The sequence below is a fragment of the Furipterus horrens genome, unplaced genomic scaffold (genome assembly GCF_987537825.1).
Source record: "Furipterus horrens unplaced genomic scaffold, mFurHor1.1.pri manual_scaffold_3, whole genome shotgun sequence".
Lineage (NCBI taxonomy): Eukaryota > Metazoa > Chordata > Mammalia > Chiroptera > Furipteridae > Furipterus > Furipterus horrens.
The window spans coordinates 35,360,039-35,477,308 of record NW_028327173.1 but is presented as its reverse complement, the minus strand read 5'-3'; the positions used below and the strand labels follow the sequence as shown (position 1 = coordinate 35,477,308).

General features: G+C 36.3%; 1 protein-coding gene across 2 annotated transcripts; it reads left to right on the top strand.

Annotated features, from left to right (window-relative positions):
• Positions 1-1,607: 1,607 nt before the first annotated feature.
• Positions 1,608-114,627, top strand: EPS15 (epidermal growth factor receptor pathway substrate 15). Of its 2 annotated transcripts, XM_090269439.1 has the most exons (25): positions 1,611-1,728; positions 21,350-21,391; positions 25,026-25,115; positions 26,266-26,313; positions 29,894-29,989; positions 32,533-32,598; positions 33,727-33,852; positions 35,534-35,593; positions 45,602-45,691; positions 46,646-46,791; positions 48,527-48,683; positions 52,119-52,204; positions 64,357-64,429; positions 82,863-83,024; positions 83,408-83,605; positions 87,860-88,063; positions 90,168-90,284; positions 90,495-90,585; positions 92,487-92,522; positions 93,585-93,721; positions 97,988-98,054; positions 105,967-106,043; positions 107,346-107,508; positions 109,689-109,882; positions 112,132-114,627. In XM_090269439.1, exons 1-25 carry the CDS (start codon positions 1,696-1,698, stop codon positions 112,276-112,278), a joined length of 2,706 nt encoding a protein of 901 aa, XP_090125565.1. In that variant the 5' UTR covers positions 1,611-1,695; the 3' UTR covers positions 112,279-114,627. The 2 variants fall into 2 exon arrangements, with proteins under 2 accessions (XP_090125566.1, XP_090125565.1); XM_090269440.1 differs by lacking the exon at positions 109,689-109,882 and having other exon boundaries at positions 1,608-1,728; positions 112,132-112,200.
• The last annotated feature ends 2,643 nt before the right edge of the window (positions 114,628-117,270 follow it).

Here is a 117,270-nt window from a genome sequence, read left to right as displayed (position 1 = left end):
CCTGGTGGGTCAAATGGGGACTGCTATGATAATGGTAACAGGGGTGTGGGCCTGATAGAGTTGTGGTTTATTGTTGTGGGAAGCCACCATGACTGAGAATGGAAGACCAATTCTGGGTAAAAACATTTATTGAGGCTTACTCTGTGCTAGACTAAACTGTGAGTGGGATGTAGTCATGAATTAGCACCCTATCCTCAAGGAATTTACAGTCTAATGGGGGTACAAAAAAGCCCTCAACTAACTAAAAGAACAAGGCAGAGTATAATTAAGGAACATATCAGAGAAACTAAGAGGTGGCGTGGGAGATCCTAGAAGGTTGCTTCAAATAAGTAGCATATAAACCAAGCCTTTAAAGATGAGGGCTTCAAGTAACTGGTTGGTTATTCTAATTGAAGATGACATCATGAAAAATTGTTGGTTGTATTATATTTAATACAACAGGAACTAAGATTTTTATTGAGTACATACTATGTGCTAGGGTCTGAGGGTATAGAAGTATATCAGAAATAGTTCTTGTCATTCAGGAGCTCTGTCTAGAAGGGTAGACAGATGTAAACAGTCACTGGGGTGATGATGACTTCATAAGATAGAGAAAAATAAAATTGAAAAGAAGAGTGTGTAACTGACTTGGGGAAGCCAGCTTTGCAAAGAAGGTGATACTTGTGTCTTAAGAAAGTAGGAGGAGTGGGCTATGGGAGTTAGGAGGCAACTGAGTCTGTCTAAGTGCTCTGTTTACATTTTTATTTATTTTTAATTTTCAAAAATTGAAAGAGAGAGAGAGAGAGAGAGAGAGAGAAGGGAGAGTGAGAAACATCAACTTGTTATTCCACTTATTTCTACATTCATTGGTGGGATGGAACTGTAACCTTGGTGTATCCAGATGACACTCTAACCAACTGAGTTACATGGTCAGGGCCCAGTGCTCTTTTATTGAACAATCTAAGTGCTGCCGGCAGCAAGCAGTCAAGCAAAGTATTCCTTCTTTCTCCTTTCTAGATGTTGGCTCCTGGAGGGTATGACTTAAGTTGTCTTTTTCAATTTCACACCCTAATAGGAGATGGTTAGATGAAAGGTTTTGGAGTCAGGCCTGGATCCTACTTCAGCTATCTAATCAGCTGTAAGACCTTAGTTATGGCACTTTTAAAAAATGTTTTAGTTTTCTCATTTGTACAGCTTATGACTCAGTTCCTTCATTTCTACAATTCAAAAATAAATCATCTAGCTCAGATTTTGGTGTATATAAAATACTGTTATTATTTTATATCATTATACGAGTATCATTTAGTTCTCATAAGAAACCTGGAGTTTAGGTATAATTTCGTCTATCTTTAATGTATTTATTTTATTTCATAGAAGCCTAAAGTTCCCAGGGCAAAATATGGAGTTGTCAGTACCTCCAGATTCCCTTCTTTTTAATTTCATATACTCGCTGAGTTTTCCCAACCGGTAAACCCCACTCGGTGGCAGGCTCCGGTCCGGCGGCGCAAAATCCGGCGCCAGGATTTGGGTGCTGCCCGGCCTGCGCGGTGCGGGGCGGGGCCAGGCTCTGCGAGCCAGAGGAGGGAAGTTGTTGAAGTTAGGGGAGACGCCCGCCTGCCCGCCCGGCCTTGCCTCCGGCCGCTCCCTCCGCCTTCTCCCCGCCCCAGCCCCCGTCCGCCAGTCCTTCCTTCCCCTCCCGTGCATGATGGAAACACCATGGCTGCGGCGGCCCAGCTCTCCCTGACACAGGTAACGCTGCCAGCCCATCCGCTGGGCCGGCTGGCCGGTGTTCCCGACTGGCCCCCTCCCCCACCGCTCTCTACGGTTCACCGACCCGTGCAGTTTCTCTCGGCCCAGGGCGGGGCGGCGGGGAGCCAGAGCGTGTGCGTGTGTGCCAGAGGGAGGGCGCCATCCCAAGCCGGCTGCTCCGCCGAGAACGCCCCGACCCCACCTGGGGTCGGTGGGCGCCACCATCCCCGTCCCACGCGGCGCCCTTTCCTCCCTACCTCTCCGCAGCCCCCTGAGTTAATCGTGCCCCCCGCCCCGCTCAGCTGGTGCCGAGCCCCTCTTCCTTCCACTCCGCTTTCACCCTCGCAAGAAGTTTCCTCCTTCCAGACCAGTCCGTCCCAGATGAGCGCCTGTTGAGCTCCTGCTGATCAGTCTCATCCCGGGTCAGCCCTCAGCCCGGCAAAGCGTTAGCCAAGTTCGAGTCACCTTCCCGAGAGAGAGTTCAAGGCATCTTTCCTCCCTAAACCGGCCTTTTCCCACTGGAGTCCAACGAAAGCCCACCCTACCCCAGGAGTTTCCTCCAGGGTTCTTCTCTATTCCAATAGGTCTCATCCTATCTAAGTACTTACCTTGCTAGCCCTAACCCCAAATTCAGCCTCTTCCCCCGCTTGATCAGGTTTCCTACTGGAGCCGACCCTCGATCAGTCTTTTCCTGCTCAAGTCTGCTTCCATTCCTACCCGGTGGACTTGTATTTAATCGCTGCCCCAGCGGATAACAGGAAAACATCCTTTTACAGGTGTGGAGGTTCCATCTGCCTTGGGGCTGGGAACAGACCCTGGAGATGACTCATCGTGGGGGAATCTTCACCAAAAGCGGTTCTAGGGATCTTTCCCCTTCCCTTTCTCTTTCCTTCAGAACCCTCTCCTTGTGCTTCCCAGAAAACCTTTCAAAACTACTCTGGGACCCTCGTGCCTCCCTCTTTGTAAGAGGAAAGCCAATTACTATCTTCCTGTGCCGTCCAGGAGGTTGAGGCGATGTGCACCTGTCAGTCCTTTCCCACTCCTCTGACCAACACTTAGCCGAGTTTCAACTTCTCAGCCTGTTCTCCCCAGAGCCGGTGGCCAGATACTTCCCGCTCAGGGCCCACCCCAGCCGTCCTGTTTGCCTCCTAGTACCTTGTAGTCTCCTTGGCCTGGATTTGTCAGTACTTACAAGGTTTTAACACTGAGATAGGGTATACATTTTGGGCCAGAGAGTTGGGGTGTTCCACCTAGCACTCTAGGATAGACTGAGTGAAGAATTTTCTCCCCAGGAACCAGGAATCTCGTGTAAACATGTGTCTCTGGTCAAATAACTAGCTTCAGCTTGCAGGAATTACCAGTCTCTTAAGAAAGTCTGTTTATTTCCCAATTTGTTTGGTGTTGCTTATCCTAGTTTGACAAGCAGGTAAAGGGGAAGAATCTTTGGAATGTGGTGATTTAGTCTTGCTGGGGAATCTCTGGAAGGGTTCTCCTGAAACTCAAATTCGAGGAATGGCAACATTGACTTTTGGGTGCTCACTTTTTACGAGTCTAGTTAGTGACTTGCATTAATAAACAAGATCCTGTTGGCAGGCTGTTGCTCTCTGGCTCTGTCGGCCAATTCTGAGCAGGAGTTTTTTCCCTCTTGAAGATTTTGTTCTCTTGAAGATGTCTATAGATTTACTTCTTAGCTGTGCGCCTACTTTTTTCTCTCCCTGAGTGGTACTATGTTTTTAATTTCTATTTACTAGCATTCATTTCTGAAGGTTTTCTTCAGGCACTGTCAGTTTTATAGAGTTAAATAATTAAAAATTGACCGTGTGTATTTTATATATTTAAATATTAACATGTACACAGAGTAAATACAGAATTCTCCTTCAGAGTCTCACATATGAGAGGATGTAGATGGTTCATGTATGTTGACAATTCAAATAAGTCAACTTAGAATATTTTGATTTTAAGATGTAAAAGAGGCAATAAAATATTTCGTAAAGGCACAGGAAAAAGGATCTTCCCAAGTGTTAATATACCCTAAGTGTGTCTCCTTGGTAATCTAAAACTTTGCTGATTCGTGTATTTTGTTTTTTGTTTTAATTTAAATTTTTAACTGTTTGAGGCAATAAACTGAGACAACAATGCAACCTAGTTTCACATTCATTATTAATATGTTTATGTCTACTCTTCCCCCAACACACAGACCCATACACTCACACACACAGACACAGACAGAGGCATACTCAAGAGAAAGAGATCCTCAAGGACAGGGATGTCTTTCATTTCATCTCTTCACCCTCAGTGCCCTTCTAGAAGAATGTGATTAATAACTTTGTTTTGTGTGTGACTGAGAATTCTAAAGGGCTCTATGACAGTTACAAAAATTAAACAGATACTAGAGTTAGTGTCCACCTCTGGTCAGGAGATAATAATGGTTTTGGAGCAGGTTCATTCATTCAAGAAATATTTGTTACCTATTGTGTGCTAGGCACTGTGTTGGGATTGTCTTGTTTACATATATATTTTTTGCCTTTATCAGTTAAGTAAAACTGACAGGAAAATGTGAAAAAAATGTGTTAATTTACTCCTTCCTACCTCTTCCCCTGCCTGCCAATCAACCCTTCAACTCCCCAACCACCAAAATAAATTATACTCCAGCTTCTAGAGAAGATAGACTATTAGAGTAATGAAATGTTAGTTCCAGTCCCAGCTCTGCCAAGCTTAACCCAATGCCATACATTGAGTTAAGTCTCTAGGCCTCAATTTTCTTAACTTTAATATTTATTTGGTGAGTATTTGTTGAGCATTCATTGTGCTAGTAATTAATCTAGGTACTGAGGATATACTAATGAACAAAATAGATAACAATCTTGGAGCTTGGAGATGAAACTCACAACTTATATTTTAGTAGGGGAATTTGGATTAGCTGATCTTAGGACCTTTCCAATTAATATTCTTTTTTATAGATCATATTCTATGATTTGTAGATTTATTGGTGACTTCCCCATGGTACTTAGTGCTGTGTACATTAGTGTTTTCTAATTTTAGTTGTTTTCACTAGACATTTAGTGTTTTTTTTTTTTTTTTTTTCTTGTCAATAAGAAGTGAAATTTGAGAAAGATCTTGTGATTTTTGCTTATGGTGATAGATGACAAAAAAGATATTAATACTGCTCTTCAAAAGTTTTTCCAGTTGCCCATTTCTTCCTCAAGACTTTATCCCTAATAATAACAGTAATTATTAGCTTCCCTTTGCGTGTTAGTATATGTCAGGAATTTTACTTCACTTAATCTAACACTTTACAAATTAAGAAAGTAATTTACATAAATAGTAAGTGGTAGAGCTAAGATTTGAAACAAGATCTGTAGGACTCCAACAAAAGATGTTTATTTCATTATACCCCACTGTGTACTAGATGCTTGGCATATCCAGTGCTCCCTTGTGTTTTTGTTTCTCTTTTTCAGTATAGGCCTTGTTGTCTTAATTAGGTAGTAAACTTGTCTTATGCCTCTGAATCTCCAGTGTCTTTCATGCTCTCTGGACAGTACAATTATGGGTGCATAGTAGTGCTCTTGATGACGATACAGGTTTTATTTTATTGAAATAGACATGATATAAGTATTTTAAATAATGTTCCAGCAGTTGTTTTATGCTGAAGTTTTCTTGTTTTAATTTAGCAAAGATTTTTTTTCTTCAAGAATTAATCCTGAATCCAAGTCTTTAAAAAAAATTATTTATTTATTTATTTACTTATTTTAGAGAAAGGGGAAGGGGTGGGGAGAAAGAGAGGGAGAGAAACATTGGTTGGTTGGTTGCCTGTCACATGTGTCCTGACCTGGGAGTGGGCTGCAACCACAACCCAGGCATGTGTTCTGACCAGAAATTGAACCTGCGACCCTTCACTTTGCTGGCTCATGCTCAACCAACTGAGCCACGCCAGCCAGGTCAAGGATTATTTTTTTCAATAATGAAAAAGTCCTTAGCATGAGGCTTAAAATAATCTTAGTATATGGTCTGAAACAATAAATGCTATAAGAATAATTTTCCTTTTAATGCTTTTTTTTTTTAATTGCAAGAATGATAACAACTGTATTATAGAAAATTTGAAAATTGGAAGGAAAAACCTCCCATAATTTCAGTGTCTGGTATTTATTTTCAACTTTAAAAAATTAAGCAGTTGTGTTAGTAAGTGTATCACCTTAATGGGCTGGTTTAACAATTAATTATGACAGTAAATACAGGGCAAAGTATGTAAATGATAATCCAGTATTCTCAGGAAATATCCTTTCTTGAATGATACTAACTGTTCTCAAAAATGGGTTGGAATGTTCAGCATTTGGGAGGAGTTGTCATAGTTAAAATTAATTAGGAACAGTTGGGTTTGTCCAATAGTGGTCTCCCAGGAATAACCTAAGAGTATTTCTTTGTTTTTACTCTTTGCAGACACATGGTAGAAAAAGATTGAGCATCTTTATTTAGTAACAACTCATAGTTCTAATCTCCTCTCTCAGTAATAGTCTGATTTAGGGCTCAATCTAAGGTGCTGTACCTGCTTTTCAAGGAATTACAAACACATTTTATATATGAGTTTTGGACATAGTAAAATTGGAACTCTGGGAAACCAGAAGCAGGAAAATTGCTTTGAGGGTGTTGAACAGAAAGAGAAAGATAGATAATCTGGTTACTTGGAGAAATAAATGAAAAGTTAATCCAGACAGAGTTCATTAGGCAAGACCATATCCTGGAATTTCATTTTAAAGTGCTTAAACTCTAATCAAGAAGATAAAATATTGTGCCTTCATTAAAAATTAATTTTTAAGAAGCTTATAATAATCTGAGGAATGTAATTTGAATGCTGTATTACAGTAAAGTGGAAACATAATATTTAGACAAATGATCTAACCTAATTAAACATGCATAGAAAAAAGACCCAAGATTTTGTAATAGCATGGGTATAGTCTTTATTTACCTTCTTTTTAGTGGTGAATGTGTACTCCTTCTGTAATCAGCTGATTTACCGTCTCTGTGACAACTTTTTGAAAATTTACTCTTTTAAATTGAAGCCAGTAACTATAGGTAAAGGAAAACACCTGTATTCTAACAGTAAATCTACACTTGCATTTCATTTTAATCATTTTTGGTTTAGAGAAATTAGTCAGAAGAATGATAAAAATAATCGGTTTAGAGAATTCATTCAGAGGACTAATTTATAATTTTGTGTTCTGCTTTATAATTTATAAAGCATTTTATGCTCTTTCATTTGATTTCATAATAACCAAGGAGCTAGGCTATTATTATCATCATTTCAAATTGAAGAATACTTAAATTTTACAGTTAGTAAATAAAAGAGCTAGAATAAACCCATGTTAAAAAAATTCAAACAATACCAGAGAAAGTTGCCTTCCTGTTCTGGGCCCTTAGTCCCCTTACAGGCAGTCTGTCTTGCCAATTTCTTGTATCTATTTCCAGCAACAGTCTATGATATATATGCAAATACATATATATTTATATAGACATATATATACTCTGCATATATTTTTTATTTTTCCTTTGAGTAAGCTGCATATTGTTTTGTGGCTATTATTAAGCTTAATTGATCTATATTCTATACCAACACATACACCTCTCCCTCATTATTTTCAGAACTTCACTTTCCCTTATATGAATATACTATAATTTAACTAACCATCTTAATGATAGATGTTTATGATGTTTCCATTCTTTTGTTACTGCCAACAGTGAACGTTCTTTTCACCTCTGTGCACTTGTGAGTAGGTGCATTAGTTTTAAGTGGGTATAATTTGGGGGCCAAAGAATATTTTTAATTTGAATAGCTATTGCTAATTTGCATTCAGCAACAGTGTTTGTGCCTTTTTCTCCAGTTTCATCAACATAGTATATTATCAAACTTTTGATCATTGTCAGCCTGATATATAAAAATGATATTTGTTAAAAGCTGGCCTCATGTTGTGTGTTTTCCTATCACATAAATGTGAACTTTTTAATATTTTGTATAAAAGTAAGATAGAAGTGAAGAAACTTACCTTTGTGACATAAGTAATGTTTTCATGAATTGGAGGTGCAATTAAAATCTAAAGGTTGTAGCTCTTTTAAAAACTCATTTTTAGCCTTGGCTGGTGTGGCTCAGTGGATTCAGTGCCAGCCTGCAAACCAAAGGATTTCCGGTTCAATTCCCAGTCAGGGCACATGCCTGGGTTGCCAAACAGCTCCCCAGTTGGGGGCATGCGAGAGGCAATCACACATTGCTGTTTCTCTTCCTCTCTTTCTCCCTCCTTTCCCCTCTCTAAAAATAAATAAGTAAAATCTTTAAAAAACAAACAGACTTGTTTTTATGTGGTACAAATATACAGAGGAAAGTCAGCTTCACTTCCTCCCCCTTTAGATTGGGGATTTTGTAATGGAAATTTAATAGTACCGGGAGTTTGCCATCTGAAATAACCAAGCTGCTTATTTCTTGTTACATTTTCAATAAAAATAAGAATTTGGCCAAGAACACTGGGACTAGAACATACTTCTTTGGGTAAACTTCTATATCATAATACTTTGGATATTTTTAGATGATGGTTTTTCAGTCTTGACACTATTGACATTTTGAGCTAGGTAATTATTTGGTGTGGGGAGCTGTATTGTGCATCGTGCGATGCTTTGAACCATCCTTATCCATGAGATGCTAGTAGCATGCTCTCCAGTTGGGACTACCAGAAATATCTCCATACACCGCCAAATGTTTCCTGAGAGACAAAATTCCCCCTAGTTGAAAATCACTGATTTAAATATATACTTTTTAACCTTAGTGATCCATCAAGGAATATATGAAGTAACAGAGGTATGTGCTTTCTTGGGATAGGGATGGGGGAATACTTTGTTTTCATATTTTTACAGTACTCCTTAACCTGCAACGAGCCATGAATGACTAATTGTGCATAGATATTGAGGTTAAAACACTTAAATGGTAAGACAACTGGAAACTGTGAATTTAATTTTATGTGTGATTTATCTGCGCCTTTCTTAGTGGTCTTATTCTAGTTGTGGAACAAATCTGTCTAGTGGGCTAAATATGAATGCAAAAGATCTTGGAAGGATAACATTCTTATGCCACTATTGAGAAGGAAAAAGACTGACATTAAATTCCTGATAAGCAGTAGGTATGTTTAGGTGATTTACATATATTATTTTACTTAATCTCCAGTCTTTCTACAAGTAGGAGTTTATAATCTTCTGTATTACTTACTCCGGGTTGGTTTAAGTGGTAGATTTGAGATTTGAACCCAGGAACATCTATTCTCAAGCTCATTTGCTGTGCCGTGTCCTGTAAACATTCATTGACAATATTTCAAACAAATTTAGGATGAAAATGAACATTCACATATTACATTTCTCTATTGTTAGGTAAAAGTAACAGATTATTAAGAGAGTGGGTTTTGTGTGTGTATGTGGTTTGTGTGCATGTGTGTGCACCTGTGTGAGTGTATGAAAGGACTAGAGGGAGAGAGAGAGAGGTCAATATTGGGATAATAATAACAATAATTATTAATACTTATTGAGCATTTATGATGTGTCAGGCACTTTCAGTAATTCTTACAACCTGATGAACTATTCAGTAATCCTTACAATTTGATAACTGGATCATCCTTATACGTAATTCTTGTTTTGCAAAAAGAGAAGCCTTAGGCACAGAGGTGAAGTAATTTGTTCAAGGTCAGGCTGTGGCTAAGTAGTAGAGCCAGGCTTATAACCCAGGTAGTATAAATGACTCATAAATTGAATGTCTCTATTTTTAAGGACAAAATAGTTCTGATAGAACAAATTTTGGTGCCATTCCTTGGTTATAACTGAACATATGTTCTAGGCTGCAACTTCTTATGTGAAAATTAGTTTATTGCATAGACCACATCCCTAGAAAGTGATTGTTGTACCAAGTTATAGTGCATTGTTTTTTAAAAATGATAGAACATAGATTTACATTTTGCAACCTCTAGGAATCTCTTAACTCATGAAAACCTAAGCCTGTCTAGGTTCATGTACATCATGCCAATATTTACTTTCAAACTGATACTCTCTTGCATATGGTAATTTGGGATTTGGAGATCCTTCCAAATTCTATTGATAAAGACGATACCATATATCAGAGAAAAATTCCCTAAGGAACAAGCTGTTTTGTTAAATAAAACCTAGAACCACTAGGTCTAAGGATTGGATATGAACATTGTTGAGAGGATGAAATGATGGGATATCCTGGGCTTTGCAGTCAGAATGTCTTAGGGTTATTCCTTTATTTGATTTTACTATAACAAATTTCTTAGCCTCTATTTTATTAAATCTGTAAAATGGGGAATAAACCTGTATTTGTTGTGAAGATTATGCATAATATGGGTATAAATGTTTTGGATCAGTTTAAATGGTAGCAGCTATTAATAATAATAACAACTACCACCAGTAGAGAAATACTTTTAATTGGTGGGTTTTAGCTATTTATAGAGCTTTTTTTTTTTTGGTATATTTTATTTATTAAAAAAATAATTTGTTTGTTTATTTTTAGAGAGAGGGGAAAGGAGAAAGAGAGGGAGAGAAACATTGCTGTGTGGTTGCCTCTCACTCGTGCCCCCAACTGGGGACCTGACGTGCAACCTAGTCATGTGCCCTGCCTGGGAATCGAACCAGCAACACTTGGTGCACAGGCCGACGCTCAATCCACTGAGCCACAGCAGCCAGGGGATATTTTATTGATTATGCTATTACTGTTGTACCACTTTTTCCCCTTTTCCTATTTCCACCCAGTACCCTATTTCCCTCCAGCAATCTCCCCCCCTTAGTTCATGTCCATGCATCGTGTGTGTAAGTTCTTTGGCTTCACCCTTTCCTATACTATTCTTAACTTCCCCCTGTCTATTTTGTACCAACCAATTAAGTATTTGCTATGACAGGGCAACCTGCTTCACTGCTTTGTGGCTCTGTATGTGGGGGAGCAGTTGGAGAGAGACAGTGCTGCTGCTTGGCTGCTGGGGGCTTGATGGGCTCTCTCCATGTTTCCAGTCACTTCACCCCCTTCCTGTATGCAACTGGCGCCCTTCTGGCTGTTGCATTGGTGGTGGTTCCCAGTGGAGGTGGGTTTGCGCATGTTCTAGGGCTCTGTGGACCCTTTAAACGGACTCTCCTGAGTGACAGGCAGTCTCTTCCACTGCCCCAACCCCCATTAGTTTTTACAGTCAGAAGTTCTGAGGCTTTATTTTCTCTGTATTGGAACCCTGGGCTGCCTGGCTTGGCCTGGGGCTGGGATCATTTGCTCCCAAGGTATCACTCCTGATTTTTATCAACCACATGTGAATTTTAGACCACCTCTTCTGCTGGCTGCCTCCATCACACTGTGTCCTCTCTACCCCAGTTCCCCAGCTCCATCCTTCCTACCCATCTGGATGAATATGACTTCTTTAAATCCTTCATTGTTGGACTTCCATACAGTTCGATTTTCTGGCAGTTCTGGTATTTTTTTTGTTTTGAGGTTAGTTGTGATCCTTTTTATGGTTGCACAAGGATGCCAAGTGTGTCTACCTATGCCTCCATTGTGACCAGAAGTCCTTAGGGGGCTATTTTCTGTGGTATGTTGCACTTCATTAGAATTTTCATACATAACTGACACTAAGGATTATTGACAACCTCATTCCATATTTTATTGTATAGCTACAACCCAGGTATATTATGTATATACTTAAAAATATGAAACATATATATTAAAGTTTCTTCCATTATTGTTTGTTGATTCTCTTTTATTTCAGGAAATACTTACAGAATGCCTCCTGTGTGTTACCAGTGTGCTAGGCCTTGGAGATACAGAGAGAATAAGACCTAGACTCATGGGCTGAGGTGTCTTTTAGTCTATTAGGGAGATCAACACTGACTCTAGAGTGATAAGTGCTATGATAAAGGATGATAGAAGTAAGGCACTGGAGTGCTGTTGAATATCCTGTGATTATGATGGAACTTTGTAATAAAGCAAGAATTTTTAATCTAGAGTATAGGACATTACAAAAGGATTTAAAGAAGCTGTGATTCTAAAATCTTATGTAAAATATACATGGTATCAAGATTTCTATCCCAGGGATACTGAGAGATGTTTTATTTAGTGGGACGAGCACTAGACTTAGTACAAAACAAAGCTAGATGTGAATTCTTCCTTGGCGACTTGTATTCTCTGGTTAACTATGGCAAGTTACTTAAACTTAACTTTTCCTTATGCGTGATGTATACACATTGTTTGAATATAGGAGATATTTAGTAAATAGAAGTGCTGTTATTAATACTTATATGCTGAACTATTATTTAATTTTTTTTTCATTTAGGAAATTCTTCACTCATTTGATGAGAAAATTTGATGTGCATAAAAATAGCAAGAAAAAGCATGGATTACTACCATCCATCCCATTTTTCAAATTTTAGGTTTTTTATTTTTTAAATGTTTACTTTAAAAAATTTGATTTATTAATTGATTTTAGAGGTAGAGGAAGGGAGAGAGAGGGAGACTGTGTAACAGTGATTTGTTGTTTCACTTATGCATTAATTGGTTGATTCTTAGATATTTTATAGTTTATTAATCAAGCCCTTATTCATACGGATAATTATATATCAATTATATTAATGCTGTTGCAAATAACCTTTGATATAGTGTTCACTGAATTCATTTTTGTAGTTATATATGGTAGTACATGACTGAGTTGCTTTTTAATGATATTTTTGAGTTTTGAAAACTTGAAAGATTTTTGTATAGTTTATGTTTAAAAGATCTTGAATGGCAAAGCAGACAGCAGTAATTTTCTCAGGAGCAATAATGTCTAAAATACTGTTGTGAAGGAACTAAGTTGAGCATGTTTAATTTGGCTGCGAAGGCCATTTATAATTTGTAAAGTTCACTTAATGTAGGAAATTGGCATTAAAAGTTGAGAGCTTAAAGAAGATTGGATCATTTCAGTTTGCCTCCAGTTTTCATCCTTTGCTGGCTGGACTGCATTCATTCTTAGTCTGTTCTTACATTCTGTTCTGTGTTTTGTTTTGTTTTGTTTTCTGGCACAGGGCTTTGTAAGATTTGGGGGGTCAATTCTGGACCATCTGGCTCTTTAGAACAGTTCAAAAATTGAACTGTATTGACTGTACTTTGAACCACACTTGCTTGAAATGTAATGATTTGTTTCTGTGCTTGGCAGATTTTTTCTTTTATACCCTCACCGCTCTTTACTACTAATTTCTTCCAGAAATTTTACCAGTACCAGGGTTTTTAGATTAAGGCGGGCAAGACTTTTTCCTATAACCTCACCAGAAAAACCCTTACAATGAAAACTTCACTAAGTATTTTATTCTTAAAAATAGTGTATAAGTGACACGACTTGTATACTTATACATGTTTAATAAATGTTTTAAATATTTAAAACTGGAATATTTTAGGTACTAATTATAGTTTTTATCTCGAGGCTAGGAAAGGAAAAGCATATTCTGCAAATTGTAAACTTACTGAGTTAATTCTAGTACTAGTTTAAAAATACTCCATGTGTCAAAATTAATGATTATTTTTGAACTATGCTTGCATTTAGAAATTTGAGCCATCAAGTAATTTTAAGAAGTACTAGAGGTACTGAAGTTATAAAATGTTTAAAAATTGTTTTGGTGTTAAGAGACTTACTTTGAACTTCCTGCCCTGTTGTTCCTCTAAACATTTTTTGAAAATTAATTAAATTTTTCAGAGTATGTTTATTAAAGCTAGGGACAGTGAAACAAGGGCGGCTTAGAGAGAAGAAGCAACAGGAGAGAGCCTCGGTGGGGCTGCTTTGGCTCCGTAGAAATATTATAGGGAAGGAGTGAGCCTTGGCGGGGCTGCTTTGGCTCACTGGGAAATCAGAGAAGATGGAGGCTTTGGAGACAAGTTCAGGGAATTAGCCCAGGAGGACCTGCTGCTGCGCATTGCTCCCTGGTTGCAGGCCTCCTGGGGTCCCTTAGGGTTAAGGAGATGCACACCTTGGGGGGAAGAAGAGAGGGGAAGGAAAGTCCTAGGAGGGAGAGTGTGCACAATTAAACTTTTTGAACAGCTTTATTGACATGTAATCCACATATAATATAATTTTTCCATTTAAAATTTACAGTTCAGTGATCTATTCATAGATGTGTACAATCATCAGCATAGTCAGTTTCAGAGCATTTTTATCACCTCAAAACGAACCTTTTTTTCCCGCTTATATATGTATCTTTAATTTTGTTCAACAATGTCTTGTGATGTTTAGAGTATAAGTTTTATACTTTTGTTAAACTTATTCTTAAGGTTTAAAAAAATTTATTCTTAAGCTGTTTGAATGGAATTGATTTAATTTCATTTTCATATTCACTGCAAGTATATAACAATACAATTAATGTTTGTATATTGACTTTGTATCCTGCAACTTCGCTGAACTCATTTATTAGTTCTAAATGTAGGAAAAAAGTGTCCAAAGTAGACACTTGTTCCTGATCTTTGGGGAAAAACATGCATATATTTTCAGTACTTTGAAGGTGTCTAGTTCAGTCGTTGATGTTCAGGAAACCTAGTGTTTGAAAGAGATTTAATTCACATTATGGTTATGTAGCTCAGGGGTTCTTGGCATGGTTTTAGAAATGTAAATTATTAGACCTCTCTGCAGTCCTACTCTGAATCAGAATTGGAAACTTGGGAGTGGGGTGGATTTACCTGGCCATTTGCTTGTAAATGTAGTTCCTATCTTTAAGAAACTAATGCTACTAATGAGTAACACATACAGGGTTTTAAATATATGAAGCATGTCATATTCACAAAGACTGGTTATAGTCGGTATTTCCTTCCTTCCTTCCTTCCTTCCTTCCTTCCTTCTTTCCTTCCTTCCAACATATATGTCAAAACAACTCAGAGATGTTGTCAATTTTCAGTGCTTTTGGGTAGTGGTTAAAAGAGTGAGCCCTGGCATTGTACTGTGTGGCTTGGAATCTAGTTCTACCATTTGTTTACTAGCTGTGTGAATTGGGGCATTTATTTAACATGTGTTTCAGATTTTTCATATGTAGAATGTGAATAAGAGTATACTTTATAGAGTTGTGATAATTAGATGAGGTAATATAAGTCAAGTGCTGAGAATAGTGTCTGGCCCATAAGTATGTCCTTAGTAAATATAAATATTTGCTATTATAATTATTGACCAAGAACACCCAGCATTGCCCATTTCTCATACCTTTTTTTGTATCTATTTCTTGCTGTGCCGAATTTCTCTTCCTCTCCTTTGATTCATTCACTTTACAAATATAGAGCATGTAGTATCTCCAAAGTATTTGTATCCATACTGTTAATACATAGTGAGCAAGACAAGTCACTGTCCCCCTGGGTTAATATTGTGAGTGAGGGAGACCAACAGAAACAAACAGAACAAGCAGATATAAATGTCAGATAGTGCTAAGAGCTAGGAAGAACAATGAAGCAGGATAAGGGAAGAGGATGCCATAATTCAGACCTGGCTTTTCCTCTTCTGTCCCCCTCAGCTATCTCTGACACCGTAGCACCTGTATTTGCTCCCTCTCGTTGCACTTATCACAGTGGTTTGTTATTGGCTGTTTTCCCTCTATACTCAGATCTCAATGTCAGAGACTGTAGTTTCTTACTTATTTTAGTATTCTCAGTATCTCAGCATACAGCTGTCCAGTGGTAGTCCCCCTTATCCACAGGGGATATGTTCCAGTACACCCAGTGGGTGCCTGAAATCACAGATTGTACTGAACCTTATATAGAGCAGTTATAACATTATAATATAATGAGTTATGTGTATGTGGTCTCTCTCCCTAAATATTTTATTGCACATATAATGTGGGTATGCTGCACAAAGGGATGACTCACGTTCCAGGCAGGCTGAAGCAGGATAGGGCAAGAGTTCATTACTCTACTTGGAATAGCACACAATTTAAAACTTGTGAGTTTTTTATTTCTGGAATTTTCTATTTAATATTTTTGAATAGGTATTTGACTTTTGGTAACTAAAACTGTGAAATGAAACTGTGAAAAATGAAACCATGGATAATGGGGGACTGCTGTACAATAAATGTCTAAATGAGTGAGTAATAAATGAACAAGCAAGTTTTTTAACTTTATATTTCCTCAGTGTATTTCTCGCTGTACTTTGTTTCTGCCTGGTAATAATGATAATAAGTACAATTTATTTGAATACTTTCTTGCTTGCCTATCAGTCAGCTTAATGAACCAAGTACATTTTTGTATTTAATTGTTGTATTATAATTTTTTCTTTCTTTTTTCTGCCTTAAGACTAAGTTCCAGGAGGTCAAAGAAGTTATCCTATTTGTTCATCTCCATGTAAGGAGTGACTAGCACAGTAACACATAGTGGATCAGCAGTTGTTTGAATAAATGAGTGATATGTTTGTATGTTAATATATTGAGTCTTATATGGAATCACATAGATTATATACGTAGTATAAAGTGTATTTGCATAATATTTCAATAGACCCTGAACTAGGAAGCAAAATTGCTCATTTTAAGTATTCTTAGTCATACTAGCTACTTTCCCTCATCAACACATTATCAAGTTTAATGTTCATGTACATACTCCAGCCAGAGTTATTGTATTTTCTCAACTCTAAATCGAAACATGGTGGTCCAATAATTATACAGAATACTGAAATTCAGACTGGTTGAGTATTATCCCTGTACCCATGCACCAAAATTATACCCTCCTCCAATTTCATAGTAGAAAGTCTTGTTTCTAGTTCCTTCTGGGTAGATGTTAAGCAATTACAATTTCTGGTCTAAATAATTATCTGCAGGGTCTGCATGAGTTATCAGTAGACAACCCCCAGAACAACTTCCGCGTTCTAAAACAGGAGTAGGCCAAATGACTAATTGGTGGAGTATGTATGGCCCACAGTAACACACTGATAGTATTTTACTAAACTGAAGATTAAAAAGCAGCAGGACTTTTTTTCACATTACAGTATAGGTAAACTGACAGTATTTTTCCAGTAAGAGTTTCTGTCATTTGGCTGAAAAAGGATGCTTTCTATTTCCTGGCTTTTGCATTATTTCCAGGAAAAGATAAACTTGAAAGAATGGTTCATATGAAAATCGATCAATTTAATATGCTGCATGAATAGGATTTCAAATTTTTGGAGTTCTATATTTTTCCCCAAATTGAAAATAGCTTTATTGTTTAATTTTACTTATAGAAAAAAGTAGGGTATGCTTATTATAAAAACATTTTTGGAGAATACAGAGTAGTGTAAAGAATTTAAAAATCATCATAATCCCATTATCCAGATGTAATCACTGTTACCGTTTTAGCTAAACCATTCAAATTTTTTTCTGTGCATCATTATGTGTATTGTGTATTTTTTTAACTCTAAAATTGTTATATTTCAGTTAAAAAGCCAATTTTACTGAGACACACCAAAAACACTTTGGTCATCTTGCTTGATGAGTGAATTGGCAATTTGAGTGGCTTTTTCCATTCTCACTTAGCTGTATCGTATAAGTAGGGTAATCAGCACAAGGTGTACTTTAGAACACTTAAGTAAGCTCATGCCTTCTCAAATGTGTTTATGTAGTAACCCAATGAGTTTGTAATGTGATGATTAATAAGGTACAGTTTGGGGTCAGGAGTCCTTACTATGTATGAGTTTTTCTTTTTTTCTGGGCACTGAAAATTCAACAGAATTGTCTTTAAAAATTAAGTCTTCATTGCTGAGGGAACATATATCATTTACTTTTTCCAGCAAATTATTTATACCCCTGCCTGTAAACAGGATGAATATATAATTTTCATTCAAGTTGGGTCATTTTTGAGAATGAAAGGGACACACTATATTTTCAGTTCTGTAAGTTTTTAATATATTTATTTTTTGGCCACCAAAATGGTTTTATTACACTGGTAGATCAGTAAAACAGTTCTATTCAAAGTCTGTTTTCAAAAATAAAAATTTCTAAAACATTTGTTTAATATTATGACAAAATAAAGTCTTCACATTGATTATCAGAATATTAAAAAACATAAACAATAATTATTCTTGGTAATCAGATTTGATTTTTAAATCTTAGCCAAAGCTATCTTTCATACTTTTTGAACAATGTAATTATTTTCTAATATAGTTTAACTAGTTTTCATTTTTTCATAGAACTGCCTGCAGTATTTTTCAGAGTTACATTTTACATTTTGTGATTGTTGACCCTTATAGTTGACCCTTCTCTGTAACCAGTAATATTTTAAATTGCCAGTATATTTTCTGTATACGTTCTGATGTACCTGGTTAGTTCAAGAAAATTTTTGCTAAATGGAGAATATTCTTAATTCTATTTTTTCTTATTGAAAACTATACATTTATCAGCTCCAATATTTTCACAATCAGTGTCTTTTTGCCTCTACTAAAGGTACTCTTTTTGACAAATATTTTTATAAGACAAATCTTGTCATTAAATATAGATGCTACAGAATTGTAGGTTTTCTGTAATTTAATTTAATTCCAGTACAGAATATAAATTTTTTCAGTTAAAAATAGGAATACTTTTTTGTGGGACTCCTACAATTCATTACAAAGTATAATTATAGAATTTCAAGATTAAGTCTTGTATAGTATTTGAGTTCTCATCAGTTCTTCCCTTGCTTTTGAGGGATATAAATACTGTGTATAATAATTTGTATTTGCTAAAAGCTTCAAAGCTAAAGTTTTTGGGGAGCTTTAATCATTGAACTTTACTCTTTGATTAAAGATTTCCAACTAATTTTGAACAAAATGCAAATTGTTTTCAAGAAGATTCAATAGTGAGACACTTAGGTTGAATTTATAAAGTCAGTTTTCAAAGATTCCAGTCTTTAAAATCTGATGATAGGTTGCAAGCAGAGTACACATATTGCCGTGTTGAAATGTTTTGTTTTTATTCAGTAGTATTTTTATCCTTAAAAAATTTTAACTGTGAATATATGAAAACATTTGTAAATTTTGACAGTTGCAGCTAACTCATAACAGTTATGTCCTAGAACTCCAGTTTAAATAGAAATAGCTTCAAAAGTTTTATGCAAATGGTCTCTTTATTCATTTTCTACAGAGATGGAAGTTTAGTTCTTAATTTTGTATTAAATATACAGTTTCTTCATTTTAGCTCATTGCAACTGAAAGGGCTTATTGGATACTAAAAATGATTGCGAAACAATGAAATAAACAGTTACAGATTTATACTCTGCAATAAATGACAAAACCACCTCAAGAGTTTTTAGACTTGACTCCTCCCACTTAACCTAGAATTCTCCACTGACTTAGCCAGCTGGTTGCCTGGTGCATCTTGCAGGTCATTGCACATGTCACTGTACTGACTGGCACACCAAATAGCCAGCAGGAGCACCAGTGCCAAATACTTTTTCCACTGTCTCGAAAGGCTATAAGGAGTTAGCTGTCCATGGTTGCGTGCATCTGAGGATACTTCTCACTGAGTCTTCTGCATGGTGTAACTAACACCTAAAAGAAAGTGTTAGTTATGCTGTATCAGTAAAGAATCAGGAAAAGAAAGATGGAATTATCACTAGTTCTCTTCCAGATTTCATCACTTATTCAAGTGATAAAAGCACTACTTAACGCAGTATTAGCTGATGCCTTGGCCAGAAGCTAGGTGTATACTGTTAGAGGTATACTGAATCCATCTTAGTTTGTTTTAATGGAGCAATTAATAATAAGAGTTCATTCAAGAAAATGAGAAGAAATCTGAGGCATGGGAACCTGGATGGGATGCTGAGACAGCAGGTTGTAAATCAGGGCATATGGGAAGCAGCATGGTATTGTGAAAGAGTTGGGAGTGGGACTGCATTTAAGTCCAGTCTCTGCCATTTAAAAGCTTGGACAAGTAACCTCTCTGAGACTAGGTATATTAGGGTTCCCCAGAGAAACAGAACCAATAGGGGACACACATACATACTGATTAATTTTAAGGAATTGGCTTGTGTGTGGAAGCTGGCAAGTCCTAAATCTGAAGGGCAGGCCAGCAAGCTGGGGACCCAAGGAAGAGTTCATGTTGCAGCTAAGTCTGAAGGCATTCTGGAGACAGAATTCCTTCTTTCTCAGGGAACCCCATTCTTTCCTCTTAAAGCCTTCAACTGATTGGATGATGCCCACCCACATTACGGAGAGTAATTTGCGTTACTCAGAGTCTTCTAATTTAAATACTAATCACATCTAAAAAAATACCTTTACAGTAACATCTAGACTGGTGTTTGACCAAACAACTGAGTACCGTAGCCTGGCACATGTAATTGGACTTCATGCTAGGTTTTCTCATTTGTGAAGTGGGATAGTAATATGTGGCACACAAGAATTAAGAGTCGAACTATTTATAAAGCACTTAGCAGAATGTGTTCTCCAAGTAGGCACTCAGTGAATGTTGGTTTCTTAATCCAGTCTTGTATCCATTAAGACTATAGGCCCAACCTTGATGCTTGAAGATATTTTCCCTGTTTTATGTATGTATTTCTAACTAAGCTCCTGCGCCCTCATCTATTTAATAAGTCCTATCAAATCTATCTTAAAAACTTTTTCTCAAAGCATGTCCTTCTTTTCTACTCTTACCAGTGTTCAGATTCTTTACTGGGCCATTAAATTTATTTCCTAAGTAGCACTCCACTTTCTAGTCTACTTTTCTTCTTCACAAATAATCACCTAGAACTAATACTAAGTTCATAGCTCTGGAATTTGTCCCCTTTTTCCATCCTCATTTTCTTTACTTTTACCAGGTAGATGAAGACCTTCATAAGTTGCCTTATACAAAACTTCAAAATCTTATCTTCACATCGTATCACCATTCAGAACTCCTAGTGATTCTTTTCAACATAATTGAGCTTTCTGTTGCATGCTTGCCTTGTGCATGCTGTTACTTGTGTAGAGATCATCCTCTCTTTCCACTCATACTTCAAATTGCTGCATGATTGATATCACCCCCATGAAGCTGTCCTAAACTCCCTTCCTGGTTCCAGAACAGTCTTACACATTCATGTACGGGTGAACCTGAGCCTTCAAACATTCATTCTCCTAAACTGTTTTTCAGATGAGGTGATAAGTCTGTTCATCAGCTGACCAGGAAACCCTTTGAACTGTGTTATAAACTGAATGGCACTTCCTGCCTATAAGCATTTCAGATCTGATGATAGTACCATCCATTTGTGTATTCATTTTATTATTTTATTGAGGTGGTTTTGAATTGTATTCATGGGTACTTTGGGCACTTGGGTAGCGGTTAACTGCTTAAGGCTTTCGGTCTTTCAACTGTCTTTAACTAGCATTTCATCCCTAATTTGTTATATGTTGGGTTTTGAATAAAATTTTGCATGAGGAAAAGAGTTCTGATGTCAAGAGTAATTTTAAAGTTCGTGTTTAATTTATTATACTTGATTCTTGGTAATCTGTTGTGGCTGCCTTTATTCATTCTCATTTCCCCGCCCAAAAGAAACAAAACCCAGTTTTTTGAAATAAAGGATATTTTAATCCTATTTGTCTTTATTTTTCAAATATCTACTGAATGAATGCAAATATATTAATAGAAGTTACTGAATAACATTTAATTTCTAATTATTTATTTATTTTAGTTATCAAGTGGGAACCCTGTGTATGAAAAATACTATAGACAGGTAAGATTTTTGTTTGTCTTCCTAGATTGAACATAAAATATATTTTCAACCTTGATTGTATATATGCAGATTACCAGTCAGCTGAATAAATTTAACATGTCTTAGTTTTCAATTTTTTGTACTTTAGCCTCCTGCTTTGAGTACTTAATACTTTTGATAAGCTCTTAGAAAATGAAGGAAAGATAATTAAACCCAAACACTTAATTTTCTCAAATATTTATGTATCTTAAAAATCATATAACATTAGATGTATTCATCCAGAAACAAATATCCAAGTTAATTTGTAAGCCAAATGGAAATGACTTTTAGTTGTTTCTAAGACTTATTAAATTTTAATATTTATAAAGTTAAAACTATGACTCATATACATGTAAAATGGACATGTGTCAAGGATTTTATTAAACTCATTTATTATTGGGAGAACTAGTAAGACGTAAAAATGAGAATGAGTTATAGAGATTTATATTCTATAGACAAAATTCTCATTTCATTGGTATAGACAGGAGTCATTTGCATTTTTGTCATTTTTCTATAACTTATTCACTGTCTTTACAGAGTATAAAATAGCCTACTTGATCGAAAGTCAGTCACGAGTGCGTACCATAGGTTAGATAATCTCCTGAGAGTGTAGACAATTTCATTTGCCCATTTCTAAATATTGGATAGTTTTTCCTAATATCTCACCTTGTGATTCTGATCACAAAAAAGGCTGGTCTCATTATATTTGACCTGGCTATATACATAGTGTGTCTTGCAAATCTAGAGCCATACATTCACTATTTAACAAATTCTATGACCAGAAAATTAATTTCTGCCTAAAATGTTTAAAGTATCTCAGATTGTATTTTATAAAGGCTCTTTATTTGTTCCTGTATTTTGAGGCTAGAATCTAAACCTTAGAAATTCTCCCTGCATATTTCACCTGCAGCACATATAAGTTTGAGTGAATAGATCTCATTTTGAGTTTTCCCAGGTCTGCTAAGGATCTTAGTCTGCCAAATGACCTTGCTTTAACTGTCTGAGAGACTGGGACCTTATAAACCAAGTTGCAACCAGTTTTCTCCTGTGGGCTAGTTCTTTTTCCTTAATAGTGGCTTGTTCTATCTAAATAAAATATAATAATTCTCAAGTATGATCTTGTTTTCCACAATTTTCTCAATTATATCCTGATAAAAAAGGAAACAAAATTTTTATTTATATAATAATTACAATATCGCCATAAAACTAGGACATTAAGTTAAAGGATTTGATTTTGAATTCTAAAGAGTCAGGGAGAATCAGATACTATTGAAAACTATTTCATTCACTTTACAAACACAGAGCCTACTAAATTGAGGATTAGATATAGTATAAGAAGAAAAACAAAGTCTTTTTCACTTATCTATTACAAAATAGAATATTAAAAATACCAACAATATTTCAAGTAATAACCATAATTACATTTTCCCATAGTTCATTCAGTCCTGTATAATTCTTGTTTTGCATCTTGGGTCAGGAGTCTCCTTTCATAAAATATGAGGTCTTTCCAGAAAGTATCCAGCCATGTAATATGAAAAATAGAGACATTTATTGAAGATACAAGATACAGGAAACATTATACACAGGACAATGATGCCTCAGTCCCCTTCAAAGTAGGCATCTTGGAACTTCACACAGTCCTCCCAATTGCCATCACCTATTCTGTCATATTTTCCTAAATCTCATCAACAGTTGTGAAATCTCTTCCCTTTCAAAGGTGATTTTACTTTTGAGAAAAACCAGAAGTCACAGGGCACCAAATCTGTGCTGTAGATGGGCTGAGTCACCTGGGTGATTTGATATTTTGCCAAAACCCTCTGCACTAATGATGCATGAGTAGGTGTGTTGTCGTAATGAAGCTGCCAATCACCATTTGCCCATAGCAGCGGCCTTCTGAATCATCCAAATAGTTTCTGTGGAGGAATGTTGAAGCTTAATGCAAAATTTGTTGCAGATTCGTTGCTCTACTCATTTGGTCATTTTGAATGCAATGGCCACACACTACACATGCTCACTTAATGGCATCTACCACCCCCACTGACTAGTACAGTGAAGTCCTCATTGTTGAAGCATGCGCATTCCAGCCCACTCCCCTTGGCTGCCAGATTACATTGATATCGCACAAACCTCATTATGTTAACATTGGCTGGACTTTTTCTGGACAGATCTCTATGTCTGGACTGCAAAGAGTCTTGGAAATTCTGACAGTTCCCCATACGGTCTGAAAGTTGTTTAAGTGCTGTCAGCTCAAAAGTCTGTACCCAAAAGTCTGTATTTTGAAGTGTTAACAATTCAGAGTTCAGGATATAGTCATTTAGATGAGGCTCTTGAGATTGTTGAAGACATAATTGTCACAGGTAGCTTATAGCAGAGCTTTTAGACAAGCATCAGAGTACAATAGAAACTGCCTGTAGATGACAATGACTAAATGGCTGTGCTTAATTTATTTTAGTAACCAAAAGAATGGAAGACAGTAAAATTCTCAATTGAAATATAGTGTATAATATAAGTATTTCATAAGAGTTTCAATAATGTTTCCCCTGAGTGCCTCTATATTTAGACATTGCTGGGGTAGGTGTTCTTTTTTTCCCCTACCCTGGTCAGGAAGTGGGGAAAGAAAAGGAGTTATGGAAAAGTCTAGAGGCAGATTTCCCAACCCTTTTTCTACTTCCCTGTTACCCCAATTTTGGATTGGGCAATTCTTCCTTTTTTGCTGAGTGCCAGATTTACTAGCACTTGAAAGAAAGGATTTGTCTTCTGCTTCTTGGATGGGATTGGTTTGTCTGGAATGTTTTGTATGTGTTTACAACAAACTTAAGCCTTTTAACTAACTTGGAAAAAGAGCTAGCTCACAAATATCCCAGTGTCATGTTATCTTTCCCATAACTGAAATTTTTTCACTTTTACAAATAGAACTTTAGGAAATCTTTACAGAAGTGATTGGTTTTTCTTTTTCTTTTCTGTTTTTTTTTTTTTTTGAACTGTTTTTTTCTGTTCTTGGTGACCTCATTCTATCTTAAAGGGAAGTCCCTCTCAGTTAAAATGATGTGTTACCCTTAATGTGCTTTAGGAGCTTAACAATTTTTAAAATGTTTTAATTTTATTATGAAATCACTGCTGGTTTTAAAGCTGCTTTGATTTTTTTTTTTTTTAAATAAAGTGTTGCAGTTTCTGACAGTAAGTGTAAAAGCAGAAGTTAATGATTTAAAGGTGCTGAAAAAACAGATCACATATGCAGCTTTTCTCATTTGTCAGAGACCTCTCCAGGCAATGCTGCCCTTTCCCTCCTATTGCCATTTAAGTTTATTGGAATTTAAAAGGCAACTACAAAAGACCTGGAGTCCGGGGATAATGTGTTAATGTTATGACTCCACTAATTTGCTCTGTTTCCTCTGAGCTTCAGGTCTGTCATTTGTATAATGGACCCGATGAAAAACACTTTGTAAAATGCCAGTGCTGTCTAGAGGGTACTCTACTTAGATGGCTATCTATATTCCTAGGCCTTGGTTTAGTTAAAGGATTCCCACTCCCTTTTTGAAAAAGCCAGTTCCCCGTCATAGCAAGGAAGGCAAATAATTTTGTGTTTGTTGTCAGCTTACTGTTCGTATTTTTACAGGTTGATACTGGCAATACTGGAAGGGTATTGGCTTCTGATGCTGCTGTTTTCCTGAAAAAATCAGGGCTTCCAGACTTGATACTTGGAAAGGTACTATTTGTTCATTATAACTAGATTATAATGAATATTTAGTAATGTAGATAAATAGGATGCAAATTCAGAAACATACCATTGAGAAACTTAGAAGTTAGAACTGAGTAATAGCGGCAGTTACAGTAATGCAGTGAAGGGGATTTGAAAAGTAAGGTGTTTTTCAGATGGTTAGAAAACAAATTATATTTTAGTAGGATGAAATGAGGAAGTAATAGTACATTCGGGTATTGTGGGGAGAAACGGTGCAGACTGGGAGCCTTGCCACCCACGCAGAGTTGGCTCTATCTCTACTTCCCCTATTATAACCGTCTCTAACTGCACTTTATATGTGGTGAATAGAGTGGGGGATGAGAGGCTTAAGAAAAAGCACAAAAAAATGGAAAGTCCCTCTGCTGGCTTGATCTCCTGGTGAATCCTTATACATGATATGGATTCAAAAATCTTAAAATTTTTCATTAATAATTTAATTATTCACAAATAAACATTAACTATTTCAACTTGCCCATAAGAAAGACTATTATCTTAGTAAAGATCTAAAATAAAGGTAGTATGTTTTAGTAGAAAGAGCATTAGACTTGGAGTTAGAACCTGGGTTAATGAAAAAGGCATTGCATTGGAAGTTAGGACCCAGGTTTCAGTTCTTTCCTTGATGCTTTAAATATTCTTGGGTGTCACTTAACTTTACTGGGCCTTAGTGGCCTTAGTATCTTTGTGTAGTGTTGCACTAAATGATCTTCAAGGTTTCTTTCCACTTTTAATTCTATGATTCTTTAAAAAAATTAAGAAAAAAAAATCTCATCAGAGGACATTTTCATTGCTTTTAGAGATAGAGAGAGACAGACAGACAGACAGACAGACAGACATTGATGTGAGAGAGAAGTATTGATTGGTTTGCCTTCTGTACACACTCAACCAGGGATCGACCCTGCAACCTAAGTATGTGCCTTACCCAAGAATCGAACCCGCAACTTCTTGGTGTGTGGGATGACACTCCAACCAACTGAACCACACTGGCCAGGGCTTAATTCTGTGATTCTTACATCTGAATACCAAAGATCATGAAGCTGTAAATTGCAGGGATTTAATTTATCTTTAAGATGATTGTTGTTTAAAATATAGATTGATACTTTTTTTTTTTTTTTTTCAGATTTGGGATTTAGCTGACACAGATGGCAAAGGTATCCTAAACAAACAGGTAAGATTCAGAGAGTCATATGAAAGTTTTTGAATGATTCAGAATAAAAAATAGCCAGCAGTTTTTTGTATGTTTTTAATTAAAAAAAATTTTTTTTATCCTCACCAGAGGACATTTTTTCATTGCTTTGAGAGAGACAGACAGACAGACAGAGAGAGGAAGGGAGGGGGAGAGAGAGAGAGAGAGAGAGAGAGAGAGAGAGAGAGAGAGAGAGAGAGAGAGAGAGAGAGAGAGAGAGAGAGAGAGAGAAAGAGAAAGAGAGAGAGAGAGAGAGAGAGACATCAATGTAACAGAGAAGCATTAATTGGTTACCTGTCAGGCAGCCTGATTGGGGATTGAACCCACAACCTAGGCATGTGCCCTGACTGGAAATTGAACCAGCAGCCTTTTGGTGTACAGGACGATGCTTCAACCCACTGAGCCACACTGGCCAAGGTTTTGTATTTTTAAACTAAGAATTTCTTTTTACAAACATTAGAGTTTTGCAAGGGCAAGTGCTATAACAGAAAATATTTCTAATCAGTAGACATTAATGTAACTAATTCCCAAACGTTAGTGTTAGTTTGGTGACATTGTTCTGCTGGAGTGTCTTAGGTTCACGCTGGGCGGCTTGTAAACAGAAATTTATTATAGTTTTAGAGGCTGGAATGCTGAGATCAGGGTACCAACATGGTCATGGTAGGGCTCTCTGCCTGACTGCAGACTTCTTGTTGTATCTGCACAACCCAGAAGGTGCTAGGGATCTCTCTGGATCCTCTTTTATAAGGTGCTAATCCCATTAATGAGGCTTCCCTCAATGGCTTAAGCACCTCCCAAAGTCCTGACCTCCTAGCATCATCTTTGGAGGTTAGGATTTGAAATTGGGGGGACACATCAAATGATAGCATGGATTTTTTTTCAGTCATTCAGAGAGTTTTTGCTCTTTGTAGCTTACTAATTAAATTCCTTACATGTGCAGGGTTTATAAATAAACATGGATTTTATTAGTTAAGTGTTAAGATGGTATTGCTTCATACATTTTAAAGGAAATTCTTGGCTAATCAAACTTGAGTATTCTGCTTCAGGTTTACCTCTGACATATAAACCAAAATATGAGCTAGGTGTAAACCCTAGACCAGAAATACGTGGAAGTAGTTGTGGGTGTGTTGGACACCATCAGTGTTCTTGAAGTTCTGCTTGTTGGGGGTGTTAGAGTTCTCCAGGATTGGATCTAGGCTTGCTGCATGCTGATACATTGGCTGACTGCTGCTACTCAAAGCTAATACCCCTGACATGGGGACTGCTGAAGCAGTATCAAACTCAGAAAGGGCATGGGAAAATTTTGAAGAGAAGGTCAGAATACCCAGTCTCTTAATTAACATTCCAGGGCTAGATTGTAGTCCCCATTGGTGCTCCTGGGAGAAGGGCCAGTTTGGTACATTGGAGACATAAGAACACTCAATTCATATGTGCACCCAGAGTCTGCAAATATTTGCTGAGTACCTGTTTTGAGCCAGGCTTTGGAAATGCAGAGGTGAATGTGACAAGTGTGGTTCCTATCTTCATGAGTTGATCATTTAATAAATTCTTCGCTGATATTTCTGGACTTTGTATGTTAAGTTGCCTATGTTACATCTAGGTGGCTGGATTTATGGGTCTGCAGTTAAATTTTGATGTTTGCATTGGGGAAATCAATTGTTGAATTAACATGTGAAAGAAAGAAAAGAAATCTATATTTATTGAGTTTCTATGTGCCAAATATGACAGTAGGTGCTTTCTTGCTATAGTATGGTTTTTATTTTGTTCCTCATAATACATTGCAAGGTAGCTGTTAGCCCCTCTCCCCTTTAATGGAAGAATTTTATTTCACTTGCCCATAGCCCCACAACTTTAAGTAGCAGAACTAGAATTCTTTAGCAGTATTATTTTGTTTCAGAACCCACCTGTACTTTGGGGGTGGACCAGATTACCTTTGAGTAATTGAATTTCATATAGAATGAGAACAGAAAGAGGGTTAATGTTGGAATACTTAGAATACCAGCATTTAAAGGTTGGAGGATTTAAAGGTTGACTTTGACTGAAGAGACTTGAAAGGTCCAAGGAGCACATGGAGAGTTTTATGAAGCTGTTGGTGGAGGGGAGGAAAGCGTCAGGGAAGATCGCGTTTTCCAGGCTAGGCTGCCCAAAGAACAAGTAGGAGGAGGCTTTTTTTTAAGAGCTTTTGGTAGCTAGGATGTTATTTGTGACATAGACAGTAGTTTCTGTTGCTAATGATGGGAGTTAAAGTCTGATTGCATAGAAGCTTATGGAATGAATAAAAAGAGAAGGGGAGATCTTGAAATAGCATTTTTTAAAAGAAATTTATGAGTGAAGGCAAGGTATTGTATACAGCAGACAACCTGCAAGGTTCTGAGAACAGGTTAGGTAATTGGGTAAGAAGGGTGTAGGTGAGAATAGGAGACCTGACAAAAGTAGTGAAGAATTGATTGTATCAATACAGTATTCCCTCACTTATCGTAGGTATTACGTTCTGAAACCCCCCCATGATAGGTGAAAATTCACGAAGTAGGAACCTTACATTTATTTTAGTATTTATATACATTTTAAGGCTTTATAAACGCTTCCCACACACTTATAAATCGTTCCCAGTCCTTTATTAACCTTTCCCACTCCCTTATTAACCTTTTCCACACTTTTATAAACACTACTTATGTTCTTAAACACATTCTACACTCTTAAACCTACGTAACTTTAACAACATACGCATACAGTACTGCAAAATCCCACAATATAGCAAAAAATCTGCGATAAATAAATATAATATTTTTAAAAATCCTGCGATACAATGAGGCCACAATAAGTGAGCCTAGGGAGAGACTACTGTAACTGTACTAGAGAGTATTAACAAGTTGTAAGTTATACAACTGAAGTAAAGTCTTTTGTTATGTCTATTCCCAGACCTGACTTTAACTGAAAACAGAAACAGCTGAAAACTAGTTGCTTCAGCATCTTTGGATTTATTTATTACATTCTGGACTTAGACTTCAAATGCCAAAAATCCAAGGACCTTTGGGAGAGATTTACAAGTGTTTTGAAGTTAAGCAGTTATACAATTTTAGATGCTGCACAGTTATTTTCTGTAGCTTCTCTGGAATAGCAATGATTGAGTCACTTGAATGACCGATCCAGTTTCAAAATTTATAATCTTAAATCCAGAGATAACTTTTGATAACATTTAGGTATTTCCTTCAGGGCTTTTTTTTCAAATTCTTTGTCCTCACTTAAGTGATAAAAAGCAGTTCTTAACACCATTAAATGTTCTTTGAAGCATGATTATTTTGTTTAAATTTTACTATATGTATGTATCACTGTTTAAGTATTTTCCCATTAATATTAACACTTTTGCTGTTTATAATGTTGGGATTATCTTATACTTAGATCTTTGCTCAGTTTTAAAGCAAGTGTTATTCAAGCAAATGTGCTGTTGGAGTAATTGTGAATTGTTGTACTTTCAGATTATAAGTATGTCTGTAGATGGATGGATGGGTGGGGTGGATGGATAGGCAGATAATACTCTTACAGCCATACTTTTCTTCCTCAGGAATTCTTTGTTGCTTTGCGGCTTGTGGCGTGTGCCCAGAATGGATTGGAGGTTTCACTTAGTAGCTTGAACCTGGCTGTTCCTCCACCAAGATTTGTAAGAAATGCTTTTAAATTTAAATTGTATTTTTAAGATTGTTGTATTAAAAAGAAATTTCCCCCAACTCCTATCACCCAACTACTTTTCTTTCATAATGGCTACTACTATTATTAGTTTCTTGTGTGTCCTTCCAGCATTCATATATGTGTATATAAAGAAATAATAGTACCCATGTCCTTATTTTGTATTAATTGTAGCATACTATACACATGATTATATACCTTATTTTTATAACAATATATTTTGGAGATCTTCCTGTATCATTACATAAAAGCTTTGTCGGTGTGCAGCACACAGCTCTAGTGCCAGTGAAAATAAAGTCTCATTGCTTCTGACTGTAAAAAAAAAAAAAAAAAAAAAGCTTTGTCTTTCTTTTTTATAGCTGCATTCTATTAATATTTCCTTGCTTCTATTGACCATAATTTATTTAACTTCCTATTGATAGGTTTTCAGCTTGTTTCTAAGCTTTGAAAAAAAATTTTTTTAAATCATCACCTGAGGATATATATATTGATTTCAGAGAGAGAGGAAGGGGGCAGCAAGAGAGAAAAAGGGGAAGAGAAAGAGAAAGAAAGAAACACTGATGTGAGAGAAGCATTGATCGATTGATTGGTTGCCCCCTGAATGTGCCCTGACAAGGGACTGAACCCACTTCCTAGGCATGTCCCCTGACCTGAAATCGAACTCATGACCTTTCAGTTTATGGGACAGTGCTCCAACCCACTGAACCACGCCAGCCAGGACACTTGTTGCTAATCTTTTATTTTAAAAAATGCTGCCATACATAATAACCTTGAGCATACCGTGGATCCTCAGTTCTTGAACTTAATTTGTCCTGGAAAACTGTTCAAGAACCAATTTGTTTGAAAACCAAATCTCCTTTGTCACCTGAGAGATGCATGTCTCATCATATAGGTATCAACATGAAAGGGTTGTTGGGTAGACAATCAAGACCTGAAGTTCTGTTAGACAACTAAGACATTTTTTCTGTGAACAACCTGGTTGAGAACTGAATTGTTGGAGAACCAAGATATTTGAGAACCGAGGTTTGACTGTATATCATTTTGCATGTGCAGGAATGTATTTATATATGTTAGTTCTTGGAAATAGAATTGCTGTTTCACAAATTTGCGCATTTGTAATTTTCACATATAATATCAACATGTCTTCATAGTGGTTGCACTAGTTCACGCCCCCATCAGCAATTGGTTGAGTGCATTTTTGCTAACATACTGTTGTCAAACTTTTGGATCCTTGTCACTTTAATAGGTGACAAATGGAGTGTAAATGTAGTTTAAATTTGTTCATTTGGTTTTATAGAATGAGGTTGAATAATTTTTCTCATGTTTAGCATCCATTTACATTATCTTTATGTGAAATGTCTGTATATAGCCTTTGCTTATGTTTCATGGGTTTTAGTTTTTTTTCTTATTGAATTTTAGAGGCTCTTTATATATTAGGAAAACATCTCTTTGTCTAAATGAGTTGCAAATATTTTTTCCCAGTTTGTCATTTATCTTGGTTTATGGTGATTTTTTTCTTTTTTTCTGTAGAGAGGTCATTGTTTTCTACGTATATAAATTATTAGGATTTAAATTTTTGTGGTTTCTTTTTTTGCATTTATGTTAGTCCTGATATAAGGTATGCGTTATGGATTCAAATCTGTTTTTTAAAGATGGCTGTTGTACAGATTTATTGCAGTTTGTTGCTAATCATCTTTTCCTTACTGGTTCAAAATGCTGTTTTAATCATGTGCTGTATTATATGTATTTTGTTTTGCTTTCTGGATTTTCCTGTTCATTGATTTATCTGTTTATCCATGTACTGAGCTCACATTGTTTTAATGATCATATTTGGTAATTCGTTTTTATATCTGAAAGGGCTAGCTAGGCCTCTCTGCCCCTACTTCCTTCTTTCAGAAGTTTTATGTTTCTTGCTTATTTTTAAATTTGATATTTTGAAAGGATGTGATCTGATTATTATACATTTTAACTTCAGTTTTGAGAATTTCTGCACTTCTGAGTTTAGGCTTGGAGTCATGGAGTCAGAGGGATAATTTAGGGATTTGTTGCCTAACTATATTATAAAATTTGTTCAAATTTATTCATCTGTCTCTACAAGCAGATAAGCATAATTACTTGAACATGCTGTTGATAGATTCATGTACTTGTTACTTATAAATCTTAAGTTCAGTTATGTCCCAGTTGGCTTTCCTTAAAGAGTTTTGGGAAGTCATCAGTTAACAGGGCAGTAAATATTTTTGTTACATTAAAATATCTTTATCTTGATCTCAGTTGTAATAGATTTCTTCTGTAATATTTAAGTTTTATTTAGTGCTCCACTATTATTTATGCAGCTAACTCAGTTTTTATTTCATCATATGATTTTGTAGAATTAATATAAAATAGTCAATGTAAAATAGAGTGTTCATTGAGATCCAGGATTTTGTATGAATTTGTTTAAATCCAAAGACCTCTTTTTCATCATTGTTTATTGATATGAAGATTTTAGCCCTTCATGTGCTATATTTTCCTTTTTAGAATGATACCAATAGTCCCTTGCTAATCAGTGGAACCTCTGCAACTGAGCTCCCATGGGCTGTAAAAGTGAGTAAACTTGGTAACTATTCTCTACTTACCCCCGCTTTTCTTCCACATCATCCTTTCTCATTACTTCCAAAATATACTGCAATCTGCATTAGACTTTAATTTTTTTACTTTTTGGGAAATACTGGTACTAGAAATCTTTGGAGGGATCTTATAGTACTGTCAGTCATGCTATGACAGTTAGTATTGGATTAATCTCATTTCTGTTACAGTGGCAACTGAAAATGATGGTGTCGTACTCCTGTGAATATTTTACCCCACTTATGTTATGTCTTGCTTAAAATTCTGTTTAAATAGATGCTCTTTTTAGAGCTATAAAACAAACAATTCTTTATGAAATCTTTTTCTGAAATTGGTCTTTTGCTCTATAGGTGTTTGGAGACATCACACTAGTTATAGCTATCATCAGATTTTTGAAAGTGTAATTTTAAAATATTTTTAGAATGTCGCAGGTCAAATGCCTTCAATAATGGGTACTTTTGTCAGAAACCTATTTGGTTTGTGTGTCTATGAATGGTTGTGTCCTCTTAACTAATTTTAAAAAGAGTAGGGATTTGGACTTGACAAATCATGAACAGTAGTTTTTTTATGTTATGTAAGTAACTGTCCAGGATTTTAGATATGCTTGTTATTGGTAAGAAATCTTGCTTTGGGAAAAATGGAGGAAATTTGATGTTTATTCTTATGGTAGTGATTTTCTTCTTCAAAGTTGTTTGTGTTTGAAATGTGATTCTCACCATGTTTATAAAGTCATGGAATGTCACCAGCTAGCTGTGTGTTTTTATAAAGTGACTTCCTTGCTGTGGATCTGTTTCAGTGTAAAGGTTGGACTCTCCTTTTGAGAAGGGATTTTCTCAAAGCCCTTCTACCACTGAATTTTTTTGATTCTAAACTAATAGAAGAAAAGCAAAGGTAGTGTTCCAGCTACAAAAGGAATAGAGGGGATACTGAATTCTTGGGTGGAGGAACTTAAATTATCATTTACTATCATATATTTTGATAAAAGTGAAAATGTTTTTAAAATAATAAGTTAAAAATATATTATCTATTCTTTGAGGGATGGATTTTTATAACTATAGTTAAGTCTTTTTCACCATTGTTTTAACTTGTGATCTTTTTTATTTATAGTCTGAAGATAAGGCCAAATATGATTCAATTTTTGATAGTTTAAGCCCAGTAAATGGATTTCTGTCTGGTGATAAAGTGAAACCAGTGTTGCTCAACTCTAAGTTACCTGTGGATATCCTTGGAAGAGTAAGATATTTTTAAATCCTAATTGTAATTTTTATGTATTTTAATTCTGTGTCTACCAGGAGGACTTACAGCTCATTATTTAAAAATGCACAGATCTTATTTTGAAGTTGTGTTATAGAATTTTTCGTGTTCTGACTTAATATATAAAATAGTTGCCAATTTATTTCTTTGTTTGGTTATTACCTCTAAAATATGAGTGTTTGAAATTAGCTATGTCTATAAGCCCCTTAAGTAGGTCCTTTTTTCTTTGTGTTGTACGTGCCAACCTCTTGAATCCAATTCCTTGACTTAATTTCCAGAGACTATCAGTAATTTGCATCTGCCCCCTATTCCATGGTTGTATCGTGTGGCCTTGTCATAAGGAATGGTTTCATCCTGAAATCATAAATTCTGCTCTCTTAATAGAACTTCCTGTATTTCTAAATCTTTTCTAGATACTTGGAAGACTACCTCTTTGGCTCCATCAAGATCTTTAAATCTCAGACTCCTTTACTTTCCCCATCTTTTTAAATTTTATTATTATTATTATTTAATTGTTGTTCTATTACGGTTGTCCTATTTTACTTTCCCCATCTTTTGAATTTACTTTTTTCGTGGCTGCACCACTTCTTAGCTGTGTGACCTTGGACAAATCATTAGAAAAGCATGTCTCAGTTTTCTAATTTTTAAAATGAGTGTAATTCCCAGTTTATAGGGTTGTAAGGATTAAATGTGGTAACATGTAAAGCATGTAGCACAGCGCTTGGTACATACTTTTTGAACACTAACTGTCATGCTGACTGTGATGATAACAGCACCACCTCACCACCAGCAGTATTACTACTGGGATCAGTGAGTGCTGTGTAGGTTAGGTGCTCAATAAATATTAATTTTAAAGCTGTTTTCTAGTATTGTTTCTCAGTAATCATTTTCCTATTGTGTGGGCCACTGTGAGATTTCTAAACTATAAATATAATGCTGATATCTTTTTTTTTTAAATGTAAAACTAACTCTCTTAGTTATTTAGGATAAAGTTTCAACTCCTTTCAAGGCATTTAATGACCAAGCACTTGCTTATCTCCACTCCTGTCTCTCATCAGCTCACTTTCTCTTCCTGCCTCAAGTGAGATTTTGTTGCATTTTAAATATCTTCTTCCCAAGGATTTAACATAGTTTTATAGCTGGTCTAAAGCTATGAAGTTCATTCTTGTTTTAGACCAAATCTACCAGCACCTTTTTATTTTTTCTTGGTAAGCCCTGGACATTAGCTGGTTAATCATTAATAAGACAGTATTTGTTGCATATTTATTTTAGTGGATTAGAGATTCTGTAGTGTAGAGAAGACAGGGTTGATGGTACCACATGGAGCTGTTGTATGAATTAACTGAGGTGATGTTTGTGAAAAAGCATTGTACAATAGTTGTCTAAAGTACAGTATACATAATTGTTTTAAGATTTGAGAGGAAGAAAATAGTTTTAAAAAATTTTGTAAAGGAATTTCTATTTAAAAATCAGTGAATTATTACTTTATTTTACAGTAATATTAATACATTTAATATTGTGATAAAATAATCAGCATAATTGAAATTTCTCAGAAAAAATATAATGTTTAGGTGAAACTTTTACCCCTATTTTTGTATTTGCTGTTTACATGTAACACATAAAATGAAAGAATATTATCTTTCTCAATTTTTTTTTTAAGGTTTGGGAGTTGAGTGATATTGACCATGATGGAATGCTTGACAGAGATGAGTTTGCAGTTGTAAGTAACCTAGTGCTCTTAAAATCTTAAGCATCTTAATGGTTTTCTCAACTGAAAATTTCTCCTTTTAGTTCACTCTTATAGGAAGACTTATTTCCCTAAGGTTGTTGGTATGATTATTTTTACCTAGAATTTGTAGGTAATCAATAAATATTTTTAAATAAATGGATAGTAGAAAATGTACGTATTTCTTTGCTATCTTCATTTTATTTGACTTTAAGGTACATACAAATATATACTTTGGCTAATACACTGTGAAGATGCTGAGCAGTACTATCATTTGTATTTTAACTTGACCAAGCATCTCTGTACCTGCTTCTGCTATGGAATAATTTGACTTCACATATACCCCCAAATTTTCAAATTTTTTTCATTAAAGGAAAACATGAATAACATTTTAGTTTCATTTCATTTATGTATGCTGAGAAAGTTCTGACATCTGAAGACATGTTATCCTTAGTAATTGGATAGTTAATTTTAAATAGAGTTGTATTCATCTTTCTTAAGGGTTAGTTAAAATTCTTCTGTGAACTCCTGAGTGGGAAATATCTAACCCCCTTTTAGTCTCTTAATTGAAAATTAGTCTGTTCAAATTATCTTTCTTTATTTTGCTAAGGAATTATCCATCTCTTATACTTTCAAACTTGTTGCCACAGATTTATTTGCATTATTTTTTTCATTTCTTCATAGTTTGTGTTTTTCTCCCTCTCATTTTTTGTTTAATTGAAGTTTATCTAGTTTATTGATCTTTTAATAGAGATATCTTTTAGATTTATTTATTCTATTATCTTTTGACTTTTATTCTTTTCAACTTTTATCTTAATTTAGTCTTCCTAGTTTCTTTTGATGTACTTTAAAAATAAATTCTGAAAAATGAGTACTAACTCCCTTTATTTTTTATCTTTAATATTCAAAGCATTTAAAGGACATTTTTTCCCTGAATAGGTTTAGCTGGATTCCACTGATATTGGTACAAAGTTCTCTCCTTTTCACTATTTTTTAGATAATTTTTATTTTTCTTTGCTCATCTCTTTAGGAATGTTCCCGACTTTTAAAGTACTTAAGTTTGTCTGGTTTTGTTCCCTTTGTATATACTTTTAGCTGATTAGATTATGACTTGAGAACATGGTTGTTAAAACCTCTATGTAGTCCTGGCTGGGTGACTCAGTTGGTTGGAGCATCATCCTGTACAACAAAAGGTTGCGAGTTCAATTTCCGGTCAGGGGACACAACTAAGTTGTGGATCCAATCCCTGGTCAGGGTGCATGCGTATGGGAGGCAGCCAATTGATGTTTCTCTCTCACATTGATGTTTCTCCCTCACATTGATGTTTCTCCCTCTGTCCCCTTTCCTCTCTCTCTAAAATCTGAACATATCCATCAGATAGCCTTGCTCTGAGAAACCACCCGGAGACCACTGTGGGATCAGGCAATGGCTTTGAGGGAAAAGAGGGCAGAGGGTGGAGAGAAGAGGCAAATCCCAGACCAACTTAAGTCCAGAGGAACAAGGGAAGCAGGGGAAAGGTGACTCCTGGTTCTCCTCGTAGGCCTATAGGAGGAAGGGAATGGAGACTCCCGGTCCACCTTGTGGGCCCCTGGGAATCACCTGCCTGGGCTTCTGCAGGTGCTTTTTTGTACTTGTCCAACACACATCCAACATATTCAGTAGGTCATTTACATCTCATTGCTTTCCCCCCACCAGTTTAATTGACATATCGGGCTAGGTCCACTAACATTTCCTCTGGGAACCAGCTAGGACCAGGTTGGTTTGCATACGTCAAAAGTCCATGTGGGCATTCTAGCTGCCTCTGTGTTCTGATGACAATATCCTTGGTTGAGGATTAAAAAAATATATCTCCTTAAAAATATTTGCTAAGCTCTGGCCGATGTGGCTCAGTGGATTGAGTGCCAACCTGAGAACGAAAGGGTCACTGGTTCTATTCCCAGTTGGTGCACATGCCTGGGTTGTGGGCCAGGTGTTTCTCTCTCTCTCTTTTCCCTCCCTTCCCTTTTCTCTAAAAATCAATAAGTAAAATCTTTAAAAAAAAAATTACGATTTCCCTTTTTTTTTTTACTTTATTTTTTATTGTATTTTTTCTGTTGCCATTTAGTCCTCTTATAACCCTTCCCCCCAGCAATCACCACATTGTTGTCCATGAGTCTTTTTTCTTTTTTTTTCAGTCCCTCCACTCTCTAACCTCCCTGCCTTAGCTGTCACCCTGCTCTCCATCCATGAGTCTCGTTTTGCATGTTCAATTTATTCCACATGTGAGTGAAATCATATGACATTTGTCTTTCTCTGGCTTATTTCACTTAGCATAATGTTCTCCAGGTCCATCCGTACTGTTGCAAAGGGTAAATTTTTCTTCTTTTTTACAACCAAGTAGAATTCCATTGTGTGGATGTCCCATAGTTGTTTTATCCACTCATCTACTGATGGACACTCGGGCTGCTTCCATATCTTGGCAATGCTTGTAAATAATGCTGCAATGAACACAGGGGTGCTTGTGTTTTTTGAATTAGTGTTTTGGGTTTCTTCAGATATATTCCCAAAAGTGGGCTCGTTGTGTCAAAAGGCAGACCATTTTTAATTTCTTGAGGTATCTCCATACTGTTTTCCACAGTGGCTGCACCAATCTGCATTCCCTCCAACAGTGCAAAAGGGTTCCCCTTTCTCCACATCCTTCCCATTCTGACAGGTGTGAGATGATATCTCATTGTGGTTTTAATTTGCCTTTCTATGATTAGTGACATAGAGCATCTTTTCATATGTCTATTGGTCATCTGTATGTCCTCTTTGGAGAAATGTCTGTTCAGGTCCTTTGCCCTTCTTTTAACTGGGTTGTTTGTTTTTCTGGTGTTGCGTTTTGTAACTACTTTGTAAATTTTGGATATTAACCCCTTATCAGATGTATTGGCGTCTATGTTCATCAGGGATATTGGCTTATAATTTTCTTTCTTTGTAGCGTTTTTATATGGTTTTGGGATTAGTATAATGCTGGCCTTGTAAAATGAGTTTGGGAGCCTTCCATCTCTTGAATTTTTTGAAATTATGTGAGAATGAGAGGTATTAGTTCTTGGAATGTTTGGTAAAATTCACCTGTGAAGACATGCTGTCCAGGGCTTTTGTTTGTTGGGAGTTTTTTGAGTCCTGCTTCAGTTTCACTAGCTGTAATCTGTCTGGTCCAATTCTCTGATTCTTCCTGATTTAGTTTTGGAAGATTGTATGTTTCTAGGAATTTATCCATTTCATCCAGGTTGTCCAGTTTGTTGTATTTCTTTGGTGTCAGTTTTTATTTCTCCTTTTTCATTTCTGATTTTATTTATTTGGGTCCTCTATTTTTTTCTTGATGAGTCTGGTTAAAGGTTTGTCAATCTTATCTTTTCAAAGAACCAGCTCTTGGATTGATGTGTTTTTTAGACTCTTATTTCATTTATTTCTGCTCTGATCTTAATTATTTCCTTCCTTCTCACTTTGGGCTTTGTTTGTTGTTCTTTTTCAAGTTCCTTTAAGTGTAAAGTAGATTGTTTATTTGAGCTTTTTCTTGTTTTCTTTTTTTCTTGTTATGAATTTCCCTCTTAGGATTGCTCTCCCAGTGTCCCACAGATTTTCGATTGTTGTGTCTTCATTTTCTTTTGTTTCAAGGTATCTTTTGATTTCTTTCTTGATCTCATTGTTGGCCCATTTATTGTTTAGTATCATGTTATTTAGCTTCCACATCTTTGTGTGTTTTTCAGCATCTTCTTTTGATTGACTGATAATTTCATAACATTGTGGTCAGAGAAAATGCTTGATATGATTTCAATCTTAAATTTATTGAGACTTGTGTTGTGTCCTAATATGTGGCCTATCCTGGAAAATACTCCACGTGCACTTGAAAAGTATGTATATTCTGCTGCTTTAGGGTGAAATGCTCTGAAGGTATTAATTAAACCCATTTGATCTAGTATGTGGTTTAATGCTGTTGTCTCCTTGTTGATTTTCTGTCTGGAAGCTCTATCCATTGAAGTCAATGGGGTGTTAAAAATCCCTGACTATGACTGTATTTCTGTGGATCTTTCCCTTTATGTCCATCAAGGTTTGCTTTATACACTTAGGTGCTCCTATGTTGGGTGTGTAAATGTTTACGAGGGTTATATCCTTTCACTGGATTGTTCCCTTTATCATGTAGTGACCCTCTTTGTCTCTTATTATAGCCTTGGTTTTAAAGTCTATTTTGTTGGATTTAAGTATTGCTGTCCCAGCTTTTTTCCCTTTCCGTTTGCATGAAATATCTTTTCCATCCCTTTACTTTTAGTATGTGTGTATCTTTTGATCTGAGATGGGTCTCTTGAAGGCAGCATATATATGGGTCTTGTTTTCTTATCCATTCAGTTACCCTGTCTTTTGATTGGAGCATTTAAGTCATTTACATTTAAGGTGATTATTGCTAGATATGTATTTAGTGCCATTTTATTGTTAGACTATTTTCCTCTTTTTTTTCTTTTTCTTCTTCTTAAAGCAGGCCCTTTAACATTTGTTGTCTTACTGGTTTGGTGTTAACAAACTCCAATTAGCTTTTTCTTGTCTGGGGAGCTCCTTATTTCTCCTTTGATTTTAAATGGTAGCCTTGCTGGGTAACATAGTTTGGTTACTGTAAGTCCTTGCTTTTCATCACTTCAAATATTTCACACTACTCCTTTCTGGACTGAAATGTTTCTGTTGAGTAATTACATGACAGTCCAATTGGTGCTTCCTTGTGTGTAACTGCCTGCTTTTCTCTTGCAGTTTAGGATTCTCTCCTTGTCTTTAAGCCATGCCATTTTAATTATGATGTGTCTCAGTGTAGGCCTCTTTGGGTTCAACTCATTTGGGACTCTGTGCTTCCTGGACTTGTATGTCTTTTTCCTTCACCAGATTAGGGAAGCTTTCAGTCATTATTTCTTCAAATAGGTTTTTGATCCCTTGCTCTGTCTCTTCTTCTGGTATTCCCGTGATGCATACATTGTTTCACTTCATGTTGTCCAAAATGCTTAAGCTCTCCTCATTAAAAAAACATTTTTCTTTTTATTGATCTGCTTGGGTGTTTTTTTCTACCTTGTCTTCCAAATCACTGATACGATCCTCTGCTTCATCTGTTATTTCAGATTGTGCATTCTTTACTTCTGACTGGTCCTTGTTTATGGTTTCTGTCTTTTTTCATGCTGTTGAGTGTGCTTATAATCATTACTCCAAACTGTCTGATAAATTCCTCTCTTCCATTTCATCTAATTCTTATTCTGGAAAATTCTCTTGTTCTTTCATTTGGAGTCTGTTTCTTTGTCTTCCTGTTTTGGCTGCTTCTTTGTATTTGTTTCTTTGTATTAGGTAGATCTGCAAAGACTCTGGTGTAGGCCTTTGTCACGTGCTGGTTGTGACTGGCCCTGGTCAATCTCTTTGGAGCTATCAGTGATCCACAGCTTGTGGCTTCCTCTGCTGGGTCTAGATGTATGTCAGAAGAGTCAGGCTGCACACTAAGGCCACCTTCAACCAGCACCAGGCCAGAGAAGGGTCAGCCGAAGCTTCAGAGCTCCTCAGTATTCACCTTAGTTGTTAAATAATCAGTGATATAGCTTCAAGCTGTACTCAGCTGCTTGGCTTAAGATCCACAGGGTCAGACAGAGTATTTCCTGTGTGTGGGGCTATTGCTTCCCCTCAGGCTGATGCCACTTGGAGGGGAGTGCTCTGCCTGAGAAAGACAGCCTCTGCGGTATGGGGAATGACTCAGTACAGGGATCCTGGCTGTTATTCCTTCAGGTCTCTCCCCAGAGCCACCTACCCCAGACTTCCCTCAAACTTCTCTAATTCACTCTGCTATCCCTCTTCCGGGCCCCCCGGGTAAGTGGCTGCAAATGAAATTTTGTGCATTGGCCCTTTAAGAGGCTCTCTGTGTCTCTAGCCATCTCTTCCTGTAGGATAGAAACCCTGTTGCTTTTCACAGTAGTATGTTGTTTTGGTTCCTTTCCCCACTCTGATGCTGTATGTAGGCTGGGGAGCCCAGCTTGGCGTTTAGACCCCATGCTTCTCAGGGGGAACCCCCCGGCCATTGAAATACCTCTCTGGCACCTTGGCTGCCACCTCTGGGAGCCCAGCCAGCCCTCTCATGCCTTTTCCGCATTCCCTACCAGTCACTTCGTGGTGATGTGGCTTCTTCTCTCTGTCCGTGGGTATAAGGCTTCTCTCCAGCTAGTGTTTTGTTGGTTATTCAGAATAATTTCTCTACAATTTAGTTGTTAATTCCAGATTGGTCCTGAGAGGATAGTGTAGTTTCCACTTACTCCTCCACCATCTTGGGTCTCAAGATTTTTTTGTTGCCGAGTTCATGACCTATTTTTGCCTGTGTTCTCTGGACATGCTAACATTTCTGTATGGGATATTTTCGTCGTCGGCAGCCGTCCGTCTCGAGAGACGATGGTGTAGCTTCTTAAGAGTCTATCTGCACCGCCGAGAATGGTTGTGCAGTCCGACTCGGGAGTGACACGGTATCTGTCTCCTCCCGTGTTGAATCGACATCTTGTGATGACGCTGGAGTGTCCTCTCCAGTGAAACTGAAGCTACAGAGCCTGGGCAGGGTGATATGGAGGGTCTGCTGTTGCCCATGCAGCAGACCCCCCCCTCTCTTCGCAGCTGAAGGGTCCAAGGGAAAGACGGAGTCAATACAGCTTGGCTTCAGGTGCGCCGCAGGAGTTGCCGGTGTTGACTACAACGTCAAACCGCCTTAGGGACTCCGGCTCCGGATTTTCTGTCGGGGTTTACTCCCTTAGCCTTTCCCCTGAAGAGGTATGCCGCAAGGCAGCGGAGGTTTTTTGGAATCAGAGTTTTCCTTCTCTGATGTGCCCTGACTGGAAGATCGAACCAACGACACTTAGCTCGCAGGCCGACGCTCAATCCACTGAGCCAAACCAGCCAGGGGACGGGATATTTTAGATGTCTATAAATCCACAGTATCGATTTTATTATGTTTCAGTTTCTCTTTTTCCTTTCCTCTGATATCCTGGAGTAAGCCTAGGTTTATTTTTGATATTTTTGCATTGAAATCATCAAAAAGATACTCTAAATGCTTCTTGGTCAAGTGTATATTTCTAGCTGTGTAAATGCATTTGCTAATACATTTCAGTTTAGAAATTAGATGCCAGCAGATCTTTTTTGTTGTGTTAAGTATGGTGCATCATTTGATTTAGTTGCTGCATTTGTTTCAATGGCATACTTTGGTTAGAATAAAGCACAGTATTATAAGAAAACAAAGTCCTTTTCTTTTTTAGTAGAAAAATTGACTACAGTTTTGTCAAGGTAGCTATTTTCAAGGCAACATGAAATTACTAATGTAGTATGTTTTTAAATTTCAAAAAATGTGTTGTCTTTTGGCAGCAGATGGCTGACATTGCTTTTTTTGCGTCTAGTGTCCACTTTTCCAGGAAATGGCTCCCATCTGCAGCAAGAGGAATGCTGACCTTTAATGTGCATGTTAATCACTTCTTTTAGCTCAGTGTCAGTCTGATAATATTGCATACATTGTGTATTTGGTTGGAAGTGTGTGCTAGCCAGATTGGTTTTTGTCTGGAGCCTTAAGCTTTGGAGATAAAAAGTTTGTGCGTTTCTAAAATTGAAATTGGGAAAAAAAGAAAGAAAACTGAAATTGAATTCTTGAAGTTGACTAGTGAATGGGGAGCGGAGAATTGTTGGTGTGGATAAATGGCTAAACTCGGTCTCAGGATAAACAGCATCAGCATCACCTGGGAACTTCCTAGAAATTCTCTAGCCCAACTGCAGACTTACTGATTTTAGAATTCTGGGAGGAGAGCCCAGAAATCTGCTTTATCAAGCTGTCCAGGTAGTTCTGATGCCTGCTACAATTTGTATACCAATGGGTTAAAGGTTAGGTTTTTGTTTGTTAAATCCTCACCTGAGGATATGTTTATTCATTTAAGAGAGAGAGGAAGATGAGGGAGGGAGGGATGGAGGGAGGGATAGTGAGAGAGAGACAGAGAGAGAAGCATCCATGTGAGAGAGAATCTTCGATCAGTTGGCTCCCGTGTGTACTCTGACCAGGGATTGAACCTGCAAACTAGGTATGTGCCCTGATGTGGAATTGAACCTGCAAACTTTTGGTGTGGGGGATGACACTCCAACCAACTGAGCCACCTGACTAGGGCAAAGGTTAGTTTTATTTCTTGTAGAAAAGAGTGTGGTATTGTAAAATTACATGTGTGCTCCTAATATAGGTGATCAAATCTGTAAAAAAGAGTTTTGTAGCCAGAAGATCTTCGTTTGAACCTGACTCTGTCACCTCTTAAAAATATATTGGACAAGTTACTTAACATCTCTTAGCCTCAGTTTCTTCATTTGTAAAATGATATTAGAAATCACAAAAATCATGGATTGTATTAGATGCTCAGTAAGTATTTATTTGAAAGCCCCACAAAACTTAGAATTAAAAGCAACTTATTTGGGGGAGAATTATTTTTAATGGAAGAAAAAAATTAAGAAATATTAAAGCTTCCTTCCAGTTGCTATTGTAACCTTTCTGGGGGTTCCAAGTTGCTTTGAGTAATTTCATATGCTTGAAGATAGTTATGGAAAATTTTCATCTTTTGAAAGTGTGGAAGGTGACTCAGATTCAAAGTGGAGGGGATATCCTGATACTGTCTATATGTAGGTTGTCTCATTTGTGCAAGTGCTTTATGTATTTAATAATTAAAAATAATTTTAATAGGTAATACATTCTCATGGTTCAGATATCAGTACAATATAAGAGAATATTCAGTGGAAAAATATCTCAGTTCCATCGTTGCCCTCAGCTGCTCCATTTGCACCTACTACATAATGAACCACTTTTCTTAGTTTATTATTTATACTCGTAGAATTTCTTAATGAAAATATAAACAAATATGAATAATTATTACCCCTTACCATAGAAGATAACACAGTATACACACTGTTATATACATTGTTCAACACAAAACTTCTCATGTTTAATAGTGTGTCTTGAATATCTATTCATATAGAGCGCTCCATGATGTTTTTTCTGGTCAACTTTATTAAGGACTACTTTATATACAAAGAACTGCATTTAGTTTAAGTATATAATTTGATGAGTTTTTGTATTGTATATAGATGTGAGGGTACCACCACAGTTAAGATATAGAATGGTCCCATGCTTTTTTTTTGTTTCATAGTATTTCATTGTATGGATGTACCATGATTTTTTAACCAGTCTTCTATTGATGAGCACTTGGGTGCTAATACAAGAAATTTTGTAATCAATCTTTTTCATATAGTGTTTCCTATGTAGGCAGGTAAGTCTGAGGATGCATTTCCAGATGTGTGATTGCTGAACCAAAGGGGAAATAAATTTGGTAAATGTTGCCAATTTGCCCTTCATAGACTTTGTACCTGTTTGTGCTCCCACTAGGAGTCTATCTGTTTACTTCATCAAACTAACAAAGTATGTTATGAAACTGGATTTTTGCCAGTTAGGTGGAAAATTGGATTTTAATATTATTTTAACTTGCATTTTTTTATGTGAATGGAAGTGAGCATTTTTGTGTGTATTAAAGGATAAGGCAATTTGTATTATTTACTTTTCTGTAAAATATCTCTTCAGACTCTGCCCATTTTCCTATTGCATTTTTCCCCTCTTAATTCCTAGGAATTCTTTACATATTAGGGAGGTTAGCTCTTTCTTTGCAAATATTTTTCCCCAGGTTGTTTGCCTTTGGCATTGCAAGAACCTTAGTTGAAGGGTGTGTGTCTAAGATTTTGCTGCTCAGGATATCTTCCTAAGAGTTGCTTAGCTTTGATTTATTTTTCTTTCTTCCTTCTTTCTTTCATTTCTCCCTCTTTTCCATTTTCTTTCCTTCCCAGCCTAATTTCTTTAAAAGGGGATTTGAGACAGATTGAAGATGCTTTGTTATAGAACAATATTCAGTTCAATGGTGGATGTTGTAAAATGATTTTAACATATATGACCCTGGTTCATCTATTTTGAAGGCCATGTTTTTGGTATACTGCGCACTGGAGAAAGAACCTGTGCCAATGTCCTTGCCTCCAGCCTTGGTGCCACCTTCAAAGAGGAAAACGGTCAGTATATCAGGCCCTATGCAGCTGATCCCCACTTCAGCTTCAGCCAAGGAATCTTGCCACTCCTTACCACCTGTAGGCATTTTACCTACTAAAGCACCATTAAGACAGGTATAGATTTATTAGTGTTAACTTTTTTAAAAAACGAAATGCATGGCATTTAACAGTTGATTGCTTGATGAAAATAGAAGGAGCAATCAAAGAGATCGTAGTTTAGAGCTCCCTCTGGTTGAATCTGCATAATGTGATGTCTCAGAGAAAAGAAATTACCCTTCTCCTGCATTTGGCCTTACTTAGGTCATATGGATGGTTCATTGGCTTTGCCTTGAAATACCGAGGATTAAAGTTGGAGGTAGCAGATACTCTTTGCTAATCTGGCATGCTTGCCCTGACTAGTTAATAGGTATTTTTGTTTGTTTCATCTCTAGTTAACTCTTGATTCTTTGAGTTCAGATTATCCAATTTTGGGTTACCCCAAGGCCTTTTTTTTTCTATCCAGCCTGCTTTTTATCAGGTTGCATGAAGGAAAATAATAACAAACTGTACAAATCAGCCAATTTGGCTATAGTTAACAATGCTGAATGAAACTATAAAAATTGGAGTTTGAGAATTATCTGAATATTTTGTTTATACGGACTCTCCCAGTTACCCATATTTATGTGGTCATTCATAAGTCAAGAGTTAACTGTGTTCGAATTTACTCATTACTTAAGAAGGAAAAAAGTAAAATGGGCATCTATAAATATAGTCCCACTGACCTACATTTTTCTTTACCACAGCATTTTATTTGGGGGTGTGATGAAAATGATATACTGGTTCTGTAGATAGTAGTTAGTGGGGTAGCATTGTTCAGAATTTGTGACAGATACTGTCATGGGTTGAAAGATAGCACTTCAAAGTTTGTTTCATTTTGGTAGAAATACTATTTATTTATTTATACATTTTCCCCTGCAGTGGGTTGTATCACCTGCAGAAAAAGCTAAATATGACGATATCTTCCTGAAAACTGATAAAGATAATGATGGATTTGTGTCTGGACTGGAAGTCCGTGAGATCTTCCTGAAGACAGGTTTACCTTCAACTTTACTAGCCCATATTTGGTAAGACTGTTTAAATCGATTTAAAAAACAATTATGGTTTTGTATCAAACCTAGGTTGTGCATTCTTATTATTAGGCATTTTTAAATAGGAATCATGTTGTTTTAGAATTCTTTATAGAAAAGTTTAAAACTGAAGATTTCTTCTGAATAATGAAGAGAAGCTTGAGAATGGGTTACCTAAAGTTTTATAAGATTGACAGTGTCAGTTAATTTTTATTAGAATGTTAAAATGCAGCATCTATTTATAGCAATTCATTAAATTTAAATTTTTAAAGGAGAATCCAAAATCTGAAATTTGAACTCTCTTCAAGGCATATTTGTATAATTATGTAGGGTATGTGTATACTTTTATGTCTTCACATAGGAATTACATACTTGGTCCTTAAAAAAACAAGCCTTAATGTCTCTAATGAGTTTCACATTCAGTGAAATAATGTACATGAAAATACTTTATGGTGTGCCAGCTGCCAATCCAGGTGACTGTGGCAGAGGTTACCCTGAGGTTTTCAAGGGGAAGCAAAGATTAGAAGTGGACCACATAATTGCAAAGAGAAACTTAGGAAAGAATGAAGGGACAAGAGCCCAAGACTGGGAAGATTATTTGCATAACTAATAATAACTGCCACTTTTTAGTGCCTGGGCTAAGCACTATGCTCAATAAAATGGCAGCTGTTATGGGTGTGGCATTATGCCCACAATTTTTATGTACTTTGTCTTTAATTATCATAGTAATCTTACAAGGTGGATGTTATCTCCACTTTCTAGATGAAGATGCTAAGGCTCGGAGAGGTTAGAAAATTTGGCTAAGATCACAAGAAGAAGTAGAAAAGCTGGAATTCAAGGTTTCTTTGACATTGTAACCTGTCGTTTTTGTCGGGCCATACTGGTTTTCAATGACTCAGACAGATCAGGACTTCAGAAAGCTAACCTTAAAAAAAAAAAAAAAAGAAGAAAATAGAATAAAACATTTGCTGTTTTTCTTCAAGTGACTTTGTAAAGCTTTCCAGATTGTTGCTCTTTCTTCACATGTGATCTCCATTTGCAGCTGTTGTTTCTGCTTTGACTTCTTGATCCTTATATCCTCCTATTCCAAGAGCCGCAGGAAGCAAACTGACATGGAAATTCTTGCTTGTTTCAGAATTTTTCTAATGCCACTAATGAACCAAATTTGTTGAAACTTAGGCTTCAATTTTTAACATCTTTTAATGTCGAAAAGTTGGGAGTAGACATTGTTGGGATTCTTTAGTGCACTATAACTCTTATTCAGTAGGGGCTGTGAAAGTTGATAAAAAGTACAACACAAACCCAGATTAGAGGTCCCCTGCTCAGCACCAGGGCAAACATTCTGTCTGTATATTTTTTTTTAATTTTTATTTATTTATTTTTAGAGAGAAGGGAAGGGAGGGAGAAAGCAAAGGAAAGAAACATCAATGTGTGGTTGCCTCTCATGTGCCCCCAACTGGGGACCTGGCCTGCAACCCAGGCATGCGCCCTGACTGGGGATCGAGCCAGTGACCCTTTGGTTCGCAGGCTGGCGCTCAGTCCACTGAGCCACACCAGCCAGGGCTGTCTGGATCTTTTTTGATCTCTGGCTTTTAACACTTGAGTGAGTTTTGGGAAAGCCATAAATTAGTATCACTTTCTTTTTTAATGCCAGTGATCATTTTTTATAAGCCACATAGTCACATTGGTAGTTGTGGCATTTATATACTCTTCATTTTTCTTATTTTTACAGGGCATTATGTGACACCAAGGACTGTGGGAAGCTTTCAAAGGATCAGTTTGCCTTGGCTTTTCATTTAATCAATCAGAAATTAATAAAGGGCATTGATCCTCCTCACATTCTTACTCCTGAGATGATTCCACCATCTGATAGAGCCAGTTTACAAAAGGTAAGACAACTTAACAGAAGACCTGAATGCATTAACAGAAAGGAGCAAGAGGTATGTCAGATGACAGACTCAATTTGGAGGGAAGAGTGGAAACAATGTATCTGGCTAGGAGCAGAGCAGTATACTGTTTGTGGTTTGGTTTGTGACTATAAATATGCTGAATGCATGTATAACATCTTTAGGCTGCCCCTCTTTTGCCCCATTATTCATTACACATATGGCAACCACATTTTCAGTCTCAAAATTGGAAAAATATGGTCTTCTTTTTCCCCTCCTAGATTTGTGGATTAATTTTTATGAATAGGGTATAAAATTTAAATGAATCCTGGCTGGTGTGGCTCGGTGGATTGAGTGCTGACCTGTGAACAAAAGGGTCGCTGGTTTTATTCCCAGTCAGGGCATATGCCTGGGTTGCGGGCCAGGTCCCCAGTTGGGGGTGTGACAGAGGCAACGACACATTGATGTTTCTCTCCCTGCCTTCCCCCCCTCTAAAAAAAAAAAAAAAAAAAAAAAAATCTTAAAAAAATATTTTTGATGAAATCCATAAGAATTAATTATTATGTTTCATTTGATGATTCATTCTTACAAAAAGAATACAAATTTGAAAACAAAATCAAGGAGATTATAATTACCTGATATCATTTTTAAATTAAAAAAAAAAGAAAAACTTTTATGTTGAAGTCTGTGTGGTTTTTGCCATATAAGGTGACCCACTGTTCCTAAGCATACAGCCAAATTTCATACCTGCACAGCTAGAAACAAGTTTCACTGCTTTCAGTTTCTGGGCAGCAGTATGTATTTTCAAAGTACATTGTTCAGCCATGTTGTGCCTTGATTTTTCTCTCATCTTGAAACCCTTCCGTGTATAGTGCATTTATAATGTCTTGGTCTAAATAAAGCTTTACAGAGATTTGCATACTCTAGGGGCTGTTTGCTGTTAAAAATACATATTATGAGTCTTAAATCTTAAATTTCTTATGACCTATAAAGTAACCATAGCTGTGGTGATTCTTCAGTGTTATAGGAGTTGTCAAATGTGTGGTATGAGAAAAGCACTCTTTAAAATGTCATTAGGATATTTTGGTTTTGCATTAATTTTGTCACATAGTTTTAAAAAATTCTATTTAAACCTAATAACAGTCAAATTTGGATTCATTTCTAAGGCATTTAAATAGAAATTTATAGCCACCAGATACAGAAGTTACTTCTAAGAGCTCTTATTCTTATTTTTAAATAAAATAAGTATTTGATTATTGGCTTTGTGGGTTTTGGGGGGGGCACATTTTATGAATTTTTTGAGATTTCTTGTGATGTAAGATGTGGGTTCTCTAAATTGTGGAGAAAGCTAAAAGTGATGCCACCAGAAAGGTAAAGGCTACCAATGTGTGTCTGTTCTCTGCTATAACTGCTGCAGCTATGGAAAGCTGTGTTGTTTCACCCTTTCTTTTACTTATGTGACTGTCTTTTCCCCCTTAGACTGCCTTCATTTTATACTCACTTAATACCCTACCAACACCAATTACAGATATGACAAATTGCTGACGCGGATTGTTTGTTCATTGACGGCCCTGTGACATTAGTAGACACTTAAAGTTGTATCTGCTCTACAGAGTTTTTAATGTAATAATTTGTTTGCAGTTCATTCACTAGAGAGAGCATAGACATCCCTGACAGTTTACGTCAGATATCAGTACTATTCATTAAAATGTGATTTTTATCACTGTTTCTTATCTAGTAACCAAAATTTTTAACCTTAAAAATTAAAATTAGCATTTGGTTTGTCATTACAATAATCTCTTTTCTCTTTATAGGCTGATTTAAAAAATTTCTTTTATTTTAGAACTGCATTTTTTTGAAGCTCTGACTAATCCTTTTTTGAATGTTGCTTTCCTTTCTGTGTTTTTTCTAGTTTGGACTGTTTTTTTCCTTCTGCAGCACTCTGCTTTTCGCCTTTCTTGTACTGTCAGTTTCTTTACTCTCCCAGGGTTAGAGCTTTACTTTATGCCTTTTTAGCATTACAGTTTTGGGTTTACAAGATACGTTTTGAAGTTAGAGGTTTTTTATGCAGCTAAGTTGATGCAGAGAAAATACCTAAACTGCATGCTTCTGTCACGTGTCTGTTACTTGGTCCTTGTGTGCATTTTAACTTGCCTTCCCTATGTTCTCTGATCCACTTAAGATAGCCAAAGTGGAATTTTTGTGTAATGTACAAAACAGGGTGAGAGAAAATATTTTGAAAGGAGGGGACATGTTACATTTTTCTTTATATACTGTTTACTTCATGTACTGTTGTTTCCTGGTTGCATGTCTTCCATTGCTTTAGTATGGGAGTTTAATTTCTGTGTCAGCAGTTGAGTGACACAAGCTGTGTACCAACTACAATACACTCATCTTCCTTTGGAGTCATCTCTGGTATCACCTTATAACTCGTTCAAGATTAAACTTGTTTGCCTCTTCTTATTTAATGATATTTTTAATAGTGAATGACCGTCAAATGCGAGTCACTCTTTTTGAGTCAGACTGGTAGAAAGGTGTGGAAGTCATTTCACAAAGGGGATTGAGCCTAGGTAGAAGCAGCTCATTGGGAGGCCGTCCATCTTTTAAGAGCATCTTCTGTTGAGGAAGTTAATTACAAGAATAACTTACATTTATAAAATATGATGTTTGTAGAGTGACTTCACATGTATTATTTATTTCATTTAATTTTTAAAGTGGGCAGAGCAGAAATTATTTCTCTATTTTACAGTGATGATCATGCCATTAGTAAAATAGTAGAGCCCAAAATAAATCCAGCTAGATTTTCTAACTGCAAGTACCATTCAGAGACCAATTTTGACACCTTCATTATTGAAAGAGAACTATATGTAAAGGATGTCATACATGAAGATAGTTTCATATATTGGGATGATAATATTTACTATGGAACATGCTTGAGCAGTTGATTTTACTTTTAAATAGAGTAGACACTAAAAGTATTTAACAAAAGTAAATATTTGTTGAATTGAATAAAATCAATGACCATTATAATTCTAAGACTCAACAAAAATTTATGTACTTACACAAATAAATCACCACTCATCTCCACAAGAAATATGTACTTCAGTGGAGGGATTACTTTGTAAATCTGATACCTGCTGTACCACAAGTTCTGGACAGGCTGGAATCAAGTGGCAAAGACATTGGCATCTGAAGTGGTAGTACATAATATAGAACAATAGCTTTTAGAGAATTTAAGGGAAAATGTCTTAGTATATAATTGTGTGTGTATGTCTTTAAAATTGTACTAGTTATGGTGTTCTTAAATACATTAAAATGTTCGTAATACCATAAGAAATGTAATACCCGATATCCATGTAGTGCTTTTAAATATTTTAAATGCTTTGCCATATATAATTTTATAGTAATAATGTATAACTCTGAACTTTTTGTTTTTAGAGCATCATAGGATCAAGTCCTGTTGCAGATTTCTCTGCTATTAAGGAGCTAGATACCCTTAACAATGAGCTAGTTGACCTACAGAGGTATGTAAAGTAAAATTATTACAGCTGACTACATAAATATTCTTCCCCTCTCTCTCCTGTTTCTTAATAAATACTACTTTAGTTGGTTAACTACCAAAGTTCTTCATTTGGGAATTGGTATACCTTATTTCATCAAATTTCAGGCAACCTTTAATTGCAGAATGCACTGTTTTCTTCTGTGCCACTAAAAAAAGAAAATTCACTAAAAATGTCAAACAATGGCTTGCCATCAACTATTAATATACTATTTGATTTCAGGCAGTGAAAAATATGGAGCTTAGAATGAATGAAATGTAGTGTTTCTGTAACTTTAGATATTTGAATAATGTATTAGAAAAACATTATTGTTTAAGAGCATATTGTTAAGGAAGTTAATTATAAGAATAGCCCACACTCCATTTTGTGGAAAGAATATTAAATGCAGAAGCCATGCCAAGAGCTTTCGTAGCTGTTATCTCATTTGATCTTCTCAGAAATCTTATGGCTTGAGATAGATGTTATTGTTCCTGTTTCACAAGTTAGGAGTTTAGATGCTTAGAGAGGTTATTTTGCAGAAAGTCATACAAATCTGTCAGCAGTAGAACCAATGCTTAATCTCAGGACTACTTGATTTGGAGTAAAATCTCCCTTCTTTACGTAGGTACTGTGTAGTACTCTGGTTTCTCTTCAAAACGAGTAAATCTTTCACCTTTTACATAGGTACTGTGTAGAACAGACTTGAATACAATTAGATTTGATTCTGAATACAGCAGGTACTATTGGTATTTCCTTAATTTCCTTCTTCCTTGGAAACTTTATGGTAATACTCATTGTAAAAATAACCTCCTAAAATTACTTTTTAAAAAGTCCTCACCTGAGGACATGCTTATTGATTTTTTTAGAGAGAGAGGAAGGGAGGGGAAGAGAGAAGGAGAGAAACATCGATTGGTTACTTCCCTTACACACCCCAGCTGAGGAACGAACCCAAAAGTTATGCATGTGCCCTGACCGGGAATTAAACCTACAGCCTTTTGGTTTATGGAACAATGTTCCAAATAACTGATCCATACTGGCCAGGGCTAAAATTCCTTTTTAAAAGTGAGACCATTTCTCCATCTATAAGGCATAGTATTTAAATATCACTGCATTTACACAACTCCCCTTTTTCTTTATCTTGACAACACTTTGATACACATAGTGACTGATACTTTATTTTATTGACAGTATTGAGACATATGGGGATTAAGTCATTTATCTGGACTATATGGCAAGAACTTGCTGCAGAGAAACTTAGTTGTGATTTTTTTTTCTTTTCAGTTGCAAGAAGGAACTCAACTGAGGCTAACTTAAGTGAGAGTGAATTTGTTGACTTGTGAAACTAAGACCTCTTAGAGGCAGTGATGGCTTAGGGCATAGCTTTATACCTGGGCTCAAATCATATAAACAGTTCTCTTGCTCTCTCCATTTCTTGCTTCCACTTTCACTGGGTTCGTCCATTCTTAGGTGGATTTTCTGATTATGTTGTCAAGGGGGCTACAGCAGTCTAGTGGAGTGCCTCTCTTCTGGCAGTTCCAGAAAATGTCCTAAGATTCAACCTAATTAAAATGGCTTACTGTCATGTCTACCCTGAAACAATCAGTGGCCATGGATGTATATAGTTTGATTTCTCGTGAACTCCATCCTGAGAGTGGTGAGTGGTAGTGAGCCATCAATATCACATAAAGGGGAGAGGGAATCCCCACATGAAAATACTCAAGATCGAGAAATTAATTCTGGGGAGGTAAATGTCTGCTGAAGACAGTATGGCTTTAAATCACCAGTAATTTCAGTGATCAGCGTGTTTGAACAATATGAGTTGACATTATGTAAACTTAGTCTGGGTATCATTTTAAATGTCATTACTTAGTTTTCATCATATCTACCAAATTCTTATTTTCTGTTCAAAAATTGGCTTTTGCCTGTTACACAAAGCCTCTAATATTAGAATCTTAGAAAGTAAAACAAAACAAAACATAAACCCCTTGGATATCATATAGTCCCATTTTCTTTCTTACTCATGAAAAGAAAAATAATCAAATCCAAAGTCACACATCTAGTCAGCCACTGTGTTGGCTGGCAGTCAAACCAGGTTGTGCAAGTTCTACTTCTGTGTTCTTTCTATTATGTAGTAGATAAGTCCGCCTCTCATTAAGATTTAAAAACATTTTACTTTGGTTCAGAGTAGGAGAAGTGAACATCTGATTACTGAGCCTGTAATGGTGTGTAGACTTTTAATTTTCATATGGTCCATAAATGGTCCATTAACATTTTTTTGCCTTTTATGTAATGTACATTAAATAATTGTTAGATTTGAATATACTTGTCTTCTATGCCTCTCAGGCCTATGAAAATTGACACATACCCCAATATTCTAGGACTTGCTTAACTTCAACAATCATTATTTAACATGAAATGTTCTATTGTGAGTTTGAATAGGAAGTAGTGCATCATACATAAAATGTTCTTGCCAGGGCAAACATTTTCAATTATTAGTTATTTTGGTCAACTGAGGCTCCACTAACGTCTAGTAACCCCTAATGTTAAGTTGTACTAGTGGCAGTCTTGTTTAGTGAATCACAGCTAACTTAAAAAGAACATATCTAACATTTTGTGACTGCCTTAGTAAGAAAATGATAGACCTCCAAAACCTTGTTAGGTTTTAGGTTGTAGTCATAGTTTATAAATGTGTAATATATTTATATATGATTTGACATTTGTGAAAATACTTTCCCTGGGCTTTTATTTATGTGAGATCTACATTGTAGGCAAACTTCCATCATCTTTCAACTCCAGTAACATCATGAGACTCATCTACCCATGCTAAAATTAATGATTTTTGAATCTCAGTTTTATAAATGTTTGTATTAGGTCACGAATTCCTTTAACTTTTGCTACATAGGGATTTAAATATGTCAATCAGACTTAATTAGTATGGTATTTTTAACTTAAAGAAGGAAAAGTAATGAATATAATATAATAATCTTAGCAAATATCTGGAACTCTCCCCTGAGCTCAAGACTTATATTTTTTATTGCCGACCAGTGTTTTCATATGAATGTCCAGTAGGACGTGACTTTCTAATCTTTCCCTGACCACTGTCTTTGTCTCTTTTATTTCCTTTTTCAGTGATACCACTATTCATCTAATCAAGCTACAAATGTGAGATTTTTCCTTCCTTTCGTTCTTCTCTGAAATGGTTCTTGGAATCATGCCTACCTTCCCATCTTCTTTGCCTTCTTAACTCCTCATTCTTCAAATCTCGCCTTAAAACATCATTTCCTCCAGAAGGGGAAGCCTTCTCTGACTACTTTGTGTCCCAACCCTGTACCTGGTAAATCTTATGTAACAGCCTATCATACATGGTTTTTATATTTACACTTGTCATAACATTTACTGTACTCTATTGTAATTGTCTATGTTTTTGGCCCTCTCACTAGACTATGTGCTTTTTAAGCATAGAGACTATTAATTTTTCACTATTGTAACCCTAATGCTTAGCTTATATAGTAGATGAGAAAATAATTGGCTCAATTTTGTTGAAATCTGTCCCTTTTTTCTTCTGTTTCTCTCTAAGTTTGAGCATTTCTCTCTTACCTGGATCACTGTTATAACTTCCTAATTAACTCTGCTTTGAGTTTCTTGACCATCCTACCTCCAGTTGATGTATGAAGTACTACTCATATCCCTTAGTGATACCCCATTCCCAACTGAATCCAGTCCACTTTTCTGAGGATGGCATAAAGACTCTTCCTTTGCGGTGTTCCCAAGGCATCCTGACCATTCTGCAGCCTTAGCCACCTCCCACAGAAAGGAGAGTCATCTCCTGATAACACTGTAAAGTTTCTTGAGAACAGACACGTATGTTCGCTCTTGTACTCTCAGAGTTCAGATAGTGCAATAATCTGTTTGTTTCCTCCCTCTTCAGCCACATGATGGGTGGCCTTATTACCTCTCACCTCAACATGCCACTACTTTTTTATTCTTCTTTGCTTCTGATCCTACTGTTCCCCTTTGCCTGAGACTCCCTTTGCCTTGTAAACTTTCACTCATGCTTCAAGGTCCGGTTTGAATACCATCTCCTTTGTCAGACCTTCTCTGAAAGGTTGATTGCTAGTTGCTCTTTCCTTTCTACTTCTGGAGACTTCAGTCTTTCATAATACTACTCACCACATTTTAATGTAGTCGTTTAAAAAATATGCATTTAAAAATTTGAACTCCTTCAGGTGAAGAGATGTGTCTCATTCACTTGGATAAGTTAACATATGGACGCATACGTTGCCTGAAACCATAGAATCTTGGTACAGGTTAGTTGGTTGAATGAAGAAGTCAGAGTATGTTATAAATATTAGACTGTTTCTCAGATTTAATTTCTACAAAGTTTATGGCACACTAGAGGCCATATGTTAAATGATTAAATAAAGCAAAAGAGCGTCTCAATAATAGCTTATTTTGAAGAATATAGTAGAGGATTTTATAGACAAAAGGATTTTTAATCCTCACAGGAAATGAAGTTAGTAGTGGGTTGATTTTTCATATTTTCACTACCTATTTTTGTGTCAAGCAGCTCCTTTGAAAATCTGATGAAGACTGTTAGACTGCACCCAGGAAAAAATGTGTATCTGTGTACCCCATTTTGCATTTATTTCAGGAGTTCTCAGGCCCTTAAAAACTATCCATGAAACCATTTTCAAGAACCCTTCCTCTGAAAGTTACGTGGCTCACTTGGCAGTGATAAGGCAAAAATGTAGTGAGAAATTGCTTCATTCACTTAGTGTGGTGGTGGTGAATTATGCTGAGCAGGAGTTAATATTTGTTTGTCTTCTACCAGCTTCTTCCTTCCTGTCTCTGTTCTTTTAGCAAGAACATCAGGAAGTGAAAGCTACATCCTGTCAGGCCAGTTGTTATGCTGGTCTTGAGCTAGTAAATGGGAAAGATAATCACAATAATGATTATTAGCCATTGTGTTCTGCCTGCTTTAAATAAATTCTCTTACTCGGTTCTTGCAATAATGCTGAAGGGTTAGTATGATAGTTCTGTCTCAGATTTTCAGATGAGGAACGGGCAAGTCTTCTTTTCTAAGAAGTTTTCCCTGATATCCACCTCAGCTCAGAGAGCACTCAATTTCCTTCTCTCAGAACACTTAACAATACTGGGTTATATTTCTTTCCACAATAGACTCTGAGCTGTATGTGATAACACAGAATGCCCCTTATTTAGAATAAGCAAATACAGTGTAGTAAGTATTTCAGAGCATGAGCTTTCTAACCAGATTGCCCGGTTTGATTCCTGACATGACTTAGACAAGTTAGTTAATTATTTGTGCTTCAGTTTCTTCATTGTGAAATGGAAATATGAATAATGCCATATAAAATGCCAGCTATAGTTCTTGGAACATGGTAAATTTCAATACATGTTAGTAATCATGATCGTCTTTGTCATCCTCATCCCTAATACCAGCTCAGCAGTTAGAGCACCACATTTACTGAGTAGGTGTTCAGCAAACATTGGCTGGAGTAGCTAAATGAACACTCCTTCCCTAGTTGAAGAGAAACAGGAACTATGTATCCAAGATCTATATTCCTAAATATATAGATCTCTACCTCAACCATTTTTGAGAGATGATTTTAAAAAAAATATGTATATATTTAAGGGAGTGTTAGCATGTAGTTTGGAATTTTTAAAATAATTTTTTTGGTTTGGTTCAGTTAAAATACCTTTAGAAAGTATTAGCTCTTGAGAAAGTATTGCTTATATTATTAAATCTAGAGTTCTTTTATTTATGTAATCTAACCTAATCTGTTTCTGGCCCTGTAAAGGTCTATGGTACTGCTATTAGAAGGTCTCAATCATGACTACCTCAAGAATGGTGTTACCGATTGAGTCATTGAAGCACAAGGTTGTAGTGTGCGCTTGGTAATAAGGAGGCAATTTAATTCAGTTTCACATAAAGTGGATAGCTCAGCATTTAAAACCTCTGAGATCTTTATATCTTCATATGGCTTTGAGTTACTATCGAGTAGCATCCTTTTATTTCAACCTGAAAGACTTCCTTTAGCTTTTCTTGTAGCACAGCTTTAATGTTAATGAAGTCCCTCGCTTTTGTTTATCTGGGAATATCTTAGTTTCTTCATTTACAGATTTAAAAAATTTTTCCATTACAGTTTACATTCACTATTATTTTGTGTTAGTTTCAGGTGTACAGCATAGTGCTTAGAGAATCATATACTTTACAATGGGTTCCCAGATAAGTCTAGTTCCCACCTGGCACCATACTTAATTATTACAATATTATTGACTGTATTTCCTATTCTGTATTTTACATCCCCATGGCTATTTTGTAACTGCCACTTTGTACTTTTTAATCTAACCTTCAACTTTTTCATTTACTTCCTCAACTCCTCTCCCCTCTGGGAACCCTCAGTCTGTTCTCTGTGTCTCTGAGTCTGTTTCAATTTTGTTTGTTTATTCTTTAGATTACACTTAAAAGTGAAGTCACATGATATTTGTTTGTCTTTCTTTGACTGACTTATTTCACTTTGCATAATACCCTCTAGGTCCATTCATGCTGTCACAAATGGAAAGATTTCATTCTTTCTTATGGTCAAGTAATATTCTATTATACGCATATATATGTACTACAGCTTTTTTATTTACCTGTCTACAGATGGGTATTGGATTGCTTCCATATCTTGGCTATTGTAAATAATGCTGCAATGAATTTAGGGGTGTATATATTCTTTCAAGTTAATGTTTTGTGTTTGTTTGGATATATACCCAGAAGTGGAATTGCTGGGTCATAGACAGTTCCATTTTTAATGTTTTGAGTACCATCCATACTGTTTTCCATAGTGGCTGCACCAATCTGCATTCTCACCAACACTGCAGGAGGGTTTCCTTTTCTCCACATCCTAGTCAACACTCATTTGTGGATTTATTGATGACAGCCATTCTGACAGGTGTGAGGTGATAATCTCTTTGTGGTTTTAATTTGCATTTCTCTGATGGTAATGATGTTGAGCATCTTTTCATATGTGTATGGCCTTTTGTGTGTTTTCTTTAGAGAAGCATCTATTTAGGTTCTCTGCCCACTTTTTAATTGGATTATTTGGTGTTTTGTTTGCTCCTCTATAGGGCATGAGCTAGGCAGGGCTGGTGATGGGAAGTTGGAAGGGTGAGGTTATTGCATTTCTTCAGACTGATGCAGTTTGGAGGGAAGTTCTCAATTCAGGGAAGATGGCATCTGTTGGTGGTGTGGGAGAGGAAATCAGCACAGGGACCCTGGTGGCTGTCCCTTCAGCTCTCTACCTGGAGCTGCACAATGCAGTCTGTCCTTGCACAACTTTGTCGGCTCTGATATGCCCTCCCCTCACTGGAGTCCAGGGTGCTTTGGCTCTTTAAGAGGGCAGCCGGGTGTCTAGCAGACTCTCCTCTCTCCCTGGTGGACAGAATCCCTGATAGTTTTCACAGCCAGATGTTATATCCTGTGATGGAGCCAGCATTTGAATCCTGGACTATTTTATTCCAAGTCTTATGCTTTGAAAACCATATAATAAAAAAAAGAAAAGAAAAGAGAAAGAAAACCATATAATGAGTTTCTAATAGTAGAGAGTTGGATTATTTTTAATATTTAGACAAGATTGTGGGGGTAGAGATTTCAGTGATTAGTCGGCAGCCGTCTGTCTCGAGAGACGATGGTGTAGCTTCTTAAGAGTCTATCTGCACCGCCGAGAATGGCTGTGCAGTCCAACTCGGGAGTGACACAGTATCTGTCTCCTCCCGTGTTGAATCGACATCTTACGATGATGCTGGAGTGTCCTCTCCAGTGAAGCTGAAGCTACAGAGCCTGGGCAGGGTGATATGGAGGGTCTGCTGTTGCCCATGCAGCAGACACCCCCTCTCTTCGCAGCTGAAGGGTCCAAGGGAAAGACGGAGTCAATACAGCTTGGCTTCAGGTGCGCCGCAGGAGTTGCCGGTGTTGACTACAACGTCAAACCGCCTTAGGGACTCCGGCTCCAGATTTTCTGTCGGGGTTTACTCCCTTAGCCTTTCCCCTGAAGAGGTATGCCGCAAGGCAGCGGAGGTTTTTTGGAGTCAGAGTTTTCCTTCTCTGATGTGCCCTGACTGGAAGATCGAACCAGCGACACTTAGCTCGCAGGCCGATGCTCAATCCAATGAGCCAAACCAGCCAGGGTGATTTCAGTGATTACATAGTCTATAACTGTGTATTAGATAATTTTCTAAAGTTTTTTTTATAACTCATGATTCCTTTTAATAAATTTAAAAATTATTCCAATGTTATTTAAAATTATAAGTAATATTAGTATTAGCATTGGCTGGAAACCTAGCTTTTTCCTAATTACATGCCATCTTGTACGTTTTGCCTTGCAGATCTTAAGATGGTAGAGATATTGTCATCTGCATAATGAAAAATAGGAAAATGAAAGTTTATGTGATCTGATTAGAGTCAACAGAACAATTTCACAGGAGAGCCAGATTAAGTTCCCAGTTCTCCAGTTTTAGTCCCCATTTGTCTTGCTTTCCATAAGACTCACCTGCCTTACTGAAGGCTACACAATGAGAGCGTGCTTTTTTTGTGTTTGCTTTTTAGAGAGATTCATTGGCGGTTAAGCTACTTAATAATAAGAGCATCTTTTAGTGTTATATAATAAGTCTTAGGATGGAAGAATATGCCTTCATGTTTTTCACACCTTTCTAGTTTTTATTGTTTTCCTGTTGGAAAATCATAGATGCTTCTGTTTAGGAAAAAAGACAAAATTGTGAATCTAAAAGGACTTTGAAGGTGATTTAATCCTGTTTTTCTGGAAATGTTGGTATTATATAAAAATTAAGGCAGATGGCTCCCTCCCTCCTACCCATAAACAGAGAGCCTGGGTAAATGGCAGTGAATTGTGTGAACTCAAGGTCCTTGTGAATAACTTGACTACTTCACAGTAGGCGTATGGAGTTATCAACTTGAGTCTTTGAAAGCCTAGCTTGGGCTTTGCTTTCCTTGCTGGTTCGGACAGTAGTTTCCACAGAATCAGAACAGTCAGCCTTTGGAACACCAGGGAGCTCCAACCCTGGCCTTTCTTTCTAGCTTTGATATTCTTGGATCACTTGGGTTGTACCAGCATCTTGCAGTGAATAGTCTAAGACAGCGGGTGTGTAGGATCGTTTCATTTCCGTTTTCTGGGATTTACTAAAGTGAAAGCAATAGCTTTTCCTGTTATGACATCCAGGATGAGTATTACTCTGGGAAAAATGCTCACATATCTATATTTGAAATATATCTTATGTCTATCTTACCCACATATATTGGTGGACTTCTCAGGAAACTGCATGTAAATATTATTTTTTTATTGTGGTACAGAATCTTGAAAATAATATAATTTTTAAATTACTAATATTAAACAAAATGCTTTGCATTAGTTATGCACCCATTACCTTTAGAAAAACATGTGCTAATTTGAGCTCTGGCTGGTATGACTCAGTGGATTGAGCACTGGCTTGCAAACCGAAAGGTCTCTGGTTTGGTTCCTGGTTAGGGTACATACCTGGGTTGCAAGCTGTGTCCCCTGTTGGGGGCATTTGAGAGGCAGCCAGTCAATGTATCTCTCACACATTGATGTTTCTGTCCTTCTCTTCCACCCCCTTCTCCTCTCTCTAAAAATGAATAAATAAAATGTTTTAAAAGGAAATAAAAATATATGTTAATTTGAAAGATTAGTGCACCTAAATGCATTTAAATATTTATATTTTTACTTGCCCAAAATGAAAAGGATAGCTGTGGAGGTTAAGAGTCTGTGGAATACTACAGAATAACAATTTGGCATCTCTTTAATTATAATCTAAGTTAATGAGGGAGTTTTTTGATTGTCAGTCTGATTTATAGACCAAATTTCAGTTATTTTTTTAATATAGAAAGCAATGTAGCTTGCAATTTTATTTTTTTAAGTTTACTGTTTAGTAGTATATGTTATACTATTTGGTTTTGATAATAAAAGGAATTATGAAACCAGAATTTTACTAGCTAAAAGTAGATCGAAAGTTAAATTTGATTTCAGTACTAAGAGAAATTAATGCTTCAAGATTCCCATATTTTATTTATTTGGGAATGGTTTTCAAGATATGTTTGTAGACATTATCACTGTTCCCCACCCCTCCCACACCCAAAATGATAAAGAGAAATTTGGAACTTCTAAGCATCCTTCATTTTACCCAAACAAGGCTGTGTTTGCTTGTTAGAGCTGAGTCTTTCGTAATGTTTTCCTTTTTCACCAAGTGAGCTTCTTTCTTTTGCTCTCATATGTCAGCGTACTGCCTTCTTACAGCTGTTTGTGCACATACACTTGATCTTGTGAGCAGGCACAGCCAGTAAAGCAGGTACCAGTGACACAGAAGGAGAGAATACAAACACACACATGAGGGTGTGCAATGCTGATCTATGATACCATGTAATGTTTTCTATGTTTGTTATTATCTACTGTCAGAAAGCAGGAGCCGAATTGATATTGACCTTGTGTGGATTGCCTCTTGAGGATCTGGGCTAGGGGGAGGAGGCTAGTTTTTCATGTGACTTATCTTTGATATGCTGCAGCCATACTGAAAACATTCTTCTGCTCATATGTCGGGTAAAGAAAAAATGTCCAGGATTGAGCTGGCAGAATTTGTAGGGTATATTTAGATTTTTCTTCCTGTGTTTTTTCTATTTTTCAACTTTACATATTTTTATAAGGATTGGTAGTAGGATGTAACCTTTGCATAATAAGTAGATTGAGGTCTGGGAGGAAGGGGCTGCCACAATGCTTCATATGGTAAGGGACTGTTGGAAATCTCCGCAAAATCATGACCCACATTGCAACCCATCTGAGAAATGGTTAGTGAGCTCCTTGGCCATCTCAAGTGTTTAAAAGTATTTTTCTCCCTTACAAATCTTAAAAGCGTTGTACCTACATATCCCAAACAGTTGAGTTTTGTCTACATTTAAAATCTCACATCAAAAAGGTGAGAAATGTAAAAGTAGAATACATTTGCCCCCTAAGTATCTCCTTTGGTGTAATTTTCTCACTTTCCTTTATGCTGCAGTTTAATGGAGCCTGAGCTTGTGTTTGGGTTATGTCTGAGATGAAACTGAAATATTGTCATGAAGCTCTAAGGGGCAACTCTGCAGTACTAGTCTGGAGGACTTCTTGAATGCCTTCCTCTCTTCATGTTGCCTCCCCTCCCCCCGTCCCCCATCAGAAATGTATTACTGCAAAATTCTGTGGCTTTTTCTCTCATTTTGTAGAAAAGAAAGTGAAGGGAGCACTGTGTGTGTGTGTGTGTGTGTGTGTGTGTGTGAGATTTCAATACAAAGAGCAGTTGAATTTATTACATTAAAAAAATGGCTTTATTTTGTAATTCTAAATTTAAGGTTGCTTAGGATTCATTCATTAGGAATACAGCTCTGATGGATAATGTATGAATTTAAATAATGATGCTTCAAAGTAAAAGAGGATCCTAGCCTGTTTTATCTGAAGAGTAGAAAAATAAATGCTAACGCTACATTGTTTTGTATATTTGATCAGCTGGGTTGATCGGTGATCTAAAATAGCTTTTTTTAGCAGATGTATTTGCTAGAGCAAATGGCTTGTATATTGGTAACCCTTTCCATTTTCTCTGTATCTCATTCTAAAATTGTTAAGGAGACATTAACACTTAAGAAAATATCCTTTTCCTTAGTATTGTTGACTGTTTCTATTAGCCATTTTCATTTGATTTGACAGTGGTACTTAAGGGTTAAGGTTATAGAGCTGATGCAACCCCTCCTTTTTTTCACCAGCAATTTTCATTGGACAGCATTTCCATAGCAACAGTGAGATCAGTGAAACCTGAGTGTTTCATTGATTATTTTTCGTCTCTTCCTTTTTTAATCTGTTCGCTTTTCACCACATTTTAGTGAGAAAAAGAAATCAGAGCTTATATTGATTTCTGTTCCATAAATAATTAAAAGAGGGTAGAAAATCTGCCCTTCATATAAAAATTGAATGTTTCACTATGTATTTAAAAAGCGATTCAGGATTAGGAGGATGGATAACCATACCGGCTGTAGCTGATGTTCTCAAATATTCTTGCATTGTTTGCTGGTCTTCTAGGGAAAAGAATAACGTGGAACAGGACCTTAAGGAGAAAGAAGATATTCTTAAACAGAGAACAAGCGAGGTTCAGGTATGTGAACTGTGAAATTCAGTATTCTATTTCTGACTTAGGAGAATTTATTTTAATCATATAGGGTCATTTAATATGTGATGGTTGTGGCATTGGTGAATAGATCAAGGAATATCTATTATATATGTGATATAAATAGTTTTTTTTTGTAAAATGACTGTTTTTCTCTGAATTCTGGCCTGCAGAGATCACACTGCAATGAGAAAGCAGTATTTTTCATCATAAATTTCTAGTTTTAAAAGTATTTAAAGATAATTTTTACCTGCATATTATATCACTAAAGGTAAGTTTAAATGACTTACCATGTAAATATTATTACACCAATAAAATTAAATGAGTGAACTTATCATCATCATCATCATCATGAAAATGCAAATTGCTTTTTCATAGATGTGAGATTTTGTTAGCTAGGAGACCTAATATTTTACAGGACTATTTCTCATGGTACTGGTTGGGTGGGAAATGATATGGGATAATTTTAAATAGTATTTTATAAGTTGTTTAGTAGCCAGGATATCTTAAACTTTGTCATAAAGAGATTTAATTCATTTTCACTAAGTGCTGTGTTAAGTAGCTTCATTTTACAAGCAAAATACAAAAGACAAAACCTCAGTTTCTGATTGGAAAATGACACAAAAAGGGGTATTTCAAACATTGAAAATACAGAAGATTGGGCAGTGTTGCAGTTAGAACTGTAAGCATTACATGTGACTGGGTTCCAGGGCACGTTTCCTGAGTGCTGCACCAGTGCCCACAGGAGGTTGGGTGTGAAAGCACCGGGAGCCGCTGCCAACAAGAGCTCACGAATAGACATTTCTTAACATGTCACTTGTATGTTTGATTTTCCTGCTTTTCTCAGTTTTAAATGGGTGAAAGCTCTAAATTGTTAGGTCCGTTGTTTTGTTTTGATGTGGAACGTTCACCAGAGATTGTCTAGCAGGTGGACTGTGCTAGTGGGGAAATGATTTACTGAGGGATTGACGCAGAAGCCAGAGAGACTTCTTGTTGGAAGCTGGTGCTCATATTGGGAGACTGCTTTTATTACATATATGGGAATTTTTTAAAGGTGACTCAGAAGTCGAGAGATCATCACTAATGTTTTTCTCATTGTGGTAGTGAGTTGGAGGTTACCTCAATTACATTATTTTGGGCAATTTTTGAGCTCCTTAAGGAATGCTGGAAATAGTTTAAGAGTGGAAGATAAAATAATCTACAAGAGTTTTATCATTCTGAATAAATATAGTTACTGATATAATCGTGGACAGCTTCTAAATTTAACCAGATAATGTTTCAAAGGACAAAGTTTTTTTTATGATAGACAATATTTTATTTATGTTTATCTTTCTATTGGTTTTCCCTACTGCATCTTTTGAGGATGTGAATTTAAGTAACCAGTTTTACATTGTTCCTTTTAGGCTTTTAAGTGGGCTATCCTTGAATATTTGATTTCTTATAGTTTTGCTGTCAGTCAAAATTTCTTTGTGATTTGCTTATCTTTCTCTACTTAGTTGTGACGGTAAGGTATACGTTAAACCTAAGCTTTGCCTAATCCAAATGCGTGATCGGCATAGGAAGTCTAAATTGTTGCATTTTTGCATTGCGTTCTGTAAATAAAAGGCATCTTGGAGCATGGTTGGCACAGACTAAGTTGTAATGGTCAAACATAAGTTTATTGAAAAGAATGTTGGATTAACACTTTGTATTAGTACATTTATTTCTCCATTCCAGTACAGGTGTGTCTGTATTATCCATGGTAATGAGACACTAGACTAAGATAACATGGATAATTGACATCTACAGGTAATTAAAGCTTTTCATTTTGGTCATCATTTTCAATTTCCTGAAGCACAAGACAGTTTACCAGAAGTGGTAATGTGTAGACTTCACTACTTATTGAATTAATCTGATTTACCCATTGGTAATGAGGCACAGACTAGTCATAACATGGGTAATTAAAATCTGTCAATTAAAATCTGTAAGTAATTGCAACTCCTGGTGCTTATTTTCTAATTTCTCTGGCAAAGGGCAGTATACCGGAGCTATTAATAAGTAGCAGAAAGAAAGAATGTGTACTTCCCTGCTTCTTTCTGACCCCATTTTCCTAATGTAGATGCTAATGAGAAATGTCAACGTGAAGGCATCAGGGGAGAAGTAGGGGAATTTTGACTTAGCAGTGAATGTCTGTCTAATTTGAACTTGGCTTTTCTCGGTGTTCTTGCTATTTTCCATATTTATGAAGTCACAGAAAGTTATTATGTGAGCTCATATCTCAAGTCAGCAACCAAACTTTCAAAGCCTCGTTATGTGTGACCAAAGCGCCAGAAGACTAGTTATATTTTTGTTTGTTTTTTTATTTATATAGTCTTCCTAATTCAGTAAAATTAGAAAAACTGCTCCATAATTAAATTCTAAATGTATGAACTGCATATTGAAAACTTTCAGTTCAAGATTTCTTTTTTCCTGAAAACCAAGCCAATGATTAAGTTCAAATTTAATTTTATGAGATGACTGCTCTTAACTCATATGAGGTACACTAGCAGTGTGGAGATATGAGGCCCAAAGGGATCCAAGGGGAAAAGGCTCTCCAAGGTTATTCTGTCTCAAATGTTTGTGATTTGGGCTTTGCTATTGTTGTTGCTGTTATTTTTCCTACCTTAAACTGCCTATGTACAACTTCATTAAATTTTGTCTTCCGAGTAGTCAACAAATATTTAGAAATTTCCTTTCATATGGTCTGCTTTATTCAGTTTTGCATAGAAATTTATAGGAACAACTTGGTATCAGACAAACTTGAATTTAGTTCCCGATTCTGGCTCTTCTAGGTTCTTGTTCCTAAGTAAGTAACTTAATACCTCTACACATTAGTTTTCTCTTCTGTAACATGGGGTGATAAAAATACCAAGCACTCAGAGTTGCTGTAAGGATAAAATGAGAAAATGCAGGCGAGGTGTCTCGCAGAGTGACTGGCCCCAGTGAAAGTTCAGTGGATGTACTGAGCAGTAGCAGTATTCTGTTCTGTACCCTGCTGTCCTCTCCTCTTTGCCCTCCCTTCATCGTCACGTTCCACGCCGGGCTCTCTGTGCATGGGACTCACCAATTTGAAAATACCTGTATTTATTTACTTATTTTTGCAATTGCTGTGACTTTAGCTACCAACCTATTTTTCTCTATTTTTGTTGCTTTGTGTGGCCATTTTTTCCTTCCTGTGCTTTCAGTAACCTTATTTAGTCACCTGTACTTTAATTACCACCATGCTTTAATTATTCTGCTCAGGACCAGCAATACTCTTAAGGCCATTGCTTACTGCTTTCTTGGATTGCACGCGCCTAGATATTCTTCTACCTCTCTAGCGCTTTGTTTCTGTTTCCATAGCCAGGACTGCCTGACACGCTTTCTCCTCCCTTTTACAGACCCCTGTCATCCATATGCTGGTGACTCCCAAGTATTCATCCAGCCTTCTGTTCTCCTGAGTACCAGTCTCATCTCTCCACTGAGGCATTTTGGTGTCTATCATTTCAAAGTCAGTGTGTCTAAAATGAGTCCCATCATGTTGGAAAAAAAGACTCCAATTTTGAACTTTCCTATTTTTGCCAGTGTTCTTTCTCACTACTGCCACCTTACCACCTAACATTTAAAAATTTAAAGTCAGAGCATAAATGCTTACCCCATCCCCTTCTTGCCTTTCTTCCTAATTTTGGTATCATGACTTTCATATGTGAAAATATTTACTGCTGCCCACTGACACTGTTAATGATGGGAGGATGTTGTATCTCATGGGTATATTGGCGGTAGAAAAAAGGTGAGATACAAACCCTCCTCTTTTACTACTTATTACTTTATTTTCTGCCTCACAACTGTGTGCCTGCACATCCTCTTCCTCATTCCCACTCTTAACCTTTTGTTGTTTCTCTCTAAAATGCTCCCTACATTGGCGGTAGAAAAAAGGTGAGATACAAACCCTCCTCTTTTACTACTTATTACTTTATTTTCTGCCTCACAACTGTGTGCCTGCACATCCTCTTCCTCATTCCCACTCTTAACCTTTTGTTGTTTCTCTCTAAAATGCTCCCTACCTCCCTGCTTATGTGAATTCCACTCGTGCCTTAAAGCCCAACTCAAATTCCACCACTTCTCTTAAACTTCCTCTTCTCTGCCCCTTCAGTCTACACCAGTTTTTCCTGGGTTAGGAATTCCACTGGAGTGTGGATCCACTTAGATGGCATGTCCAGTATGTTACCATATTGTGCTGGTTGAGTGCATGTGTATGTGTATAGTCTTCATTGTTTTCCAGTCTAGATTATGAGCTCCTTAAGCTTAGAAATTGTACCTTGGATGATATTTTTTACTATATTTGATTAAGATATTGTTAAATGGAGGTAAATTTAAGGAAGCAGTTGACAACAGAAATGAATAAGCTTCAGTTTTGTGCATGAAATTAAAAATAGGACAGGACACACCCGGAAATCACAGACAGAAAGGATTGGGAGCACAGTATGTCATAAAGGGTCAGACTTTTTCCTATTGCTCGTGCTATCCTCATGTAGAAGAAGCTCCCATGTATTTATACTTTATCAGTAAAGGTTCAGTAATTCATAGTAATTGTCCATGTGTTTTTGAAATTTTAATTCAATTAGGGTTTTTTTTTCCTTAGATGAAGAGAGATGGCTTATTTTGGGGAAATAAAATTAGGTACATGAGCTCAACATTCTTTTCCTGGCTATGATGCTCTTAGAATATGCTGGGTAGCATATGACTGGGAAATAAGGCAGGCTGTTAGTGAGGTTTTCTAACACCTACCCTACTTTAATAATTCCCTTTCTATTCCTTGACTTAAACATCTTGCTGTACAATTGATGTATTTTTATATTTAGAATATTTCTGTATCTTCTGTGTTGAGAATTAGTCCAACATAACAAATGTATCTAATTATTTCTAGTTTTTGTTATGTAGAGTTTTAAAAATTAAATATAAGTGTTTTATTCATAACTTAAGTGTCCTTTATGTTCACATTTTACTCTGTATTTTATATGAAACAAATATAAACATATTTGTGTTTCTAATATTTCATAGGCTTAGTATTTAAGTTACTTTTTCAGTTATACAACTGACTTGGGTTGCTAAAGTGAATTATTTTACTCTTTAATAGCTAAAAGTTTTTATGTATTTGTTTAAATTTTATTTTCATTATCCCTGTAGTACTTCATGGGGTGTAGAGGGTTGGGGATGAGTTTATCATTTTCAGTAACTTTTGCAATTTGTATCAAACAGGACATTTTCCTTGAAATTTCTTTTTATTTTCTTTTTTCATTATATTTTTTCCATTACCATTTAACCCCCTTATACATCTCTCCCCACTGTAATCACCACACTGTTGTCCTGTCCATGAGTCCTTTTTGCTCAATCCCTTCATCTCCTCACCGCGCCCACTCCCCATAGCTGTCACCCTGCTCTCCATTAATGAGTCTGTCTCTGTTTTGCTTGTTCAGTTTGTTCATTAGATTCCACATATGAGTGAAATCATACGGTATTTGTCCTTCTCTAACTGGCTTATTTCACTTAGCATAATGTTACCAAGGTCCAGCCATACTCTTGCAAAGGGTAAAATTTTCTTCTTTTTTATAGCTGAGTAGTGTGCCATTGTGTAAATGTCCCATAGTTGTTTTATCCACTCATCTACTGATGGGCACTTGGGCTGCTTCCATATCTTGGCGATTGTAAATAACACTGCAATGAACACAGGGGTGCTTATGTTCTTTCGAATTAGTGTTTTGAGTTTCTTTAGATATATTCCTCGAAGTGGGATTGCTGGGTCAAAAGGCAGATCTATTTTTAATTTTTTGAGGCATCTCCATACTGCTTTCCACAGTAACTACACCAATTTGTATTCCTACCAACAGTGCAAAAAGACTCCTCTTTCTCCACATCCTCACCAGCACTTATTGTTTGTTGACTTATTGATGATAGCCATTCTGATAGGTGTGAGATGATATCTCACTGTGGTTTTAATTTGCATTTCTCTGATGATTAGTGATGTTGAGCATCTTTTCATATGTCTATTGGCCATCTGTATGTCCTTTTTGGAGAAGTGTCTATTCAGGTTCTTTGCTGACTTTTTAATTGGATTGTTTGTTTTTTTGGTGTTGAGTTTTATAAGTTCTTTATAAATTTGGGGTAGTAACCCCTTATCAGATGTATCATTGGCAAATATGTTATCCCATTCAGTGGGCTGTCTTTTCGTTTCGTTGATGGTTTCCTTTGCTGTACAAAATCTTTTTAGTTTGATGTATCCTATTTGTTTATCTTTTCTTTTGTTTGCCTTGCCTGGGAACATATATCAGATAAAATATTGCTACAAGCAGTGTCCAAGATTTTACTACCTATGTTTTCTTTTACATTTTTTTATGGTTTAAGTCTTTAATCCATTTTGAATTTATCTTGTGTGTGGTGTAAGGAGGTGGTCTAGTTTCATTTTCCTGCACTTATTTGTCCAATTTTCCCCCACAGCATTTATTGAATGAACTACCTTTCGCCCATTGTATGTGTTTGCTTCTTCTGTCAAATATTAATTGACTATAAAGGTGCGGTGAAATTTCTTCTTAAATTAAGCCAACATCCCAGCTCAAGGATCCCATCATTCCTGGATGAGGAGCTTTGGGTGTGACTAGCTTTGGTATTTTTCGAAAACAGACCTGGCCCTGCATTTCAGTAGCCTTGCTCACTCCCTCTGTGCCGTTCTCTTAATTCCTGCTGTCCTCCTTTCCTTTGCTGCTGCCGGCACAGGTAGGCAAGTGGAGCACGATCGTGGAAAATAGAGCATAACTGCCGGCCAGCCTGTTACTTTTAGGAAAGGGCGTAGGATAGGAGGAGTGATCAAGGGATTCAATTAACTGTACTGTTGAATTGTTTTGTACAGCAAGAGTAGTCACCTAAAATATGTGTAGTAGAAAACAGAAAAGTTATCTGTGTGAATGATCATTTTAGATTATATAGGATTCTTCTCTTATAGACAAAATTTGCAGGAACCATTACTTTAACTTGTAAAATAATTTTTGCTGAGGCAAGTTTTGCCCAGGTAAATTTTTACTGATGAAGCTAACTTCTTTTCATTTAGAACCTGGGGCTGGGAGGAAGTAAGGCAGTAGACTTATTTCATTAATGTGTTTAGTTACATCATTTCACTTTTCAAAATTATCAGAATAGCAAAACAACTAAGGTAGAAGGGGCAGGAAACTGAATTGAAGCCTAGTTTTACAAACCCTATTTAATGTTTAAGGATTGTGATAATATTGTCTGAAAGTAAATCTTCAAAGCTTTTAAGTTTGTCAATGTCGACATATTCTAAACCTCTGAAACCTGAGTTCACCGTAAACACGAAGGTCTCTCTCTCTCTCTCTTTTTAAAATTTTTTATTCTCACCCAAGGACATGCTCATTTGTTTTAGAGAGAAGGAAAGGGAGGGAGAAAGAGAGGGAGAGAAACATTGGTGTGAAGAGAAACATTGGCTGATTGGGGATCAGACCCGCAACCCGGGTATGTGCCTTTTGGTTTCCTGAACGATGCTCCAACCAACTGCCACACTGGCCAGGACAACACAGATGTCTCTTTTAAGAGAAAAATTCATCGATATCATTAATGGTGCAAGATGAACCAAAATACAAACTGCACAAGGTAAAAGTTACCTGAGGAAAGTGCAAAGTAAAAAATATGTAACTTCTGTCTCTCAGATACACTATTAATAAAGAAATGTTTTGAAAAGAAAAAAAAAAAAAAATAGAGCAGAGCCTAACTACGAAGGCATCTGCAATTGTCTTCAGTCACTCACTTGATGGGATGACATTTGATAGTGCTGAGATCATGCACTGACTCAGGAGAGGACTTTACCAAGGGGCTGTTGTAAGGTAAAGAGAAAATTATCCTAGTTTAGTGGAAGATACTGTTTGCTAGGAGCACCTGCCACTGCCCTAGTCCAGGGGGGAGGGAGTAGGTGGGAGGGAGATATGCATTTGTTGCCTTCACTTAGTCTCAAGGTAAGTAAATATATACCAAAATAAAATAGCCAAGTATATCTGGATACTGATATTGATGTGGAAATTGTCATTTTTTACATTTCTTGATTATAAAAATAATATGGTCCATACTAATCTTGTAAAATATAGTAATCTTGTATAATATAGGAAAATAGAAGAAAAGAATTCCACAATTTCACAGCCTAGAGAGAGAGCCATTTCACATTATTGCTGTATTTTTTATGAATATACATAGATGGCTTTATATTTGTGATTCAGTCTTTGTCTTCATCTTTTAAAAATCAGCGTTATGTCCTAGACATTTTTTTTATTATGTGGCCCTTTTAAGGTATATTTTATTTTTCATTAGATTTATAATAAAAAGAGACATCAAATTACATCTGATTATGAAGACTACATATTATTGGAGATATAAAGTCCAATGTTTTTCTTTGGGCTTTGGGAGAGGATGGGAAATTATACTGGAATATTTGAGGATGGGGATAGGTAAGAGATATTTTTCCTATTCCCACCTCTGAGTATTTTTAATTAAAGGAAAAGAAAAAATATTTTCCCCCTAATATTCTTAAAAACTGCATTTTGGGCCAGCATATCATTACATATAAACTATATAATTTATATACTTTACTATATTTCTATAATATATGTAATACAGCAAGATATTCACAATGAATTTTATTCCCAAATAATAAAATTACTTTAGATCTGCAGGTGGCATTTTTAAAGCATATTTTATGAAAATTTTTCAAACCACTGTAGTTACTCAAGCTACTGTGTTAAAGTGAAGCGGTTATACTGCCTTCCTGAAGAGTGAGAATAGCTCATAATATAACATATAGAACAAATATGTAAGCTTAAAAACACGCAAAAGGTATATGCCATAGCAACATGCTAAAGCAGTAAAGATTATTTTCAGATGATGGATATTTTAAATGTCAGATCAGTTTTGGTCTACACACTATAAAACCATGAATAGAAATTTGGTTATTTTAATTTAACAAATAGCCTTTATCATAGATCAGTTTGAGGCTAATATTAATATTTAGCTATAGTTTGCATAGAGAGTGAAACTTAACAGTATGTTAAAATAACATCAAGTCCTTTCTTTCTGTCAACCTCAGGCACATTTCCCAATAGTTTCTCCCAGATACTAGAATCCTTGTGATAGTTATCAGTCATTGCTTAATTATTGTTTGGAATGTGTTAGGCATTGAACTAGGTTGTGGAACCTCAAAGACAGATGAGGGATTGGCTCTGTCCTTCAGCAATTTATAATGTAATATACTAAGTGTGATAATAGAGGTTAGGTACAAAGTGGTGAGAGCACAGGTAAAAGAACCTCGGAGAGTCAGAGGGGATTAAATCTGGCTGGGCCTTTAAGAATGATTAATGCATTTCCAGATAGCAATGGTGGGGGAGGGCCTTCAAGACACAGGAAATGGCTTAGAATAGGAGGAGAGTCTTTTGGGGGTGGGGCACAGGTGAATGTGAGGAAACAAAGGTAGTAGAAGGGTAACTTGGGGCCCAGGTGTGAAGGTTCTAATGTGTCTTGTAGCCAGTTTTACTTCATTCTGCAGATGAGGGGGAACCATCATATATTTTTGAAATAGCAGAGTGATTAAAGAATGCTCCTATTCGATGAGTTATTTTAAAAGAAAGTTGGACATATGGAATAGGAAGAAACAAAAGCAGGATTATGAATCACAAGAGGGACAATGAAAGCTGCCATGTATTTACTGAGAGCCAATGCCAGGTGCATATCTAAAGCAATATCTCTGTAGTTGAGTATGGATAAATTAACAGTGTAGGTAAGTTTAAAAATTTAGGCTTGAAAAAAAAATTTAGGTGGTGCCGGTAAATGATAACAAAATACTAGTGGAGCTCACCTTTATGAATCTGTAATCACGTAGACTCATGAAATGTTAGCAATGGACAAGTCTTTCATGATGATCATCTATTGTGCTGGCCCTTAAATTTTTAAAGAAAGCAGCATGGTAGTTTATATTTTTAGATGTAATCAGTTAGTGGGAAAAAATACAAGATGAAAAGCAACTGTAAAAAGCATTGTTCAATGTTTTATTTAATTGCAGAACCATCTGTGTATACAGGCATACCTCCCTTTTTTGTGCTTCACAAATAATGCAATTTTTTTTTTTTAAACGCTTTGAAGGTTTGTAGCAAGCCTGCATTGAACAAGTCTGTTGGCACCATTTTTCCAACAGGCTCAGATGATGGTTAGTAATTTTTAGCAAAAAAAGTATTTTTAAATTAAGGTATGCACATTGTTAAGATATAATGCTATTATATAGTGCTATTAATAGATTATAATATGGTAGTAACAAATTTTATATGCACTGGAAAACCAAAAAGATTTGTGTGACTCGCTTTATTTCAACATTTGATTTATTGCAGTATTGCAGTATTCTGCACCAAATCTGCAATATCTCCAAGATACTCCTAGATTCAAAAAATAGTGGCACACATGTGTGAGACATTTAGTCTACTAGGCAGTATATAGCCTAGTGGTTACTAATACTCTGCAGTGTGATTTGAGAGTTCAGAACCTAGTTTGACGCCATCACTTCCTAACTGTAACTTTGGACAAGTTACTTGACCATCTGTGCCTCAGTTTTTTCATCTGTAAAATGCGACTAATAATTGTACCTACCCTATAGATACATATTGGGTTGGCCAAAAAGTCTGTATGGTTTTTTCCATAAAATAACACATTTTTCATTTTCAGCAATAACTTCTTTGATTTGGATATTTTGAGTATGTCAGCTGTCTTCCGCTTGGTATAATGTTGATTGCTCTCAATTAATGTCTCAATTTGATCACTATCAACCTCAATTGGTCTCCCCAGCTAAGGAGCATCATCCAGCGAGGAATCTCCATCACGAAACTTCGCAAACCACTTTTGACATGTTCCATCAATCACAGCACCTTCTCCATACACTATATCAATCTTTTTCTGTGTTTCAGTTGCATTTTTACCTTTCTTAATATAATAAAGCATAATATGCCAAAAATGTTGCAAATTTCCTTCCGTCTTCAATATTGAAGTGGATACACAAAAATTCACCAATTTTGATAATTTTTAAAATGAACACTAATATGACAACTGTCCCAATATAGTCTAACAAAATTGTTTCAAATGAAGTTAAAGACAACTAAGTGCTACTAGAGCCATTTTATAGAAAAACCAGATGAACTTTCTGACCAACCCAATAGATAATAAATTAGTTGATATATATAAAAATCCTAGAAGAGTACCTATCACATTGTAAACACTACTGAACGTGTTCACTATTATGATGATATTGTGTTATCTTGTTATAAATAACATGCAGTAATTTAGAAACCTTCTGATACATTTTTCTTGTTTTTAGATCCTTATTCTGATGAATAATTATTGGGACCTTTGAATAGTATGTTATTAAAAAGATATTGTTATTTAAAAATTTGTGTTTATAATTTTTCTTCACCCACTTTGAGATCTCCCCACCTCTTGCTAACACATGCCTTAGAGTTATCCATCCCCTCTTCTTTCTTACCTATAGTTCCTGGAGAGAACTGAGTCCTAATTCCCTATAGAACCATTTATAAGTAATGAATTAACCTGACTCCTGTGCATGTACAGTGGTACTAGTAATGTGCCATTCTGTGGCTCAGATGAGGAACTCCAATTATCAGAGGATATATATATGTATCACTCTGTCTTGGTTACTATGTTTCTTGATGGTAATGATGATGGCAATGGCTGCTTTCATTCATCTCCCTCCTGTTTTTTTTTTTAAATTATATTTTGATTACGCTATTATAGTAGTCCCAATTTTTCTCTCATGGCCCCCATTCACCTAGCCCCCAATTCCCTCAGGCAACCCCCAGCACCATTGCTCCTGTCTATGGGTCATGCTTGTAAACCCTTGGCTACTCCATTTCCTACACTGTACTTCACATCCCCATGGCTAATCTGTAACTACCTATTTATACTTCTTAATCCCCTCACCTCTTCACCCATTCTCTCACACCTCCCTCCCATCTGGCAACCATCAAAATGTTCTCCATATCCATAGTTCTGTCTCTGTTCTCCTTGTTTCCTTAGTTTGTCTTTTAGATTCAGTTGTTGATTGGTAGGTACTTATTACCAGTTTATTGTTCATAGTTTTGATCTTCTTTTTCTTAAATAAGTCCCTTTAACATTTCATATAATAATGGTTTGGTGATGATGAACTCCTTTAGTTTTTTCTTGTCTGGGAAGCTCTTTATCTACCCTTTTATTATAAATGATTACCTTGCTGGGTAGAGCAATTTTGGTTGTAGATCCCTGCTTTTCATGACTTTGAATATTTTTTGCCAATCCCTTCAGCCTGCAAAGTTTCTTTTAAGAAATCAGCAATCTTATGAGACCTCTCATGTAGGAAACTCTCTGCTTTTCTCTTGCTGCTTTTAAGATTCTCTCTTTATCTTGAAACTTTGGCATTTTAAGTATGATGTGTCTTCATGTGGGCCTCTTTGCATCCATCTTGTTTGGGACTCTGTGCTTCCTGAACTTGCATGTCTATTTCCTTCACCAAATTAGGGCAGTTTTCTTTCATTGTTTTTTCAAATAGATTTCCAATTTCTTGTTCTTTCCCTTCTCCTCCTGGCATCCCTATAATGTGACTATTGGTACTCTTGAAGTAGTCCCAGAGGTTGCTTACACTACCCTTGTTCTTTTTTCTTCTTTTTTCTTCTTGTTGTTCTTATTGGTTGTTTTTTGGTTCCTTATGTTCCCAATCATTGATTTGATTCTCAGCTTCATCCACTCTACTGTTATTTCCCTGTATATTGTTCTTTATTTCAATTAGTGTATCCTTCGTTTATGACTGGATCTTTTTATGCTGTTGAGGTCCTCACTAAGTTCCTTGAGTATCCTTATAACCACTGTTTTGAACTCTGCAGCTGATAGATTGCTTATCTCCATTTCATTTAGTTCTTTTTTTGGAGTTTTGATCAGTTCTTTCATTTGGGCCATATTTCTTTGCCTCCTCAATTTGGCAGCCTCCCTGTGTTTGTTTCTGTGTATTAGGTAAATTGTGTGAGATGGGGACTTAGGTAATGCCAGGGCAGAACAACCTGCTTCGCCGCTTTGTAGCTATTTGTGATGGGGGTTCAGAGAGGGGGCAATGTTGCTGCCTGACTTTCGGCGATTTGCCTGCCACTCACCCTGTTTCCAGTCACTTCACCCACTTCCTTCATGCGATTGGCTCCCCCCTAGTTGCTGCCCTGGGGTTTGTGTATGTTCTAAGACCATGAATGCCCTTTAAGTGGTGACAGTCGGTAGTTTCTTCTGCTTCCCCAACCCCCACTGGTTTTTACAGCTAGAGGTAACCGGGGTTTATCATCCCAGTGCTGGAGCCCTGGGCTGTGCAGTCTGGCGGGGGGCTGGGATCCTTTGCTCCCAGGGTATCCCTCCCAGTTTTGATGCACCACATGTGAATGTGGGACCATTTGTTCTGTTGCCTCTGCTGCTGCTTGTCCAAGCCACACTTCCTCTCTACCCCATCTCTGTGACTCCTCCCCTTCCACCTGTCTTGATGAAAGTGGCTTCTTTAAATCCTTGGTTGTCAGACTTTCATATAGCTTGATTTTCTGACAGTTCTGATTATTTGTTTTTGAGATCTGGTTGTAATTCTTCCTATGGTTGCGCGAGGAGGCAAAACATGTCTGCCTACACCTGCATCTTGACAGTCTCCTCATGAATTTTTATCCACGTCATGTGAATGTGGGACTAGTGTATTCCGTGTCTCTATACCTCCTACCGGTCTGGATGGATGTGGTTTCTTTAATTTCATAGTTGTCCATTCAACTTGATTTCTGATGATTTTTAGTGATGGTTGTTTATAGTTCATTTGTAATTTTGATGTGGTTGTGCGAGGAGGTGAGCCGTGTTTATCTAAGCAGCTATTTGACCAGAAGTCCTCTGATAAATTTTTTAATAGACTTTATTTTTTAGGAAAATTTTAGGTTTACAGCAAATTAAGCACAAGGTACAAAGATGTCTCAATATATATATTTTTAATATGCTTTATTGATTATGCTGTTACAGTTGTCCCAATTTCTTTTCCCTTTGTTCCCCTCCACCCAGTGACCCCCCCTCCCTCCAGTCCCCCCCACCAGTCCATGCCTATTGGTTGTGCATATAGTTCTTCTCAATATCTTCCTGTCTACTTCACTCCTTCTTACTATGCTTCTTAATTCCTGTACCACCTCCCTCCCTTTCCCCCTTCCCCCTCCCCACTGACCTCCCTCGATAATGTTCCCCATACCTATAATTCTTTTCCCACTCTCGTTGCCTACTTAGTTTGCCTTTGTTTCAGTTCCCTAGCTTCTGTTGTTGGTTGTTATGATACAGTTTTCATTTTAATGTTCATAGTTTTGATCCTCCTTCTCCTAAATAAGTCCCTTTATCATTTCATATAACAGTGGTTTGGATCTGATGAACTCCTTCAGTTTTACTTTGTCCTGGAAGCACTTTCTCTGCCCTTCTATTCTGAATGACGGTTTTGCTGGATAGAGTACTTGTGGTTGTAGGTTTTTGTTTTTCATTACTTTGAATATTTCTTGCCTGCAGAGTTTCTTTTGAGAAATCAGCTGAAAGTCTTTATTGGGACCCCTTTGTACATAATTCTCTCCCTCTCTCTTGCTGCTTTTAAGATTCTCTCTTTATCCTTAATTTTTGACATTTTGATTATAGTGTGTCTTGGTGTGGTTCTCCCTAGGTCCAGTTTTTTTGGAACTCTCTGTGCTTCCTGGACCTGTAAGTCTATTTCCTTCCCCACGTTAGGAAAGTTTTGCTTCATTATTTTTTCACATAATTTTTCAATTTTTAATTCTTCTTCACTTTATGGCAACCCTGTGATTCAGATGTTGGCCTGCTTATAGCTGTCCCATAGGTTTCTGAGCCTCTCTTCATTTTCCTCACTTTTCATTTCCTCTTTCTGCACTGGTTGACTGTTTGTTCCTTCCCTATGTTCTGATTTGTTGATTTGATCCTTCCCTCACCACTAGTTTCGTATGTGTTTTTGTTCATTTCAGCAAGACTAGCCTTCATTCCTTCCCCGGTCTGTAAGCACTCTTATAACCAAAGCCCTGAACTGAGCCTCAGAAAGATTTCCTATCTGCTGCTTCGTTAGATTAGATATTTGCTGTCTGATCAGCTGCATCACCAGGATCTCTATCATGATCTGTGCCATCCTGGCAGTTTTGTGTTTACCTTTGCTTCCTGGGCGGGGCTGTCACACCTCATATGCTATAGGGGGTGGAGCCCCATGCTCTTGTCACAACTGGGTGACCCTTCTCACCATGCTGGAGTGTTTTCTGTGGGGGTGAGGGTCCAAGATGGATTCCTGCCTTTCACTGTCCGCTGAGAGACCAGAAGCCTCCTCCTCTTTCCCCACCCACTCCAGGCCTCACAGTCCAAGGCAATGGGGTTTGCCTTCCCTGGCATTGGAATTGCAAGCTGAGGGGTCTGGTCTGCAGCCGGGGGTGCTCACCAGGCACTTCTTGTCTCCCCTTAAATACGGGTGTCTGTACTTCCCGCTGTCCTGCCGCCGTCACTGCTGCTGCCACTACCAGCACAGCTTGACCTCTCCGCCCTGGTTTCGCTCCTCCTACCGGTTTGGACAAGCACCACTTCTTTATAACTTCATACGTTGGACTTCCATTTATTTTCTGGAACTTCTGGTTATTTCTGGTTTTGCGGTAGTTGTAATCCTTCTTAGTTGTGGAGGGAGACGGAGCGTGTCAGTCTAGGCCTCCATCTTAGCCGGAAGTCTCCTGTGTATGTTGTATTTTTATTTTTTAGTCTCTGTAGTCTTTTATCATGAAGTATAAGACCTGACACATAGATAAATGAATAAATCTAGCATTTTCAAAATGGTTTATTTATTTTGGTTTGTTTTAAGAAATTCTTTCCTTCACTGAGATCTGTATTAATTTCTATACATTTTAAAGTTTGTCTTTTACATTTTGGTCTGTCATATACCTGGAATTTTATTTTTCTGATTGGTATGATTTAGAGACTTAGTTAATTTTATTTTTTATTTTTTCCTATATGGATGTCAGCATTATTTATGAATAGTTCTCTTTTCTTCCAATCAATTTTAATACATGTCTTCTCATTTTTTTCCTTATACGCCTATATTCATATCTAAATTCTTTTTGTTCCTTTAGTCTATTTGACTATTTCTGCATCAATACCAAACTGTCTTTATTATTTTAACTTCCCAATAATTCATCATATCTGGTAGGGTAAGTCCTTTTACATTTTATAATGCTATTTTTTTCATTGTTCTTACAGTTTGTTTTAGAATCACCTTGTCGGGTTCCTTGAAAAACCTTGTTAGAATTTTCAATGGAATGTATAGATTAATTAGGAGATAATTGACATCTTTATGATGTCAGTTATTATTCACTAAATATTTATGGAGTACCTCTTGTGTACAGAGACTGGGAATACAGCAGTGAACAAAACTTATAAATATCCCTGGACTCATGAAGCTTACAGTCCAGTGGAAGGATTAAAACCATAAACAAGATCAATTATATGCTTTATTATTCATAGGAGCCAAAAACTGGAACAATCTTTATGTCCCTCAAATGTATATTCATACAGTGGAATACTACTCATTCATAAAAAGGGACAAACTATTTATACATGCAACAACACAGATGAATCTCAAAAATATTATACTAGGTATAAGTAGCCAGATATAGTAGAGCATATATTATGTAATTCTATTTATGTGAAGTTTCTACAGAAGGCAAAATTTTAGTGGTAGAAAGCAAGTCATTAGTTGCTTAGGGCTAGATATGGGAGCAAGGATTGAAAAAGTATGAGGGAGGTTTTTAGGTGATGCAAGTGTTCTAAAAGTGGATTATGCTGGTGCTTGTACAACTGTATAGATTTACCAACACAAATTGTATACTTAAAGTAAGCAAATTTTATGGTATATAAATTATACCTTAATGAAGTTGTTAAAAATAATTATTTTATGCCCACATAGAGGGGCCTTGAAAACATGCTAAACAACAAAGAAGTCAGTCACAAGAAGAAAAAAAAAGTTGCATGTTGTATGGTTCCATTGGAGTGATCGGGAGGGATAGGGAGTGGCTTGCTAATGTGTGGGGTTTCTTTTGGGAGTGATGAAAACGTTCTAAAATTGTGATGGTGATGGTTGCAGAACTCTGAAAATGTACTAAAAACCATTGAATTGTACCCTTTCAATGGGCCAATTGTATGACATGTGAGTTATCTCAATAAAGCTGTTACAGAAAGTAAATAAAATCATATGCTATAGCCCTGGCTGGTGTGGCTCAGTTGGTTGGAGCATTGTTCCGTAGCCCAAAAGTTCTGGGCTTGATTCCCATCAGGGCACATACCTAGGTTGTGAGTTTGATCTCTGATCCGGGTGTGTATGATCCCAGCTCCGGGCACGTACGAGAGGCAAACAATCAATGTTTCTCTTCCACGCTGATGTTTTTCTCTCCCTTCCTCTCTAAAAAGCAATGAAAAAAAAAATCATATGCTGTATATGAAGGAGAATTAGAGGTGGGGAGGGAGGTGGTAGTAGTGGTGCTGAGGAAGGTCACATTGAGAAAGGAACAGTTGAGCAAAAACTTTAAAGAGACGAGAGATTGAGCCATGTGGATACCTGGGGGAAGAACTTCCTAGGAAGAGGGGATGGGGATGATCAGTGAAAGATCCTGAGAAAAGAGCGAATCTGGCATGTTTGAGGAGTAGCAGTGAGGCTAATATGGCTGAAATAGAGCAAGCAAGGAAGAGAGCAGTAGGAAATGAAGTCGGGAGATGGGAGCATTTAAGGCCATTGTAAGGACTTTGGTTTTTACAGTGAGGGCGATGGGGAGTCAGTGTACAGTCCTGGGTTAGAGGAACGACATCATCTGACATAGGTTTTTAACAGTGGCTGCTGTACTGAAAATAAACTGACAAATTGGAGCTGAGATGTTAGAGAAAGAGAAGAGTCAGAGAATATGATGTTTTGTTTTATTTGTTTGTTTGTTTGTTTTGGCCGGAGAAGCTGAAAGCAGGGGGTAGATTGAGGATAAGGCAGGCTTGGAGGGGAAATGCCAGGAGTGCCATTTTTGATTTGTTAGTGAATAGTGAAGGGCATGGGACATCCAAGGACAGCTTTGAGTAAGAAAACTGAATATCTAAATCTGGAGTCTAGGGAAGAGGTCCTCAAGTAAACATTGTATTTAAAGGTATGAGTACTTCAGCCTACCAACACAATATATTTAATAAGACAAGACTTTATTTCCCTTAAGATAGGCTCTTAAAAATTGTTGACTTAATCTTCCTCTGCCTTCTAAGAGCATATGTTCATTTTCTTGTATTTCAGGATCTTCAGGATGAAGTTCAAAGAGAGAATACTAACCTGCAAAAACTACAGGCCCAGAAACAGCACGTGCAGGAGCTCCTTGATGGCCTGGATGAGCAGAAAGCCCAGCTGGAGGAGCAGCTCCAGGAAGTCAGAAAGAAATGCGCTGAGGAGGCCCAGCTGGTAAAGACTGGCTGGTTACTGCTGCAATCTACGCCTTAGTGGCTTTTCCTGGGTTAAAATGGAAACATTCTCTGTTTCTTGTTGTTGTCGTTAGGTGGCAATCTAATCAACACTTTGGGCACATGAAGGAAATGGAATATGGTTCATCCAGAAATTACAGGCTCTCTTTAGGGAAAAAATAGGATACTATTTTTCTGAATTTTATTTGGAAGTGTGGTACCTGTGCCTTTAACTCTCCTCTATTTGTTCTCTAATTGCTCTATCAAAAAATTGCACCAAAAATGCCAAAATAGTAAACTAAACAAATAAATGTATTACATTATGGAACATTTCAATGACATCTTTTTATATCCCCCTTCTTCTCATTCACCTCCATATCATAGATCTCATCTCTGAAAGCAGAATTAACTAGTCAGGAATCTCAGATCTCTACTTACGAAGAAGAGCTGGCCAAAGCTAGAGAAGAACTGATTCTCCTACAGCAAGAAACAGCAGAACTGGAAGAGAGTGTGGAGTCGGGGAAGGAGCAGCTCGGGCCTCTTCAGCAGCACCTGGAAGATTCACAGCAGGAAGTCAATTCAGTAAGTCTTTGTAGCAGCAAGAAATATGCTCACATGGGCCCTCACGTATCGTTTCAGTAAATACTTTCTCAACTTCTGCTCCCTCTCTCTCTGCCTAGTTTATTACCCATTTTTCAGTCATTTCATGCAAACAGGTTTTTTGTTACCTGTCATAAATTGCACTATCACTCATTCTGTACGTGTGGTAATAATCAGTGGAGTCACAGTTAAGTTAGGGTAAGTGCTGGCTCTGCCACTTCCTACCTGAATCACTTTAGCATCAGATTCTCATCTATAAAACTGGAGAATTAATAATACCCCTACCTCCTAGGGCTGCTGTGAGGATTAAATGAGGCAAAACTTGTGAGACATTTTCACATAGCGTTTGACCCATAAATGCCAACTGTTACTTATTTTTATAAATAATAACCCAGTATCTTTCTTTCTGTGAATCTAATTTTGAAATCTGTTTTGCTTATTGACAACCTTTAATTTTTTAATTAGAAAATTATTTATGTAAATAAATGTGTGGTATTATGGTGTGTCCATCATATAGATCCTTTGCTTTGTTATTTCCAGGCCTTCTTAAATGGAGACTATTGTATAGAATGGTAGGTAGCAAGATGGTTACATAGAAGCATCGAGATCATATAGCTGTTAACTTAAAAATAAAAGGTCTTTTCAAAGTGAAAGGCAAAAAAAGCATTTATTTGAGATCAGTAGAATAGCTTGGGACACACTGATTTCGTGTTCTTATTTATGAAAAGGGAAAGGGGAACAGTTACATCAATAGAAGGAAGGCATTTCTACTGGTGCAGATATCATAACAGTGATGTTAATTCTGAACATTGTTTTAAATGATCAGTCCAGTAATCATAATATCTGCTTTCCTGTTATCTTTGCAAACAGTTCTTTGCCACACAGTATTGTCCTAGGCCCAGTCCAAAGGTTATTTTACCCAGAGGTTTGGGGCTTAAGATGTACAAAGCAGTACCTCTGGCATGGCAGCTCGGGCTCCATTTAAAGTAGCTCCATTTATTTATTTATTTTGGACATAGCCCATTCCTTTTATTTTGGATTTGGATAAACTGAAGCTATAATGTTTTTGAGATTCATCCATGTTGTAGCATGTATCAACATATTCCATTGAAAGTGTTTATTCATTCTCAGTTAATGGACATTTGGAGTCTTTCTACTTTGGGGCCATTATGAATAATGCAGCTATGAACATTTATATATAATTCTTTGTGTGGACGTATGTTTTAATTTCTCTTGGGTATGGAATAGTTATATTCTAAAGTTATGCTCACCGCCCCCCTTTTCTTTAACTTTAAATTGCTAAACTGGTTTCCAAAGTGGCTGTATCATTTTACATTCCCATATTCTCAAAAACACTTCTATTGTCTGTTTTTCTAATTATAGTTATTCTAGAAGATGTAATGTGGTATCTCACGGTGTTTTCTTAATTGGTATTTATTAATGACTAGTGATGTTGAGTATCTTTTCATGTACTAATTAGACATCTCCTTGGATGAAATGTCTATTTACATATTTTGCCCATTTGTAAAATTGGGTTTTCTTCTTGTTATTAAATTAAAGATTTAAAAAAATATATTCTAGATTTGTCCTTTGTCAGATATTTGATTTGCAAATAATTTCTGTCATTCTCTGGCTTCCTTTTTGTTTTCTTTGACTTTTTGAAAGGGAACTTCTTTCAAAGGAAGGAGCAAAATAAGAAAAATAGAAAGGACTCAGTATTATAAATTATCATTCAGAAAATAAAACAGTGTTTGTGAGCAAGGAAAATAGCTTTAGTAAACTGTACTACCACGTGTGCCAAAATATGTTTGGTATCTGTGGAAGGAATTATATCCTTGTATCTGGTCTCCAAATCTTAAGAATAAACATGCCTATCTTCTTACATTTTACTCAATGGCTTCTGTGTCTTTCCCACAGAGGGCAGTATATTCCTATGGGTCTATAAAAATGAAAATCTGGTTGTAAGCTAGTCTGAGACTGTCATTGCTCTCTAAAGCTTAAACTATAGCTTTTCTGGAAAAAGGAACAACTGAAGAAAAGTTTTCTAACTTGCTGAATTTTCATCTGTACTTCTTACATAGTCTTTGTAGCAAGAAAAAACCAAAGAACTTCTGACCTTAAATCTATGTATTGTACTTATACAATATAAAATATTTTTATCCAAGTATTTTAAAGGTGTTCTAATAGTTTATTGCACTTTGCTTGCACAATTTATGAAGAGTTTGTGTCGCCTGACTCATTTTTTTATATTACTCAAGTTTACTTAGACACTAAGGAAGAACATAGGCTTAGTGACAGGGGCATGAGAGCCAGGCACAAGAGTGCCTAATTCTGTTCAAGATTCTACTGACTGTCTCAGAAATAACCACAAGGAACAAACTCTCCTAAGTAGAATTGTTTAATAGGCTAATATATCTACTTACTATTTTATCTATATGATGAGTATCATTTTAGTGTTAATGTTATAAATTTTCAATGGCAAGGTTGTAGTGGGTATTAAAATTTTTATCAATGGTAATGATTAAAATTTTTTTTAATGAAATAGGATAGAATAGGAAACATCAGAGTGCATTATGTGTAGTAAGGATAAGTATTACTTGATGAAACTTGTTTTACCACTGTATGTACATATACATATATATTTAAAATCATATATAAACTGATTATGTATGTTTGTATTTTATATGTGTTTATATTTATGTATACATATACACACAGAGACATCCAAATATATGCATATATACTGAGTTAGGATGTAAAATCATTTCTTTACGTGGATTACAGTAAAAAACAAAAGTTTATAAGCCACTATTGTATAGCACTAGGACTACGCACGGCACATGGATGCTGTGTGTTACAAGTGTGTAGTACCCAATGTGCTACATACAAATGCTTCCTGATGCCCACTGTTTATAGTACAATACTTGTGTTCATTAAGTGAACATATATTAAACACTTACAGTATGCATCATTGTGCTAGATGATGGAGATACAAAGTTGATACCAAAAGTTGTGATCTCTTCCCTCAAAGGGCTTAAAGTCTTTAACTTTTTTAAAATCGGTGAATTAGTAGAACATGAGTAAAGGGAAAAAATTGCTATTGGAGTGGGAAATATGGTGTGCTACATTGTCCGTCATTTACATAGTCCTTTGCATTTTACAGCGTTCTCTCAGATGTCTTTTGCTCCATATAACAGATGGGTATTTCTCCCTTTCAGATTAAAGGATAGACTTGGAGAGGTTACACTAAGATCATTTAACTAGAAGGTGACAGAGCTAGATTTACATTTGTCTTCCAGTCCACAATAGTGTTCCTTCCCCAGGTTATGTGAATGAACTGTGGTAAATTACAGATTTCAGATTGAGTGACTTAAAAATCTTATGGGGGAAAATAAGGCTAAGTGAACAGAGCCTTGATTTATGAAATGTCAATTGTTCATTTTTATGTTTGCTAAAAACAAAAAGCGTAGCATGGTAATAAAGGGAATTCCAATATCATTTATATATAGGTTATGAAAAATTACATTATTTCTTTTGACTAAGAAACATTTTTTGATTCTACCTTCTCAATTTTTAAAAGATATTTGTAAATTTATTTTTCTTTGCAGATGGTAATAAAAATCAGCCTTTTTTTCTTGCCACTGGGCCGCCACATTTGTGTGTGTGTATGTGTGTTGAAATTGATTGACTTCTACTCTCTGTCCCAGGAGTATAAAGTCACTTGGATATTGGGATCAAGAAAACTTTGAGTGCCTTTTATTTAGCAAGTTTGGCATAGCTTTGATTTAGAGACTCTGGCCCATTAATAAGAAATCCCAGAGCTCATCTTATCTTTGTCTTCACCCCTCTCCTTCACAATAGGAGTCTGGATGGCTCTAAAGTCTTGAGTGCTCTCCCCCAACTTTTATCTCTTCTAAAGCTTCACCACAAAGTGTTCTCTTGCTCTGTCACTTGGCTCTCTTTTTCCCATTACCCTGACCCTTGTTTTTTTAATTATACCCTATAAAGGACTGCTAATATGCAGCTATTTGAATAAAAATTTATAGGGCTTTCAAAAGGTATACAAAAGCAAATCCATATGTACTAGAATTTCAAGAGGAGAATTTACTGGGATGGATTACTGAATCTCTGAGTCATGCTTCATCCCCAGTGTTTTCTCTTCATAGAAGCACATTTATCCTTGACCAAGTCTAAGGGTATGGCCAGTTTTACATTGCATGTCTTTTGTGTTGACAGATGCATATGAAACTGTTGGAAATGAAAGAGCTGGAAAACCATAATAATCAATTAAACTGGCGCAGTAGCCCACACAGCATTCTTGTAAATGGTGCTACAGATTATTGCAGCCTCAGCACCAGCAGCAGTGAAACGGCCAACCTGAACGAGCGCGCTGACAGCCAGAGCAACCTGGAGTCTGAACCTATACACCAGGAGTCTCCAGTGAGTCGAATAGCTCCATAACCTACATAATCAACTTCAGGAAAAAAATAATGCAGATCAAAATTTTGCTGACATCATGCCTGATACAAATACGTGACTTTGCCTCGTCTGAGGAAAACTGAGATTTTTCTTTTTTGAGAGTGGGTACTGATCTAACAGTTCTAAGAGTTTTAACAATTTAAAAATGTTATTCTAGCTGATCTACTTGTTATATATAGCAAGTTTTCAAAACAGTAGTTCTATAGATAATAACATTTTAAAACAGTTTTTAAATACTCTCCCCCAAAGCCGAAAGTCATTCTTTATTTTCTATAGTTGAGGACATTTTTTTTACCAGTTATTTGGAGAGCATCAACTAAGTGCAAGCATGCTGCTGTGTTATGGGTGGGACCTACAGAGACAAAAGGCAAAAGAACTCTGCCTTCCAGCAGCATGCCCTCAGGTAGCCGGTAGCATAACAGGGCATGAAAGGGCTTTGACAGAGGAAGCATGGGATATTCAACTTGGAGGGGGCTCAGAGAAGATGTTATAGGGAAAACTTCACAAGTCACCTTCAAAGTGAGAAAGGGGTTATTGAACAAAGGAGAAGGTGGTACATTCCTGGCAGAGAAAAATCATTAGCATCTGTATGAGATGGGAGAAAACGTGGGGCACAGTGTCCTGGGGGGTTGTTTTCGGAGGATACCTTGTGATGATGGAGAGAGTATTGGCAGGAGACGCGGCTCTTTCCTGAGGCACCTGCCTTACCTCTGGTACTTTATCAAAACATAGATGCCTGAGCCCCACTCCAGGCTTGTTGAGCTAGAGTTTCAGGGATGGAGTCAGGTACATATATATTTTAAAACTAATTCTCTGGGTGATTGTGATGTGTATCTGGATGAAAATGACCACTTTTAGGTCAGAAAGGGCCAGAGAGTAAGAAATTTGGATTTATTTTGAAACATTGGGGCACTTACACTACAGTGAGCAGCCTTTTAAGTATTTTAAGCAAGAAGAGACAGGATTAAATTTACTTTTAAGAAAATGTGGGATTACCTTTAAGAAACAGTGTGGTGGTTGCTAGGGGGAGGAGGGTATAAGGAGACTAAATGGTAATGGAAAATAACAAAGTAAAAATTAAATTAAAAAAGAAAGAAAATGTGGGAAATGGATTGGAGGGTGGGACTGGACACACTAAGAAGATGTTGGAATGGTCTGTGTGAGGGTTGTTTTAGCCTAAACTTAAGCAGTAACAGGTGGGATGGTGATAAGAATACAAATTTGAGAGAACACATTTGATCTTATTTAAACAGCACAGTGTTGGACACATTATAGAATATTATTTTAAGCACAAGAGGTAAAATTACTAGGTTATCCTTTGAAGACAAAGGGTTGTGTTAGATGGAGATTGCCCCTGCCACTTCTTTTTCTTTTTCTAAAATTTATTGATTATAGAGAGAGAGAGACAGGAAGTGGGGTAGAGAGAAAGAAACATCGATCTGTTGTTCCACTTATTTATGCACTCATTGGTTGCTTCTTGTATGTTCTTTGACCAGGAATCAAACCTGCAACCTTGGCGTATCAGGACAATGCTCTAACCAACTGAGCTACCCAGCCAAAGTGCCCCTGGCACTTCTTAAGCCTTATTATGTACTGGTGTAAATCCAGAAAGCAATAGAAAGCCATTGAAGGACTTTTAACCAGAAAGGTTAAGATTAAATTCACATTTTCAGTCTATTACTTTGACTGTTTTGAGGAGGATAGAGTGGAATGGCACATATTGGAGGCACAAAAGCAGTTGGAAGGTTACTACAGTAATTTGGACCAGAAATGATATAAATGCATGATAGGGAGGATGGAAAAGAAGGGAAGAATTTGAGAAAGAGGTAGGAAGTAGATTCAGTAAGACATGATATCTAGCTGAGGAATCACTAAAGGGTAAAGGAAGACCTGAATGACCTTGATGATTGATGATAGCATTTTCCCAAGAAATATAGGAAAAGTCATTCAGCATATATATTCTGCTTGTCTTTTTATTTTCTAATAATTTTTGGTTATTCTGTGCCAGGTTCCTCTGCCAAGTAGAAAATACATTGTTAGTTCATGTGGCATTACTACTTTGCAGGTAAGAAGTAGTCCTGAAATACTGCCTTCTGGTGTGACTCATGAAAATGAAGTGGTGCCTACAGCTGCTAATGAAAAAGTTTGTCCTGAATTCAACAGTGACAGTTGTTCAAAAGAGGTAAAAATAATTTTATGTGTAAATGTTCTTATTGCTGGTTTCCCAAGAAGGGTTATATACTATTTTAAGTTAAGGAAAAAGAAAAATGTCTTAAATGAACTTTATGCCATAGAAATATTTGATTTTTTAAAGCATGTTATCTTATGTTAAAATATTACCTTTTAAAATTTTGGTTCCTAAAATATTTTTCTTATTTAAAATTATTTTCAGGAAGATCCATTTACCACAGAATCAAGTTCACTGACAGATCCAGTTGCAGATACAAACTTGGATTTTTTCCAGTCTGATCCTTTTGTTGGCAGTAAGTACTCTTATTGTTATAATATAGATTTACTAAAAAAGGCTTTATCTAAAATATATAAACTGTGTAAGTATTAGGGCTTTAATTTTGAGGGCCTGTTTGTTATAAGAAAAGTAGAGTGGAGAGTAAGGTTTTATATGCTCAGATTTTAGTATTTGTCCTTTTTAGGCAAGTAAATCCTAGGACTAAGCCTTTGATTATGTCTTAGGGGTTTCTAAGACATAATGACATAAGACATGAATAAGACTGCATTTCTTCTTCAGAATAGGGATCAAAAGGAGAGGATATTTGAGTACTTTTAAAAGTCAGCAAGCAATTATTAACTAAAAGTGCCAACCTCATGCTTTTAAAGCAGTGGAAGCTATCGTAGTTATAGCCTGATCCCTGCCCTTAAGATGCCTTATTGAAGAAACATACGTTTAATAAATTAAAATATCTGATGTCACTGTAAATTATGCTAAATACTACTTGTGTTAAAGCTCTGTTTGCATTTTATTTATTTCTAAAATCACCTTGTGAAACTGATAGGGCAGTTATATCAACTTTCCAGGTGGGAAACTGAGACACCTAGAATAACTCGCTTAGAGTCATGGCCAGTAATGAGCCTAGGTATTAGAATGCTTAAAAAAAATCTTATTGAGATATATGAAGTGTTAAAAGATACATATACTGAACCTTTAAAGTATACAAATAAATGGTTTTAGTATAGTCACAGAGTTATATAATCATCAAAATCTAATTTTGGAACATTTTTTTTAATTACCCCATAAAGCAGTTCTATACCCATTAGAAGTCACTTTCTATTCCCCTAGCCCCCAGCTCTAGGTAACCACTAATCTACTTTCTGTCTCTGTAGATTTGCATATTTATGTAATTATATTTACAGTATGTGTTCTATGTCTGACTTCTTTCACTTAGCATAACATTTTTAAGGTTCACTCATCTTGTAGTATGAAGTAGTATCTCATTGTGGTTTTGATTTGTATTTCCCTAATGACTAGTGTTTTTGAGCATCTTTATATGAGCTTATTGGCTATTTGTATATGTTGTTATTGTTAACTTGTAAGAGTTCTTTATATATTCTGAGTACAAGTCCGGAATCATATATTGTATATGATTTGCAAATGTTTTCTTGTATTCTTTGTTGTCTTAATTTTGATGAAGCCTAATTTATTCATTTTTTTCTTTTGTCACTTATGCTTTTGATGTCATATCTAAGATCCAAAGTCTTAAGGTTGGCTCTTATGTTTTCTTCTAAGAATTCTATAGCTTTAGTTGTTACATTTAGGTCTTTGATTAATTTTCTGTTCATTTTGGTATATGGTACGAGATAGGGGTCCAACCCTTCTTTAGCATGTGAATATCCAGTTGTCCCAGCATCATTTGTTAGAGACTATCCCCATTTAATGTCTTGGCATGCTTGTCAAAAATCAAACGATCATAAATGTAAGGGTTTCTTTCTGGGCTTAATTATATTAAGATTTTTATTTTTATTTTTTTACTTCAGTGAAGCTCGGTGTCTGTTTTTGAAGTAGTGATGGTAATACCCCTTCCATACTATTGTGAAGAGTAGAGATTTTGTTAGTAAAATTCTTGCTGTCATGTCTATATTTTCCCATCCTTCTGTAACTTGAACTTGAGATCAAGAAGTATAGTTGGCTATAATTCAGATTTGCCTCTTTCATGAGGTATGTTCATGCTCTGCCTTTACTCTGTTATTATTTTAAAATTTAAGGTGGATGGCATTCATTGTTACCTACGTTGAGGTGAAGTTAATGAACTAAATTTTGCTTTAAGAACCTTTGCTTTTGTTTTAAAGTTACCTTTTAAAGTTACCTTTAAGTAATGGTGCCACAATTGTAAATATTATTATTTTGATTTCTGTATTTATTTTATCACAGGTGATCCTTTCAAGGATGATCCTTTTGGGAAAATTGGTCAGTATATTATTGAGGTCCATCTTAGCCTTAATTTGATTCTAATTAATTTTAAGCTTATGTTGTATTTAGGAATGAGAGATCATTGGGTAGTTACAGTAAGTGGACTTTTTATAGGAAATAGACTTCTTTTTAATTTAGGTTTGAAACAGATCGAAGGTCCCTCGAAGGTGGGTATGTGCCTGGCATTTCAGAGAAAAGTGGTACAGTCTTGTGAATTTACTTAACTGTTTACTTAAAAAAAAAATGACATTAGTGTTTATATTTTGATGCTGTTAGTAATATTTACACTGATTTCTTATTAGTCATGGATTAGGTGAGTGTAATAAGTTGTACTACTACAGGGTTTAGAACTTTTGTTTTCCTAAGATTACTGTCTGTTTCAGTGAGTGGAGGAAAAGGAAACATCTTAAAGAATTACTAAATGTCAGGCTTTCTAAGATATTCTTTTTCTAAGATTTTTGCATTAGAATAAAGCAAATCTTTTATACCACTTAGTTGTGCTTTGCAAACCTGTTCCAAACTATTACCTGTTACCTTTGGGCTCAGAGGAAGAAATACATTTAGAAGTTTTTGTTGTTGTTTCTTTAGTTAACAATAGCATAGAATAAGGGTCTTAGAATGGGATCCCTTGAAATTATATGCTAATTAAAAGAAATAAGTTTATTAGATGAAAGATTCTTATCTTTTATTAAAACAATAATGGAATTTGTGGTTCCCCCTCCCCGATTAGAACCAGTCTAGATGTATTATTTAAACCTAGCTTGCAGGAAAGACCTGTGTAGTAGGTGTTGGAAATTGGTGTCCTTCGGGTGAATGGTGAACAAGTAGGAGAGACCATTATTTAACGCTGTTTAACTAGATGGAATTGTTGATACATTTTTTGTTGTTGGTTTTTTGTTTTGTTTTATTTTAATGATCAGTAGAAATAATAGAAAATACATAACTTAGATTCTTCAGGAGTTCAAAATGCCTTTTTATTGTAGTTGTCATGTCTTCAGGTGACAGGAAATTCAGTGTAATAGATTTTTAGTCTCTCATGTTTGTGCTGTATTTTCTTAGATCCATTTGGAGGTGATCCGTTCAAAGGTTCAGATCCATTTGCATCCGATTGTTTCTTCAAGCAGTCTTCAGCGGATCCTTTTGCCACTTCCAGTACTGACCCTTTCAGTGCAGCCAGCAATAGCAGTAACGCATCGGTAAGTGAGAGGGTTAAAAACTGTTAAATGGGTAACAAGTGTTCTAAGTGAGTTCCTTGAAATGTTCAGTGATGAAAGAACCCTATTTTAGGTTACTTCTGATGGGCCATATAAAATTTTTAGTCTGATTCAGCCCATTTAGTTTTTGGTTCAGAACAGTATTTCACAGCTTGATCACCCACTGGAATTAACTAGAATAATTTTATGTCACCCCAAAATCAAGTCTACCCTTTAAAGGACCAAATATTTTTCCATTGGGGATATTAAAATAGATGGTTAGAAATCCATATACCAATTTTAAGTAAAGGTTTTCAGAAATGTTTGGTATACATTACTGAAATAATGAAAATCAATTTAAAGCAACAACATTGATGTTCTAGAAAAATAAAATCATTCATGTTATTATATAAACACCTCTGGAATGTTAGTCTTATAAAGAAGTGCAAATTCCTACTAAATGTCTGACTCTTGAGAACGTACATAGTACAATAATCCCTATTTAATAACCATATATGATGATCAGATACTTCTTGTGTGCTTTACATTCCTTGTGCCTTGCAAAGTAGGCATTAGTGTTTCTATTTCATCAAAAAGAACACTGGGACCCAGAAAATGAACATAACCAAGGTCATAACGACTAAGTGCTTTATCATCTGGAGGCTTTAAAAACAAAATCTTCATATCATGGATATTTAAACATATTCAAAAGACTAATACAATGAAATGTTCTAACACACTTTCATGTATCGGTCATCCAGTTTTAATAATTATAAGTAATTTTAGAGTTCTTTTAAAATTTTTATTCGGAGGCTTATTTTTTGAGACAGGATTTTCATGTTTATGAGTAAATGAGACCCAGAAAGGATCAGTTGAGTGACAGACATTTCAAGCAAAAATTTTGCCTTCAATACACTTAGATTAAGAATACTTCCTTAAGGAAAAAACAATCAGCCTCATAGACGCAGACTACAGTATGGCGATTACCAATATGAAGGAGAATGGAGCCGGTAGGAGAGAGTAAAGGGGGATAGATGGTGACGGAAGGAGACCTTACTTTGGGTGGTGAACACACACTACAGTATACAGATGCTATATTATAGAACTGTACACTTGAAACTAATTTTATCAACCAATGTCACCCCAATAAATTCAATAAAAAATTTTTTTAAGAATACTTTTTTTTAAAGGTAATAGTTTTTGGTAATCTTGAATTGCTTCCTTACTGCTTTTGGTAAGGAGCTACTTGGCCAAGAACTGGTATTTTCCATTGATGTAAAACTGAGCAAATGCTTCCGTAACTGAATATTTGTGGTTTCCACCGGCTACTGGATACTGTGTTTTCCTACATCGAATAGTTTGCAGTGTAGACCCATTTGCCAAATTCTTCTTAAATTGGCTGCAGCCTGAATTCTTCTCCCCTCACCTTATTCTACCCTCTCATTCTTCACTTGTATCATTTAAAGAGCAAGAAAGCCAAAGCAGCTCTTTCTAATTTAAAAATAAACACGTTTCTTCTGTTCCTCTATACTGGTGAAATTTTTCTGCCATTTGTTCTACTTTTTCTCTTTTTCTTGCAGTTTTTGAAAGCAGCTTGCCCTTGCTGATAGCTCTTAACTTCTCCATTAAAAGCAAAACAAAACAAAAAACCAAATTGGTAAAATAAGAAGAGCTGTTTATCTAATCTTTTCTATGTGCCAGGCATGGTGCTAAGCCTTTTTCATATGTTACCCGCATTTAATCTTCACAATAATGCTATGTAGCCTCTGAGATAAAGTGAATGAGGCTTAGAGAGGTTAAGTGATAATAACTTAGTATGTGATAGAACTGAATTTCAAACCTTGATGAAAAATCTTTAAGGCCTTCACCACTGTAGTCTAAAATGGAACTTTATTTCTTTGTAGCTCCAGAACTCTTGATTATGTCATCTTACCTTTTTTAAAAAGCAGGCCTCTGATTGTGCCTCCAGTCGTGGGTCTCTCCCCAAAGGTCTTTCCTGTTCCCTCACAGCTGGTCTCTGTTCTCAAAGGGACTTAATCTTAAAAACTAAACCAAAATAAACCACTGCCATTTCTTACTGTGGAGGCGCTACCTCATGCTGTCGAAGCGGGGCGTGGATAGCTGGTACAGAAGAGAGATTTCCAGTGATAAGATAGGTGACCTTCTTGGAGGATTTGGGAACATGAATTTTAGTTGTGAAAATTACTTTTTTGTACCAAATTGCCTAATTATCAAACTGATCATAACATAGAGTTTTGTTGCCACTTACTCCTTCATGGGCTGCACGTCCATCTTCTTCCCTTGCTGTCCCAGTGGCATTTTAGAGCAGTTGCCAGTGTATGATAAAGGAATAGAAATTAAACCTGGCATGCAGGTAGGCCTGTTTTTCCAGTTTCTTTCTGTAAAGATACACAAACCTTGTACGCTGTTGTTAAAGACCAGGCCTGGTGGTTCTTCCTTTCCTCAAAGTCAAGGGAAGAAACAATCAGTAGCTGGTGATTTAAGTTATCATGTCAGTGTCTTTCTCTCACCCTGATATTTTAACTGTTCTGTTGGGAACCATGGAAAGTTATTTGCAATACAGACCAGATTTTTTTTCTTTGATTGCCCTTTATTCATTCAGCAGATATAATCATAGTATAAGCTAGTGTGTTTGTTTTATAAATAATATCACTGGCATCAGTTAAACTAAGTACTATCATTTTTAGTTCTAAAATTTCATTAGTATTAATTACTTTTTTCTGTTAGTAATTTTAATGGAGCCTCTCTTATTATAAAGAGAGAATATAATTCTCAGCATTACTTTTCTCTTTTCAAATACATTGTTTTACTTGGGAATTTATAAATTGAGCTCTGCACTGTTCTTTGACATTCAATTATAATATCCAGTTTCTTGATGATTAGAAATAGATGAGTCAGAGTAGAAGATAAATATTGCAAAACTTTTCACGCCCCTTTCACTTATCTGCCAAGGCTTTTGGATGGCCTTTTCAAAAGATGCCATAAAGAAAAAAGTTCAGTTGTCTTCCTAAATAAACAATTTGTTTGAACATGATTAAAAACTAAAGTAGGAAGACAACTGGCTTCTGGTAAGTACTCACTCTTTGTACTACTCACCCTTAACACTTGATCCAGAGTTTTAAGTACATGACTTATTTGAAAGTGGTAGGATCTTTTTAGCAGGAGTCTATCAATATTTCTCTCTTCTTCCCTCCCTCCCTCCCTTCCTCCCTCCCTCCCCTCTCTCTCTCTCTTCCTCCTTCCCTCTCCCCCTCTCCTTCCCTCTCCCTCTCTTTTCTTCTCCTTTTCTCCCCCCAGTGCACAAGTGCATGTTTTCTTTAAGGGGAAGAATGCTAAATTGTTTTTAGACAACAAATAGAAAATGGAAATCTAGCATTTTCTGGTACTAAGTACTAGGAATAATATGTGTCCTAATGCAACATGTCATCCTGGAATAGGAAAAGAATATTAACGGAAAAACTGGTGAAATCCAAGTTAAATCTGTAGTTTATAGTTTTGTACCAATATTAATTCTTCAGTTTTAATAGCTGTACCATGATTATATGAGATGTTAACATGAGAGGAAACTGGGTAAAGCGTATATGGGAACTCTCTATCTTTACAGCTGTTCTGGAAATCTAAAATTATTTCAAAATAAAAACTTAAAATAGTGTACATCTATATACGTAGCAAAATTAGGAAGAAAAAAGAAATGAATACCACTAACATCAAGATAACCTGTTACCCCGGCTGCTGTGGCTCAGTGGATTGAGCGTCAGCCTGTGAACCAAGTGTTGCTGGTTCGATTCCCAGTCAGGGCGCATGACTAGGGTGCACGTCAAGTCCCCAGTTGGGGGTGCAAGTGAGAGGCAACCACACAGTGATGTTTCTCTCCTTCTCTTTCTCCTTTCCCCTCTCTCTAAAAATAAACAAATAAATTTTTTTTTTTTAAAGATAACGTCTGCATAGAAGGGTTGAGATGGTATTGGAGAGAAGCACATGAGGGCTTGTGAGGTATTAGCAATTTCGTGGGAGGTGATTACATGTGTTCCCTTGATACTTGTTAAACTGTACATATCTTTCATACAGTTTTATGTATAATTTTGGTTTAATAAGATTGCAAATTAGTAGTGGGAAACATTTGTTTCTAATGCTTTGTATTCCTTAATGAATTTAGAGTTTGTGAAGAATATTTTCTTTGTTATGGCAATGAGGTTTCAGCTATGAAATGTTGCCTCTCTCAGTCATGGTTTTGTATAATTTGTTTAGGTAGAAACATTGAAACACAACGATCCTTTTGCTCCTGGTGGAACAGTTGTTGCAGCTAGTGATTCAGGTAAACTATGTCTTTGAACAGTAAACATTACCCTTTTCTTTAAGCTTCTTTTCTTTGGTCTCCAAATGTATTTGTCCTGTTTACTTACGTATGGCTTTAAAATGATTGCCTATACATCCAATTGTAATCTACCAATGATAATGATGATAATGATACGTGTTTATGTATCACTTTCTACTTCTCTTATTATTTATTATTTCATTTATTGTTCATGTTGAGGATCTTACTAGGATATGTACTGTAGCCAATATCACTAAAACAAATAAATATTTTTGTCATAAAAGCAGTGTTGCTTTAGAGTTTCAAAGTCAGCATTGACTCTTATGGGTCTTGGCCTAAATTTAAAAATTAGTAGCTTCCAATAAGTTATGGTAATAACTTTTCAAATTGTAGATACCTCCTGGAATAATACAGAAAAAAGCTAAGTGTTATTTTAGCATCCAGTTATCAGGCTTTATTTATGGTATCTAATTTTCCATTTATCCTTTTAATAACCTTTAGGTAATATTCCCATTTTAAAGGTCAGGAGGCTGAGGACCAGAAGATTAAGTAATTTAAGATTACACAATGTACTAGATTTGAACCAAGTGAAGCTTAAATTCAAACCTAAGTCTGACAGAATCTAACTAAGTAACTCTGCTTCTTTCTCGCTATTCATTTAAAAATAAAACAAACAGACTCGCTATTATGTAGGAGAGCTAGGAATTAGAGGGAAATGAACTGAAACAAGTAAATACTTCAATGTGCATGCTGAAAATAGAACGCCTTATTTTTCAGATGGAAATAGGGTGAGTTATTCAGTACACAAATTTGTTGTTTGTGACAAATGAACAATTATGAGCATAGAGGAAGAAAGTAAAAATACCTTCACAATTTGGATTCCTTGTACTTCACAAATTATAACAAGATGGGACTTAGCACTGTGCATTATTTATTTTTAGGTTGAAATTTAACTTCCAACCTGAGTAGCAAGAAGGAGGAATGTAAAAAGCAGTTGTGTAGAAAACAAGATTTAGTACCGGATGTTGATTTAACCCAAAATTTAGAATGACAGCAAATTTAATTTCTAAAAGGCTTATTATAGTAACAGTGGTTAAATTATATCTTTTTAAAATACATGGACTTTTGCCCTGGCTGGTGTGGCTCGGTGGATTGAGCACTGGCCTGAGAAACATGGGGTTGCTGGTTCAGTTCCCAGTCAGGGCACATGCCTGGGTTGCAGGCTGGGTCCCCGGTTGGGGGCGTGTGAGAGGCAACCACACATTGGTGTTTCTCTCCCTTTCTTCCTCCCTCCTCCTCTCTCTAAAAATAAATTTAAGAAATTTTTAAAAATAAATAAAATACATGTGCTTTTTAAGACGCTCACTATTAAACTGATGAATTAATATATTGCTAGGGATATTATATAATTAGAAAGGATAACCTAAGAAAATAAAATGAAAGGTTAATACATTTATAATTAACACTTAATTGCCCACACTGAGGAAGGGTAAGTGCCATGAGGATTCATTAAAACTGCAAAAATTTAAAGGAAAGGGAACTCACTTCCATTTAGGATAAATCATGAATGATTTTAAAGCAGAAGGTCACTGGTGCATTCGCAGGCATGTGCCCTGACTGGGAATGAACCAGTGACCTTTCATTTGTGGGATGATGCCCAACCAACTGAGCCACACTGGTCAGGGCAGTAGCTGTACCATTTTACATTTCTTGGAGGTTCCAATTTTTCTATATCCTCATCAGTATGTACAACTTTCTGGGTTTTTTGATAATAGCCATCCTAAAGGGTGTCGAGTATCATCTCACTGATTTGATTTACATTTCCCTAATAATTGGTGATATTGAGCATCTTTTCATGGCTGTCTTACTGGCCATTTGGATATCTTCTTTGAAGAAATGTCTGTTCAAGTACTTTGCTCATTTTTCAAATTGGTGGTTTGCTTTTTTGTTGTTTAGTTGCAGGAATTCTTTATATACTCTGGATTTTAACCCCTTATGAGACATATGATTTGCAGGTATTTCCTCCATTCCATGGGTTGCCTTTTCATTGTGTTGATACTGTCCTTCGGTGCACAGAACTTTTAAATTTTGATGTAGTTCAATTTAGCTACTCTTTGTTGCTTGTGCTTTTATTGTCATATTTAAGAAAGTATAGCTATGTATATGCAACATCATGAAGCTTTCCGCTACGTTTTCTTCCAAGTTCTATAGTTTTAAATCTTACATTCTAGTCTTTGATCCGTTTTTAGTAGTTTATTTTTTATTATATTTTTTCCATTACTGTTTATCCCCCTTATACCCTCTTCCGCTTTCACCCACCTGCTCCCCATCTTTGACCCATTTTGAGTTAAATTTTGTGTATGTTGTAAGGTAAGAGTCCAACTTCATTCTTTTTCATGTGGATATCCAGTTTTCGTAACACCATCTGTTGAAAGGACTTGTTTTTTCTGCATTGAGTGGTTTGGCATCCTTGCATCATTTGACCATATATGCAAGGGTTTACTTCTGGGCTTTCTGTTCTGTGTTGGTGGTCTAAATGCCTGTCTAATGCCAGTACCTCACAGTTTCAATTATTGCAGCTTTGTAGTATGTTTTGAAATAAGAAAGTTTGAGGCCTATTTTCTTTTTCAAGATTGTTTTGGCTGTTTAGGGTTTCTGGAGATTCCATATGAATTTTAGAATGAGTTTTCTGTTTCTGGAAAAAAAAAACGTTATTAGGATTTTGATAGGGAGCACATTTGGTCTGTAAATTGCTTTCTAAACAATATTAAATCTTCCAATCCGTGAACATGGGCTGTCTTTCCATTTATTTGTTCTTTAATTTTAGAATGTTTTATAGTTGTCAGTATTCAAGTCCGCCTTGGTTAAGTTAGCTCCTAAGTATGTCATTCTTTTTGATGCTATTTTAAGTGAAATTATTTTCTTTTTTTCTTTTTAATCCTTACCTGAGGATATGCTTATTGATTTTAGAGAGGGGGAGAGGAGAGAGAGAGAGAGAGAGAGAGAGAGAGAGAGAGAGAGAGAGAGAGAGAGAGAAAGAGAGAGAGAGAGAGAGAGAGAGAGAGAGACAGAGAAAGAGAGAGAGAGAGAGAGAGACAGAGAGAGACAGAGAGAGAGAGAGAGAGAGAGACAGAGAGAGAGAGAGAGAGAGAGAGAGACATTGATGTGTAAGGGAAACATCAGTGTGTGAGAGAAACATCAATCAGTTGCCTCCCTTGGGATTGAACCTGCAACCTACTTATGTGACCTGACTGGGAATTGAATCCACAACCTTTTTGGTGTATGGGACAACACTCCAACCAACCAACCAACTGAGCCAGCCAGCCAGGGCTGAAATTATTTTCTTAATTTTCTTTTCAGATTGTTTATTGTTAGTATATGGAAAGCCTACTGGTTTTTGTGTATTGATTTTTGTATCTTGCTACTTTGCTGGATTCACTTGTTCTAAATAGGTTTTTTGTGGAATCTTTAGTTTTCTACATCTAATATCATGCCTTCTGCAATCAGAGATAATTTTACTTGTGCTTTTACAATTAGATGCTTCTTTTCCCCTTTCCTAATTGCTCTAGCTAGGACTTCTATGTTGACATACAAGTCCAGGAAGCACAGAGAGTCCCAAACAAGTTGAACTCAAAGAGGCTCACACCAAGAACTATCATAATTAAAATACAGAACGTTTAAAGACAAAGAGAGAATCTTAAAAGCAGCAAGAGAAAATTAGTTAGTTACCTAAAAGGGAGCTCCCATAAGACTGTCAGCTGATCTCTCAACAGAAACTTTGCAGGCAAGAAGGGACCGGCAAGAAGTATCCAAAGTGATGAAAAGCAAGGACCTACAACCAAGATTACTCTACCCAGCAAAGCTATCATTTAGAATCAAAGGACAGATAAAGAGCTAACAGAAAAGAGAAAGCTAAAGGAGTTCATCACCACCAAACTGTATTACATAAAATGTTAAAGGGTCTTCTTGAAGGAGAAGGAGAAGAAAGAAAATATGAACAATAAAATGGGAATAAATACCTTTCTATCAACAATTGAACCTGAAAAACAAAGTAAAGAAGCAGAACAGAAACAGACTTATAGATGCAGAGAACATTTTGAGGATCGCCAGATGGGAGGCAGGTTAGGGGGAGTTTAAAAAGGTGAAGAGATTAAGTACAAATGATTGTTACAAAATAGTCATGGGGATGTAAAGTACAGCATAGGGAACATAGTTAATATTCTAATAACTGTATGGTGTCAGATAGGTACAAGATTTATCGGGATGATCACTTAGTAAGTTATATAATGTCTAATCACTGGAGTGTACACCTGAAACTAAAATTATATGGTATGTCAATTGTAATTGAAAAATAAAAAATGATTTAAATAAATTTCAAAAAAGAAAAGGAGAATTATAAGCTTTCAAAATAAAAAGTGTAAATTTTTGTTCTTAAAAATTAAATGATAAATTACTACACTCCTACCTCTAAAATATAGTAGGCATGACAGATAGAAGGACATTAAAAATTTTTAAATATTTTGTCTCACATTGGGATCATTTTAGCATTTCCTGCTGGTGGGTAGACACATTACAGAACTAAGAAAGAAAATAGAAGCAAGAAAATTCAGGTTACTTAGTTTCTATATATACTTTATTTCTACTTGTAAAAGTCCTTTTGCCACTTCATTATAAATGAGATTAGTTCTCGTGCCAGACAATTTTTTGCATGGAATATTTTACTGACTCCCAACTGAGAAAATGCAGGGTCTTTCCAGCTCTTAATTGAAGCGTTATGACATCCTGACCAGTAGAAGGGAGCTCATGGCAATGGCATCCCCGGAGCATCTTTGGCTCCAGCAGTAGTAAAATGCCAAGTAGGTAGGTCTTTGTTTTTATAGGCGGTGACTCAGGCTAAGCACACAGATGTTCATATATTTTATGATTCTTAGCTTCTATGTTCTTTCATATTTTTCTCTAATTTTCCTCATTTCCACAAACCACAGTTCATGACTTTCTCTTCCAAGGCCACTTAATTTTTTAATGGAAAAATGTGTGTGTGTGCCCTGACTGGTGTGGCTCAGGTGGTAGGGCATTGTCCCACAAAGTGAAAGGTTGCTTGTTCGATACCCTGTTGGGGCACATGCCTGGGTTGCGGGTTCCATCCTGCTTTGCGGTGTGTGCAGGAGGCAACCGATTGATGTTTCTCTCTCGTATTGGTGGTTCTCTCGCTCGCTTCTTTCCTCTCTTCTTCCCTCTCTAAAAGTAATAAGTAAATAGGTATACTGCTTTTAGAAAAGAAAGAAAAGAAAAATTGTACGCGTGAGCCAGTGTGTAAGAAAAAAGAAAAATATGTGTGTGTGTGAGCAGGCATGTATAGTGTGCGTATTCCCTCTCTTCCCCCACCTCCTTTCTGTCCACCAGTAAAAGAAAGTAAAATCTTTTTTGTGAAGTCTTCTTTGCCTCTTATAAACTTTGGTGTTGCTTCTCCTCTACTCTCTTTGAATTTCAGCACTTCCTGTGTAGCAATTGTGTGCATGTGTATCACTTCTTAAATCATGACTTCTTTAATGGTACATGTCATGTCATATTCCCCTCTGAATCCCTAGTACTGAGCCTTGAACATAATAGATGCTTAGGAAATGTCAGTGGGTCAGTGGGTCAGTGAGTGAGTGAGTGAGTGAATGAATTGAGACCAACTTGAGAAAATGGATCCTTTATTAATGACCAGTGTCTACACCTCAGATTATTCATGAGGATCTATTGAAGGTCTTAGTGAGTGTGAGCTTGATCATCTTGTGGGTCATAAACAGGTCATAGGGGGATAAAGATTTCTTGTTCCTCCCAGGTTTCTGTGGTAGATAGCTGTTCTATGGGAATTATTTGTGAGCCTTAAAACTGGTTTCCCTTATTCCTTGTTGGTCATCTGGTTAAATAGATGGTTTCTATCCTTTTTTTTTTTCTCAATATTTTCAACATTATGAGTTACATCCTATTTGCCAGACCTTGTTCTCAGCCTTGAAGATACAATGGTGAACAAAACAAAGTTCCTGTCTTTATAGAGCTTATATGTGATATGTTAGGTACTGATGAATGCTGTAAATTAAATTAAATCAGGGTAATGTGATAAAAAGTGATGTGCCTAAAATGTAGGTTTATCTCTCACACTGGACTTTCAGTGTCCTCTTCAGGCTCTGAGTTGTTGGTGGGTCCCTGGAGGACTGATTTTGCCTATGCTTCTACCTACCTCTCTACTTCCTCCACCCCATGACTGGGCTTGGTGACAAAGCAAGCAAAAATAATATGCACGGGTAGGCAAAAGTAGGTTTACAGTTGTAATACAAATAGCTAATACAATAATTAATACATAACACCAGAATAAACTGTGTTTTGTGTACTCACAACTGTAAACCTACTTTTGTCTACCCCTGTATATCTTCCTTGCCTCTTCTGCTTATGTCCATGGTATGCTCATTTTTAGGGTAAGGGCACACTTTACACATTTAAATGGTGGGTGGGCACACTGTTCTAAAACTGATTTGGTGTAAAGACAGAGTTGAGGAAGGACAAGGAGACTCCTTCTGCACCTCTTAGCTTGCTCTGTCTTACCCTCTCTTTTCCAGATCTCTTCCCCGCTTCCTTTCTTTCTTTGTACTTTCCTATATCAAGCAGCAATTCCTATAAACATTCTTTGACTTTATTGGTAGACCTTGTGCCCAGACAGGTGAAACCTTTCTCAGAGTAGATCAGTTCATTCCTGCTGGAAATGTTAATCCATGTGGTTAAGTGTGCTGTGATGGAACAGATAATTTCTCAGGCCTGTGAAATGCTGGTTAAATCATTGCTTTTGCAATTACTGTGCCTTCTGCCTGGAATAGCTTTCTTTCTCCCACCTTCATCTATTGGGTAGATTCAATCCCTTATTTAAAAGGCCTGGTAGCTCAAATGTAATGGCTTCTTTGATACTTTTCCTAATTCTCCCAGACAGTTAGTGACTCCTACAACAGGTTTTCCATACCTCAAATAGCTCATTTAGGATTGTTTTATTATGATTTGTTTACAGTTCCCAGGGATAGGAACTGTATTTTCTTATTTTCCTGGGTTTGCTGTATGGTCCACAAATTTTTTTTGGCCATTCAGTTTTCATTGGCTAAGCCTTATTCTCTGTTTTTAAGGACCTTAAAATCTAGTAAGGGTGCCCTGGCCAGGTGCTCGGTTGGGGCGTCATCCCGTGCACCAAAAGATGGTGGGTTTGATCCTCCATCAGGGTGCAAATGGGAGGCAACCGACTAATGTTTCTCTCTCATCTCTCCCTTCCTCCCTTTTCCTTCCCTTCCTCCCTCCCTTCCCTCTCTCAAACCAATGAACGTATCCTCAGGTGAGGATTTAAAAAAAAAATTAGTAAGGGTGATAGAATAATCATAGCTAACCTTAGTATAAACTAGAATGTAGTCAGTGCCACAAAGAAGGAAAAAATCACTTCTTGCTCTGGGAATTAGAGATGGCTAGGTTATTTCAAGCCTGTCAATGAAGTAGCATTCAAAATGGACCTTGAAGAACGAGTGTGAAAATGTGTAATTAATGGAATCTAGGTTTATTTTACTTCTTGATGACTTTATTAGAAATATTTTAAGTGCATGGAAGCTATAGTATGTGACATGTATTCCAAAGTGTTAAATGTTTTACCTAGAGTTAGTTTACCTGTTGTTGTTGTTTTCTTAATCCTAAATCATTTATCAGTTGATTTATACAAAGGAATACATCTGTCTTGTAGGGATATCAGTGTGCTCACTGTTTTTGTGGACTAAAGTCAGAAATTCAGTACTAGTATTTGGAATTAGATGTTTTTCATCTGTCTGAAACATTACCAAAAGAGGACATGAAATTTGATGTCTTTCTTTCCTATTGCATTAATTTTCTTTATTCATTTTAGCCACAGACCCCTTTGCTTCTGTTTTTGGAAATGACTCATTTGAAGATGGATTTGCTGACTTCAGCACATTATCAAAGGTAAATCAGAAGTGATCAGTGGGAAAGTAAAATATAGTATGCCTCCACCAAAAGAGCAGTCCTTCCTTTCTGTTATTTAACTCTTACAAACATTGCAACTTGACTTCAATAAATCACAGCAAGTGTTGATTTCAGATAGAAATGAAAGGTAAGATGTAATAAAGTAGACATATTGCTATTAATAAAGACAACGGTGGGGACACAGGTAATTATAGTGTTCTACTGACAAGTTTGCTGAACAGCTTCATTTTTAAGAGTCTTCTGTGATTGTCTGGGTCAATAGTTATGTAATCTGGATATTCATTCCATCCTCTCTGTATTGTTCTGAGGCTGTTAGGGTTATATTAAGATAATGAATACACATAGTCCAGCACTTATGTCTGTGGCCTACCTTCCAGTGTAGCTCTAGGACTGATTGCAACCAAAAGGGTAAAATTAGAGTCAAATTGTCTGTGTCATTGGTTCTCAACTGGGTTATTTTGCCCCCCTCCCCACTCCCACGAATCATTTGGCAATGGCTAGAGATATTTTTTGTTGTCACAGCTGGGGAGGGGGCACTATTCATATCAAGTGGATAGAGAGCAGGGATACTGTTAAACATCCTACAAATACCCTGTCCAGCCCCCCCTCCCCCAACATAGAATTATGGCCAGCCTAAAATGTCAAGTAGTACTCCTATAGAGAAATACTGGCCGAAATAGATCTTAAATCATAACATCTGATTCCTTATAGAAAAATGAATCTTTCATTACTCCACCTATTAGCAAGACAGGGTCTTCAGACTAATAATTAAGGCTTAAATTATGACTCCATGGGCTCACTTTGCTTTAAAAACTGACTTTCAAGTTGTCTTTAATGCTTTCAAGATGCCATTTTTTTGGCATTTGCTAAATCTTGCCTACATTTAAGTATACATTGGGAAATGTGAAATCTTTTTTCCTTTTTATCATTCAGATCAGATAGTCATTTGAGGGAAGATATGTAGTCCCTTTAAAATGGCCTCAGGTGGTTTTGTATTTCCTAAAGCTTGACAAACCGTTGATCCAGAGTTGGCTTGTCTTGGTATGGTCTGTTGCTCTTAATAAATAGTGATGTTATATTTACTACTCATATAGAATAATTTTGAAAAATTCTTCCTTTAGCCCTGAATGCAAAGCTTAAAATGTCAGTGCTCTCAGAATTGAAATAAGTAAAGCTGCATAATACTGAAGACCATTCTTCCGAATGCTACATGACCATATACCATTTGGTTAGTATTATATATATAACCATATATAAATAAACATTTCTTTTCAAACAAAGGTCAACAATGAAGATCGTTTTAGTTCAGCCACATCAAGCTCTGCCAGCAATGTGGTCATTACAAAAAATATGCTGGAGGAATCACCAGTCAAAAGTGAAGATATACCCCCTGCACTGCCACCAAAGATCGGAACTCCAACTAGACCCTGTCCACCACCACCTGGTATGAGAGTTGGTACCTTTTCTAAATCAGCGAGATCTTTTCCTTTTCTTAAAGTATTATGTGAGCCTTATTTATAGACTTTTCTAAAGGGCCTTAAACAGAACAAGTCAAAAAACAAGGCAGGAGCCTGCTGCTGTCCTCTGTTCTGGCCCCAGCACAGAATGACAGGCATGTGTCTACAAGGCTAGCTGTGTAACTGTCAGGAACTGCTTTTCTGGCACAAGAGAATTTCTTTTTAAATCATTCTAGAGAGGCAGTAAATGGAAAAAGGAAAGTACTAATGACGTCTCTTGCCTTTTGGAAGCTCATCATTTACTATTTAAACAATAGTTTCCTCCACTTTGGCGTTTTAATTAATTTCTATAAGAGAAGTTTAGTTGAAAGTCCCATTCTTTCTTGCCAAATGGGAAGTCTTATATTCTTTAGTTTGAGAATATATGACTTTTTGGTATTCAGAATTTAGCAATACAGTGATTTGAAATGGAAGTATTGTTTTTCTTGAAGGAAAGCATTTTACTTCACATAATAAGAGATGCCTTTATTTTTGAAGATCCAGGAACAAATTCTTAAAGTTTTTTTTTATTTGTTTGTTTGTTTAATCTTTAGCACTATACAAAGAAAAGGTGTTGGGAGGTTATTTTTAGTGAAGATAATAAAGTTCATGAGAAGTGGCAAAAAAAGCTGATCCCCTGAGTAGTTTTAGCGCTCTAGGTTGTTATATGAGACGACACACCTGGACATTGTCCTTTTAATCATATATCATTTCTTGGGAAATTTTCAGCCATAGTATCTATAAATTACTATTCTTTCCTTTTCATAATAACCTCCCTATGGTATTTCTTGGGAAGATTAATTTTTCTTCCTTGATTTAAAGGAATTGCATACATAATTGTTAATACTCAATTATCTGTTGAAAAATAAGGTAAACAAATTAAGTAAATTCTTTCTTTTAAGGAAAAGTAGCCTGTATCATATATTGCTAGAGGGTAAGGTTGTCAGACTATATTAAACAAATTAAGAGTCAGTTTGCTCATTTAATTTTTAGACCCATACGATGCCAATAGTGAAGTTATATTTTAAGTCCTAGGTAAAATAATACACTAGTGCTTCTGGTAAATCTGCAGCATAGTGAGTGTATATCACTACAGAAAGGTCAAAGAAAGGGTGGTTTGTTGGAGAGAGTACTGGACTGGAAGCGTAAAGGTTTGAACTCTAACTCTGGTCTGCTCTGACTGGCTCTGTGATGTGGTGTGTGTGGTTTCAGAGCATCACTGTCTGAGATGTTAGATGGTGGCAGTAGTGCTAATTCTGCCCACTTGCAAGGACTGTCGGAAGGATCCATAGAGATATGAAATATGAACATCTTTTGTGTGCTGCTGCAGTGATGGAAAGACTATTTATACGATTGCTATCACCCATTTAATACATTTTAAGAAAAATATATATTTGAAGATGTTTTAACACCTATTCTTGTTTTTCTTCAAGAAGTACTAAGTTTAAGACTTTAAAGTTTGAGAACTTGTTTGAAAATGATGATGAATTAATGATCAACAATTTGCTGTCATTTGGTCAGAGAGTATCAGCAAACACAAAGATTTAGGCCCTGTATGTCAAAATGTTCTCTTTACTCTTCAGTAATACATTATAGATGGCAAAAAGTAGGTGAGGTTTGCCAAAGTACATTTCATGTTCCCAGGTGTTGTATATAGATCCACAGAGAAAACCAGAAGAATCTTAGCATTTTTCAAAGGTCATTCGCCCTTCCTGCCACTAGTGATAACTGTATCAGGCGGAGGTTTTAACAGCCGAGGCCGTTGCTGTCTTTATTCTTCATCATTCTCCTGTTACATCCTTTCTTTTCTCTTTTCTTGCAGACATGCTGTTTTGGGGAAGAAAAGGTTTCCTCTCTTGGCAAAAATAGGATTTCTGGCCTATCCTTTTCCCCTTTGCTAATTTTTAATTTACCTACATAGAGCCTGGAATGCAGTTGAGAGGCTGCGTGTGAAAAATTTGAAGTTAGACTGTTGGTGTGGCCATTTAAGACCATATCGAGAATGTGTTTTAGGCACTCACCCCTGTCCCCACCCCCAGTGCTTTTTAATGCTCCCTGTGTTCATGTTCTTCTGTGTTTGTGTTTGCCATATTTGTTGGTTGAGTTAATTGTAATGATTTTGATCCAGGAAAAAGACCCATCAACAAATTGGATTCTTCCGATCCCTTTAAACGGAATGATCCATTTCAGCCTTTCCCAGTCAATGATAGCCCCAAAGAAAAAGAGCCTGATACGTTTTGCGACCCATTTACTTCTACTACTACTACCACTACCACTACCAATAAAGAGGCTGACCCAAGCAATTTTGCTAACTTCAGTGCTGTAAGTACTGTGAATGGGCTGTTTGGGGGAGAATCTTGCCATTTACAGTTTGAAGGGTTTTCAAAGATTACTTTGGAGTCTGCCAAATTTATATCATTCCAACTAAATTTGCCAGCGTACTAAAAATGGTCTTTATTCCTCCTCCAACCAAAACCTCTGTTTGCTTCTGTTTTGATGGTTCTAAAATTATTCCATTGTACAAATGATTTTAGTAGTCTTATTTCTTGTGATACATACCAGTTGTTTTGTAAACCCTTCTCTTTGTTTTGGTAAACAACATAAATAAAATCCTTCCAGTTACTATTTTGCAAATTGTGATGGATGATGGGCCATTAGACAGTCATTTGCTGTCTGCCCACTGAATGAATAATGCCAATAATGAGCTTGTGTATTTGTTACTGTGTATGTGTGTTTGTGTATAAAGCTTTGTAGATTTCTGGAACCAGTCGACAACTATTGCAGGACAGGATAAGGCCAGGGACTCCGAACAGAAAGTAAGACTCTGGTTTCATATAGTAGTGTTTTATAATGTAAATGTCAGTTTTATGAAATAAATACAATCATCAAGAGTTAAACAAATCTTTATTTGGAGGGCTCTAATCCACTAGCCTTCCATATTTACTCTGAATTCTCCCAGAGGTGACTAAAATAGGTAGACCATTAAAAACAAGTGGAAGGATGCTGTCATAATGACTTGAAGGTGTCACTCTGGAGGGGCATACAGCAATGACACATTCCACTATTATTCAATAAAAAAACAAGACTTTTTAAAGTATAAAGTTCTTAGAGTGGCTAACAGTTTCATTTTCCAGATTCTTTTTACAGTGATAATGACTTTGATTATCACTGCTTATTCTATAACAAAGGCATTTTCCTCTACTTATCACCTAAAGCCCTTGATGATTTTGGAAATAGGAGATGTAGGGGCCAGGTAAGCTTGGGTGCAGTCTGCCTGTGTTTCCTTCAGTGAAGCCTCGGGTCACCCCACCAGTCACTATCCCAGCAGCCATTTCTAGTCAGAAAGGAGTCGGCAGGAATCTGCATTCAACCAAGTCAGACGAACTAAACTGAGCTACCCAGAGTTTGAATCTGTACTCTTAAGTCCAGTGGCTTCTGAATGTGAAGGAGCAGAATAGATATCGGTATCATGATTATTGGAAAGTGGAATGTCAGAATTACACTGACTTTTCTTTTGTTACATGGAATTTGAATTGTTTCAAGCATAGCATCCTGAATTGCTCTCCTTAGGAGATTTTGGTCCTCTTAAAATAAGATAACTTTCTGGCATTTTGTGGCATTTGATACATTAAAGACTATTTCAGCAAGTCAAAACTTGTTTGGAATGGGTCTTGAATGATAGCTGAGGCATTTTGCTTATCTTATACTTCAGAATCTCAATATAGTATATAAAGCAGCTCATAATAAAAATGTCTTTTTTCATTATGAAAGATTTGTTAAGTATTAAAAATTTTAAAGTCTCTAATTCCTTAGGGAAAAGCTATTGTATTTTGAAAACCTGACGATTTCTTTCATTTCATCCTATTATAATACTCATCTTATTATGTTTTCCTGTATATGACAGAACTTAAAAGCAAGCAGAATTTTTAAAACTTAGTGCCTGCCAAGATTGCTGTTTGGGGAGGATAAAACTATATCCCTGACCTAATTACCGGTGTTGAGGTCTTATTTAGACTCAAAAAGTTGTCAGTGCCTGCCAAAATCTTTATAATGCATTAAAAAAAAAAAACCTTGTTTAGTAGATCTAGTACTCTTATTGTATGTATCATATGATGTAAGTCATCATAGTCTTTGCTTTATAGTTTTTCTGTCCATGAAGGTTAGGATACGGTAGGGAATCACCAGTGAGATTAAGTTGAAAATGACTTGTCATGTGGGGATGCTCACTGAAGTTGAAGTAGTAGGCATTTTGTATTAGATAAAAAGGCTGGCCCACTCCTGTTTTTAAATCTACTAATTCACCTTAAGCATATACTTTTAAAAATGATGTTTTAATGTTTAATTTTATAGACTATAAACTTCATTAATTAAAAAAATAAAATCATATTTAGTAAGTAGTAAAGTTAAATGTGTTTTCAGAAAAAAATTAACAAGTTAAAACTTTTTCCATAATCCCTCAGGTGAAGTAAGTAGTTAATGCCCTTGTAAAAACTATTTTTCCTTCTTTTCTTTTTATTTGTTTTACTCATTAATCTATTCATTTGTTTACTCCTTTGTCTTTTACATGGTAGTATCCCTCTGAAGAAGATATGATTGAATGGGCCAAGAGGGAAAGTGAGAGAGAAGAAGAGCAGAGGCTCGCCCGACTAAATCAGCAGGAGCAAGAAGACTTAGAACTGGCTATTGCACTCAGCAAATCTGAGATTTCAGAAGCATGAAGACTTCTCTCCTTTGTCAACGTAAAATACTCTTCTTCCTGAATGCTGAAGTTATTTACAGTGTATATCAAAACTACCATAAGCATGGGAATACAAAAGGTTTGAGTTTCCTGTAAATGTGACAGAAGTTATTTTTTAAAAAAATTCATTTCAGATTTGCCTCCCGCCCCTCCCTGTTAAAGCAGTAACCCAAATGAGACAACTTCACCTCGGTCCCTGTTCTGGTGTGCATTTACTGTGAGCTTTTGCCTGCCTCTGCTACTTTCACTTGTTAAACTAGAGCACCCAAGCTTCTGCCTTCTGGAATATAGAGAAATAGCTTCACCCCTGTGCTACCCTTGTTCTGTAGTTACTCTGATGATAGCCAGTGGGGTTCTTAAAATTTGCAGTATTCTCCCCTGATTTGAATGGATGAGGGAGGAGAAGGGATAGACATCCTATTTCTTTTATGATAGTGCTTATTGGCTAGTTTAAAGTGCATGTTTATATTTCCATAGACTCAAAATACTGTTTAATTTGTTATTTTTTATAGACAAGGAAAAATATTTTGCATAAATTGACTCCACTACTGAAAAAGGGATGCTTTAGATTGAACCATTACAGCTTCAGACTGAATTTAAAGAATTTTAGATAAACAGATACTGCTCCATAATTTTAAGTGCTAGACGGTGGAGAAAATGTATCACCTAAAATATACCCATCAGTATAAGGTGAGCAAACATCGTAGCATGGCAGCCATTCTGCCATTGCTATGGCACTGTCCTTGTTGGTTCTTGGTAGGTTTATTTTTGTACTTTTGCAGAAGAAACTTTAGCAAGCTAAAACTGGAAGGTACTTTAATTTTTTGTATATATGTATTTTTTGTTTTCTTTAATGAAGGCTCGGTTACTTGAAATGTAGAAACTTTCACTGAATACAAATGAAAAAAGTAACATGTATTAAATCATATTATTGCTTTTTGTCCATCTTTGTGGTTTAAAATAGTTTATTTTCTTCATGTTTTCTGCTTATGAAATTGGCAGGCTGGCAAAAAATTTTTGTTTGTTTTTAATTGGGAGAGAAGAGACCTGCCAGATTATTAGAACTCGTCATGTGTTAAAAGCGAATGTTTTATGAAACTGACCTAGCAGACAGGCTGAATTTGAAATAGGCTGTAAATTGTAATCTTTTATTTTTTGTTAACATCAGTTACTGACTTAGGTAATGCGTTGAATACGTGTTTACCAAGATAAAGAAAAATGCACTTAAAACTAATTAAAAGTCTCTCTGGTCATCAAGTCAAAGTGGTATTGATCTGTGTTAATCAGTAATTTACTGCCTAACCTACAAATAAATTCCAAAATATCCAGTTCATTTCATCTTGAAATGGTGCTTTGTTTCTCTCCACCAACAATTGGACTGCTATAGTTTAAAACAAACTTAAACCACTTTCTTGCACTGCTAACTTTTTTCTACTTTTGTAAATTGAAACAGTTCAGCATAAAAGTCAAACATATGAAGCAAGGGCTCACTCATAATCACAAGGCTTAAATTTTGATAAACCAGTCCAGTGACTAAGGATATAAGCAAAAGTTAATTGAGTGAGAAGGTAATGTTGGGAGTTGTGATAGGTAGTGGTTTTGGGTTTTTTCTTCCCGTTACACTTCAGGAAAAAGGTAAGTTGACTTGAACAACCTTCTTTTGCACTGGGAAAATGAATAGATGTGTGAAATGCTTTTAAAATATTTTTTTAATTAAACTCTGGAAAAGATTAAATATCTGTAACTTATAAACACCAACTTTTGATGTAATAAGTGTACCCTGATCTTATGTATGTTTAACTGGATTACATAGATTCTTATCTTTTGTTAAAATGTGTATACTCAGTGGACCAATATAATATTAAAGTATGTATATATTATATAAATATAAATATATATCTATCTCTTTGCTCACTTGTGTAGGATGAATGTCTTAGAGTCGTTTGTGATTATATTTTACATTGTTGACTCTGGCTCCAGAGCCTGTGCTTGAAAAGGACAGATAAATATTCCTGAGATACAAGTGGCAGTAATTACAAAGTGTTAACCATCTTCTACATCCTTGGTCAGGCTTCTCTCTTTATAGAATTTTCTCTGTTTCAAACTGCTCAATTGTAGCCTGTAACTATGAGAACAATAAACTTAAAGTAATAAAATATACTATTCACACATCCTATTTGAAATGGAGTTTTGCATGGTTCTCTGTTAAGTCCATGCTGTGTCCAAGGAGGGGTAGGTATACAATCAGGTATGTGTGTGAAGTGCTTGAGACACTAATTGTTGCAGAATAAATACTTAATAAATGCTAGCTATTATTTTCAGTTACCAAGTTTTTGTTTTTGTTTTGTTTTGTTTTTTATCCTCACTTGAGGACATTTTCTTTATATTGCTTTTAAAGAGAGAGGAGGGGAGAGAGAAGCATCCATTGGTTGCCTTCCACACATGCTTGGACTGGGGATTGTACACTCCTGGACTGGGGATTATATGCTTCTTGACTAGGGTTTGGGGATGGAGGATTGAACCCTCAACCTGGAATTGTGCCCTGACCAGGAATTGAACCTGCAACCTTTTAGTCACGGGACAACACTCCAACCAGCAGAGCCACATCGGCTAGGGCAAGTTCTGTTTTTTTGAAAGACCGGAAATGTGTATGCCTAAAGACAGTGCCTAACATATAGGTGGCTTTGCATATATGTGTTGAATGAAAGTTTATGACATGGATTCTAGAAGGGAAATGTGGCATAAAAAATCCATACAATTCTGGGATTGAGTCCCTGGTCTGTCATTTTTGAGAAAGATAACTGAGAAAGTTATTTAGCCTCCCTGAGCATTATTTTCCTCATGTAATGAACAACATAATACCTAACTCACAGAACTGTTCTGAAGGGTTTGATTTTGATGGCTTTTTAATAATACAAGTGGACACACAGAGCTTGAATCCTTGTGTTCAAGGGTCAAACTACATTTTTGACCTGTGGTTAGGAATCACGTATGAGGAGGGTCAATTTTAGTTAGATGTGAATTTTTGACTGTAGTCGGGGGGGGGCGGGGGGGGGGGGAGTTGGTGCGCCTAACCCCCATGTTGTTCAAGGGTCAACGGTATTTTAATTTAAAAAATTAAGACATGTTATTATTAATAGAGAAAATAGGTATTGGTTATTGAATGCACATTATGTGTGAAGCACTATGCTAAGCACCTCATCTGTGTTTTCTTTAATGTTTAATCTTCACAAGAGCCCTAAATAAGTACTATTATTATTCCCTATTTTAGAAATAGTGAAACAGACTGAAAAAAATGTTAAAATAATATGCTTTACATTATACAGCTAATAACTTGATGAGCCAGGAATTGAACTCTAGTCTCTCTGATTCTAACACATGATATTTTTTCCACTTCACCATGCTTTGTCTCATTTTGTGTGAAAAAAATTTGCTTTTATAGGAAATGCTAGGAACAGAACATGATAAATAACAGCAGGTAACATATATTAAGTTCCAGATGGGATCCTAATGCTTTGCATATATTTGTTCATTTAGTCTTCGCAACAGCAATGACCGTGTAATGTAGAGATACTATTATTGTCTCCATTTTACAGAAGAGGTGCCCTGACTAGGCCACAGTTACTCAGATGGTAAGTGGCAGAGCTGGAATTTGAACCCAGAATACTGGCTCCAGAATTTTAACCACTACTTGTAATCCATTAAAGCCAAAGAAGAAATATAAATAGAATAATCCATGTAATCTCTGTTCTTGGGGATTAATGAAATAGACGTATTACACAGAGGACATTGGCATCTTATAAAACATTTTCCTGTTCATTCTCCTATTTAATCCTTACCAGGATTTAGAATAGTTTCTGGCACGTGGAAGCACTCAACCATTGTTACTACTGTTATCATAAATGATAAATAAGTATATAGGGGAGATAGCCAACCTTGCTTCTATTAAAGAAATAAATATTTTAAAATCATGAGGCTAGCAAAAATGAAAAATAATTTTTCAGTGCTGGCAAAAGCTCTGGACAAAATAAAAAAGTGGGAGGAAGGCTTTTGCTCTGTGTTTGTGTGCTTTACCTTCAGTCAAGATTTCAAATAACTTGATTTGGGGAGAGAAGAGCCTCACCTAACTTTTTGGCAGTTGCCAATGCTTTTGAGTTCTTTATTTGATAGAATTGGTAAAGTGATGATACCATTTTTTGGAAGATAGTAATTGCCCTTTAGAGTAAAAAAAAAAAAAAAAAGGAACGGGGACAGAAGTCCACATTCTCAGACATAGCCCCAAATCTGTATTAAGATCTGGTAGAATAGCTCTGACTGGAGTGGCTCGGTGGATTGAGTGCTGGCTTGTGAACTAAAGGGTCACTGGTTTAATTCCCACGCGGCACATGCTGGGTTGCAGGCCAGATCCCCAGCTGGGGTCACGCAAACCACACATTGCACTGGGGAACACAATTTTTGTTGAGTTAGATCTGACACTTGTTTTTGACTAACTTTTGGCATCTGAATCCAAAAATGACCCCAGTTTTTCTCTATTACATCAACTTTTTAAGGGTACGGGATACCCTTCCTATGTCCCAAAAATCATACAAAATGTACATACAAAGGAAAATAAAGAAAAAACTACCTGAATATACTGTTTATTTAGAATTATTTTATTCATATAAAGGCTATATATTGTCACTATAAGTCAAATTGTATACAAGTATTAAAAGTTCTGCTACCAAACATACATATTAAGGTATTTTATCTTTTTAAAACGACAGGCTAGGAAATGCCAAAATGAGATTGAAACGGTCTCCTTCAGTTGGCAAAGCTTTAACAAATTGCTTCATGAGACCCAGTTTTATGTGCAGAGGTGGGAATATAATGTTCTTTCTGTCAACAAGTGGCTCATGTAGAATATTTGGGTCACCAGGTTTGAGGTCAGATCTTGGAGGCCAATTTGACTCCACCCAATGCTTCTCACGAGCTC

Coding starts and splice junctions, on each gene's coding strand:
- EPS15 (XM_090269439.1), top strand. CDS start 1,696: ATGGCTGCGGCGGCCCAGCTCTCCCTGACACAG. Junction 52,205..64,356: donor GAGCTAGTTGACCTACAGAG/GTATGTAAAGTA, acceptor CTGGTCTTCTAG/GGAAAAGAATAACGTGGAAC. Junction 83,025..83,407: donor GCGCTGAGGAGGCCCAGCTG/GTAAAGACTGGC, acceptor TCCATATCATAG/ATCTCATCTCTGAAAGCAGA.